Below are 144,179 nucleotides of genomic sequence, written 5' to 3'. Positions count from 1 at the left end.
TTGATTTGTTATTATTCATACTGTTCATTTGTTTCTTTTACTGGATATCTACCTGTGTGCGAGCGCTCAATCTCTGAAGCCTCAGGGCTGTGTGTTGTCCCTCCTAACTCATTCACGTCAACATTCCTGCTGCATTCACACCCCGCAGACAGAAGATAAACAGATATGAAACCTTGCACAACATAACAGGTGGGTTTAACCAGAGACGTTAGTCAATCTGCTCCTGCCCACACCCTGATTAAGATTCCAAAGTGAGTGGGAAGGCGATATGAAATGACATAAAATGTACAGACTTATCAACTGACGTGACTGGCCTATTTAGTTGTTTGGTTTGAAAGGCAGGGCCCTATCCACAAAACCTAAGGAGGCTGTGTGGTCCAGTGGTTAAAGAAAAGGGGCTTGTAACCAGGAGGTCCCGGGTTCATATCCCACCTCAGCCACTGACTCATTGTGTGACCCTGAGCAAGTCGCTTAACCTCCTTGTGCTCCATCTTTCGGGTGAGACATAATTATAAGTGACTCTGCAGCTGTTACATAGTTCACCCACCCTAGTCTCTGTAAGATGCCTCGGATAAAGGTGTCTGCTAAATAAATAGGACTGTTTTATCGTAAATAAAATCAGTTTGGATCAGTCGACTATGTTTTTTCAATTTAATTTACAATTCACAAACTGCACTTTTTACAAACCTTGTACAGCATATAATATAGCTGAATAGCCTACAACATACGCCTTGGCAGAAAACAGTATTTTTCATTACACTACATTTTTAAATGGCTAGGCAATTTGCTAAAGTAGGGATAATGTTATTTTTCAACAACATATTAACGCTATTGCTATTTTCTCCTGTTTGACAGAGCAAAGAGAATTGAAAAGGGCACGTCCTCCATTACCGCAGTAAAGAATACATTGAAGAAATAGGCTGATCGGAGTGCTATAACGCACGTCCACGAATAAGGAAGATTATGCAATAGTACATAAACTGCCTAAAGATAATAAACTGGTGATTAGTGCAGAAGTCACACTTGTCTTGTACATAGCCCCCGGCTGTCTAATTGATGTAGAACCATGTTGGTTGTTTAAGTTTAATATGTACAGATTACTCAGGTTACTATATAGTTAGGGGGGGTTCTTTTCTACATGCTTCAGAGGTCTGCTATCTTCAGCCTTTAGTGAAGCAATACCTGTCTGCTTACCTGCATTGATCAAGACCACAGGCCATCAACACAGAGGAATTATCTGAAAGGGGATTTTCTTTGCTCTGCAAATGGGGAAAAAAGGATCAGTTTCTGCAATACATGGATGGTTTTTGATTGCATATTCAGTGTCTGGGTTTGCATGAAAATGAAGAGATAGTTTTGTTACCAGATTGCATTGCTATCCTCCTCCAGTCTTAGGGTTGTGTTTAAGAGCTTACAGGGCATTGTGGTGAACACAGAAAGCTGTGTACACACAAGGAATCATCCCTGCAGTCTGGGTTCTTTAAAGGCATTGCCGCAGACTGCTGCCTATGATCGGTATTGGGCAAATGCACATTGCTGCGCATCTAAATGCTGTATTGGGCTTGCATGGGATGCATCCGCAGCACAGTGATTCAACAATATCAAATTGAACTAACCAGGTGTTTGTGCCAGATCAACAAGAAAGCAAGCATGACAACAGTCTGCTGATTTGCACTAAAGCTGGTGTTCTTGCACTGAGTCTAAGGAAGAGTTTTGATAGACATACAGTCTAAAGTTTATCAACCAATTTATCTGTTTTTTTCTGCTCTTTCCATGTTGCTGTGGTCTGGATAGATTTCCATGTTGCTGTGGTCTGGATACATTTCCATGTTGCTGTGGTCTGGATACATTTCCACATTGCTGTGGTCTGGATACATTTCCATGTTCCATAACTAATTCTTAAAGCCAAGTATGAGTATCAGTACACCCCTGTTTTCTAGATTGTAACAATAAAACTATGAACATTTTGTTCTGGAATAAATTTAAGTGTGGTCTTTTCTTTTAATTTACCTTTGTAAAAAAATACCCCTGTTTTCTTGTCTTTTCTTGCACATGTTTCTGAGGAATCTTATTCTCTAATAATCCCTCACAACACAGACCTCCTAAAGAAAGCATTTCTGTCTCCTTTTCTGACAAATCACTATTTTCTTTCATTCATAATTTATTCCATCTTCTGATTTCCTCCTTTGTAATACTGAGTCCTTTGTTCTGTATTTCTTCCTTCTGCACTCCACAGACCTTTTATGTTTCATCACTGCTGAGCACAGACTTTCTTAAATTTAAAACAAATGGCTACATTGAGAAAGCCCCCCTGACTGCAGTCATGCAATTGCATCCACAATTTTATTTTAAAAAAAAAATCACAATTTACCTATGAAAAGAAGATGGTTCCATAAAACAATAAAGCACAGTCTTGCATTGGTTGTTTGGTCTTACTTTAAAACACTTTTACTTTATACATTTGTTTAAGAATATCTTTATAGGAAGTAAAAGATGAAACATGTCGAAGACAAGCTGTCTTCATGGCAGTAAAGCAGTCGTTAGGTCTTCACGGCAGTAATGCGGTAGCTAGGTCTTCATGGTGGTAATGCGGTTGCTAGGTCTTCATGGTGGTAATGTGGTCGCTAGGTCTTCATGGTGGTAATGCGGTCTCTAGGTGTTCATGGTGGTAATGTGGTCTCTAGGTCTTCATGGTGGTAATGCGGTCTCTAGGTGTTCATGGTGGTAATGCGATCTCTAGGTCTTCATGGTGGTAATGCAGTCTCTAGGTCTTCATGGTGGTAATGTGGTCTCTAGGTCTTCATGGTGGTAATGCGGTTGCTAGGTCTTCATGGTGGTAATGTGGTCTCTAGGTCTTCATGGTGGTAATGCGGTCGCTAGGTCTTCACGGCGGTAATGCGATCTCTAGGTCTTCATGGTGGTAATGCGGTCGCTAGGTCTTCATGGTGGTAATGCGGTTGCTAGGTCTTCATGGTGGTAATGCAGTCTCTAGGTGTTCATGGTGGTAATGCGGTCTCTAGGTCTTCATGGTGGTAATGCGGTCGCTAGGTCTTCATGGTGGTAATGCGGTCGCTAGGTCTTCATGGTGGTAATGCGGTCTCTAGGTGTTCATGGTGGTAATGCGGTCTCTAGGTCTTCATGGTGGTAATGCAGTCTCTAGGTCTTCATGGTGGTAATGCGGTCGCTAGGTCTTCACAGCGGTAATGCGGTTGCTAGGTCTTCATGGTGGTAATGCGGTCGCTAGGTCTTCATGGTGGTAATGCGGTTGCTAGGTCTTCATGGTGGTAATGCGGTTGCTAGGTCTTCACAGCGGTAATGCGGTCGCTAGGTCTTCATGGTGGTAATGCGGTCGCTAGGTCTTCATGGTGGTAATGCGGTCGCTAGGTCTTCATGGTGGTAATGCGGTTGCTAGGTCTTCACAGCGGTAATGCGGTCGCTAGGTCTTCATGGTGGTAATGCGGTCGCTAGGTCTTCATGGTGGTAATGCGGTCGCTAGGTCTTCATGGTGGTAATGCGGTCGCTAGGTCTTCATGGTGGTAATACGGTCGCTAGGTCTTCATGGTGGTAATGCTAGGTCTTTTACAGGTTTGATGGTGCAGAGTGGAGAAATTCTACCTTCTTCCCTGCAAGTTGGAGTTGTTACTGATTTCAAGTTTGCAAGCTCCTGCAAAAATAAAATGTATAACAAATGATGAATAGAGAGAAAATACAGTGCTATCAGTCCAGCATATTTCATAAGCACTAAAACTAATTATCCACATAGACTGACAGAGGCAGCTTCATAAACAACCCACCATTAAGAAAAACAAAAAAAACAAACAAGACATTATTCCTGTGCAGATAATAATAATCTTTATTTAGCACCTTTCATAGTGGACCGCCATCATAAAGCGCTTTACAAGATATGAGACTAGGGTGTGTGAACTATGTATCAGCTGCAGAATCACTTACAGTAACATCTCACCCAAAAGACAGAGCACAAGAAGGTTAAGTGACTTGTGCAGGGTCACACAATGAGTCAGTGGCTGAGCTGGGATCTGAACTGGACAGTTTCTTTAACCACTGGACCACACAGCCTCACAAAAACTTGTACTCAGGACTGTACACAGGAACGTCTATTAACTTTAGAATTGGGCGCTCCTATTTACAGGATGATGTTTACACACTGGATAAGATGTGCTGGAAGTCTGAAAGATCCTTAATGCTGATTGGTTGATTTCTCATATGTGATTTATAATTGGGTTTCCAATTGGGTAAAAACACAAAAGGTTGTTGATGAGCGAGTGGACCTTGCAAAGTCTTGGGCAAAGGGCTTGTAGCGCAGCAGAAACATTCTGTTATCTGAACATTCTCAGCAACACTTGAGTACGGTGCGCTGTTTATGACTCGGCCTCCAAAACTGGCATGCTTTAGAAAATTGTGAGTGCTGCTGCTGATACTACGAAGGTCGAGTGCAGTTCATTGATAAAGAACAATGGCTTGAAGTGCTGAAGGCTGTAGAGTACAGCTGTTTCTTTGGCACTCAAGCAATGCCTGACTCACAGCCAGCCCAGCTGTGGATTGGAAATCTGCTGAAAACCTGGAGTCCGAAGGGGTTGGAGTCTTGATCATCAGCATGTTTCTGTGAAGAAGCCACAGATATGTTACGAATGCTTGAGGGAACAGCTTCAGGGGTTAAGCCTTATAATAGCAAGTGATAGAAACCAGACTAAAGAGGACAAGCAGTTCTCAGCAACAACAGTAAGATCTTAATTTTATGAGACACAGAACTGGCCCCTGCATGCTAAACTACAGGAGCACTGTCAGTGCAGTTACATTTTCATATCGTATCGATGGTGGGGGGTAGAGCGAGCAACCCAACACGGTGGCTTTATCTGGAATCGCTTCAATCCACTAAATCAGATCACACTATCTCTCTGTATCCTTTGCATGTACAGTAACTTGTTGAGGGGGTGTGGAAGGTCCTTTTAAAGTTTTTATTTGACACAGCAGCGCACCTGGGCTGGAGAAGGGATCTATCTTTCTTTTTATCAAGCCTGTGATTTGGTGATCTTCGGCACACCATGTTAATGTTGTGAGAGGATTATTCATGAGCAATCTGAATAAACTAGAATGAACAGTGAGTCCTTTATTGCAATCTTTACAGCCCCCTGCAATACCTTCTACATTTGGTCTGGTGGGCAGAGACTCATTAATGCAGAGGGCCTTATTTACTTACTCTTTATGCAAAAAGCTGGTGTGACCTCATCGGAAAGCAATTGCACCATTTGTGTTCTGCGTGTAAAGGAAGTCTATGAGGCATCCTGTGTCCAAATTCTTAACATAGGTCCATTGTTGTACCATTAGCACTACTGCACTGAGCGTGCACAGGGTCTGGTGTTGAGCTTTTGACTTGATTTGAGTTCACATGGTACCTTCGATTTATATACTGTACAAAATAAGTAAAACACTAAGCGTGTCCTGAGTTTTAGATTGGCACCCTCCCTCTCCAATACATTTCCCCTCCTTGGTTTCAATCTTTATCATGTGACATAAGCAAACACATGTGCAGGAGCTGTCTCTGTATTACACATTTACAATAAGGTCAAAAAAAAAAAAAGATACTTCTGCCCAAATACTCTGCCAGATGTCTGTCTGGCAGGAGTTCAGGTCATTAGAATAAACTGTGTGGGATTACATTGGCTGGCAGTCGTGTGTTTCAGCAACTAAAGACATTAACTAAATAAACCTCCTGATATTCAGCACTTGGGTGATATCCCAAATACACACATATTCGGTACGATTCAGCACCCAGGCTTCGGCTTAATGCACAAAGTCTAACCCAGGACCATTAAACCCTCCTATCTTAAATCATCGGCATAAATGATCAATTACATATCAGATTATTTACAGGATTGTTATATATATACACACTATGGGGCCAAGGAAACAAATGATTGCACAATAGGGTAGAACTCAACTACAAAAATATTTGTTTATTTATTTAGCAGACACCTTTATCCAAGGCGACTTACAGAGACAAGGGTGTGTGAACTATGCATCAGCTGCAGAGTCACTTACAATTACGTCTCACCCGAAAGACGGAGCACAAGGAGGTTAAGTGACTTGCTCAAGGTCACACAATGAGTTAGTGGCTGAGATGGGATTTGAACCGGGGACCTTTTGGTTACAAGCTCATTTCTTTAACCACTGGACCACACAGCCTCCTAAACACAGCATGTTAGTGAATTTGGCTTCAGGGTTGGAGGGGATTACCCATGTTGCCAAAAAATTGTGGGTGGATTTACTGACTACATATCTTTTTATTTTAGTGTTTTCTTTGCCTTATTGGTTCATGATTCAGTACAGTGAATTATTATTTTTTTTCTGATTACAGCCCTATTGACAGCACTGTGATGAGGAAGCCAGCAAGCCCTTTGGTCACAATATGGTCATAAAACGGAATGGAACTAGGACATCAATACAGCTTGCCTTGACCCATCAAAATGTCTTGCTCTTTTATCTATTTTTTTTATAACATTAGTACACGGAAGAGCAATTTTATTTTCAATTTGATCTCTATTTCCTCATTTAATTGAGCTACGCTGGTAACAGTCTAGCATTTTATACAGTGTGAAAATATCTCTCAGCTTAACAGCTGCCCTATTTTTCAATTCTGACCGAGGGCTGGTGCTTTTGTTTTATTTTCATTGATTGCAGATTCTTTGCTCTATGTTCGAAAGGCAGTGGCAGGGTTTAAAATTGAATTTCATTTGGTTGGTATCAGTCCAGTTGTAGAGTGTATGTCTATGTAGGGCTTGTCTGTTGGTTTATCATTTAGGTCTCAGACTTCCTAGTGGGAAAAGTCTACGTTCGCTGGAAGCTCTTTCTTGACATTCACTCAGGAGATAAAATTCTGGTACGTTCTGCTTGGCTTGCTTTCACTCAAGGGGTTTCTGCTCTGATCTGGTTCTGGATCTTCGCTTCAGAGTGAAGAACAAAGGCTTTTCTTTCCTTTATACTCCGAATTTATTTTAACTCCCTTGAATCTGTGGCTTCCCTTTTGAGATAAGTGCTTTCAGTTTCAGTGCAGCAGGGTGTATATCTAAAAGCCTTGCCTTGTTCTTCAAGGCATCAGAAGACATACTGTAAATTCCAGATGAGTTACAGGATGTCACACGTGCTCTAATGCAGTGCTACCTGGTCAAGGACACAATGTAAAATAAATTAAACTGGCGAGTGATACTTTACAAAGCTGTGGAAAATAAAGGCAAATAAAAACACATGGTACCATGTGACAGAGATGGCATGCTTGTTGGTGTTAGATCTCCCCCCCTAACCTGTGAGGGTGCTGTGTAAAGGGAACAGAGTACCCTGGACTGGTTGGCCTGACAATTCATTCCCAGGGTTTGGCGGAAGTCGGCCATCTAGAAAGGGGGCGGAGCTACGGTACACTAAACCATTGACCCGGAAGGTTAACGGCAAGGCATGCTCGGATTGGAGGAGCGGATGTGCTAGTTAACCAAGGGGTCATGGTGATGGTATAAAAGGGGACGTAGTGATGTGATCTGTTCCTTTGTAAATGGTTATGCAAAAGAGTCGAAAGGACCTGTGTTTGTGTTATAAAAGAAGGTAAGTGTTTTGTTAGTTTTTGTCAGTCTGTCTATATAGTCTTGTTTGTCTTGTTTGTTTAGACTAGATGGCTAACATGATCCGGAGCTGTCGCCCATGGCCAGCACTAAACCCGGACTTCACCACTCGTTCACCATTGTAGCATGTATTATATTGTACTTCACCACAAGCACTAAGAGCGCTCACTTTGGACTTGTGTCTAATTGTGTGTGTTTAATACTGTGTTTATTATTTACGGGACTGCAACTCTTTTTCACCACTGTGCAATACACATTGTTGTGTATTGCAAGCTCTGTATTATTTGCTGGCTGGTCATCAGACCATTGGATTATAAACCATTAAAAGAACCCATTTCACCCATACTTTGTTGTCTGTTAGTTCTTTGGATTACTGCACCAGCAGTAATACACCTGCTCTACTCATTACCACTTTGCCACATACTGGTAAAAAGATTTACACATGAAGTACATTTTAAATATGCATAATAACATTATAATTATGTGTAAATACTATGTAAGTACACAGTAATTAGAGACAGTAAAGCGTTACCGAACAAACTGCAGTAGACCCTTGTAAATCTGAGCCTTCGGTGGTCCAAAACTGAATAATAATCTGAATCCCACTGTCATTATGAAATGAAATATTACTGCAAGCCTCTACAGCTTATAATGCATAGCATAATGTAGGTCATCATTTGAAAGGAACTTGACTGAGAGAATATTAAAGAAGCATACAACATTTCCAGCAGTCTGCATGTTTACTGCTGATTCTTGATGACACATACATTGGGAGAGTATCTGAAACACATCAAACAGATCAGCACTCCCATTGTGAAAGTCTGCTCTACAGCAGCTGTTTTTCTTCTTGAAACTTGTGTCCAGGTAGCGTTGTTTATTTGGGAGTCAAGGTGACATTTAACATTTAGACCATCAATTCAACAGGCATTGACAACCGTTAGTTAAAATAAGCCTAAAAGGTTATTCACTTAACATGTAAATCAGAATGTGCTCATAAACTGATATGTGTTAGAAATCGAACATGAGGACGAGAGCTCTTCACATTCCATGAGAAGAACGGCACTGTGGTTTGCTGCCTGATTTCAGCGAGTGGTAAAACAATATTCATATTGTTAATCTTTGTTTGTGATTTTAGTGTTTAGGAATTTTTGTAACTGCACATACCCTTATAAAAGTTTCCTATAGTAAAAGCATAGCAAAGTGTAATAAAGCACAGTGAAAGCATGGCAGAGCACATGAAAGCACTGCAAAGAATAGCGAGGTATGGTAGATCATGTTAATAAACCTGGCAAACCAGGGTAAACTATGGTAAATGCCTAGTATATCCATGGGAAAAGCAGGGAAAACTGAAAAAATGCTGCTTAAATCTGAATCTGTGGTTATGTGGACAGGTAGATCGTGATTGTTATGATACTGACAGCACCTACACTTGTATTTACAGCTGTGCTGGGGATGGATGTTAATAACATGGGTTTTTTTCTTGTTTTTTTTTGTCCACCATTGGTTAGCAGCAGAATAAATCCAAAGATGGTTTTGTCACAGAAATCTCAACTTTCCTTTGTCTCCCAAAGTCCCAATGGTATGACGGGGACTTTCAGCATCAGTGTAACTAGAATCAGACTGAAGCTGAGTTATGTGTGCTCTCTGATCCTCTCTAATACTGCTAGAAGGGAATGGAATATATCTGTAGAACCGCTTATCCGATTGTCATGGAACTTGGTATTAATATGCACCATGTTACTCGATTCTCAGCTAACACACTCTCATTGCACTATTGCACTACCATGTCATTGTAGATATAACTTGTTGTAATCTTAACTTGTTGCATCCTAGTTCATATTGTATTTTAGTAGTATTATTTTCACTTACTGTAAACTACACTGTATTTAAATATTAAGCTTGCATTGTAACCCTTTACTGCCCTGCAGCACCTGTAAGTCACCTTGGATAATAATAATAATAATAATAATAATAATAATAATAACAAGAAGAAGAAGAAGAAGAAGAAGAAGAAGAAGAAGAAGAAGAAGAAGAAGAAGAAGAAGAAGAAGAAGAAAAGTAACATGGTAAAGTTTTAGATGTGTCAGTACCAAGTTTGGACAGCACAGCACACTATTCATGCTTTGGACTACAGAACATCCTGCCAGTTAAAAATGTTGCCTGCTATTGAGCTACACCAATGTACCTGTCAACCCTGACCAGTGACCCACTATTGAGCTACACCAATGTACCTCTCAACCCTGACCAGTGACCGGCTATTGAGCTACACCAGTGTACCTCTCAACCCTGACCAGTGACCCGCTATTGAGCTACACCAGTGTACCTCTCAACCCTGACCAGTGACCCGCTATTGAGCTACACCAGTGTACCTCTCAACCCTGACCAGTGACCTGCAATTGAGCTACACCAGTGTACCTCTCAACCCTGATCAGTGACCTGCTATTGAGCTACACCAGTGTACCTCTCAACCCTGACCAGTGGCCCGCTATTGAGCTACACTAGTGTACCTCTCAACCCTGACCAGTGACCTGCTATTGAGCAGCCTAGTTGTTATGTGTGATGGTTTTGTGATGGGTACTACTGTCTTCTAAAAAGGACTAAAAAACTCTATTAAAACTATATATTCCACGAATGAGCAAGCAACATTCAGCACAGAAAAGGCTAGTGTGCCACATAGCCTCGTGCTTAGTTTAATACACTTTTTGGAGGTCGCTGGCCATTCAACAGTTATCTATTGAAATAATGCCAATTCCTGACAGGTTTATGACTGTTAATGCTACATTAATATGCTCAGTAAGCTTTATGTATCTGGCCCCAAGTGTCTAATTAAAAGAAGATGGAAACGACAGGAATACAATTCTCACAAAAATATCAATATGTGTCATCGAAACTGTCATAGAAATGGCCATTACCCGTCCACATGCTTGTTGATTAGTGCTTTAAGATAACGACCGCAGTCTTTTGTTCATACTGTATGACGTACGATTGGAATTGACTGGCAGACATCATTTTATAGTTACCGGCAATAGAAATATCCACAGATATATATTTTTTACAATTCAGATGCAATTCCTGTAATGCTCTATTTGAATTTGTATTCATTTGTGACCATTATTTAAAAGTGTTATCGATTGGCTTGGTTTTCTTATAGCATCACTTCAGGGAGGCCCCTGGAAGACAATAAATATGCTTTAAAACTGAAAGTATAACAATGGCACCTCAGGCGCTGTTCAGCAGCCACTGTGTATGGAAAAGCATCAGAGATTCAGCGCCTGTGAAGCAAGACGAGGGGGCTTGCATTGTATGTGTCTGATATTGAACCACTGGAATCATCATGACTGACTGGCCTTGGGGGAAAGGATCTGTTTATGCAGATTTCAGATGCTGTATTATCGGCATTACAAGCAAATGCTGTACGTCTACACCTGCTTGCTTTCGTTCATAGGGTGCATTCGCACATTGGCACGTGGTTAAAACAAGGTTAGGAATAAAGATTACAGTATAAAGACAAAGGGGTTTTCATTTCTTACACAGCTATGTACAGTATTTTATTCAACTGACACCAAATAATCCATTGTGAATTTGTGATGTTTTTAATAGTTTTGTTTTAAAGAGAAAATCAGCCCCTACAGCAAGGTTTGCTATGCGAGCTGCTGTGTACATACAGTGGTGTCGGTGCTTCAGAGGACAGGGAATATAAAATAACATACATTGTGTGAATAAACACATGGGAATGCTGTTTCTTTACATATCTACGTATTATTATTTGTTTATTTAGCAGACACCTTTATCCAAGGCGACTTACAGAGACTTGGGTGTGTGAACTATGCATCAGCTGCAGAGTCACTTACAATTACGTCTCACCCGAAAGACGGAGCAAAATGAGGTTAAATGACTTGCTCAGGGTCACACAATGAGTCAGTGGCTGAGGTGGGATTTGAACCGGGGACCTCCTGGTTACAACCCCTTTTCTTTAACCACTGGACCACGCTGCATATCAAACGAGAGCACTGCATATTGGTGCAGAGCTTTGGGTCTTTTTTTTTTATTTTTATTAAACGCATTGAATTAACGTATTTGCAGGGACTTTATTCTTTTATCTTAGTAAAAAAAAAAAAAGTCAATATGCAATGGCTCAGTTCTGCAACATTGACCAGGCCAGGTGGTGAATTTGCAGCGTATTTCAGTTCTGTCTTCTTGAGAGACTTAACTCTTAGTACACATTCACATCAAGCTATCTTGGTGTAAAGCTGTGCAGAAAAGATAATGAAAGCAACAGAAGCGTTCATGGTCCTGAGTGTGGTCCAAGTTGGTAGTTACAGAAGCATATTGTGAAACAAAGTGTCCGGCACAGCAGCAGACATGCTGGCATCAAACCCCAGCGCTTTCCATTCTGCACTTCTGAACAAGAACTTTAACTCCTTGTCTTTGCTTTAGATTGCTTCGCTGGAGCTACGCAACAACTTACAACAGCAGTTCATCATGGAATAAGCAGTTATTTTGTCTTGCAGGTGGATGACGAAGAACTGGTATTCTGTCTGTTAAAGTACCAAGCAGTATAAATGATGTTTAGTTATAGCAAGAACCTGCACAATACCAATGTGTTTGGAAAATGTCTGAGTTTCTCTGAGTTTCTGAGTTTTAACAAAGCAGTCATAAAAGTACATGCACGGGTGATTTTAGTTGGTGCTGGAGTAAAAGTTCCTGCAGCGCTAAAAAATCGAAACAATTGTTGCTACTTAAGCAGCAATATGTATCTAGAACACAAGGCTTCCAGTCCCTGCTATATCGTCCCTGCCCCACCTGTGCTGTTGTATCTGAGCTGTGTGTTGATAAAAGTCTTTAGCCTTCAGTGATGTCAATCCCTGATAATTCACAAGCACCATTCAGCAGATTCACCAGTGCACCTGCTCAGGCTGCCCCTTGGCCTTGGAGCTGGCCAGAGCTCCAGACTGATCCTGCCACCACTCCCTCTGAATTTTTCATTTAATTCAGATCTGATAGTTACAGGCTTTGTGGAACAAAGCGCTTTTTATTAACACCCAGACTGTGTCTATAAAACAGCTGTATGGCCCTAGATAAAACAAAGCCAGCAGAAGACACCCCGCTCCTAGCTGTCTGTTCCTCTCACTAAGAGTCTCCGGGGGGCTGTAGTGTATCGTACCATCTTGTCTTAATGTACCTCTTGTTCAACAAATTGCCCAGTTTACTTAAGAGGCTGCAAAGACCTATGAATATTTGATAGCAGCTGGCGGCTGATGAGAGTATTCAATGACCTCCTTATCTTAGTTAGTCAAACAGCGGCATTATGCAGAAAAAATCTTCTGTGGAGAAACAAGGGCCAGGGATGAGGGGATGTTAAAGCCCTGTTGATAATTCCAGTGCCTGCTGGTTTGCTGGATTGCTGGTGGAACATAAATATACAGCTGATTAATAAGAATCCAGCACATGTTTCCAGCAATAAATGAATATGCATTACATTTCACTACAGAAAACAGTGACTTTAACTTTAGCTTTTTATTTTTTTTGCCAGAATAAAGAGCTGATATCTCAAAAGGCTGTCAGTGTAGCAGGGTGGAGGCTGAGTGTGAACCGGCGGCCCCGCACACCACAAGAGAGTGTCTTAACCACAACGCAGAAGAGTGCTCATCTGCATTCGTGGTTTTAGAGCTTTTAACCTCCTCTCATCTCACCGACAGGGGACACAATCCGCAATGGAAGTGTTTTACATCCAGCCCTTTTTTTTTTTTTAATTAAACTCAGTAAGGGCTGCGATGGCAATCGAATACAACCTCTCATTTGATGTGCCTGTTCTGCTTCAGGAAGTGCTATACCAGCTTGAATCCAGCTCCTGCTCTATTTTCTTTGTATAACATGCTTTGTGGGCTGTGGGACAGTTTATGGCGTTTTGCATTAGAAACAGTCGGTTCCAGCTGAGATTAGGAGATCAAGCTAGAAGCTGTCACATTTGTGAAAGATGTTTTTTTTTAAATGTATTTTTTAATAACATTTCTTTGAGTGAGCTGTGTCTTTTCTGTCATCTGGCCTCTGAAAGTGTATGGCCTGGGGACCTGCTGGCTGACAGACACAACGGTTTTGTTTTATGAAGAAGAGTGTTTTGCTTATTCCAGGCTTCTCTTTGGCTGCCGGATGGTCTTGTTTCTCTTTACATCAGATGTTTCTTGTTTCTTGTGACTGACTGTCCTTAATTAAATGTAACAATTAAATGTAATAAAAAAATGCGATACCAGACTAACAGGAGGATATTTGTGACAGCTGATCACCATATCGGCAGGTAATAATAAGGTACAGCAGCAGTTATTTAGAAAGAATTTAAAGTGAATTATTTATGAAACTATTTCCAGACACCAAATACATTTAATTTAGAAAATAAAGATATAAAGCATTCTTTAAATAACTAATGAGTTGGAAGTGTTATTGTGTATCAAGCCCTATATATTTGAATGTAGATTTTTCCTCAATAACAAACACATGCTATTTTTCCAAATATCTTCATGTACTCACATGGGGACCTACCAATGTCTTGAGCAAAACCTTGCTAGGGACTGCAGCGTCAATGTCATGGCTACTGTTTCACACAGTATTTGGGACTTCTACAATGGTCATTGCAGATCGGTCTTGAGTGCTAAAAAAAAGAAGAAAATACAGCTGTAATTTAAAATGCAAACTATGTTGATCTTCATGAAGGATGAGAGCCGAAGGGAGATAACCCCATCAAGTGCTTTGTAAGCGATCAAACAGGACCATGTGCACCAAAGCATTGTATCTGCATCTCCTCCCGGACACACTGCAGCCTTTGTTCCTTTTCGTTTTGTTCACAGGTTGCATCGTGGCTGGGAGTCTTTGTTCCTTTTCGTTTTGTTCACAGGTTGCATCGTGGCCGGGAGTCTTTGTTCCTTTTCGTTTTGTTCACAGGTTGCATCGTGGCCGGGAGTCTTTGTTCCTTTTCGTTTTGTTCACAGGTTGTATCGTGGCCGAGAGTCTTTGTTTCTTTTCGTTTTGTTCACAGGTTGCATCGTGGCCGGGAGTCTTTGTTCCTTTTCGTTTTGTTCACAGGTTGCATCGTGGCCGGGAGTCTTTGTTCCTTTTCGTTTTGTTCACAGGTTGCATCGTGGACGAGAGTCTTTGTTCCTTTTCGTTTTGTTCACAGGTTGCATCGTGGCCGGGAGTCTTTGTTCCTTTTCGTTTTGTTCACAGGTTGCATCGTGGCCGGGAGTCTTTGTTCCTTTTCGTTTTGTTCACAGGTTGCATCGTGGCCGGGAGTCTTTGTTCCTTTTCGTTTTGTTCACAGGTTGCATCGTGGACGAGAGTCTTTGTTCCTTTTCGTTTTGTTCACAGGTTGCATCGTGGCCGGGAGTCTTTGTTCCTTTTCGTTTTGTTCACAGGTTGCATCGTGGCCGGGAGTCTTTGTTCCTTTTCGTTTTGTTCACAGGTTGCATCGTGGCCGGGAGTCTTTGTTCCTTTTCGTTTTGTTCACAGGTTGCATCGTGGCCGGGAGTCTTTGTTCCTTTTCGTTTTGTTCACAGGTTGCATCGTGGCCGGGAGTCTTTGTTCCTTTTCGTTTTGTTCACAGGTTGCATCGTGGACGGGAGTCTTTGTTCCTTTTCGTTTTGTTCACAGGTTGTATCGTGGCCGAGAGTCTTTGTTCCTTTTCGTTTTGTTCACAGGTTGCATCGTGGCCGGGAGTCTTTGTTCCTTTTCGTTTTGTTCACAGGTTGCATCGTGGCCGGGAGTCTTTGTTCCTTTTCGTTTTGTTCACAGGTTGCATCGTGGCCGGGAGTCTTTGTTTCTTTTCGTTTTGTTCACAGGTTGCATCGTGGCCGGGAGTCTTTGTTCCTTTTCGTTTTGTTCACAGGTTGCATCGTGGCCGGGAGTCTTTGTTCCTTTTCGTTTTGTTCACAGGTTGTATCGTGGCCGAGAGTCTTTGTTCCTTTTCGTTTTGTTCACAGGTTGCATCGTGGCCGGGAGTCTTTGTTCCTTTTCGTTTTGTTCACAGGTTGCATCGTGGCCGGGAGTCTTTGTTCCTTTTTGTTTTGTTCACAGGTTGCATCGTGGCCGGGAGTCTTTGTTCCTTTTCGTTTTGTTCACAGGTTGCATCATGACCGGAAGTCTTTGTTCACTGTCTCATTAATATCATTCAGACACATGTGCCGCACGGCATGTTCCTGCCATGGTTCTGCCAGGCAGACAGAACAAGGCTTCCATTTAGCAGATTCAATGGATGAGAGATGTTAGCCTGAACAGAACAGTTCAGAAATACCATTGGTATACCATAATGACACCAATGTGTGATCCTAAAGAAACTCAATAAGCAGACCACAGTGTTACCAGCGATGGCAATGTAATGTGTTTCGAACAAATACTGCACTGCACTGTGGTCCTGGTGGTGCACAACGCTGGAATACTACTGGGTATCGGGTCATGTTGTGGTATGTCAACATATGAGAATTCAACCCATGTGGTCCCATTCTACCAAGGCTTGCTCCATACTGTACCATTGTGGCAGTCCAATGACTGTTTTCTAATTGAAAGTGTTGGATACAACTGAAATGCATTACATTGTGAACAGCATTGCATTGAGTTATATTATACTGTTACATAAAAAACAGAACAAAGAAAGTTTCATGTTTGAATTGCTTGAGTTGCATTGAGTTAAATAAGAAAGAAAGAAAGAAAGAAAGAAAAAACGTTTTCTTTATTATAAATATTTTTTGCAGTTTAATAAAGTGATGTAGTATTAGGAATAGCAGTTTATTTTTAGTTGTTTTATTGGAATGTATTTTAAAAGGTGCAAAAGCTATTTTAAAGCACTGAATGGGTTTAAACAGACATGTGCTTTAGTGTACAACTACATGAGTGATTGCATGGCTCCTTTATGCAGGGGTTTAGTTTTAGAAGCTGCATAACACTAGCGTAGTGTGCGTGGTGAATTGTGCACTGTTTCAATGAAACTGATGTGGCTATTTTCTGTTCTATTTCCATTTGCTTTATTGTGGTCACACTGCTACTCATGTAAATGCAGAATTGTAATTGTGCCTTTTATGCTACACTCTGATCTGGCTGCACAATGTGAGCACTGTCTCATATTTAAAAATGTTCAGTTATAAAATGAGCAAATTGAGACACAAAGCGAGCCTGGAGTCATTTATTTGTTTACCTGAATGTAAGGGTAGACCTGGCCACCAGTGACATTGGAAATTCTCTCGTAGACCTTATTGGTACAGAACTATTTCATTGCCTCAAAAGATAATTTGGTAAAGTGAACAAATCACCTTTTTTTCCCCCTCCCACCCTCAAAAGAAGGTGTTTATCATTAATCTCTATAACAAATATCTTCAATTAATAAATAATGTCATAAGACAAAACAAAGAGGCACAAATGAAAATGTAACACCTCGAGCCAAAAGCTCTATTCTAGACTAGACACCCCAGCACCCACCACCACTGGAGCCTCCTCCTCCGCATTTGTTTTCTGCATTTTGTGTAATTATGTTATAAGCTGTCTTAGAAAGGCATAACCAGGCTAGCTCCCGGAAGAGCACAACCAGGCCTGAGATCTGGGACAGGGACGATGTGCGGTGCGGTTGTCATGGTGATAAATGCATTGCCTCTCCAAGGTTATCCAAGGACACTGTGGAGTGTGCGATAGCTGGAAGGGTTGTCTGGACTTGTCTCCCAGGATCCTCTGGAAGACAGGGATACTCAGGTTAGAGTGAAGAAGAGACATACACACAGTATTGTTCAGCTGCAAACTTGACATCGAAATGCACAGGATCCACAGGACACCAAGGCTTACATTTATAATACCATACACTTATTTTTACCTGTTAAGACTGACTTTTCAGTACCGCTGGATTGCAAACCCCAGTGGCAGTTACAGGATTTTCCAAACCTGTGAACCAACCCATCAGCAGGCAGAGATTTCCCCAGCCCTACAAAGCTGTAAGAGCTGCTATTGCACAGGAGGAATGAGCTCCTGGAGATGTGAGGGCTTGTAACAGAGGCCACTGTGTTTCAGTTCCACCCGTGGTCTGTCTCGCCGTTTGGCCCAAAGTAAACAATGCCACTGTGATGTCATCATTCCCAGGTGTCCTCTTTCCCATCAGATGTTAAATGAAACATAGTTTATCTCAAGCCTAACTAGGTTATCTCTAGCAACACCCTCTGCAAAGCAGTACGTTTTCTGTATGTTTGCGATAATTATTTTTTAAGCTTTCTCAGGGCCTGCCTGCTTTATGTTCTGTTTACACTTAGTTTTCCTTTATATTTTTTGACAATGAGGAGAAAAAAAAGAAACTTAAAGCTCACAGCTTGGTTTGGGTGGAAGCAGTTGATATTCTGAGTTGTTTCTCATTCGTTTTGTAACATTTACACTGTTTTTCTCCTTATCAAAAAATACATAAATAGAAAAGGTAACAATAGAAAATGTAAGAGCAAATCTAAGATGTGTCGTGAAATTCCCTGCTGTGTAATGTGAAATGTCATGTAAATGAATCAGACAGCTTCCTTATGTTTCTATATGAAACCAACTGGGTAATAAGAAAGAAAACTATAAATGTGTGTGTTCAGTCCCTAGCTGCTCCTGCAAACCAGAACCACAGCAGTGATTGCAAGTGTACGGGTTGGTCTCTCCGGTTACTTCCTTACTGAAGCTTTTACTTATTGGATATATTTTTTTATTTTTATTAGTTAAAACGATCGCTTGAAGATTGTCAGATTAAATTTCACTGCAGCGTTATGATTATTGCATAAGTGCATTTACATACAATTAGTCTCCATTTCGATGAACTGCATGTCATAAATGGACTGTTTCCAAAACGAGGCAATAACTCGTACATGTAGAGGAAGCAGGGTGAGGTAGTGCCAGCAGCAAGACTTTCCCAGTATTAGTGATGGGAGCTTAGTCTGCAGGGTTTTATTGAAAGGCTTAACTTTGCATGCTGGAGTCTTAGTACAGTAGAAGAGGATCCAGGGTCATTAATTGATCATATAGGAAGATTCCAGGTCGGGTTATAGGGTAACTGCTATATTATATTATATATATATATATATATATATATATATATATATATATATATATATATATATATGGTTAGGGTGCATGTATTAGAGCTTGTAATTACTTGTTTGGAATCTAAATATATGACAACTGTCAAGGCAGCTGCCAAAACATAACCTGACAGCCCAGAACTAAAGCAAAATGAATGAAGACAGATGTGAAGCTCTCTCTATCTCTCTCCCTGTCCCTCTCACACACACCTAGGCAAACAATATCAGAATGTGAAACATGAATCACAAATAGCGGAACACGTGGGAGCACAATGCAGTCTTCTGAATGTATTTTTGGCAGTTACCAATATATAGTTTTATAGGCGATTTCATAGGGTGATGCTTGTCTAAACGAAGCAGATGTCAAAATCAATACAAACTGAACGCAGTAGGGATTCAACGGAAATGCATGCACATGGATTAGGGAGTGGTTAACAGGTAGAAAACAGAAAGTACTGATAAGAGGAGAAACCTCAAAATGGAGCGAGGTAACCAGTGGAGTACCACAGGGATCAGTATTAGGTCCTCTGCTATTCCTAATCTACATTAATGATTTAGATTCTGGTATAGTAAGCAAACTTGTTAAATTTGCAGACGACACAAAAATAGGATGAGTGGCAAACACTGTTGCAGCAGCAAAAGTCATTCTAAATGATATAGACAGCATTCAAAACTGGGCAGACACATGGCAAATGACATTTAATAGAGAAAAGTGTAAAGTATTGCATGCGGGCAATAAAAATGTGCATTATAAATATCATATGGGAGATAGTGAAATTGAAGAAGGGAACTATGAAAAAGACCTAGGAGTTTATGTTGACTCAGAAATGTCTTCATCTAGACAATGTGGGGAAGCTATAAAAAAGGCTAACAAGATGCTCGGATATATTGTGAGAAGTGTTGAATTTAAATCAAGGGAAGTAATGTTAAAACTCTACAATGCATTAGTAAGACTTCACCTAGAATATTGTGTTCAGTTCTGGTCACCTCGTTACAAAAAGCATATTGCTACTCTAGAAAGAGTGCAAAGAAGAGCAACCAGAATTATCCTGGGTTTAAAAGGCATGTCGTATGCAGACAGGCTAAAAGAATTGAATCTATTCAGTCTTGAACAAAGAAGACTACGCAGCGATCTGATTCAAACATTCAAAATCCTAAAAGGTATAGACAATGTCAAACCAGGGGACTTCTTTGACCTGAAAAAAGAAACAAGGACCAGGGGTCACAAATGGAGATTAGATAAAGGGGCATTCAGAACAGAAAATAGGAGACACTTTTTTACACAGAGAATTGTGAGGGTCTGGAACCAACTCCCCTGTAGTGTTGTTGAAGCTGACACCCTAGGATCCTTCAAGAAGCTGCTTGATGAGATTCTGGGATCAATAAGATACTAACAACCAAACAAGCAAGATGGGCTGAATGGCCTCCTCTCGTTTGTAAACTTTCTTATGTTCTTCTTAATACCGACAAGGTCTTAACAGCCCCTGGCCATTCCCCCCCCCCCCCCCTCCCCCCCACACACACCCTTCTGCTTCCCACCCCCCAGGTAGCAACCAAAATGACAGCATTGAGATGTAAATCAACTCTAAAATACAACTCAGGAAAACAATATCTGTACATCATGCTTCTTACTGTGCATGCAGTTCTGTCTTGCAGTGGTTGATTATGAGGTCAAAGCCCATGCCAGCATGCAATCTGGAGTATCATTCTAAATACAGATTAGAGTTCCCATTAAAGTGGATGCGAGAAACAAGCAAGGCCTGCCTTCTAATTTAAAAAGTTTTTATTTGATCGCAAACGGGCTGGTGAGGTGAGACGATTTACTGGCTTTCTCATTTAGTTTTACAGCAGAATAGAGAATATTGCACAATAAAACAAGGAAAGACAGAAGCCATAATTTTTCCAATGTAATTGATCTATTTTTTTCTCTCTGCAAATTAATTGCCTGGAAATAGTTAATTGCTTCTGTGCATAGCAGAAACAGCAGGTCAGTCAGTTTCAGCAGCCCAGGGCAGCGCTGCAACATTTACCCTTTTGCATGAAGTCCATATTTCATCATTTTTGGAAGAAATAGGTTTGTGGAATCACTTTCCTTTAGGTCCAGTTTTGATTTCACATGCACCAGAGTCAATGTTCTATTCATGAGACATGAATAATTCCCTGGCAATGCAAGGGGTATAATCCTGGTTCAGTCTTGGAACGAATGCTAATTTAATCAATCTGCTGTAAATCCGGCTGGATGCTGACTCATGCATGTCTGGTGTCCGGTGGGACTGGAACAAAAGCCCTGCTGTCTCAATTTGTTATTTCCGAATTAACAACGCAAGCGCACATGCACTCACACCTGCACTCACACCTGCACTGCCTTTGTACCCTTTTTTTTTTTTTTCATTTTTTGAAAACAAGCTAAATGCGGATACCTTTGTTTGTTTCAGACAACCAGCTGCTTTAAGTTTCTGTGTTCTTACTGCGGGTGCCATACTGTACGAGTTTTGAGTGCTCGGAGATTATACAGTGCATGGCATGAATTCAGAACGCTTTCTCCAGGGCCATGAAGGAAGCTGTGAAGAGCTTTAATGGGCAAACACAGGATAATCTGACTGATGCCAACTGTTCTGTTCACCCCCAATGCTGTATAGCTACTCCTGCTGGGATCGCCTGGTATAACAGCACATGCCTGAACAGTTGTGTGAATTTGCACATACACACGCATGCTCCCCGCTCACCTCTTCACTCAGCCCCTGGTCATCAATGAGCTCTCTGCTCACCTCTTCACTCAGCCCCTGGTCATCAATGAGCTCTCTGCTCATGTCTTCACTCAGCCCCTGGTCATCAATGGGCTCTCTGCTCACGTCTTCACTCAGCCCCTGGTCATCAATGAGCTCTCTGCTCACGTCTTCACTCAGCCCCTGGTCATCAATGAGCTCTCTGCTCATGTCTTCAATCAGCCCCTGGTCATCAATGAGCTCCCCGCTCACCTCTTCACTCAGCCCCTGGTCATCAATGAGCTCTCTGCTCACCTCTTCACTCAGCCCCTGGTCATCAATGAGCTCTCTGCTCACCTCTTCACTCAGCCCCTGGTCATCAATGAGCCCCCCGCTCACCTCTTCACTCAGCCCCTGGTCATCAATGAGTTCTCCGCTCACCTCTTCACTCAGCCCCTGGTCATCAATGAGTTCTCCGCTCACCTCTTCACTCAGCCCCCTCTTGCTGCCTGGTCATCAAAGAAGAAACAGAACAGCCAGTTAAATTTATTGATTCAAAGTTTGACCTTTTGAGAACTATTCATACAGATGCTGACTGTATACCCAAGCTGTAGCAAAATGAACTCATTCTCATCATAAGAATGCTGAGTACATTTCCCCAGTTTAGAAATGACAGTATTGACACACTCGTCTCAGTTTTCTTTTGTCGGTAGTAAGCATTCTTCTTACGTACGCTTTAGACGTGTTGTCTTATCTGTGAAATAATCTTGCCTTGACGTACCTTACAACTGAAGGAAAACAATGGGCTTGCTAGGATTACTTTATTATATATAGGACTTTAGTAACAGCCTGGATATTCTCCTGCAATGCTGTGCCTTCCTTGTAACTATTCTTTGCAGCCTGATGAAGTTTTGCGTTGGGTAAAGTACTCCTCTGAGGATGCTCAGTGGGTCTGTGGATAAACAGGGATTGAACCCAAGATTCCCATCCACAGGCCAGGCCATGCTGCCTCTGTTACAGTTAGCACTGCAGATGCACCAGCTTGTTGAGCACTTGCAGATCCCCTCGTGTTTATCCTTGTCAGATCTGGGGACGATGCCAACACATTGCCCAAAGTCAGAAGCCAGTTGTTGGCAAGCCTTAAAATGATTGCCTACATAATTTAAGATAAAAAATCAAGATAAAAGAAAGACAACAAAGTAACAGCCAGTTGTAGTGTGTATTTTAGGTAAACCAGAATGCATTTCTAGATCTATTTATTTTTGCTTTCATAATCCAATAGAAATATCTAGAGAAAAGATGTTTCATAACAACTATGGTTTCAAGGCCTGAGATGTATGCATTACAGAACTATAGGATGTGGAGAAAAACTAAATGGCTGCTCAAGCAAAAGTTGTCATGGCAACTGCCAGGATGCAGATGGCTTGTGACCTCAGGTCAATGCTAATGGTATTGCTGGTTCCTTGTATCTGCACAAAAAACAAACAAAAAAAAGAAAACCTAAAACAAACCCTCCAGAATAGTATTGGCTGTATGTATTAAACATTGCTTATGGTGATGACATATTATGACAGGAAAGCACTAACAGGAATGATCACACTTCTTCTTAATAGGAGGGGTCATTCTTCAAAGGATGCAAAGTGCTGCAGGCCCATAAATACGATGTCATGTCTGGCGTTGGCTGATAGATTCTGCAGCTCTTTCTTGAGGACAGTTCCAAAGCACTGCCTTTGACAAAGCACATGCCAGTGGAAAATTGTATCTGACTGCTGCTGGGACTTCTGTTGCTGTCAGCTAGCAAACATAGGGTTTTTCCTTACACATTTGTGTGTGTGTGTTTTATTTTTCGTAATATTCAGACATTTACTGCTGTGTAGCAATCTTAAACTTACTAGCTTGGCTTATATGTAATACCATCACTTTTACCTATGGCTGTTGATATTGTTACAGGAGGATTCAGACTACTTCTGTTATTAAAGTCAAGTTAGAATCTCAATCTGCAGTATGTAACTGCAGTTCAACATTCTGCCAGCCAGTGGCACTGTGTGCTATTTGAAATTCATAGTGCTGCACTTGTTTCCTGATGGGGATGACTGCTTTCAACACGATAAAGCACTCATCCACCAAGTCAGAACTGTGTGTGAATAGTTTGAGGAGCGCGACAGAGACTTCAGAGTCGTCTTCCATAACCACCAGATTTCCGGATCTCAATCCCAAGAATGCTGAGAATGTTTGGGATGAAATTGAACACCGCATTTGTCATGCTGAGCTTCTGCCTACCTCTCCACACCAACTGCGTGAAATATTAATGACTGAATGGATTAACATCCCTCATGGCCCAACGTGATAATAGATACAGGGCTCAATAACATGTTGAGTCAACATGGGTGTGTATATATATTTATATACAGAGAATTAAAAAACAGCAAGCAGCTCTATATGCTGTAAGAAGAAACAGAGCTACAATGTTGCAGTTAACTATCGTTGTATACATATGTATATACTGTATATACCTATTATTTTATGATTGATTATTTGATCCTGACTTGGAGCTGTGGAGTGCTGCCAGCAGACAGACTCAGACACATGCTAAATGTGTCCTGATTATTCAGGGGCCTCACAGCTCATTGTCTCATCGTCTCTGCAGAGCGCCCAGCTTACAAAGTGAAAGCATTGTATTTTCATTGGGCCTATCCCAGAGTAAAAGCATAGCAAAGTGTAATAAAGCACAGTGAAAGCATGGTAAAGTATAGGAAATCATTGAAAAGAATACAAAGGTATCGTAAAGCATATTAATAAACATGGCAAAGCAGGGTAAACTATGGTATTCCAAATGCACAGTATAACCATGGGAAAAACATAGGACAACTACAAAAATACCATGGCAGGCTTTTATAATGGATGTGCTGAATTTCAGCAGAAGAAATTCAGATGTATTTGTATTCTTTTCAAGTAATGTATTATTATTATTATTATTATTATTATTATTATTATTATTATTATTAGTAGTAGTAGTAGTAGTAGTAGTAGTAGTAGTAGTATTAATGCACTATTGAAATCCTTGATCCTTTCTCAGGTCACTCAGGTCCCGAGGTCTTCTTCAGCTTTTGATTAAAAATCAAAAGTTGCAGTTGATGAGTGTTTCAGACTCCTGCCTTTTCACTGCAGTGATCGCCTGCTTGTCATAGCTCTGTTGATTTCAGAGTAAGGGTAATAATAATGTATATCTATGTATATGCTTATTGTATCGCATGACATGTTAGTTTATTGGAACAACCCCTACAGTAATCTATATATGCTATAGTTTGATTAAATATTAATATACAATTTGTTTCTAGAATCTTTTCTTTCCACTTATTCATGATACACATGTACATGTCATATATATATATATATATATATATATATATATATATATATATATATATAGAGAGAGAGAGAGAGAGAGAGAGAGAGAGAGAGAGAGAGAGATAGATATATATTTCAGCAATTTATTTTGTAATTTTCATTTTGTATAAGTTAAACTGTTCTTTTCTGTGATAATTGTACAGAATATATAATAGCCACGCTACACTTTACAGCTAATATGAAGTATAGAATTTGTCATAGGGACTGATCACTGTACTTCATTGCAATCCAATAGGACCCCTGACACTATAAGCTGAACGTTGTAGTAACTAAGCTGCAGATCCATCTATTCCGAAGGTGCACAGATGTGCTGGTGAATGGCTCTTTCCAGCTCTTGCTGTGTACTATTGCTACTCTTCCCTGGAAACGATGTCAAGCCCTTACTGTCTCTTCCTGATATCAGTGCAATTGTTTGTTGCAGTACCTGCTCATCCAGCCTCCCGAAATAGCATCGCCACACAGGAGTATCTCTTTCACAAACTTGCCAGGTTCCAGTGTTTCCATGGAGATACAGGATTGCCATGACAACCATGGTGGGAGGGGAAGACAAAATTGTAATGGGAAAGTCAGATAAGCGGTATCTTTTTCTCATTAAACTAAAATGCTACCGGTACCACTGGTATCTTAATGTTTGTTTCAAATGCCTTTTATCATTGTACAATGGTTGCATGTCCTTAAAAAAAAGAAAGTAAAGCAAGCTATGACAGTCCAATGGTGCTGATTCATTAACTATGCAGACCAGTATACAGGTCCTGGAAAGATATCTCCACTCAAAACCTCTATATTTCTGAGACACTGTCATTTTTACTTGTACATGTACTTAGTGCTGGAGGTAACAATTTAAATAAGTTAAATAAACTGCAAGGCACAGCATCCCACAATCAGTTAACTTGTTAGCTTTCCAGTTGGTTTTTGTCTCTAAGGGAAGCACCCTCCCTCCTGAAGCTTTGGAAAAGGGTCACAATTAGCCCATCTAATAGTCCAGATGTGAATATTACTGAACACAAGTGGGATCACGTGGGCAGGGAGAATGCTTCAATATCTTCAACGCACACAGTACTAATTATGATTGTCTCTGCATATCTGCTTCAGTTATCTCGTGGTACAGTATTACAATGATAATGATGATTCCCTCACTCCACGGTGCTGTGAGATATTTCGCATGCCTTCAGATGAATGAGAAAGACAAAAGGATGCTTAATCATGCTGTCTGGAGGGCAGCAGTCTCTCAGTTTAAGACACAGAGCATGCATGCTGTCTGGAGGGCTGCAGTGTCTCAGTTTAAGACACAGAGCATGCATGCTGTCTGGAGGGCTGCAGTGTCTCAGTTTAAGACACAGAGCATGCTGTCTGGAGGGCTGCAGTCTCTCAGTTTAAGACACAGAGCATGCATGCTGTCTGGAGGGCTGCAGTCTCTCAGTTTAAGACACAGAGCATGCATGCTGTCTGGAGGGCTGCAGTCTCTCAGTTTAAGACACAGAGCATGCTGTCTGGAGGGCTGCAGTCTCTCAGTTTAAGACACAGAGCATGCATGCTGTCTGGAGGGCTGCAGTCTCTCAGTTTAAGACACAGAGCATGCTGTCTGGAGGGCTGCAGTCTCTCAGTTTAAGACACAGAGCATGCATGCTGTCTGGAGGGCTGCAGTCTCTCAGTTTAAGACACAGAGCATGCATGCTGTCTGGAGGGCTGCAGTCTCTCAGTTTAAGACAAAATGAAGGCCAGATTTCAAACTTATGAAGAGGGACATGACAGTTGCAGAAAGCAGTATATTTTGTAGTAAATGTGTTCCCCCATTCCTTTGCTTCTTGATTGTTAGATTCTCTCTTGGAAAGGCTAAGATCCTACTGTGCTCCTCTGGCTCACCCCACTTCCGTGGAGCCTGAAAACAATTTCACAGCATTGTAACTCACTCCATTCCACTTTGCTGCCCAGTAATGACACACACGGGATGATTGCATGCTGACAAACCAGATGATTGCATTCAAGTCACAGTCACTGTCATCATTTTCAGAGCATTTTCATTGCAAGGGCCCATTTCCAGTACGTCTCTTTGTGTGTGTATGTGTGTGTTTGTATAATATATTCTTCATTAAATCAGTATTATATGAATGCTGGTATAGGACTCCATGGGATTGTTTCCATTCCTAGTACCCTTGCCACTCATGCATGGCATCTCCTGTGCTTTTACTTCTCGTGTCACGTTAAAGACTGTCACATGCTCACCCATGATTCTTCTCTGCGGATCTGTATCTGCAATGCTGTTGTTTGAATACTGGAAGAACAAACAAAGCATGCTGCAGCAGCACACAGAGTGTTAATGTGAGGTGTGTGCACAGCACACTAACCTCTGCCTTGATCCCCACTGCTTGCTGTTAATCTTTTCTGTCCTGTCTTCACTCATCAATGTCAAGTCTTTTCCAGTGGACTGCAGATCTTTTTAAAGTATGCTGTGGTATGGAGCGGACCCAGACTCGGTGTGTTCAAAGAAGCTATTTCTCCTAGGAGGTGGAAACAAGGCTGAACTGGCCAGTAGTCATCTCTTTCAATGCAGGCTCTCTCCATTAGCACCCTGTATGATTTACTACCTCCAAATTACAAAAGTCTTGTCCAGATTTTGAAATCGTGACCTGGATCTTTCGGTCCCATCTCGCTGGACGATAGCCACTCTTGTGCCCATACATCAGAAAGATGAATTAGCACAGAGGGGGCTTCATCAGGGAGCTGCTAATAGCTTCTATTGATCAGAGGATGAGCACCAATGATTGATAGCAGTCTAAAAGCCCCCCTCCCCCCACTACAGCCTAGAAAGATAAACCAAAATAATTGTCAAGATACTGCTCAGAGATTTTAAGGGAGTAATAATGTGCACATTTCTGATGAACAAAAAAGGAAAAAAGGTCTATTGTAAACTGGTACTGATCTGTTTTTAAAATTTGTATTCTGTTTAGTACACATTGCAACTTTAATCCTTCCATTAAAAGTGTCAGTATCATAGTAAAACCATAGCAAAGTGTAATAAAGCATAGTGGAAGCAAAACATTTTAAAGCCCAGAGAGGTATGGTAAAAGATATACAAAAAATATGGTAAATGCATACAGCAGTATAACCATGAGAGTAGTGGCAAAGTGTCACTGTTCTTTAAATAATAATTGCAATTAAAAGCAACATGTAAAAGTCTGTGCACATGTAAAACCAATTCCTAGGATTTTCCTTTTGGAGTAGAGGACTGTATTTCTGAATTGAAATGTTCTGTTGCACAGATGATCCACCCGTTTCTCTCTGCTTCTTTTGCTTTGTCTTCTAATGCAGTAGCTCCGTGTCATTTTTTAATGAGCTTTTCATTTATTAAAACTGTGCAGTGTGCCTGAGGCTACTCAGAGCTCAACAGCAAAGCCTCCTGCAAACACGTGTACCTGCTGCTTGCATGCCTGGATTTGTGCTTGCATGCACAAGGGACCATCTTGAATAGGTATTCCAGCCGCTGCAAGAATGTGAAATGCCTTGCTCCAAGATCATTCAGAGGTTGAGAAGACTTCTGTAGCGATAGCCATTAGGCTAACCCAGGTGGAAACCAAAACTCTGTGGACATCCAGGGGTTTGTCAGCAGGTGGCAGCACTTTACATTCCTAATAAAGTCTATGCACTGCATGGATAAACCAAACCAGACTAATGTATGTAAATCAGCTATGACGTGCATAATGATAATTGGTCTATAATGTGTTCAGTAATAAGCTAATAAGTGTTACATGTGCATTTTGGGCAGCATTGTGTAGTAGTGGTTAGGGCTCTGGACTCTTGACCGGAGGGTCATGGGTTCGTTCCCATGTGGGGGACACTGCTGTTGTACCCCTGAGCAAGGTACTTTACCTAGATTGCTCCAGTAAAAACCCAACTGTATAAATGGGTAATTGTATGTAAAAATAATGTGATATCTTGTAACAATTGTAAGTCGCCCTGGATAAGGGCGTCTGCTAAAAAATAAATAATATAGAAATAAATAATAATATTTTGGAACTCGGGAGTGTAATACATAGCTACCTGGATTGTAGATCACCTAACAAGGGACTGGAGGGAGTGTAATACGTAGCTACCTGGATTGTAGATCACCTAACCAGGAACTAGAGGGAGTGTAATACGTAGCTACCTGGATTGCAGGTCACCTAACCAGGGACTGGAGGGAGTGTAATACGTAGCTACCTGGATTGCAGGTCACCTAACCAGGGACTGGAGGGAGTGTAATACATAGCTACCTGGATTGTAGATCACCTAACCAGGGACTGGAGGGAGTGTAATACGTAGCTACCTGGATTGCAGGTCACCTAACCAGGGACTGGAGGGAGTGTAATACGTAGCTACCTGGATTGTAGATCACCTAACCAGGGACTGGAGGGAGTGTAATACATAGCTACCTGGATTGCAGGTCACCTAACCAGGGACTGGAGGGAGTGTAATACGTAGCTACCTGGATTGTAGATCACCTAACCAGGGACTGGAGGGAGTGTAATACATAGCTACCTGGATTGCAGGTCACCTAACCAGGGACTGGAGGGAGTGTAATACGTAGCTACCTGGATTGTAGATCACCTAACCAGGGACTGGAGGGAGTGTAATACGTAGCTACCTGGATTGCAGGTCACCTAACCAGGGACTGGAGGGAGTGTAATACGTAGCTACCTGGATTGTAGATCACCTAACCAGGGACTGGAGGGAGTGTAATACATAGCTACCTGGATTGCAGGTCACCTAACCAGGGACTGGAGGGAGTGTAATACGTAGCTACCTGGATTGTAGATCACCTAACCAGGGACTGGAGGGAGTGTAATACATAGCTACCTGGATTGCAGGTCACCTAACCAGGGACTGGAGGGAGTGTAATACGTAGCTACCTGGATTGTAGATCACCTAACCAGGGACTGGAGGGAGTGTAATACGTAGCTACCTGGATTGTAGATCACCTAACCAGGGACTGGAGGGAGTGTAATACGTAGCTACCTGGATTGTAGATCACCTAACCAGGGACTGGAGGGAGGTTTTGGGGGGGGCGCTGTTACCTGTGTTCAATGTGGTCTTTGCACTGACCCTCCTTGAGCAGACATTAAGTAGCGCTGTGCGGGCTGTCAATGCTTTTAGCTGTTATGCTAATGAAGACGACCGCTGGCCAATCAACCCGACTGCTCTTTGAAGAGTGAGCATTATGTCCTATCCTTCCTTGTTGGTGCCAGACCCTGGCAGGCTACAATGGGTTTGAATGTATGTAAAAAAAGCATATGCAGGACGTGATATCATTTGTCTTTTCTAATCTCTTTCATACATGCATGTGAATTAGATCTGTGCAATATTAAACACTGTGAATATCTCGTATATCATGTATAAGAAGGCGCATATGCCTTTTCCAAATAGGCACTGCCTCCCTTCGTTAGTATTGTAGAAGGCTCTCCAGCTTGTTAAGCCTGCCTCACGTTGGCACTTCACAGGAGCCCTTTGTTTCTCGCTGTTAGAACACTCTGCCTCCCCCTTCCTTTAAACTTCAATAAAGATGTCCGGAATTACAGGCAAAGTATTGATCCTGAGCTGTTCAGATTGTAACCCGGTTTGGGTCTGCCTATGGAACCCCTTTACCTCTGGGTGTCTCCTGAGCTCCGATGAGGAGCTGGGTACTGCTGCTTTCTAAAGCCTTGCCTTTCATGTGGGCAGATCTGTGTTAAAATCCCCCTCTGATCCACGCCTGGATAAAAGCCCTTCATCTTGCATCTCCCTAGGCTTGACTTTGACGAGCCCTGAGAAGCGCTCGATTAATCAAATTTCCCAGGATTGTTTTCAACAAGATTCTTTTGATCCTTGTTAAAGACGCAGCAGGATTTAATTTTCTTGTGAAATTATTTTTTAAAACACATAAATAAATAAAGCAGAAAATAAATGATAAGCCAATAATGTCCTGCCCTGTTTGTCACTGCTTGTTTTTTTTTCTTTTTACAAAAGATAGATCTTGCTGACGCAACTGCAGATGTCATCATTTTTAAATTAAATTACCAGAGGTCGCCTTTCAGGGCACCGAACACACAGGCTTCCATTTGGTTTCAATCAGGGAAAACAGATCTTGAGCAAATATCATTACACCAAGTACAGAAAACATTAACTTCCTTGGGTTTCATGTTAATGAGAGATCCTATATCAGTTTAATAGCCCAGTGTGCTTGGACTGCCCCGAAAATCAATTTGGAGTTATTCCTCCCATCGTAGCCTGCAGCGTGCGCTCCTCAAAGGAGGGAGAGGCTGTTCTAAAGTGTCAGCACAAATGTGTCACAGTAAGGGGGAGAGAGCTGGGAGACAGGGAGCAGGAGGCCACGAGAAACAGCCGAGAAGGCTGATCAGTGATCATGAGAAACAGCCAAGAAGGCTGATCAGTGCTCACGAGAAACAGCCGAGAAGGCTGATCAGTGATCACGAGAAACAGCCGAGAAGGCTGATCAGTGATGTACAGACAGACTGGATGAGATGCAATGCAGTGTAGGAGATGAGATTCTCATCATGCCGCCCCTCAGCACTCGGGTGCTTCCCCATCGTTCAGTGGCTCCGGCTCCTCTGGGCTGCAGCTCCGCCAGGGCCCCCTGACAAGCGGAACAGCACCGTGCTGCAGAAGGTGCTGTGTTAAACTGAGCTCCTTGTGTGCATATCAAGTATTAAACGCGGATATGAAATATCCGTTGGAACTCTTTGAAAGAAGAAGAGCAGGGTGCGGTCAGTCCTGACGCAGTGGTGCTTCTGATCTCTGTTGTCGTTCTCAGCTGGGGTCCCCTTTGTAGAGCTGATGATGTGGGCTAGGGAGGAAGATTGGCTGGGGGGTCACCTGCTGGTCAGGCCTCAGACAAGGACTAGCGGAGACCAGTGTTCTGAACTATCATCTCCAGGGTCCTGCTGCTCACTTAGGCTTGCCAGATGAAAGGATTAGCTAAACAGTGGGAACTAAAGCTGCCCCTTGATCTCCAGAAAATACATGATTAGGCAAAAAAATCTAAATGGTTTTAATAATAATAATAATAATAATAATAATAATAATAATAATAATAATAATAATAATAATAGGGCTGTGTATGTATAGGACTGATATTCCATGTACTGGGGTAACAGACACAGAGTAGAGGCTAGCGACCAGTGGAGGATAGATTATGATGACTTGATAGGTAGTGTACTGTGTCATATTCATTTATTTTAGATTTATTCTTAGCGGAATGCCTGACTCATCAGTCAAGCAATTGAAAGGATCCAGGCTCTGGCTGCCAGTTCAATCTGTTTTCCAGGAAGGTGCTTTTTGAATACTGGAAAAGCACTCCTATTAATGAATTACACCGCACAGGCTGTACCAGCATGCCAGTTTCAGAGGCACAGTTTGGTATTGTTTGTTTTCCGGGAAAAAAAAAAAAAGATTTAAAAAACATGAAAAGAAAACTTTTCCTTTGAACATGTTTTTGCTTTGGTGGCTGCTAAAGGCATCAGGTAGTAGGTCCATAAAGACAATTCTCATCCCTGTACACGGTCATCATTGCTGGACCCAGACATATAATTACTTTTGTTCTTTAATGTTTGATGAGATGCAATTCTATATATTTTACGTTTTACATTTTGCGGCATGTTCTATCAGCGTTGGTCTCAACAAAGAATCTAGGTAAAGCCCTGTTATTTGCTAGAGTGACACCCAGTGGTCTTTTAGAATAAAGCAAGGGGAATGAGCAGGCAGAATTCTGAAATGCACTGATACAATCAGATTGTACACAAGTTACAGCATATGATATAAAAAAAAAATAAACACATATCCCTGTGAGTGAAATTTAAGCAAACAAACAAACAAACAAATAAACAGGCTGTTCTATCTAGGCAAGTGTCAGTGCGATCAAGATTACCCCAATTATTTTCTGAAAGGGAAAAAAAAACAAAAAAACAGCATGAATATTTTAAAACTAGCCATAAACAATTTAGTTGCAGGTATGGTGGGAGCAGTGTGCTGTCTGCTGTTAGCATTGTGTTTATAGGCTTTTGGATAACCTTGCTGAATTTTCTGGCAGAACCTTCCCTTTTCCACTCCAAAATGGGCAGGTGTCTGGAGCATATTAATACTACAGCATATACACCTTGCCAGATTTGCACAGTGAGTTAGATATGTGCTTACTAATGATATTGGCTGTCATATTGGAGAGAGAGAGAGAGAGAGAGAGAGAGAGAGAGAGAGAGAGAGAGAGAGAGAGAGAGAGAGAGAGAGAGATTTAGCAAAGAAAAAAACTTTAAAGGTCAAGAAGAGATATCTGGATACTAATATGTCTGAAAGAGGAGCTGTAAATTAAACCACCATGTTTACCAATCTTAAAGTTTAAAAGATCATTTATTACACTGTTACTTTAGTCTCAAAATAATAGATTTGCCGAATGCAGACTACAAAAGACAATTGTGTAGCAATGAAAAGCATATTTTTTCCTGTAACGTTGTACAGGAGAGACCCCTGGAGCTGATATTGGGATCTGTTCTAATGATCTAAACAGTGGTGTATCTAAATATCGCCGCTCTTTCATTCTATTTTAATCTCTCTGGTGTTCACCCTCGGGGTGGTTTATTGACTCATTAATAATACTGCAAACAATACAAATACAGTGAAATGAGGTATAAAGTGTTGCAATGTGTAATAAAGCATTGTGAAAAAGCATGGCAAAATGTAGGTAAGCATTATAAAGAATATCAAGTTTATGTAAAGCATATTAATAAACCAGGGTAGACTATGTTAAATGCACAGTATAACCATGAGGAAAGCATGATATAACTGTATATATACATATATTTTTTATATATATATATATATATATATATATATATATATATATATATATATATATATATATATATATATATATATATATATATATATTATTTAAAAACAATATATGGTTGGTATGGGGCACTGTACCAATTTGCGGTTCACTGTGAATGGATGCATTGCAAACCCACTGCGTTTTGTGGGTCAATGGGTGGTGGGGTGCCAATCCAACGAGTTGGGGTGTGATGGCAGGAGAGCCGAGAGCAGTCCTGCCTCCTCCCGAGCGCTGCGCTACGCGGGCTGACGGTGTGAGTGATTCCGCTGGTGTCCCTGGCTCTGAGAGAAAGGATCAGCTCATATCAATCAGTGCATGATGAGATCAGCAGTTCAGCAACAGCAAGGAAAGAAATCACTGCAGCCTTTTCTAAATACAAAATAAAGAAGAGTAACAGCAAGTGTAGAAGACAGGACATCCAATCACTCTGCTTCAGAAAATACCTGGGAAACAATTTCTTAAGATCTTTGCTCTAAAGATCTACACTTACATTTGGTATTGTAAAAAGGTGATGTTTAGGTGAAATCTGTGGAGCACAAGAATTTTCCATGCCAATACTTTGAAAGGTTAGCATACATAGGAAACTGAACATGGTACAAATACACGTGCAGTGACTGAATGAAATCATTTGGTAAGAATTAACCGAGATTGGGAGAAACTGTACATTGCTTTCTGAGGTGGGAATGTGGTGCACCGTGGATTTCCGCCTGCATCCCAGCCCCGTCACCCAGTGAACAGGAAGGTACGGACCCATGCCTTTGTGCGATCCAGGAAGTCTTAAATGAAAGACAAACCTGTGTGCCTGCGGCAACCTGAGCGATGGTTTTGTGATGTGGCTAACAGTCCACGAGCGAATGAGCTAATTTCAACTAGGATTCAAGATGGATTTTATAATGTGTGGAGGGATTGACTGTTACACTAAATGACATCATTGCCGTCCCATCAAAAAGGAAAAAGATGCGTCTGTACTGCAATAAATCTTGGGGTCTACAATAGCCAATTGGAATTGATAAATGGAGGTCTTCACTGGGGCCTCCTGGGGTGGGGGAGGTGGGATCCAGCTTAGACTGTTTCTCCTCACCGCTCTGCAGCGACCCCTACAGGCCAGTGAGCTTGAGGGCGGAGATTTGCTGAGCTGGTCTTTGTCCTCCAGAGGCCAGTAATTGCAGACATCCGCTCTTGAGTTCCTGGGTGTAAAAAGACGCTGGTGTAGCTATGTAGGGAATCACAGCGGTGAAGGAGAAACAATAATAATAATAAGTGGGCATAATCGGGGGTAAAAATAATTGGAGATTTAAAAAAAAAACTCACTGGTATGGTAACTTGTTTAAAATGATCTCACATTCTCTTTGTTTAAAATGATCTCACATTCTCTTTGTTTAAAATGATCTCACATTCTCCTCTTTGTTTAAAATTATCTCACATTCTCTTTGTTTAAAATTATCTCACAGTCTCCTCTTTGTTTAAAATGATCTCACATTCTCCTCTTTGTTTAAAATGATCTCACATTCTCCTCTTTGTTTAAAATTATCTCACATTCTCCTCTTTGTTTAAAATGATCTCACATTCTCCTCTTTGTTTAAAATGATCTCACATTCTCCTCTTTGTTTAAAATGATCTCACATTCTCCTCTTTGTTTAAAACGATCTCTCATTCTCCTCTTTGTTTAAAATGATCTCACATTCTCTTCTTTGTTTAAAATGATCTCACATTCTCCTCTTTGTTTAAAATGATCTCACATTCTCCTCTTTGTTTAAAATGATCTCACATTCTCCTCTTTGTTTAAAATGATCTCACATTCTCCTCTTTGTTTAAAATGATCTCTCATTCTCCTCTTTGTTTAAAATGATCTCTCATTCTCCTCTTTGTTGCCTCATTCCTCCTCCTCCTCCTCCTCCTCCTCCTCCTCCACTCCCCTGGGGGGCATCACTGGTTTCCATTTTCCTTGATGTAGCTGATGGCTCTGGGCACTGATGCATAAGCAATTCCTTAAAGCGTTACTGCACGGTTACTGCATGGCTGTTAAGACAGACTACTGGGAGTTACTTTGTACTTATTAGCAGCTTCTTTCACCATTGAAAGCAAGTCGGAGCGGTTCTATTGTTGTCATCTATTTTCAATGAGAATATTAGTCAGTCTAATATTTTGGGGTCTATTTTAAACCATGGAGGAACTAAATACTGCCACCCCAAAAACTCTTAATCCTGATGTACCGCCACAGATATATTTTTCCATTGTATTTCGATTCTGTTAAGTGATGTTAAACCCATTAGGTACCAAATACATTTTTCTTTGAAAAAATCAGAACATGAGCTGTATTTATTTAATTTGAGACATGACATTTAGACTTAACTTTTGCAGTGAACATAATTAGAGTAAGTTATCATAACAATATAGTTAAAAGAGAAACTTTAAATACCGGTACCAAAAAAATGACAAAGTTGCCTGTCCTCAAATGATGACAACGGCACTTAATGGGTTAATAAAAGGGGTCTGTAAACCCTCCCTGAGAGAAAACACCTGCTGGATGAATACATTAAAAGAGGGCTGTTTAGATCTGCTGTTATTCAGACAAAAAACAAATAAACCTCTTTGCCTGAATACAGAAATCTATCAATGACTATAGAAATGGAATCTTGATACAGAACACCCTCTATAATGTCAATGACTATAGAAATGGAATCTTGATACAGAACACCCTCTATAATGTCAATGACTATAGAAATGGAATCTTGATACAGAACACCCTCTATAATGTCAATGACTATAGAAATGGAATCTTGATACAGAACACCCTCTATAATGTCAATGACTATAGAAATGGAATCTTGATACAGAACACCCTCTATAATGATACCGATTGTGATTTATATAAATAGTGTTTAAATGTGGACTGGTCAGCATCAGTACACTCACAGTGCTGTCTGAATTACAATCGCTAACACGGGTCCTTTTCAAACACAGTGCATCTGACTTCTTTACCAGAAACATCACTAGCCCACGAGTGTTTTCTATATGGGTTTGGAAATCGCATCCATTCCTGTTTATGTGTATACTGTATAAATAATAATCATTTAAAAACGACAGACTATCTAGTGCAAAGTGTCCTGGTAATGCCTGATATCTGAGTGGGAATTGCTTCCAACAATTTCCTAAAGCAAAGATCCCAATCTATGAGATCCATCATCAGCACTTAATCATTTATTTCTTTTTCACTTCTGGTTTAAAATATACAGTAAGCCGGCAGTTTTAATAAATCTCTCTTCAGTCTGGATTGCAATTGGCTGCTGCAGTGTCTCGCCAGCACCAGCACGTGCCCTCCAGACAGCCGGTGTCAGCAGAATGCAGAGTGAGTCTCTCTCTCTCTCTCTCTCTCTCTCTCTCTCTCTCTCTCTCTCTCTCTTTCTCTCTCTCTCTCTCTCTCGCTCTTTCTCTCTTCATATTTCTCTTTCGGTCTCGCAGGCACAGCCCCCCTACTCCCCCTGCAGCCTGATACTGACTGGCACCCCCTGTGTCTCTGTGGGTTTCATCAGCGATCAGAGGGGTGTGTTCAGGCCTGTTTGACACACAGACACATGTCTCTTCCTTGCTGACTCTTTATTGTGTCGCACAGGAAGGATTCATCTTCAGAATCAAATTATTTAAAAAGTCACGCGCCTGACTTTCCAGGGTTTGGGATATAAACAGGGTCAACTTTAGTTTATTGATAAACATTAAAGCTCGCTTTTCATGTTAAACACTTTAATAATAATTTGTAACTAAATGTTTGTTTCAGCACACGTTTACCTACAAATAATTATTAGTATCAAAAAAGTGTGGTAATGAGCAAACGTTCACTCTGTTTATGTAACAGGGCGGAAGCTGGGTGTGACCCCATGACCCTGCGACCCTGTGACCCTGCGCACCTCAAGCGAGCGTCTTAACTGCTATGCACAAGAGCCAGGCTCATTTGCATTCATGGTCAATTTGATCATTGAAAGCAAATAAACAACGTTTAATGACAAATCATTTAGAGACCTACTAGTACACAGCCTAACATTGTAACATTCTAAAGTGTTTAAATGTAACTTCCTGTTGGTCCCTCCACACACTTACTGTGATTTCACTCCCTGCCCCTCAACACTACTGTGTGCAGTCGTTCATTGAACAGTTAAATAACATTCAGGGACTGAGAAATCGCTAAGCTAGTCCCCTATATAGATTCCTTGTCACAGAACAAATTAGTGGAAGACATTGGAAATGCGATCCATACTGGAGATCCCTGGAACACTGCGCTGCTGGTGTTATACTGAAAAGGAGGTTCACAATAGGGTTGTATTTCTTACATTTGATTTATTTATGTTTTTTTAATAAATATTTTTTATTACATTTTGAAAGTAACATCATTTATACGTATTGATTTAGCTGAGAGGTATAGCATTATATAGATTTATGATTGCATGGCTGCAGGGGACCTTGTATAACATTTAAGAATTTGCATACAAGTTGATATTTAATTCCAAGTCATGAATTCAGCAGCTGTAATTCTTCTATTAATTTATCTGGACAAATAACTAAATAAATCAATGAGGTCTGGGAACAGGAGAGAACATGTCGAGTTACACCGGTGAGCTGCAGAGATCAGGATATATGATACAGCTTGTGTTATATTGACTTTATATATAAAATATAACACTGCATAATACAAATGCTCTTCTTTCTCATACATTGTATTACCTATCCCTTTCTGTTTCTTATGTATTTATACACCAATAGCATATTTCTGTGTTTGTTTATATCTGTGATTCTATTATGTTGTATTTATTTATCTTTTATTTAATTTTTGCCTTATTTTCATGGAGGATGTTTGGTACAGTGGGAAAAACCCCATGTGCTGCTAGTTTAGAGCACCCTGTGCTGTAATATCAACCATGGACATGATAAACCCATGTGCTGCTAGTTTAGAGCACCCTGTGCTGTAATATCAACCATGGACATGATAAACCCATGTGCTGCTAGTTTAGAGCACCCTATAGTGTAATATCAACCATGGACATGATAAACCCATGTGCTGCTAGTTTAGAGCACCCTATAGTGTAATATCAACCATGGACATGATAAACCCATGTGCTGCTAGTTTAGAGCACCCTATAGTGTAATATCAACCATGGACATGATAAACCCATGTGCTGCTAGTTTAGAACACCCTGTGCTGTAATATCAACCATGGACATGATAAACCCATGTGCTGCTAGTTTAGAGCACCCTATAGTGTAATATCAACCATGGACATGATAAACCCATGTGCTGCTAGTTTAGAGCACCCTATAGTGTAATATCAACCATGGACATGATAAACCCATGTGCTGCTAGTTTAGAGCACCCTATAGTGTAATATCAACCATGGACATGATAAACCCATGTGCTGCTAGTTTAGAGCACCCTATAGTGTAATACAACCATCTTGGTTGACACACAAACACAATTTTTGAAAAACTAAATTGTACTGATAAAGGCATGATGGTTTTTAGGTTTGGTGTTAATCAAGTAAACTGTTTTTAAAATGAAGCAGTTTTAAATTTAACAAGAAGAGGTAGGTCCAGCGGCCATTTTGCCATATTTGAATTCGATTGTCCCCAGGATGATGCCTACCAAGTTAGGAGTTAGTTGGTTAAATGGTTTGCAAACAGAAGCAGTTTGATGTTTTGGCACGTTTTGGCGAATTTGGTGGCAGCCATTTTGATAGTAAAATGTATCACAGCAACTTCTGCTTCGCAAACTTGAAGCAGGTTTGGTTGGTGATGACGTATGCGAAGTTTCAGATCAATCGGTTACCGGTTCCCAAGAAGAAGATTTTGAAAGGTTTTTCAAAAAAATACGTCAGGCCGCCATCTTGGTTGACGCAGGAGTGTAATATTTTTTTGCATCTGAACTATAATCTACACGGGGTGATACCTGCCAAGTTTCATGTTGATTGGTTACGTTTAAAGTTTTGGGAAGAAAAAAAAATAATAATAATGATGATAGCAGATCCCTTCATAAACTGCTCTAAATTGATCCGACACATTAGAATTGTTGTCCAGGCTGATCGATAGTCTAGAATTGATCATCAGAAGGGGTTAATCAGATTTGTCCTGGGTGAAGGACAAGACCATTGATTTTTAACCGTTGAATTCCGGGGTTGTAGGTAACACTTTGCATCAAGTGTCTCTAATTACTGTGTATTTACATAGTAGTTACATAGTAAATACATGTGTAAAGAAAGTTTACAAACGAGAGGAGGCCATTCGGCCCATCTTGCTCGTTTGGTTGTTAGTAGCTTCTTGATCCCAGAATCTCATCAAGCAGCTTCTTGAATTATCCCAGGGTGTCAGCTTCAACAACATTACTGGAGAGTTGGTTTCAGACTCCCACAATTCTCTGTGTAAAAAAGTGCCCCCTATTTTTTGTTCTGAATGCCCCTTTATCTAATCTCCATTTGTGACCCTTGGTCCTTGTTTCTTTTTTCAGGTCGAAAAAGTCCCCTGGGTCGACATTGTCAAAACCTTTTAGGATTTTGAATGCATTAATCAGATCGCCGCATAATTTGTTCAAGACTGAATAACTTCAATTCTTTTAGCCTGTCTGCATAGGCCATGCCTTTTAAACCCGGAATAATTCTGGTTGCTCTTCTTTGCACTCTTTCTAGAGAAGCAATATCCTTTTTGTACCGAGGTGACCAGAACTGAACACAATATTCTAGATGAGGTCTTACTAATGCATTATACAGTTTTAACATTACTTCCCTTGATTTAAATTCAACACTTTTCACTATATATCCGAGCATCTTGTGCAATAAATGTAAATCAAGCTAAATACAGTGAAACCCTTTTTCATTTTGCATTCTCTAGTGTAAGCCACCTCCCCCCCCACCCAATAGAACAGATCTTTGTTCTCCAATGCCACACTGCTAATGATGGATGGAGACCGTCTCCTGTCCCCTTTTACTTAAATACATGTCGATATTTCTCTTTAGTTACAGCAGGTTCCTCCAGGTCACAGACAGTGCTGGTCTGTATAACAGAACGATTCCATTTCTCTCCTGCTCCCTCCCCACCCGCCTGCATCTTCTTGTCTTTGCTTGTCATGCATGTGATGGATGGATTGCGCTTGTCATGCATGTGATAGATGGATTGCGCTTGTCATGCATGTGATGGATTTGATTGCGCTTGTCATGCATGTGATGGATGGATTGCGCTTGTCATGCATGTGATGGATGGATTGCGCTTGTCATGCATGTGATGGATGGATTGCGCTTGTCATGCATGTGATGGATGGATTGCGCTTGTCATGCATGTGATGGATGGATTGCGCTTGTCATGCATGTGATGGATTTGATTGCGCTTGTCATGCATGTGATGGATGGATTGCGCTTGTCATGCATGTGATGGATGGATTGCGCTTGTCATGCATGTGATGGATGGATTGCGCTTGTCATGCATGTGATGGATGGATTGCGCTTGTCATGCATGTGATGGATGGATTGCGCTTGTCATGCATGTGATGGATGGATTGCGCTTGTCATGCATGTGATGGATGGATTGCGCTTGTCATGCATGTGATGGATTTGATTGCGCTTGTCATGCATGTGATGGATGGATTGCGCTTGTCATGCATGTGATGGATGGATTGCGCTTGTCATGCATGTGATGGATGGATTGCGCTTGTCATGCATGTGATGGATGGATTGCGCTTGTCATGCATGTGATGGATTTGATTGCGCTTGTCATGCATGTGATGGATGGATTGCGCTTGTCATGCATGTGATGGATGGATTGCGCTTGTCATGCATGTGATGGATTTGATTGCGCTTGTCATGCATGTGATGGATGGATTGCGCTTGTCATGCATGTGATGGATGGATTGCGCTTGTCATGCATGTGATGGATGGATTGCGCGGATCACTTTCTGATGAAATCTTTTTAATTTCATAGTGGTGTTTTCTCTGTTTAGAGCTGTCTGCCATCAAAATGATTGATCTGTTCACTATATACAATATATATATATATATACACACACAGTATATATATATATATATATATATATATATATATATATATATATATATATATATATATATATATATATATACACACAAGAAAATGCTGAAATAAATAATTGTAGATCTATTTCTTGTAACTTTTTTTCCTCAGCCACAAAAACAAAACTTTTACTACAAAATATTTTTCCTATAATTCTTTGTTTTTGAGAAATTTCTAGAAATTATACATTTCCATTGGGGTATGTAAACTTTTGACTACAACTGTATGTACAGTACCAATCTCCCCACTGTAGCCAACCCTACATGTGATACAGGAATGTGTAACTTAATTTAAAAGAGTATAACCAGCCTTTTATTTATTTATTTATTTATTTTGGCCTGTTATAAGCGACTTTCTTGAGAGTCCTATATCATATTCTGTAGATAATTCAATTTTCAAGGCTGTATTTTAACTTTAGTGCAAGTCAATTTATCCTGCATCCACACTACAAATTCACTTCCTGTGTAGCAGGTATTAGGGCTCCAGCAGGTCATAAAGTGAGTGCAGTGCTCAGGCACAGTAGGGGCCAGAGTTGCCTCTGCACAGAAACTAAACCATTATGTTGTGGTGTATAATTCACCAGAGTCAAAGAGGAAGGAAAGCCAAATAAGAGTTGAGAAAATGTGTTTCAGACTTGGATAATTTACACCTTACACCACTCAAGTTTAAACTGCATTATTTGAAATTACATAGATACATCACACATCCATATCATTGTTTATTTTTTTTTTGTTGAATTTTGATATCTATAATGAACAGAAACATTGAATGTCACTTACAGTATTTTTAAACTTTATTCTTACTGCAATCCATTATTGTTGCCTGGGGAACGTCACATAAAAACTAAGAAGACGACGTTCAAAAAGGGAGCAGGACTTTATTACGTGGGTTTCCTGTTTCCTGAGCATGACTCCATGAATCTGAATTCAGTTGGTGTTGTACGATTATTGAACAGGCCTCGAAACGGAATGTCTCCCTCCTGGATTATCATTTTTTTTCTGGAATTGTATTTTCCTGGCTCGGCGTATGGTAAGACTGTGTCACACACTTGAAACTTTTATATAACAGTTTCAGCTTCATCGTGTTCGATATTTAAAGAGTTTAAAGCTAGAGAGATACATAAATAAAACATAGTATTTGTATTATTGGTTTACAAGAGAAGTTCGCCAAGAGAAATACAATCGTCTCTAAGGCTGACAGTGTCTCCAGATCACACTCCCTCCTGCTACAGTGCTGGCTTTCTGTTCCCACTAAATGCCACTCATTTCAATCAGAGCACCAGCAATGTTGCAGGAGGGAGCTTGAACTGGATACACTGGGATGTTTAGAAAATAAATGCTCCTTCACGGGACAGAGCAAAGGTAAAGTCATGAGCTTCTTGTAAACACTGCAGGGGGCTCTGGAACAGTTTAAAGGCAGTCAGTATGTAAATATGCCACTATTTCAGTGCGGCGGTACACACAGTACTCTCAGGCTCCGTTTCCACCTCTATCTATGTCTCCCTGCCCAACTCTCTCTCTCTCTCTCTCTCTGTCCAGCTCTCTCTCAGGCATCCTGTCCAGCTGTCTCTCTTTCCCTCTCTCCCTGTCCAGTTCATCTCGTCTAATCAATACTGCGTCTAATCGCAACTTGACCTACACCATTCAAAATAAATTCCCCCGCCCCGCTGCTTGCAATGCACTCTGAGAGTTGCAATTGTTTTGTAATGCACTCTGAGAGTTGCAGTTGTTTTTCAATGCACTCTGAGAGTTGCAGTTGTTTTGCAATGCACTCTCGGAGTTGCAGTTGTTTTGAAATGCACTCTGAGAGTTGCAGTTGTTTTTCAATGCACTCTGAGAGTTGCAGTTGTTTTGCAATGCACTCTGAGAGTTGCAGTTGTTTTGCAATGCACTCTGAGAGTTGCAGTTGTTTTGCAATGCACTCTGAGAGTTGCAGTTGTTTTGCAATGCACTCTGAGAGTTGCAGTTGTTTTGCAATGCACTCTGAGAGTTGCAGTTGTTTTGCAATGCACTCTGAGAGTTGCAGTTGTTTTTCAATGCACTCTGAGAGTTGCAGTTGTTTTTCAATGCACTCTGAGAGTTGCAGTTGTTTTGCAATGCACTCTCGGAGTTGCAGTTGTTTTGCAATGCACTCTGAGAGTTGCAGTTGTTTTGTAATGCACTCTCGGAGTTGCAGTTGTTTTGTAATGCACTCTGAGAGTTGCAGTTGTTTTGTAATGCACTCTCGGAGTTGCAGTTGTTTTGCAATGCACTCTGAGAGTTGCAGTTGTTTTGCAATGCACTCTGAGAGTTGCAGTTGTTTTGCAATGCACTCTGAGAGTTGCAGTTGTTTTGTAATGCACTCTGAGAGTTGCAGTTGTTTTGTAATGCACTCTCGGAGTTGCAGTTGTTTTGCAATGCACTCTGAGAGTTGCAGTTGTTTTGTAATGCACTCTGAGAGTTGCAGTTGTTTTGCAATGCACTCTCGGAGTTGCAGTTGTTTTGCAATGCACTCTGAGAGTTGCAGTTGTTTTGCAATGCACTCTGAGAGTTGCAATTGTTTTGTAATGCACTCTGAGAGTTGCAGTTGTTTTTCAATGCACTCTGAGAGTTGCAGTTGTTTTGCAATGCACTCTGAGAGTTGCAGTTGTTTTGCAATGCACTCTGAGAGTTGCAGTTGTTTTGCAATGCACTCTGAGAGTTGCAGTTGTTTTTCAATGCACTCTGAGAGTTGCAGTTGTTTTGCAATGCACTCTGAGAGTTGCAGTTGTTTTGCAATGCACTCTCGGAGTTGCAGTTGTTTTGCAATGCACTCTGAGAGTTGCAGTTGTTTTGCAATGCACTCTGAGAGTTGCAGTTGTTTTGTAATGCACTCTCGGAGTTGCAGTTGTTTTGTAATGCACTCTGAGAGTTGCAGTTGTTTTTCAATGCACTCTGAGAGTTGCAGTTGTTTTGCAATGCACTCTCGGAGTTGCAGTTGTTTTGCAATGCACTCTGAGAGTTGCAGTTGTTTTTCAATGCACTCTGAGAGTTGCAATTGTTTTGTAATGCACTCTGAGAGTTGCAGTTGTTTTGCAATGCACTCTGAGAGTTGCAGTTGTTTTGTAATGCACTCTCGGAGTTGCAGTTGTTTTGCAATGCACTCTGAGAGTTGCAGTTGTTTTGCAATGCACTCTCGGAGTTGCAGTTGTTTTGCAATGCACTCTGAGAGTTGCAGTTGTTTTTCAATGCACTCTGAGAGTTGCAATTGTTTTGTAATGCACTCTGAGAGTTGCAGTTGTTTTGTAATGCACTGAGACAGTTGTTTTGCAATGCACTCTGAGAGTTGCAGTTGTTTTGAAATTCAGAAGTGGCGGTACTCCGTACCGGTGAGTACCGCTCAATTTCAAGCACTGCGCTGTTTAGATCATAGAGTAGTCATCCCCTCCACACCAATGTCTACATTGGTATTTGTTACATTGTAACTATTCTGTATAATACACTTACATATTAAATACAGCTACGTATTAACCCTTTCACTACGGAATTATTTTTGTAGAGCTGAAGAATGCAAAACTAAGTTATATACTGTAATTAAAAAGGAAGTCCTTTATTGAGTATGAATGAGAACAGGACATATTATTTGCAATATATATTTAGGTAAATGGCACTCTAAACAGCGCTACGATAAGGACTCACAGAGTTCAAGTATTTATTTGGTCTACACATTCCATTCCTCTTGCTGTTCATCCTCTGGATATCTCCCCCTGAGTGTGCTTCTCTGTAAGGCTGGCACATGCCAATTCTTCTGCACAGTATCTCGCCCTTTTCCTTAGCCGTTAATTCCAAGTTACCACTGTCAATCGTAAGTGGATGTTGTCCTCTGGGTACAGACTTAAGAAATCTGATGTTTGTTGCTCTGTTTTGCTCTTTTCATTTTTTTGCTTCTCGCTCGCATGTTTGATGGCTTTATATACGATGTGATTTCCGATGCGAGAGGCACTTTGGGGTCTTTGGCTAGGATATACAGTATGCCTTCCTTCACTCACCGACGCTAATTGCTTTTAAACCCTGGCATTTCAGAGGTGTCTCTGCAAGAGCTTGTGGACGTGGGGACGGGATGATCTACGACTGACGTTTTGGTGGACCATAAATCAAAGGAAATTGAATTAGATTGTTTCAAACGACGGGACAGAACAGCAGCGTATGGATCAATTTCCTGACTGCATCTGACACATCTGATTACTCCAAACACAGTGCTGGGGAGATAACAGTTCTTAACCACATTCAGATTTTTAAAGGAACGTCCGACTCCAAAGCAGCAGTCGCTTATCTCAAATTAGAATACCACAGCATCCTGACTGAGTCTGCTTTAAAGCTGCAGTGTGCTGACTCGTGTTCATTTAAACACAGTAACCACTATGCGGCTTCCCTGGTGTTGCCATTCCACAGTTTACTCTTCAAGCATTAGACACCAGTAAAATAGAACTACTGTTTTACAGCACAGAATGATTAGAGCAACACTGTGGGCCCTGCACATGTAAGTGTGTGTCTCTGTGTGTGTGTGACACACACACACACACACACACACACACACACACACACACACACACACACACATATATGTCCTGTCTCTTGCCTCTACTATTCCCGCTGCTAGCATTGACCACAACGCCACCCTTCCACAAACACATTTTAACAAAGAGGTATTACAAGTCTGTACTCGACTGTTCGCGATGCAGTGAAAGGTGGTGAGTTGCATTATTGGTTTCCCCATGCCCTCTGCTGGTCAGTCTGGTGAACTGCAATCTTTTAATCACCCGAGTCCTGATTTTTTTCATTATCCGTGTGAAATAAATACATCACTGTCTTGTTGAAGAAACTGTAGTCTGACAGTGTTTATCAACAGCTTGGCTTTCTGAAATAACTGGGGTTGGAAGATGGTTACTTTAAAACATTTGAGCGTGTCTCTTTTTAATATTCCACTCTGTGGTCTAAGTCAGATTTTAAAAAGAACTTAGCTCATATGTTGCTCCTTTTGAAAATCATGTGATTAATGCCTAATACTGAGGAATGCATTCTTAGACGCCAGCTTGATGGCAGCAAAAAACAATCCCATATTTTGCAATCTGTTTTTGGTGGCCTAAAAAAGCAAAAGTGATGAGTGTCATAGTTCTTCAAAAATATCTTATTTATAAAATACAAATCGTAAAACACATATATCTGTCTGTCTATCTATCGGTATCTGTTTGTCTGTCTGTCTATCTATCTGTCTGTCTGTCTACAGTGCCGTGAAAAAGTATTTGCCCCTGTCTGATTTTCTGCATTTTTGACACTGAATGTTATCAGATCTTCAACCAAAACCTAATATTAGATAAAAGGGACCCTGAGTGAACAAATAACACACAAATTTGATACATATTTAATTTATTTATTAAAGAACGTTATGCAACACCTAATGCCCCTGTGTGAAAAAGTAATCGCCCCCTTAGACTCAATAACTGGTTACGCCACCTTTAGTAGCAATAACTGCAACCAAACACTTCCTGTGGTTATTGATTAGTCTCTCACAGCGCTGTGGAGGAATTTTGGCCCTCTCCTCCATGCAGAACTGCTTCAACTCAGTGACATTTGTGGGTTTGAGAGCATGAGCTGCTCGTTTCAGGTCCTGCCACAACATCTCAATGGGGTTTAGGTCTGGACTTTGACTAGGCCATTCCAAAACTTTAAATTTCATAACGGGGCCCATGTCGGACAAAAAATTCTACTTTTGACTCATCTGTCTATAGAACATTGTTCCAGAACTCTTGAGGATCATCCAGGTGCTTTTTGGCAAACTTGAGACAAGTATTCGTGTTCTTCTTAGTGAGCACTGGTTTCCGCCTTGCTACTCTGCCATGAATCCCATTTTTGCCCAGTGTCTTTCTGATGGTGGAGTCAGGAACACTGACCTTAGCCAAGGCGAGGGAGGCCTGCAGATCTCTGGATGTTGTTCTAGGGTTCTTTGTGATTTTACGCCTTGCTCTTGGAGAGATTTTGGCAGGACAGCCACTCCTCGGAAGATTCACTACTGTCCCAAACTTTCTCCATTTGGACAATATGGCTCTGACTGTGGTTCGGTGGAGCCCCAGAGCCTTAGAAATGGCTTTGTAACCCTTTACAGACTGATAGGCATCAACAACTTTTTTCTGGAAGTCTTCAGGAAGTTCGTGGCGTGATGTGCCTCTAGAACCTGTGAGCTGACAACTTCACCCTGATGGTAACCAAAGTATTCAAACAGCTGACCCTAATTATCCCTTTAATTGGGTTGAGTTAACTAGGGGGGGGGGGATAACTTTTCCACACATGAAGATTGCATGTTTGATTACCTTGCACACCAAACAAATGAAAGAAGCACCAAACATTGGTGTCATTTTTTCTCTCAGACTCCCCCTATATACTACAACCCCCCCCCCCCCCCCCCAAAAAAAATAAAAAAAATAAAATAAAAATAAAATCTGACCAAATACAATGTGAAAAATGTGCAAAAATACAGAAAATCAGACAGGGGGCAAATACTTTTTCACGGCACTGTATCTATCTGTCTATCTATCTATCTATCGACTTGTTTTGCCTGGCGGAGTGGTGGTGTGTGCGTGGGCACTGCTGGCAGGTTTGTCGGTCTTTTCCTCTTTTTTGTCTTTATACTGTCTTGCATTTATTGTTTTAAAGTGTACTGTTAAACAGTATTATTGTGCTGAGCCGGTGTTCTGTCAGCGACAGCGGGCAGGATGGCCGGCACAGGAGGCAGGCCGCCTCCAAACTTTTCTTTTGAAAGGTTAACACGCCGACACGGAGTTAAAGTTTCCCTAAGGCTTTATCCCTTTGGAGGAATGTGTGCTCGCTATTTGGGAGGTAGTCGGCTGTGACAACGTAAAATCAGCTTCTCGCATGAGCGGGTCGATTGTAGTTTTTTATTTAAGGTATAGTTGAGCTAGTATCTATGGTTGTAGAAAAGGGGATTGTTGTCAATAACACCTTTCTCCCAGTAATTCCTTTAACTGTCCCCACTATGAAAATCACCCTCTCTAATGTTCCCCCTTTCTTGAAAAATGAGGTGATAGAGAGGGAGCTGGCTAGATATGGGCTGCTCATGTCCGGGCTGAAGAAAATCCCTTTAGGCTGCAAGTCACCACATCTGAAACATGTCATTTCTTTCAGAAGGCAGTTTTTTATTATTAAAAAAAAAAACATCGATAAAGATCTTAACATTATGCTTAAGTTTAAGGTGGGTGACAGTAATTATGTTATTTATGCAACTTCCGACTCTAAGTGTTTCATATGTGGTACTGAAGGTCACATTGTGAAAAACTGTCCCGAGAAAGAGAGTAGGGAGCGGGATGGGAATAAGGGAGACGAGACAGACAGAAGTCAGGATCGGCCGGGCAGCAGGGAGGGAGAGCAAGGTGACGGTGGGGCATCTGAGCTCCAGGAGGCAGGCAGTGACGCTGTGTTGGGGGGTGGAAAGCCACACCAAAATAGCAAAGATAAAATAGCAAACAGCGGATCATCTAATTAAAACAACACCATCTTTATAATTTTACTTAAATACAGCCAGTGTTAACTACTTGAAGCAGGACCACTGCCTCTGACTGGTTACCATCAGAATACCTGAAGTATTTCGCTATTCAATTACTAAATAAGCGATTTTGTCCAAGTTGATAATGTGGGCTTTTTAGATTCATGAGGTAAAATTAGATTAAGTTGTATCAATTTAGTGTCAATATATCGTTTTATTTGTTTAATGGGTCATCTCTGCTCTGGTTTTTGTCTGTTTATCAGAGTGAACCTTTCCTTAACTTTCACATTGAAATCCTCATTAGTTCCAGGTGTTTTCTAATTGACTTTGCAAAGGGCTTATTGGGCTTAATCGTTATCATTACTGCTGTAAATATATATTTTTTTTTAATTATTATTATTATTTATTTCTTAGCAGACGTCCTTAGCCAGGGCGAATTATAATTGTCACAAGATATCACATTATTTTTTACACATTTTTTTTTTTTTTTTACGTACAATTTCCCATTTAAACAGCACCTTAATTATGTGCTCTTTAAATACGACGCTTACTGCCTTGGAGGGAGTTTTTTTTGGGGGGGGGGGGGGGGAAGCAGAGTGTTTGGAGGAGAGTGCTGTTTTTTTGAGGAGAGAGTTTGCAGTTCAGCTGAGAGACAGAGAGTCTTAGTCTTGGGTTGTTAGAAACAGAACTGTTAAACTAAAGTAGCAAAGATCAGCATCTAGAATGGCAACTCACTGTGTTTTAAAATACAATACTATACAGGCAAGGCACAAGCAATGCCAAAAGACCTTCCAGATCACACAGCTTGAGGGCTTTCATTTCAAACCTCCTAGCCCTTTGGTCTAACCTCTAGACTACTGTAACTGCCTGACATGCATTATATGGCACTGTACAGTTTATGTAAATGATTAATGAGAATGAATAAAAGCTTACGAGTGATTGTTTTGTGTCATTGCAAAGACAGAGGGCACAGGAGAAGATGGCTTACCGACTGTTTGAAGGCAAAGAGCATGCCTCAGCCTATAAGAAGTACCGGGTTTCTCCCACCAAGGAAGTCTTAAACTTGATCCTCACTTACCTGGAGAAAAGGGTAAGGACTGGTCTAATGAATGTAATGAGAACACTTCAGGGTAGTGAAAGCTAGGGTGCCTGTCTGCTTCTCCCTGTCTGTCACTGTTGCTTCTCGCTGCAGATTCACAGATCAATAGTTGTCATTTGTATTCTTTGCTTTAGGAACATAAAAAAAACTCAATTGCAAATATATTTCATCAAGTCCTTTGCCAGGATATTTCTTGTGTTCCAGTCAATTTGGTTTTCAGCTGAGAGATACAAGAGCTGCTAAATACTATTTTGCAGGTATGTGTTATAGGTTAGCAAAGCTTCTCTTAAGAATGGCTGAACAATGTTCGGCAATACTCAAGTGTCCAGCTGAAGGTTTTGCACATGAACAGTGTACGGGGTGCTAATGGTCTCCTTCACCCCAGAAGGAGAAGCCCTTCCTCCTGGCAGTGGATGTGGGCTGTGGCTCTGGTCAGGGTACCATTGGCTTGGCCCCTCATTTTCAGAAGGTGGTGGGGATTGACGTGAGCGAGGCACAGTTGGAAGAGGCCAGGAGGGAACCCGGCTTCACCAATGTCTCTTACAGGTCAGTTGAAGTTTACAGACTTCTGAAGAGCCCTAGGAAGAAAAGGCTTCACTCAAAACAGCATCATGTTAGTGCAGTCTAAAGCTGAGGGAACACAGACACTTTCAGGAACAATGGCTTGAAACCTGGTTCCAGGAGACCTAGTTTGAGGCAACTTTGCTATATCGAACCCCAAATGGGTTTGCCATTCAGTGACCTGAAACCTAGTCTCCTGAAACCAAGTTCTAAGCCACAATGTGGCTTTGTTCCCTCAGCTTTAGAGAAGAAAAAAAAAAAACGCCACCCAACATAGCGACCAACAGTTAACAAAGCCTTGTCTGGGGTATGCCCTTATGACATAGTTACTTATAAGACACAGCAACTATTCAATTAGTTATGTTCGGATTAACTGTTTGCAGAGTTACACAGTGCTGAAGGAATTAAACTTTCTAGGTACAAGGTACAGGAGTTTATAAAATGCTGTGGCTGCACATTGCAGTTATCATGTGCGTTAGTGTGGGGGTGGGGGTTAGATCAATTTGTGGGAATACTGGGCTGTTTCATTTAGGTGAAGGGGCTTTTTCAACACAGCCTAATAAGGGAAGGAAGAATATCCAGATCACTTGCAGGCGTTAGGCTTGCCCAGTGCTCTTGCTGTTAGTTATGAGAGAATATATATTAGATACACTGAAGTTACACTTGTTACATAATAGAATGCATGTACTTAAAACAGTTACACATTGTTAAATTCATGTTAGTGCATGACGCTCCGTCACAATCACAGCATTGTGTGCTAACTACAGCGTAACTATGTATAGTTAATGTGCATGTATTTTGAAGTTTATCTGATATCTTTATACTGCAAAGAAATCATTCTAAAGCTGAGGGAACACAAAGCCACTTTTTCAGGAGCAGTGGCTTGAAACCTGATTTTAGGAGACCTAGTATGAGGCAACTTTGCTGTATCAAACCCCAAGTCTTCCCTGGTGTGCCATGCAGTGGCCTGAAGTCTTCTGAAATCAAGTTCCAAGTCATAAAGTGGCTCCGTGTTCCCTCAGGTATTAATTCGCCATTGTTTTACTTCTTAATTTTTTTTAATTTTAGTGGTTGCCAGTTTTTATTGTTTTCTCCCCAATTTAGTAATGTCCAATTATTTTTAGGCTCAGCCCACTGCTACCACCCCCGCGCTGACTCGGGAGGGGCAAAGACGAACACACGCTGCTCTCCGAAGCGTGTGCCGTCAGCCAATCTCTCTTTTTTTTTTTTTTACACACACTGCAGACTCACCATGCAGCCACCCAGAGCTACAGCGTCGAAGGACAACGCAGCCCTGGGCAGCTTACAGGCAAGCCCGCAGGCACCTGGCCAGACCACAGGGGTCACTGGTGCGCGGTGAGCCGAGGACACCCTGGCCGACCTAACCCTCCTCCCCCCTCTGGGCAGCGCTCGGCCACTTGAGCGCCGCCCCCTGGGAGCTCCTGTCCTCAGTCGGCAAAGGAATAGCCTGGACTCGAACCGGTGACATCCAGACTATAGGGTGCATCCTGCAGTCTATGCGAGTGCTTTTACTGGATGTGCCACTCTGGAGTTCCCTTTTAATTCGCCTTTGTGACAGGGATGGCCAAGTTGTGATGTCAGGCCAAAAGCAGGAACTGAAATAGACAGGTAGGAACTATTTGTGACGCTATTTTTATTAAACAAACATAAATAAAAGGTTTTCCTTTCAGTTTCAGACTCTCTCGTTCGCTCTTCTCGATCGCAGAGAGCTACAGGCTGTGACGATCTCCTGATGAACACTCAATCAGTCCAGAGATGGTCACGTTCTGCACAGGTTTTTGTGTGGATGGGGCTTCCTCATCCACGCTGCCAAACAATAACAAACACGACTTTTGCCATCAAATTACTTGATTAGAACAGTAGTTGGTCCAATTAGGTAATTTTGGACACAGTTGGAACAAAAACCACGATTAAACTGATGGTTGATCCATGTGGAGTGTGGGATCATACATGTCACGATGTCCCCTCTCCTCTCTCTGTGCGGGGCTGCATACACGTCACAATGTCCCCTCCCCCTTTCCTCTCTCTGTGCGGGGCTGCATACACGTCACGATGTCCCCTCCCCCTCTCCTCTCTCTGTGCGGGGCGGCATACACGTCACAATGTCCCCTCCCCCTCTCCTCTCTCTGTGCGGGGCTGCATACACGTCACGATGTCCCCTCCCCCTCTCCTCTCTCTGTGCGGGGCTGCATACATGTCACAATGTCCCCTCTCCTCTCTCTGTGCAGGGCTGGTCCCGCGGAGCTCCTTCCCTATGAGGATGGCTCTGTGGATCTTGTCACCTCGATGTCTGCGACCCACTGGTTCGACACAGAGAAGTTTCTGAACGAGGCTGTCAGAATCCTCAAACCCAGAGGCTGCCTGGCTCTGCTTAACTACACTCAAAGCATGGAGATCCATTACGGTGCCTGCTCTGAGCAGCTAACTGAAATCTGCAAACAGGTGGGTGCGTTCAGTTTCCTGTTATAGAACAGCAAAGCTTCTCAAATTGTAATTTTTTTTTAATCATCCCATGACTCTGACAACGCTACATTTTAATTAAAGCAAAGTGTTACTCAGGATATATCCATACTGCTGCATGACCTGCAAGCATCTCCACTTTGCTTAGAAAGGTTAGGCTACTGGAATCATGGTAACGGGTCTCTTCCATTGCTAAGGGCATAACCACAAGAACAAAAACAAGAAAAAAAGATATATACAGAACATGAAGCTATTACAGGAGGTGACCAAGCAAGAAAAAGGAGTTAGGAGTGATTCTTCTGTCTGTTTCAGCAGATGTTTGATGGTTTTCTTCCGTACCGCAGTCCGAAGCTGGGGGCTGGATCTATCCATCTGTATAAAGACCTCTTTGAAGCCATTCCATTTCCCGACAAGGAATGGTAAGAGTTGTGTTCTGGGAATAGCGACGGTCTACCTCGCTTACTGTTAGACCTGAGCCCTGGTATGGATAGAAGCAAGAATCCCATATCCGTGATACCCCGTTTTCTGACAGATTAGAGCCGACAGATGATGTGTTCAGGACCCTGAAGAATAAATAAATAAATAATGATAATACATTGAGCTGGTTAATGGTGCTGTGGTAGGTCAGTGACCCTTTTTGTGATTGTTTAATTGAAACAATTAAAGCTCAGTCCAGAACTTTGAAGTAGTTCATGATCTCATTTTACCTGATTAACTGGGAATGGCCCTCCAGCACCAGGATTGGACACCTCTGCCTCAGACACGTAGGTTCATATTTTCAAAGCATTTACTACAGTCTTTAATGAACCCTTAATTCACTACAGCTAGTGTAATGTACAAACGTGTGTGCAGCTATATATTTATTGTAACACACCAGGAGGGGGTTAATCCTCCCTGCAGGAAAAGCATGTGCGAATGCACATTTGTTTTAATTTAATTGTTTCACTTTATGGTTTAATTTAATTTGTTAATTGTTTGATTGTTGATTATCCCCTGCACCTGGTGATTATGATTAAATCTGAGCCAGGTGCAGGGTATAAAAGAGAAGCAGTCAGTCTGCTCATGGCTGCTGCTGCGGAGTGCTCTGCTTAAAGAAGAGTAAAGAAGAGAGTATGTTTTGTGTTTAGCAGGTAAACGGCTTAGCCGTCCTGTTTTAGTTGGTGCTCAAAGAGAGCTAGGTGCTTGTTTTGTTTATTTTGTGTTTTGTTTTGTTTATTAAAAATAGTGCGGCAGCACAGTTAAAAATCCATTGTCTGAGTCCTGGGTCTGATTTTTGGTGCAAGTCTTATTACTATCTATATATATATATATATATATATATATATATTTCTGTTTTATTTACAGGCGTGATAATATTCGTGTGGCATTTCCAATGTCCGTGTCCAGCTTTATTGGATTCACCGAGTCCTTTTCCGGGTTCCAAACCTTCCTGAGCAAAGATCCAGAGGGGGCAAGAGCCCTGTCTCGGGGGACTCAACAGAGGTACTCTGTTCTGCTATTGCTGCTACTGACTGACATTTACACAACTGCCGTGTACTCCACCCTCAAACTGCTGTGAAAATCCAGAACCACATTGGTGTTGATTGCACTCATTTCCCTTTTCAAGTGAAACGAGTGAAGCAGCAGCTGCTTGGGTTTGCGATGATTGCTGCTTTTCTTAGACTCTGTGGAGAACAACAATCCACACAAACCCAAGCAGCTGTTTGTTCATGGTTTCACTTGGAATGGTAAATTAGCCCAATCGACAGCAGCCACGTGGATTTGAGAGCTTGATCCGAGTAAGCGTTTAGCACAGTCCACACCAATGACCCTCCCTGTGGATAGCTTCATCTGAATAATGGTTTCATGCAGCACTGTGAGATAGTCCACGATTTAGTGTTAATCAGGTGAAACCAGCCTCTAATGCAGTTCAACCAGTCCCAAATCAGTCAGTCTAGTGGCTTGCAGCCCATTTAACCCCTTCAGGTACACAAGAAATTGAGAGGTTCTTCAAACGGTTTCTTCTGAAAATACATTTGAGTGACTCAAGTATCACGAGGAAACTGACCATTGGGATGAACAGATCCAACCTGTCCATACATTTGAATCCCTGTTTTGTGCACCTCATTGCAAAAATAAGAATGTTATCATGTTTTATTTGTGGGACACATATGCCCCTTGTACTTTTAAAGGGTTAAGCACACAGACTGGATTTTGAAAGCACTGTCATGGCACTATGCTGCTGGGCTTTGTTATATTTTTTCCCTTGGAATTTGTGATTGATAGTATTAAGCTGGGTAGAAACCATTTCTCCACTCGTCAATGCAACTTTCACATGAATTAATTAATTTATTTTTTTTACAGTTTATTGGAGACCATGGGGGTCACCTCTCCTGAAACTGTGGTGGATGTGCTGGTGACGTATTACTGCTTACTGGCATGTAAACCTGAGAGAGATGATCTGAGGTGTTAGTGCTATAATCTCTTCACAGCAGGGCTAGAATACCTGTGTACAGTATAACTGTGCTCAGAGGCAGCCGGGTGTAGGGGTCTTAACTGGTAACAGTGTGTTTTTGTTTTTTTAAACTCTGTTATTAAATGTGAATGAATTATTTTCTTAACCCCTATTCCTTTCCTTGTATCTTGTAACGGTCTGTGTGACGCTGTCTGATAATTAACAAATGCGGGCTGACAATCCTCTGCTGTGAGCTAGTGGTCAAATAAAGGAATTCATGGACCTCAGACTTGATGACGGAGAGTTTTGTTTCATGTCAGTTATTGCAATGGTGGTGTTCGCATACCTGTATTTGCCAAGAGCTAGACTGAGACGACTCGAATTCAGTCTATCTGTTTCCCTGCTGAGACTCGAACCCGGTCCAACCAGTGAAGGTGTGTGTGTTCTTTAAAGCAGCAGCACTACCTGGGCAGGCAATCGGTTCAGACTTGTGGAGTGCACTATGTTAATGCCTCCTTGTTTTTTTCCTTCAGTTTTAAGCAAAGGAAATTAATTATTAGGTTCCCAGTGGACTAAAACTTGTCGTTAAAGAAGATTGAAGCAAGAAATTGAAATGTGTGAAAGGTAATTTGTTTTACAAGAGCCTTTGGGTAAATAAGTTTCTACCATTACTTTAGCATTGCTGCTTTTAAAAGTCAAATTGATACTTTTTAAATTAGGTTTTCTGTTACTACAGCATTTGAACTACGCTGGGAAACTACTGTATATGTACAATGAAACTAGATTAGGTTACACATTTCTATAACATTTTCTGTTAGACAATGTGTTAAGCCAGTTCCAGCCCACTGTCAATCAATAACTGCAGTTGACAATTTATCATTGGTTTGTTACTCATTCTAAACACACGAGTGCCTGTGCTTTGCCACGTTTCCACTGTGCATTGCAACAGATTGCTTTGCCATGCACTGCCCCAGCTTTCAAACTTCATGGCCTGCGGTGGATGTGAAGAGCAGTACTGTCCTGCTCCTGTATGTTATTGAGCCCGGTGGAATGAAGGCTCTATCCAGGTGTACCCTACCTGCGGTGCTGCTGGGAGGCAAGTTCAAAAACACCCTGCTGAACCGCTCTGCCCCCCACTCTGCTGGAAAACCATTCTTTTTAATAGATCTGCGTCATTATTTTTTACAACCTCTCTTTGATTACTTGAAAATGCCTTTGCAATTAAACGCAGAAGCTTTAAATAATTTTTTTTTTTTGAGCTGTCCGTGCTGCCATGCTGCTCTGTTCAGATATAGCGTTTCACTTCTGTTATTTATGGTGGCAATCATCAAATGGTTTTTAAATCGTGGGAAACTAAATGGAAAATTACACCTAATGAGTTCCGAGCCATAAGGAATAAATTGCACATGAAACTGCTTTAATGCACAAGCATGTTCCCAACTACTTTGCTTTTAGCTTGAATATATTACAGTGAATAAGGTGTGGCTCTGTTTTGTAATTTATCACCTGAGGAACAGGGAAAAATAAGTGTTGCTGCACACACTTTCTGCTTTATAAAAGCAAACAAACTGAAGCAACATGGTGTTGCCAATTCTGGAGGTCCAAAAGAGTTGTCCCATTAGGGAAAACATTACCAAGCGATTGACTTAACCGCGGTCCCCCCTGGACTAGTGCTTTTGTTTTTAAAGTCGTATCTTCCATTCCCTGGTCTCTCCTGTAGAGGCCAGCAGTACATCAGTTAGATGGGGCAGCATTCTGTACAACACTAAGTTGTACTCATTCTTGCAATTGCACAGGCACAGAATTCAATATCAAAGCTCATGCTGTCCAGCTGTATAAATATTTCTCCAGCTGCAGGTCCAGATGTTCTTTAATCCAGTTCAAAGCGCGGCGAGAACGGCTGAGTGGAGGCAGCGTGCAGTTTGGTTTACAAGATAATCCCCTTATTATTTCTGCTGATAGTCTAGTGTAGTGCGAAGTAACAAAAACATTACTAATGATGATGAATCACCTGCGGCCGCACTTTGTTCGATCACTTACTGTACAGGTAGAGTGGATATGATCTCTATTTATTTGTGGATTAGAGAGAACGAAACTGACTTCTCTGAGTGTCCCATGTTTAAGGGGTCGCACAGTCACCTTCCATGAGATTCCATCTGCAGTAACAAGGCATTTAATTTCATTGTAGCACGATGCTGGGAGATACACGCTTTCCACTCTTTGAAGTTAATGGAACACACATTCAAATAACAAAACCAGGAAACACATTAAATATTAAAAATAAAGACAAAAATCCCTTAGAAAATAGAGCACGGCATCTTGTTAATTTCTTCTGCCTAACTTAATGAACTGCAGCTAGGACTACATTGCAAAGACACTTTTATTTTTTTATAGCAATAGTCCAGTAATAAAACAAATGATCATATATTGAAAAGTCTTTATAATAAGTACTGACACACATGCAATGTCTTTTGTCTTCTCATTCCCCCCCAAAGCCTGGGCAATGCACCATGATGCAGCTAATCCAAATAAACAACGACACATGCTGCTCGCGAGAATAATATTGAAACTGATAGAGGGTGTCAATACCTTTGGGCAAAAAAATGTGAATCTGAATTTTAAAAAACAAATATATCCAGTTATCCAGAAAAAATATCCCCAAGGACAAAGCGAAGTGAAAAGCTGTTGATCTGCTCCCCTAGTTATTTCTGAATGGTCTGTCTGTAGTTAATCACAGCCTTCAATGTAAATAAAAATCAAAGCAAAGCATTCCAGTGAGCTAACCAGTCTGGCAGTTCTGTCTAATCAGCTTACATTAAAGTTTGTTGAAAATTAGGGAGAGAGACACTAAGTTCAGCAGAAAGCAGCTATGGCAGTTTAAATAAATCTAGCTGTTTAAAGCCAAAGTAATTTCATGAGCTAATCTAAAAACATTTTAGCCACAAAGAAATCACTTTAATAAAACTACAGTATTTGAATGTATTTTGATTGGAATCAATGGACTGATGAATTACAGTGCCCTTATAAAGGTTTTCCGTTGTAAAAGCATAGCAAAGTGTAATAAATCACAGTGAAAGCATGGTAATACCATATTTAAGCATCTCTAAAGAAACCTAATTATGTTTTTCTGACAGCACATATTTTGATGCTACAATATAATGCCTGCAGAAGAGAATGCCGATATGACTACATGAACAGAACCAGCAGAGGGCACTGTTTGATCACTAGGCTTCAGCTGTAGGAAATCCAGACTTTTTGAAACTTGATTCCCCACTTTCCTTTCCTTCAAAGTGCATGCTGCGGTTGGTCTATTGGAGGAATGGTATGGAAGGAAATTCTTTCTTTTTAGACAGGGGTGCTTCATAGAGATGTATGCTTGGTGATATTAAACAATTCTAATTAACAACACACACTAAAATCCAAGGAATGTATTTGGGTACCAGTGGATGTCTGGTAGCTTTTACCGGTTATCTTCGATGGCAAGGCATTGCACTGCAGTGGGTCCTGAGGAGAAATGTACAGTACAGTATGACGAATGGTACTAAACGAGTTACATATTTTAACACACCAGTGCTACCTCTAGGACACCTGTATGGACCAATACATCCTGGAAATCCATTGCCTTACCATGGTAACATACCAGATACAGTGTGCTTCTGTTTTAGGAGGGCAGGACCTCTTCCCACATTACTGTAGTACAATGGTAAAGGTTAGCAAAGACACCTATTCTCCTTGAGTCCCAGGTTAGCACAGACACCTATTCTCCTTGAGTCCCAGGTTACCACAGACACCTATTCTCCTTGAGTCCCAGGTTAAACTGAATCCAGCAGCCACTGTTGTGCTTGGGTACACACGGCCAGGCTGAATTGCAATCAATTAGCCGCTTATGTTTTTTTTTTTGGTTTTATTTTCTTATTTCCCCATCCAATAACATCAGGCCTCCCATTCAAACACACATTCAAACACACATTGTCACATGTTTGGTTGGCCTGCCCAATGTTTTTAACTCCATCCTTGCCAAAACCACACACAATATGTACATCTCTCCAACCACAGTGCCTGTGTACTGCACTGTACATGGCATAGATAAGACAGGGTATACACAATACATATAAGCCTTACAGGACAATGAAACCACTCAGCTCCTAGCTTCAATAAGCAGGTGTATGTCAGCTGAAGGTTAAACTGACAGGCGGTGGATCATTTCAAACCGCGTTCCTCACACTTTCATGCTGTTAAAAAGATACACCTTTCTAATGTCTTTTAAATGACGCTGCAGCGAGCTATCTGTAGAACCGTCCCCTGAGACACAGTGCACTGAGAGTGCTGTCAGTCAGCAGGCTGTGCTGAGTAACATATACATCCTTGTCTGGTAATAGCTTGCTGTGTGCGATCAATGTATTTCAGTAATCAGGGTCACTCAGGGTAATCCTGGGTGAAAATGTGATCCCATGTTAAAGTAGTAGAAGGAGCAGCAAAGAGTTATTTTTTAAACTTTTTTTTTTTTTTTTTTGTCATTGCAACTAGAAATTCTTTCTCATTAAAATGGCAAGCGTTTTGTAATTAGTCTTAAGTTGAATAGTCTTATACAGGCGCTTGGACAGGTGCTGTATGTCTTTGCTGCCCCGCCTATAACTTTTTGGAATGCTATATTTGATCTCTGTATTCTGGACCTATGACAGAAGATTTCATCAATGTTCCAGGCATGCGTAGAAACGTCAGAGTGCGCAGAACATGGTAGGAGATTGGTGCGTATATGAGTCAAATGGAAAATAATCATTACATTAAACGTTCCTGGAGCCATACTTTTTAAACAAACCACTGGAAACAAGATCTATTAAAAAAATAATAATGTTCACACTTACAGTAGTATAAGCTGCTAGTTAATGGCAATAACTGGGAAATCTAATATGGGACACATGGTTTGATATTACAGCAGGTAAGTTAACACAGTCACACTGAGTAAGTTACCAGCTCTCTCCTTTGTTCTGTGCAGTGGGCATAGTGCCAAAATGAACAAGCTCTGAGCTGTTACCAGCAAGGTAGTGTATGAATTACCTGTCTTTAGGTTATTCTATTCCCAGAGCAATATTAGAGGCTGACACCAGCGTTTTCGTTCCTCAACTGCCTGGCTAAATTTGCAGTCTTTCATGTTCCATATCATGTAAATCAAATTCAAGTCTTTCATGAGAGGATAACGAAGATCTATGAATTCCTTTCTCAGGTTAGTTTAACAACAGCAGATTGAGGTGCAACCTAGATAGTTTGCACCAGTCACATTCATATTGACTGGAATCTGATTTTTTTTTAAACGTAGTGTTTCAGTGCCGTACAGACGTTCTATGTTGTTTTCTGTTAGAGCTTCAGCTTTATTTGGATGATTGCCTTTACCTTGTTTTAATTTCCCATTCTTCTCCAGTTTCTCTGAGATACGAATGTACCAGTTTTACATCATTTTTTTTTGTGCATATTCTCATTTTGTTGATCATTAATGAACATTTCTGTACTGTGGGTGTTGTCGACATTTTGTGTTTGAATTGAAAGTGATGGTCTCGGGGAGTTGAATGGGTCAAAGTTCAAGTATATTTTCCTCTAGAGGAATTATCACTTTTTGACATCACTACTGTGCTATTATGCCTTTTTTTCGAATGGCTCAAGATGCAAATAAAGCCTCAATCCATGGTTTATATATATATATATATATATATATATATACACACAGTATATATATATATATTGTATTTCTCTTTGTGGAGAGAAGCTGAAGGCACAGATTGCACTAGTGCTCACAGAATAGCAACAAAGCCCTATATAACTGTATTGTTTGATGAAGTACATCCCTAAAGATTTGACAGAACTTCCCAAATACTCTGACATGAATCAGTTAAGGTTTCCCATGTGTCATAACACTATTGAGTTCTGTGTTGAGGCAAGATCTATTCCTTTTTACTGTCATCACATTAAAGGACAAAGCCTGTGCCACCTAAACAATTAGCAAGTTTCATGATGTTTCAATGAAGAACCTGAGTCCTCTGCACACAGACACATTCCTCTGAAGAACGACTGATTTACTGCAGTAGTTTTGGGGGCACACATTAAAAATAACCCCCAAAAAGTCCAAGCAGTGCAGTATATTTACAGTACTAGTAACCACAGTCACTCAGTAGAGTTTTTTGCATTTCACATGAAACCAGCCTAACCATTACAGCTTATTCTGAATACCTGTATTAATAAGTCATTTTAATAAGAAAAATCCTTTTGTCATGGGAGCCTTTAATAATATTGAGTGACATTCTTTTTCATGATATGCTAGAACTGCACAGTGAAGAATCCAATTCCTATTATTAGTACACCACTGTATCGCTTGGAAAGCTTTTTAAATCCCCTTATAATTTAAAGATGACATATTTATCTCAAATGTTTGGAAACATGTGTTAACTGGCACAAGGACATGTACACAAATGTATTCACATCTTAAATGAGAGGCTTGCAAATAGTCAGTAGGATGTCATTATAAATCTTCCATATGCATATGCTGTAAATTGTTGCTCAAACAGAACACTGCAGTAAAGGAGATAACAGGGATTAAAGAGGAGAGAAGAGAAAGGTGGCAATTGCTTTTGGTTCACTTCTCTAGGCTTCTTTCATATTGGATTGGCAGTATTGTCATTATTTTATCCTTGTCGAAAATAGATCCTAGTTTTCTACGCTAAGTGAAGTGATAAATGTCAGGATCTTAAGTAGTAGGCTCTCAATTATCCGCGGTTGGATCTGCTAATACATTCCGTATTTCCTCATGTCTTTCAGACAGAAGCAATGCTGTTCCGTGCCTGCTCCTGCCTCCTTGGCAACGCTAGAGAATTCCAGAAGTGCATCATGATGTACAGCTTGTTTCAAGCCAGCCCCAGAGCAGTCAGGGAAAGGTTCTGCTTCTTAGGTGCTGATAAAGATATTTCATTCTCCAGTCTTTGTGTTCCTTTTGACTGCCTGCAAAGATATTTAATAGCATTAGATCTAATGGTAAGTGTTATCGTTAGGACTGAGGTTAGGGTTAGAGTTAGAGTTTGGTTTAAGGGTTATCAGGATAGATGTCCTGAAGTTTGCCATGTGTGCTTTGTGGATAACATTTGCTGACACACATGGCAATAGTCTCCATCAAAGCCCCGTCACAAATCTATAAAATTTATTCTTTTGTTAAAGCACCCTGAGGACATGGCGACATGCCTCTCGTTGGGACCTCCCTCGGGAAGTGAAGAGAAGTTTCTCTGTCAGAATTCTCTTGACAGACACAGTTGTTCAATTTCTGGTTAGCTAAAGCAACATGGCTTGGTTAATAAACAGAAATTGATTTTGCATATGGGCTACCCAATCTGCTGTTATGGCTGGCATCCCAGCTGGTCATTTTTGCAGTTCACAGATTGTGTGGTTATCATATGAATATTTAAATAGACTGAAAATGGTGAGCTTCTGTACTTACTGTACTGCGTACTAAATATAATACACTGCTATAGATGCACTCAGTCCTAACATTGGAGCAAAGCTAAAATTCTGCCTAGTCAATCATTTTGACAAGTGTCCTCTTCAAATGTCATTTAAATACTTTTTTTTAAAAAAAAATTTTAGTCGTTGCCAATTAGTTTTTATTATTTTCTCCCCAATTTGAAATGCCCAATTATTTTTAGGCTTAGCTCACAGCTACCACCCCTGCGCTGACTCGGGAGGGGCGAAGATGAACACACGCTGTCCTCCGAAGCATGTGCCGTCAGCCACCCGCTTCTTTACACTCTGCAGACTCACTGTGCAGCCGCCTCAGAGCTACAGCGTCGGAGGACAACGCAGCTCTGGGCAGCTTACAGGCAAGCCCGCAGGCACCCGGCCAGACTACAGGGGTCGCTGGTGCGCGGTGAGCCGAGGACACCCTGGCCAACCTAACCCTCCCTCCCCCCGGACGATGCTCGGCCAATGGAGCGCCGCTCCCTGGGAGCTCTCGTCCATGGTCGGCTGTGGAATAGCCTGGACTCAAACCAGCGACGTCCAGGCTATAGAGCGCATCCTGCACTCTAGCGAGTGCTTTTACTGGATGCGCCACTCGGGAGCCCCCGTCATTTAAATACTTTTGACCAAGTTTCTGTTCTGCTTCTTTTTACTGGTCATTTGTTTGTTTATTAACTGTTAACAACTAGCAGCAGCACCATATAATAATATAACCATGTAATTACACTGTAATAACTATGTAGCTACCAATGAGCCACCCTTGTATAGTAATTACTGTGTAAGTACACAACAACCTTGAGAAAGCAATGGTACTGGCCAGGTAAACAGGTAAGTAGTTAGCAGGTAAGAGCATTAGTCATTGCAAGATACCCACTTACTACAATGTAATTGTACAGATGTATTATCCTTATTTAAAGTGCTAACTTTAAACAAATTGATTTTTTTTTTGTTTGTTGGGGTTCAGCTTAGCAAAGTTTTCAAACTTAGGGGCATAAACAGAAGACATAAAACTGAAGTTTTGGTTCAAGGTATCCATCCCTTTCAAGCTGTATTGATGGTACCCAAGTTACTATTTTACAATCACAGTCAGAAAAGTAGTATTTATCGAGTGTGTGTATCAAGTATGGTTTGAGACAGAAAGGAGAGTATCATTATTTCTCTTCCTTTTAAATACCTCAAGGATGTGGAAGGTGATGGGATCAGGGCAGTCTCTCGGTTTGGATGTTTTATTGTGTCTGACTTTCAAAGATGTTTAACACTGATTGCATTAGAAGTCCAGACTGCGGTCTGGGGCCTTCTTGTGCTTCTTGATCCCTGAACTATCCCTGTAATAATGCAACTGCATTCCGTCCCATCCATAACCATCCATCTGCTCCTCAGCACAGCATCCAGCATCTCAACAAACACTGTATATACATCCTGGTGCTATGCACCCATCAATACAGGGGAAAATGCCAGGATTGCAATAACTGCAAATGATTGGTCGCACAAGAGTTACACAGCATATGCAATTGCTCTACACCTGTTTCTCAGTTACTGCTTATTATGAGCAGATTAAGGTTAGGGTTTGGGGACGTGAGTTAAGGTAATACAGTCTAATGAAATAGTACTAAATTACCTGCTAATACCTATTACCAGAATAACACTTTAGAAACGATCACCCAGTAAACAAAAGAAAGCGTTACTGCCTTATTTTTAACACTGCACTTTTTCAACTTTAAATGGGAAATGTAATTCTTGTGTGGAGATGCAACATGTCACTCTGATTGGCTGTGCAGCAGCTTGAAGCACATTCTTGCTCTAACTTTCCAAAGGAAATGATAGCTTCTTATAATGTATCTTTCATTTTGGCTCGCTTCCTCATAGTGTTATTAAAAAAAGATAATGATCCGTGGAATCATCATAAGGCTCCTATTAATGATATAAACAGTTCCAAAATGTAATTTCCTTGTGTGTGTCTCATCTGTCCCTCACTGATTCACAGAAAATAAAAGATGTTTAGTGCTGATATCCAGTCCTGTTGCCTGGTGAGGCTGAGAAATAGAGCTCACAGAAATAGATCCCATATATTTCTGACAGACCGTTACATTTGTTCACTACTAGCACATCATGCAACTGTGCTGTTCATATGTTAAAATGAACCATCGTACAATGTGTTAAGCAGCGTTTCATTCAATCAGCATCCAGTACAACATCTGATTCAGTAAATATATATAGATTTGCGTGCTTCTATAATGTTTTATTAAAAGAGAATGAAAAACTGTACAGTACATAATCAAGTGTGTTTGGCTACTAGGATGTCCTAGATTTGGAACTCAGTTTCCTCAATCGTTTTTTATATATACGTGACACAGAGACCCTCAAACCTGTTTCATTCTTCCTCTTGTCTAATAACTGTTTGTGAATCTCATTGGGTGTTGTCAGTTTACATTGACTAGTGATAATATGGGACATAAATGACATGCATAAAGACATTGTGGGACTGCTGCTGGAGCCAAATTTCTTTATTCGAGGGTGGAGTTTATGCAGTGTTTATTCGAGGGTGGAGTTTATGCAGTGTTTATTCGAGGGTGGAGTTTATTTGAGGGTATACAGTATTTCATTTCAGTTATATTGACTGCCTTTTACAATTGTATTTTACAATTGCATCAGCTAGCTATTTGAATAGTACTGGGAATACTGTAATAGTACCTTCAGGATGGCTTTTACAAACATTAACTCTTCATTTATTATTGTAGCAATTAAATACCAGATGGTCAAGATTAATTAAGCCATGGCTACAATTTTCCAAACTCTTTTAATGAATAATAACTTAATGCGGGAGGGAGGGCATTCAGGTCCTGCACTCCGTGTTTATGGAATTCTCTGTTGAAACATATTAGGGACCCAGCATCTGTGCCAATATATATATTTGACAAGGCATTATATCATAATTTTGTTACTTTAATATGCACAGCGCTTTGAGATGTTTCACAGAAGACACTTTCTCAATCCCTATGGTATGGTATTGTATTATATTATATTATATTGTATTGTAATGACCTCCTAAATAAAACAGTATTTCGTTCAATAAAAGTAGTGTGTTTTATTTATAACATTAATTAAATCATTAAAACATTCTTATAATGACTCAATAACACTTTAAAAGTTTACTGCAGGAAAAAAAATAGTAAAAGCACAGTAAAAGCATTGTGAGAACAGGGTGAAGCAACGTCAATCCTGGTGAACCACTGGGAGCTATGGTGAAGCAGGGCAAACTGCAAAATGACCATGCAAATATACCATGGTACACTTTTGTAAGGGTATATCCAAAAATATATCTTTCTACTCTAAACAAACCCAATGCAAATCAATCGCCTCTTGAGGTGCACCTGACAGCATTTGAAAGGCAGGCAGGCAGCGCCAGCCCCCTCTTCATTGCCTGCCACGTTTCAGAGCTCTTTGGCTCACACTTTTCCCTTGGCATCTCTGAAGTGCTGCAACAAGCTGTTTAGTCTTTGTGTGCTTCATTGGCTAAATTGGCTGAATGACAGGAGGCCTAATAAAATAAAGCAACCCAATTTTTTTTTCCTGAAATAAAATTCCCCTCTATGACTATGTGGCAGTGTGGCAGTGTGAAAGGAATGTTAGGTTGGCAGGGAGGGGGTTACATTTCTCCCTGTCAGAACACGTGGGAATGTGAATACATGATGAAATGATTAAGTAGGCTCCTGCCAGAGGTGTATAAAATAGGTGCTCACGGGTGTTACAGAGGATTAGCAGCATTGATGTTTTGGCCCTTGTGCCTTTTATTTTGTCAATTGTGTTTTTGTAAGTGTTTTGTCCGTGTTATTTTGCTTTATTTTAATTAAAAGAGTGCATTAGTGCAGTTCAATCTGCAGCTTGCAGTCTATCTCCTTGCAAGTAACATCTGGGCGGTGACCCTACCACGCCACAGACTACTGATATGGCTGGTATGTCTGCTTCAGTAGTTTAAGAAGATGCAGATTGCTAGCTGGCTATCCACTCCGTCTCATTTGAAAGTCATGTGCAAATGTTTTGACATTGCTTTTTTTATGTTTCATTTGTCACAAAAACAAAACAGTTTCATCATTCTTCCTGTTTGAGCAAAAGTACATTTATTTAAAGTTTTTTTTTTTTTTTGCCTATCCGAGGTCCTGCTTTTCTGTGCAAGGTGCTTCTGGGCACCATGAGAGGAGTAATTCCAAACGGAGATCTAATATTCATAAGGGTCACACTTGTCCTTCAAACATGCTGTGATTGATTTCTTCCACAAAGCGATAATGAACCTAGGGGTTTCTCCTTACACTAGAAGCTTAAAATAACGATCGAATTGCTGGCTGGTATTGTTATGGGATCTTGAGCGGTGGTGGTATAATGTTCCACATGACTCCAAGGTCCCATCGACACCCTCTTCATTGGGATTTGAGATTTGTGTTTCAACCCCGTAAGTGAGTTTCCATGCTCATACAACAGACTGCATGTGTCACATGTGCCCACCACCAGACCATCATAGCAGCGCTTACCTACATGTAAACAGCAAAAGCAGATGACGACAGTGGTGCCCATGGAAACGTTGCAGACCTTGCTCTTTAAATACCCTGATGCCACCAGATTGATTGAGGAGTTGTGTCCTTGTCTTTGAGACCCAGCACTCCATGTCAACACCCACGACCACCTCTGCTTGCTCTGATACACTCGTAGAGCTGCAGTGGTACAACTTGAAATTACAATAGTTCTTCAAGTCGATTCTGTAACATTTTATATACAAAATATAAAACACAGTTCTCATGTTACCACTGCGGTACCATTACCCAGGATTCAGTACATAATGCTTCACTGTGGGCTTCAGTGCAATGCTAATATGCGTCCCCAGCTTAAATTTGTTGGAAACATGGCCAGTAATGACTCAAGCATAAAATAGCACTATATACATATTAGGATAGTACTTGGATTGTATTACTTAGTTGTATCGTTGTAGTTTTGTAAAATGAAGTGTTTTCTTTTTTTTAATTAAACACTTTGTAAATATTGTCTTGGTGGTTTGTTTTTGTGCCAGACAGACAAGCAGACAGAGCCCTGTTCCCTCACACACATCTCTCAGCAGACAGAGCCCTGTTCCCTCACACACATCTCTCAGCAGACAGACAAGCAGACAGAGCCCTGTTCCCTCACACACATCTCTCAGCAGACAGACAAGCAGACAGAGCCCTGTTCCCTCACACACATCTCTCAGCAGACAGACAAGCAGACAGAGCCCTGTTCCCTCACACACATCTCTCAGCAGACAGAGCCCTGTTCCCTCACACACATCTCTCAGCAGACAGACAAGCAGACAGAGCCCTGTTCCCTCACACACATCTCTCAGCAGACAGACAAGCAGACAGAGCCCTGTTCCCTCACACACATCTCTCAGCAGACAGAGCCCTGTTCCCTCACACACATCTCTCAGCAGACAGACAAGCAGACAGAGCCCTGTTCCCTCACACACATCTCTCAGCAGACAGAGCCCTGTTCCCTCACACCCATCTCTCAGCAGACAGAGCCCTGTTCCCTCACACACATCTCTCAGCAGACAGAGCCCTGTTCCCTCACACACATCTCTCAGCAGACAGAGCCCTGTTCCCTCACACACATCTCTCAGCAGACAGAGCCCTGTTCCCTCACACATCTCTCAGCAGACAGAGCCCCGTTCCCTCACACACATCTCTTAACAGACAGACAAGCAGACAGAGCCCTGTTCCCTCACACACATCTCTCAACAGACAGACAAGCAGACAGAGCCCTGTTCCCTCACACACATCTCTCAGCAGACAGACAAGCAGACAGAGCCCTGTTCCCTCACACACATCTCTCAGCAGACAGAGCCTTGTTCCCTCACACACATCTCTCAGCAGACAGACAAGCAGACAGAGCCCTGTTCCCTCACAAACATCTCTCAGCAGACAGACAAGCAGACAGAGCCCTGTTCCCTCACACACATCTCTCAGGTGTGTTACTAAAAGCCTTGGAAAGTGAGTCTGAGCAGTGACTCACACTCCCTGGGGAACATCTTCTGGTTGCCTAGCTGCTTTTCTCATCTATACAGCCTGCAATTGCTTCTGTTATGTAGGGGAAGAATTAATGAAAGAAAGAAAGAAAACTAAAGTAATGATGAGGTCTATATTTCAACTCGGCATTTGATTAAAAGCTTGATCTCATTTTTTCAATGGAAAAGGTTTGAAGCCATTATAATAAGCAGTTTTCTTAAACCACATTTCACATGCAATCCTTGAAATTTCTAACCTAATTAATTGTCAAAGCAGATCTGTTTTTAATTGCATGTGCAAACAAAGAAAGAAAGAAAGAAAAAGAAAGCAATCCAGCTCAGGTCAATGGTGCTGGTCTTACTGAACTGGATTATCATTATAGTTTGAATCAGTCTCAGACCGGGTTAAAAGTACATTATTTGAGATATTAACACAGTGACTTGTACAGTAGAAGAACCCAAAATGTTTAGCAAGTATAAAAGTCCAGCCCAAGTCCTTCATGCATCAACGTGTGTGTAAATCTAATGTCTTGCACAGGAAGTACATCTATTGTGTTGTGGCAGCATACATGAGCTTCATCAAAAGCAAGGTGGAAATCTATGATATGACTTGTGAGCAGGGTGTATTGCTAATATATATATATATATATATATATATATATATATATATATATATATATATATATATATATATATAATCTATCTATCTATTATTATTAATTTCTTAGCAGATGCCTTTAACCAGGGCGACTTACAATTGTTACAAGATATCACATTTTTACACACAATTACCCATTTATACAGTTGGGTTTTTACTGGAGCAATCTAGGTGAAATACCTTGCTCAAGGGTACAGCATCAGTGTCCCCAACCTAGGATTGAACCCACGACCCTCCGGTCAAGAGTCGAGAGCCCTAACCACTACTCCACACTGCTGCTATCTATATTACACAAGATGTAAAAAAAAAAAAAAAAAATCATGTATACTGAACTGTATAGCTATTATTATAACTATTATTATTCATGTATAATTAATTATGATAACTACTGCTTCTAATAATATTATTAATGCCCACAGTAGAACAGCGCACAAACAGCCGCCAAGGAGACTGCTGTAGTTAAACCGCTGCGGAACTTACTTATTTAGATTAATTGGATTTGGAGGGAGCGTTATATCGGTGGGAACAGAAGCCACTTCCGTTCTCGTTGGTGGGCGGCAATAGCTCTGTTTTATGGAGTTTAAAATAGTATAATAATACATATTGTGACGTTTAGAAATAGCTCGGCTTGTGTCGAAGGGATTTGAAATCAATATACTGATATTTACCTGTAGCGGAGGCTTCGTGCTGTCTTCCTTTGCGGGATTTATTATGGTGTAACAGGAGCAGCTTCTCGAGAGACAGCAGGTAAGAATAAAAACAAGCAACACATTTCTGTTTTCATTCCTTTAAAGTTTAATATGATATAAAGTTTCAGTTCTTTACACGCGTCGCTGTTTCTTTTTACAAAACATTGCATGGTTTTGGAATGCTACGTGATATGTGCCGTTTGTGTTTTAGCATAAATCTACGTTTCCTTAAATTATTTGAGTGGTGATTTAGTCCTTGAACGTTGCTATACGGAGGATTTCAGGCTTATCAATTGGTTTACACGTATGTTGACAGTTAAGAGACTTGTCTGTCAGTTGTCAATGGCTTAATCACGTCTTCTTTGTGCAACTTATGATAAATATTAGCCTTCCTGACGTCCCTCTAGCAAATAGATAAGTTAAATAAACAATGAAAGAAGACTCAATGTGAGTTCATTGTGTTCATGTTTTTTTTTCTTCATTTGCCTATCTGGTGTTATTAAAGCTGTCACTTTGGTTTTTGCTGTTGCTAGATCAAACTCGGGGTTTAAAGTACAGTAGGTTATATTTTGTTGATATTGTTTATTAAGTGGGTGGGTACCTTAGATACGCCTTTTCATTGAATGTGAATGTATCACGACTTAAGGTTTTTGGCAGAAGGTGTGGTGATTTCTCAATACACTACTAGCTGTTGTCGGTACTTCCAAAACATTTCAGTCATGTTCAGAACAGTGGCTGGCATTAAAGTTGCCCTCTGACAGGTTTGGCTATTTAAGTCCTGGATGAAAAAACACCTGCCATCTGTAGGACACCCTTACCTGGACTGATTAATAAATGGGCTCACTGAGCTGCTGTCAGGGTTAGGGCCAATTCCTGTGATTAATAAATGGGCTCATTGAGCTGTTGTCAGGGATGGGTCCATTTCTGTGATTAATAAATGGGCTCACACTGAGCTGCTATCAGGGATAGGTCAATTCCTGTGATTCAATTCCATTTTTTTTTTTTAAATCTGTGACATTGGCATTGATATTTTAGAGACATGATGCTGTAATTGTTGTGACTGTTCAACTGCTTTAATTTGAAGCCCATTTAATTGACTACTTTAACCGTGACTTCAATTGATGTCATTTGTGAGAGGCTCATTGTAACAGAATACTACTGCTAATTGTAATTTTGATCAATGATATGTTGGAATTGATTAAAGGGAATGGGAATTTGAATACAAACTGGGAACTGATTTTAAAAAGCATTTGGGAATGGAATTGGAATTGAAAAACAGGAATTTACCCCAATCCTTGCTGTTGACTGTAAAATGTATAGGCTTCTGTCCCCTGCGTGTCAGTTTAGCGCATATTGGAAATAGAAGTGACAGAAGTTTTGATAGAAGGGCTGACAGGCATGCGCTTGGTGGGTGCCAGAAGTTGAAGAGGTGTAGTCAAAGGTGATCAGGTCTTTCTGACAGCAGATGTGACAGAGTGGTATAATTACTGGTTTCATTTGAACTGCTGGTGAGCACTATGTCAGCTTTCTCACAAAGTTCTGTCAATGCACCACAGTCCCGAACTAATAGTCCATTCAGTGCTATTCAAGTTTCCTCATTTTGGAACCTGTTGTATAGGATTTCTCATATAGTCTACTAGTGCACAGGGCTGGGCAATCTCACTTTGCAAAGTGTAATGCATGCTATTGTCTGTTACAGTACTTGTTAAAATAATTCACAAATAACTGAAGCTCTCTCTGGCTTTCCTGTACAGAAGAAAAAATCCACCTCCCATATGCAGAGAATAACTATCCAGTCCAATTAATTACATTCTCTCAATGTACAGGAGCTTCTGAAACATGCATAAGATGGTGTTCAGAGTCATGATAAATACTTGCAGTATGGCTGTAACTCCCATTTGTTCATTGAGACACTATTTTGGACCCCTCTTTGTCCACATCAAAACTGAGTAGAAGAATTACATTTATTGCATTTCTGGTACAACGTTTCCATGTGTCAGTGGGTTCTCTAGTCTTAAAAGAAGAAAAAAGGGAAAATGTGCTATACAGTAAGTGGGGATCATTTACGTTAGTACCTTTTTAAGTAAAATGTGGAAACCAAGTCATTAAGATTCAATTACCGTTGAGCTTTCTCCTACTGTAACTCCTTTGCTTGTATTATGTTGTGTAAGTAATTGAGTAATTCACTTCATTATACAGTCAATTAAATGATATTCTCAGAACTGTAATGTACAGGAGCAGCAGCTTCAGATACTGCAGATCTTACAGGAGCCATTGCAAGTTAAACTGTCCAGGATCCGAAATGAGAATCGGGGTGAATAGCACTTTCAGACTTGTAATAGCTCCCACATTTTCAGTCAAATCTGTCTACAGTAGATATTGCAGTGAGATTCTAACATCTTTAAATTAGCTGTGCAGAATATAAAGTGACTGAGACGCTCTACAGCTATGGCCGAAAGTTTTGCATCACCTAGAATTTTAGGATTGAGACCCAATTAAAAATAATATATATGAACATAATTCAGATATTTTATTTAACACCATGTAATCAAAGAAACTACAAAATTATATTACAAACGTTTACTGGAAGCCATAATAGTAGTAGAGTATTACATTTTGAAATGGCACATTTTTCAGTATATGGAAAACTACACAGCGGTATTTAATTCAATATGTTAATGTAATATTATTTCATTTGACTTTATGAAGCAGAATTAGTTAATTCTGTAGGTGATACAAAACTTTTGGCCACAGCTGTAGGTTAAAGCACCTTTGTTTAGAAACCTAGAAAGTGACAATGAAACTTTGCCTGTTTATTAGATTCTCCTTTTCTGGGGAATTAGCACTTTTCTTTGTGATTTAGACACCCCGTTATAGATTCCTTGTTCCTCAGTCTTTTAGGTCACTGGATGTCAGCGTTGCTCTGTACTGTACTGTAGAAGGCCGCTGAAGAGACTTTCTTCTTTGGCAGTGACAAACCAGCCCAATTTTAAAGGAGCTTTTCTTAGAGACCTCAAACAAATGGCTCCGTTTTCGTGACCTGGACTTTTTGCTAGGTTTAAACCCACCGGCAGCACACCAGACAGACAGATGCATTTGCAATGGAATGTATTCATTTTCTAACACACTTTGATTGCTGAGATCTGCTAGACGTGATTCTCGGGTTCCTGAATTCGCCAGCCTCGAAATGATTCTTCTTGCTTGCCAGGTTGTATGCTTACAATGCTAGGGGGATGAAAGCCCATTGCTGTGCCAGGTCTTTAAGTGTTACAATACACATGGTTGCTACTGCAAAGGTTCAAGAGAAGTGCATGTTTTGTGTACTTTAGTTCCGCAGCGGTTTACTTCTAGACCACTGAATCCCTAACAAGGCCCCCTGTGTTAGCTTTACAGCAAGAGGAGCTTGCTTACAGATGGCTAATGTGCCAAGAACACAAAGGAGAGCTAAGAAAGGCCTTCATTCTCTGAATTCACTGGGCTGTATGTGATTGGCTGGGCTTATTGAATTAAACCAATAAATTACATTGTTTTGACAGTTCTTTTTTTTTCTATGCATAGTGATTTACTGTAAATAAATTAAATAAATGCACAAACAAGAAATAACACATAATAAATGTCATCAGTAACAATGAAAAAGGCCTTGCATTATCTTACATCCTTAAACACAAATTATTACTTGGCATGTATAGCCTGTTTAATAACACAGTTCTGCAGGCTTCTGTAGAGTGGGATATTAGTTAATGAACTGAACCAAATGAAAGTCATACTGAACTTATATAATAACTGATGATTTTGTTATTAACAGATTCAAATATTCTCAAACCAGCTTCACTGGGGGCTTTTGGTATTATATAAAGCTGTATAAGGTGACTATGTCATTGCGTATGAGCCTAAAAGTGTATAAGAACCTTTTATTTCTCTGGAGATAATAATATTCATGTCAGGCATGGTGGTGGATCTACTACCTTATAAAAGTACATTTGCAACTTTTGGCAGTTTTGCCAAGTTTTTTCCTTGTCTACACAGTACTATTAATTTACCGTGGTTTTTCCATGAATATTGATTTTCTTTACCACACCTCTCTGGAGTTTATATTAGTGATGCTTTGCCATGATTTCACAGTGCTTTACAGTGTTACACTTTGCTGTGCTTTTGCTGTGGGTTGTTTCATGCTGCTGTTGGCTCAAATTGAGTTTTCATGATAGGGGGTGTGCTGCATGTTACTAACGGGCTTGCTTTTGTTTTCGTAGGTGATAGAAACCCGAGCAGCAATGCTGACGCTGGCGAGCAAGCTGAAACGGGACGATGCAGTAAAGAGTGGCCGCAGCAACAGTGCCGCCGCAGACTCTGCGCGAAGGGTGTCTATACGAGACAGGCTGCTGGTGAAAGGTAGTGCTCTCCAGTACAAACTCCCACTTGCAGCTCACTCTGTGGTGTGTTTGTTGTGTTGGGCAGTATACAGTCCAGTCCTTTTGCATGGAAATGGACATACTTCTAGCAAAATCTGCTGAAATAAATTGCACCTCGCAAATTTATACATACACACAGAGATTCCTCTGCGCGGTGACAACCGCGTCCTTCTGTACAGAAAAGCTGCTGTACTGAATTGAAAAGGTTCTGCAGTTTGACTGATTGTGTGTCACCTTGATTTTAAACAATGTTGGTTATCAGAGAAAGAAAAGCAGTACCCGAGGGCCTGGGAGATAGAGAGAGATGGGAATAATTGTTTAGCTATGAGGGTCAGACTTCTCTGCGCAGCGTCTCCACGCTTAGTGTGATTTTATTTTTTTCCACCATCTAAAGCCCATTCCCTTCTCACATACAGCAGTGCAGCAATCGCTATTCCCGTACTGCTCTTGGATTTTTAAAAATATCAAAAAAATAATATTGTGTATTTATAATGCATCTATATTTAATTAGTACTGGAGGTTTTATAACATCTGTATTTTGATTAAGACCACTTCAGGATGCAGTGCTCAGAAGCCATGTGGTCTCAATTATCTGTAGAGCATCTTGAACTAGACTTACTGCTAGGGGTACCTAGAGTTTACCTTCAGGCTTTAAAAAGGGTATGTTAAATTCAGTAGCTTCCTGAGACATAATAAGTAACATTTAATAGCCATTTGCAGGGATAGAAATGAGACTCCTATTGCAGAGCAGTGGCACCCATTCTGGGTTTTACTCTGAGCTTGATTAGCCACAGTGTGTAGGTAACAAGCTCAGTTATGTCTTATTAAATTTGTAGTAAAAACAGGAATGGATCAAACTGCTACGCAATGGCAGTCTTATTTCCATCCCTGCGTTTGACTACAAATAAAACAAAAAATAATGAGGTATTGCTCTCATCTCTCCCTCTTTCTTGTGTTTTTTTCAGTTTCGTCCACTGCATTGTCTATTCACCTCCCTGAATCTGTCTGCCTTTCCTCCTCTTTCAGCTCCTCTGTTCTTTCATCCCACATGCTATCTGACAGGAATATACATATCAGTTGCTTCCCACGTACACTTCACAGCTGAAACGCCTACTTTAAGAGATTGTTTCACCCCTAAGGATCTAGAAAAAAAAAAGACTGTTTAACTGGAATAGAGACACTGCAGTAGTCTCTGTGTTGGATTTAAATTCCACTGTGTTGCTGTTGTTTTCACATGAAAAAATGAAGAACAACCTTTCTCAGTGTGTCTTGGTCCTATATATTTGAAATCCCCTGAAATCAAATTCAAATTTACTCTGAATGACCCTTAATGAACAAAAGTGGAAAGTAAGATGTTAAATATTATAATAAGAAATGATTGCTGCAAAGAGTGGTGTTCAAAGAGTACAGTCGGTAATCTGCAAAGTCTAGTAACCTGGTTGTTAAACAACCTGACCACCACTGTATCTGGTCCTAATAAAACTTGGATTATTATTGTTTTTTTAACATTGATTTTGTAAATATGTTCTTATTTGCCAGAGTTGTGCTTTTAAACTATGCAAAGCTAAATCACAGTAGTTTTCAGTCTTGCAATGCATCCCCGTTGCTTTCAGGGTATGGGTTTAATAATCCAGAAAATCAACTAACCAGACTGCTTACACCTGCCCATTAGTCTGGGTACTTGATGTTGCACTTTATACAATTGCGCTATTACACATCAAATATCCATCCAAATGCAAAGGATGACAACATGTATTTAATCCCAGAGAACTGACTTTAAAAATAATACATTATTTAAATAACTAGTCTTGTAAGTAAAACATTCCTCAAATAACTTGCTCTTCAAATAACTGTGCCGTAGGGGTTGTGAGTGTTTGAAGCTGTGAATGAATTTTCTAAACATAGTAACAGAGACTAACCTGATGTTTCATCCAGCTTCCCCACAGGCTACGCATATGTCTGCACTTGAGCACCCCCCTCAGTGAGGTAGGATTGCTTCTCATTCCAGTAACACTCTGCCTCATCTCCACCAAATGTCACATCCCTGTTCTTCAGAGTTTGGGAGCTGGAAGTTCACTGCATACCTGGGGGTGGGGGTGGGGGTGGGGGTCACATTTCTTCTTGGCAGCGCCAGCTTGCTAATTCATCACTTTTTAAAGCACAGAAGGTCAATACACTAGGGTGGAAAACTATAAATTCAGAGCAGTGGTAGCATTTTTATATTAACTGGTGACATTTGACTAAATCTGAGGGCGCCGATCTCTGCTATTTAGCAGCACATTTCTGAAGGGTATCTGTATGCCAGGTTCTGAATTTAATATATATTTTTGGAAGTTTCTCTTCTTGACATATCCCTGTCCACTAAGCAACAGAGCAGGGAAATGAACATCTGGAATGATTGCATTGCTACAGAGGTCAATGTTTGCATTTAAAACAGACAGATCCTTTGGACTGACAGTCATAAATTACTGGCTTTCCCTCCAGCGGTGACACATTTACATTTTAATTGTTTCGTGAATACCATAAGACAGCTTTATTGAACTCTTATATTTCTGAAAGATCAGTTGACAATTCCCATAAGTAAGTGGGAGATCAGGTCCCCGCATGTTTAAGTTAGCTAGCTTCAGTTTGAGGTGTTTTCAGTGCACATTTGCCACATTTGGATTTAAAATTAAAAAAAAAAAAAAAAAAAAGTGAATAATTATTTCTAACACATATCTTTGAAATATGAATAACACATACCTTACAATAAAACATCCGAATAATCAAATACTGCATTTGTAATCTCTTTTTTCACAACAAAACTATCCCATGCAATTTACCAGTGCAAGCTCAAGAGTGGCAATTTACTGCAACCAGGATTCGAACCACACTCGCATGACTAATACAGGGGTCAGCAACCAATGCTTCAGTACCCATGTTTTTGTTTACCTTGTGACTTTCAACTTGGATGCCTTAAATTAGAAATGATCCAAGTGGGAAATGCTGTAAAGATTGATTCCTTGAACCAAGCCTGAAATGGAGTAATCAAGTAAGTAATCCGGCTTATATCTTAGGACATCATTACAGTGTTACGCGTGTGTTACTCTGGGCACCTCTGAAATTAGTAATGACAGCCTCTGCAACATAAGGCGATATTGATTTACTTTACCATGTAAGATGGCACATTATTTAAATGCACAAACAATATTGATATGCGGATAGAAAATACATTGTGAATGATTTAACAGGGCCGTCAGTACTTATTAAATGAGGACAGGCTGCTGAATATCCCCTTGGGGATAATTTAGTATATCAGACAAGGTCAGATGGGAGACCTTGAGTCTGAATATCAATTCAGAATAACATAGCAAAGCATTTACATTTTCATATTGCGATTTATATTCAGTGACCAAATAAGAGAATACAGGAACGCTAAAAGCTTAACGGGAGTGCATCAGAAAAGCAGATGACCATTTAATAGATTAAATACTGAGTTCCTGAAATGCTAAATGTACAGTATTTGATGATTCACATTATATTCAGTCTCCTATAGGACAGCTGCTAATTATTTGTTCCCATCTTATTGGAATGTAGGTGGATCTACGTGAGTTTGCAGAGAAGGCGCAGAACAATATGAATGAGTGCTGAATGGGTCACTGCTCACACAGCACACTGGGTAGCAATACATGTACAGTTCCTCAGGAAGGGGGATGTGGAGGTTTTAAATACCAGAACTCTTCACAAAAAACAGTATGTTAGCTTTAGGAGTCCATTCACAATGATGATGCGATAAAAATACATTTTTGTATCTATAGTAGAGGTGCTTCATTTTAACATATTGTAAGTCTATGATTTGCAGGCCAGAAAAAACAAACAAACAAACAAAAAAAAACACTAAACCAAAGCTATTTCCTTTCACAACAAACAGACACCACCCCTGTGGCAGCCTTGTTGTTTGAAGGGCTTGGATACAGCAGTGGGGTCATATGGCAGTTCCGGACCTTGTTTAACACCTCTGATCCAGGGAACTTGCACAGTATGTGATGGAAACTGTCTCTGTTTTCCCAGTAGATCTTGATAATGCATGCATGTCATTGTTTCCCCAAGTACTGTTAAAAGTGGTTACACTCCATTTGGAAGGCCAGGAAGTAATGACCACTATTATGCCACTAGCCACACAGTTGACTGATATGAGAAGCCTGAAACTTTTTCCATCCCTTAGCTCTGATTTTCATTGGACACACTACTGTATTACTGAAATTGCAAAGGAGGTCCATAGACTGCTGCTTTGTTTCGGACTTTCTGTCTTTACTTTGACCCAGCAAGGTGACCCAGAGCTAGCATGATAAAAGGAGCTGTTGCTTGTTATGTTTCCACCGGGAAGAACACACTTCACCTGATTACTTTTCACCATGCTGTGTTGTGACAGATCTCCATAACGTCAAGTCCACCACTGGCGCACAGTCATACCACAGTACGTTCCAATCTTACGCTCAAACGTGAGGTTTGATTTTCCGGTCAGCAGTCTGTGCAATCTTGATAGAAAGAGACAAGGCAGTAGTGCGGTCTCAGTAGTCAGCTGATTCCACATTATGGACATTCCTGGACATTATTTTTTCATTAAGCTGAATAATAATAATAATAATAATAATAATAATAATAATAATAATAATAAAGAGGTCATATCTTTAAGGCCCACTGGAAATTCAACAGCACAATTCTACATGTTGTTACAATGTTGGTAATTCTTTTGAATGAGATAGGATACCTCATCATTGTCCAGGGGACTGCTTGTAGAATAGTGAGGTTTTACTTCACTGTCCGTTAGCCAGCAGTCATGCGGGCAGCTTACAAATATGTGTGTGTGTTTGGGGGCTTGTTTTGTGTATTAGTGTTCTTACATCAGTATATATAAATGTACAAGTAAGAGATCTACACACTCCGTCGGGGAGGGAGGGGGGGCGTGGGGTATGATGTCTGGTTGTGTGTTTGCCAGCTGGTAACCCTTTTCTGAATATACAGGAACTCTTCCCTCAAACAGCTGCATCTGGAAACGGAACTGGATACATCGAGTTAAGCTGGGATGTGAGGGCTGATGCTAATATTATGGGTCAGTCTTAAGAGGATTTTGGTAGGTTAAAATTTGAGGTGGTAATAGCAGTTTTGCTGTGTTGCAGTAATGGAGAACATTAGTCATGACTAAATGTGGAAACTGCCAATGAATAATATTAGGCGCAGGGTAATATGAATGGGAGTATTCATGGGGTTATAGGTTACTTTTGCAGTCCAGGGGTTTTATTTATATGAACCGAGAGTTATCTCGGTTATTAGCAGAAATGTAGAAATAGGAAAGCACTGGCAGTCGGCAGGGCTTGTGTAAAAATAGATAGATGGATTATAGCTGGATAAACCGAGCTAGAGGGACATGTGTTTGGTACTGTGTGCTTATTAGATTATACTGTACTCTGCTACTTTATATTCACCGGTTTATGTGATTGATTTTGGAGTTGCCTAGTAGAAATATATTCAAATAAAGCTTCTTCTCATGGTGATGAAATCTAGGTCTTCATATTTTTAATATTATGATGTATGCAGAAATAATGTTGTCTAGGCACGTGAAATATTCTGTGAGTACTGTATGTGTATTTATTAATATATTTTTTATTGGCAGCAAACCCACACATCTGTTGCATGGGTTATCGTTTTCATAATTTAATATTACCATGGCAATATGTATTTGCATATACCATACAGAAAGCATTAGGGTTTCTATCCTGGATTTAGCCGGAGGTTTTATTTCAGTGTTTCAGTATTCCGACAGTCATTTGTAGCATGAGACTATTGGCCTGATGTATGTTTTCATCACTTACAGTAGCATCTCACTAAATAACTTCGAAGAGCTGTACAAACAAAATTAATTGTGGACCTCCCCCCATTTTATTAATGAAAAACGAAAAATAATAAGTATTTTAAAAACAGAGCTGCACTTTTGATTTGATGACTAGAGACCGTTCACATGAGTGCTGCTGCAGCTATTCTGCCAGCATCAAATCCTACAAGTCTGCACAGAGCTTGTGCTGATTGCACTTCCTGAGACTCTGTACCGGGGTGATTCCTTGATGAAGTGGTAGCTGAAAGGTGTTGTTTTAATATCTAATGTGTCGCTCTTTTTTCTTCTTCATATCACTTGTGGCCATGGCCTTTGTGATACGCATCTAAATACGTGCACCAAAGGGTGCTTTGACATGTTGATAAATCTGAACACAGTGTGAGGCCAGCAGAAATAAACAAGATAAAAAGGGTTGGAGGCAGGGTTGAAAGAGTTTTGCGCAGAGCGGTGTGACTCTTTTTGTTCCTAATTAGACCTGGGAGATGGGCGTGCATACTGTAAGCCTCCATATGAGTATAAAAGACATGTACATGATTAAGATGGGGATGAGGGATTATTTTCTGGTTGGAAGTAATCACATTGCATCTGCCCCCCTCCGTCACTCGGTTGCAGCTGCTTTTATAATTGCACATCATACTGATTGCTTTCTTTTTTTCTCTGTTGCAGAAGTTGCAGAACTAGAAGCAAATCTTCCAAGTAAGTGAGCTTTTGCAATTCTACTTTAAAAGACACTTGAATAAAATACACTTTGGCTGCTCTAGCCTAGACATTGCATATGCATATGGAGAAAACTGAGCAGCCCTGAACTCGGGTTAAAGCACATTAAAACCCACAGTTTTTGATATTGCAATAAGAAACACAAATAACCTAAATCATTATACTGTGAGAGCATAGCAATACAAAATAAAACAGTATTGTAAAAGGAGTCCTGTACGAATATAGATGCCAGAGATCCACTGTATCTGGCTAAGGTGTGTTCTAATGCCTGTGTTAATGCTTCACTTGCAGGGTTCGATATGTGCTTATTGATCTCTATATTGTTTTTATTCAGCTCTTGTTTTGGGACGTTTTTATTGACTTTTGTTGACTGTGATGCATTAGCTCCAGCTGCTTCTAGTTAAGTTGAAAATGTTTTTAAATATCTTCATGTACCAGATAATTCTTTTAGGATGCATTCATTCCTCTGATCTAGCATGGGCTACTTAGTGTGCCTCTGGCAGGCAGTTAGAACAGAAGAGCATAACAGAACATATGTTTTACATCTATTTATACACAACCTCCGACTAGGACCGCCTGCAGGAGTCCCTTGAGGTGCCAGCGCAATTTCCCACGATATATGGTAACATACAATGCTAAGACTGAAAGAGTTAAGATCCACCCAAAAACCTCAAAGTGGCCTTTTATCTCTATTTAGTAGACACTGAAAATGTTATTGACATGTACCTATGGTGTACTCCATATTAATTCCTCCTGTCTGGCTTAGAACAAGCAAGCTTCCCTTTGTCTGTATATCTTTAGTAAAGCCCCTTGCATTACACCCATTGGGACTCCCCGGGGCTGCATGTTAAATCCACTGTAAAGATTTCACTTTGAATAGCTTATGTTTTTATTAGCTGCAACAGTCGACGTGTCTGCTAAATCACTGTAAGCTGTTCATTGTGTGAATTCTGTTGAGGCTCCGGACTTGCGACTGAAGCTGCTGTTGCTCTTTCTTCTTCCAGATACGTGTAAAGTGAATTTCCCTGATGTAAACAAGCTCCACCACTTTCAGCTAGATGTCACTCCAGGTAACTGCTCTGTCAACCAGTTTATTGGCAACGAGTCCTGATACAAAGGACCTTCCTGCAGCATTAATAAGAGTGTTGTCCCATTTTATTAATTTAGGCATTTAATGCAGACACAGAGTTTTACTGGAAGGTGTGTTAGACTTCAATACGTACATACATACATACATACATACACACACCCACACATTTAGTTTAAAATGTACATATATTAAAGTGTTACAGAACACTTATGAACAAGTATGAACAACACAGAGTACAGCAATGGTAATGTGTTTCAACACAGGATACAGCAATGGTAATGTGTTTCAACACAGGATACAGCAGTGGTAATGTGTTTCTTTTGAACACAGCAGGGGGTTCTGGAGCACTTCAATGAATATTAAACTTACTCTTCACATGCATTAGCAGCTGTGTGCAGACATTTATTACCCTGTCCCTCCATATGAGTGCATCTCGATATCTTAAGGGGCATCACCTTTCACTGATCAAAACATTTTATTTCACTACAAAGAGCAAAGATTGTCAATTGCGCTTTCATGTTCTCAAGCAATCAGGCCGACAGCTCTCAAAAGGTTTCATTTTCTCATTGCTGATTTCATTTCAGACTCATTAGAATTCTTCTGCATAATTTATTAAAATGCTGTTGACAGTGAATTCAGTATGCACCATGCATTTATTTTCGGTACGTTCATTAAAGGCTAAAATTGATGAACAACTTTTGCAGTGTCCGGTGTCTCCATATATTCATTCCAACTTGTTTGTACTGCGCAGACATTCTCATTAATGTTTCCAGAACATGAAATTCATGCTTGAAAACCAGAAATTCTTCAGAGCATCTCCAAAGCACTTTGATTTTTGTGTTTTTGGGAAACTATATGTACAAATATCTAGTTTTACTGTTTATTGTTAAAAATAATGCTGCATTTCTTCAAAATCTAATAATAATACATGTAAAGGATTCACAGTATGTACTAGTGTACATCTGAAATACTAACATTACTGAGATGTTCAAGTCTCCGTGGATAGTTGATCACAGGTGACAGTGAGGAAGGGCTCATTGGATTGTGTCCTGTTTATTTCATCCATGCTCACACTCACACAACCATGGTGTATAACATCTGCTGTTTGGAATCAAGAGGTCTGTACGAGGCATCTGTATATTTTGGAAACAAAAAGGCATGGAGCACCAGATCTTGGGTTACGAGCTTCCTATATGGAATGGATACCAAAAAGATCTCCCTGCTTCATTTTGAATACAGACTGCAATCAGAGTTTAACACTGTATGATTATGGGGGACAGTAGGTACAATGCGATATGTATGAACTCTGATATCTACTGAATCCCTAATGATATAGCTATCTGCATTCCACAGTAAGTACTATCTATGGAATCCTAACCTTCTTATTCTAACCATAATGTACATAAATACAGCAGCTGTTTTCTTATAATGTGTGCCTTATTGAAGTTGTTTTTTGTATGTTTAAATCATGTTTGTTTAATGTTAATGTTATTTACCAGCTTAATGTGTGTTCCTGTTCCAGCTATAAAAGTAATGACTTTTCAAAAAGTCAGGGTTTTAAATACAATGAAATATCTGTGCCAAATGCTGAAAAATTCACAGCAGTGAAGATTGCCATTCTGTATTGGGATTTCTGATTTCTGACAGGAAATGGTCTGGAAAATTGATATTGCATTACTGGGGGGCGCTTTTAAAGTTTCCACTATTTTAAGTCCAAGTTGACAGGATTGTTTTATGCAAAAAAGGAAGAATGACATTCCTTGATTGAAGACAAATTGTAAGAATTGTAATGTCACAGTTCAAGTCTGTATCCCTGGTGATCTGTATCACTCAGAATGATAGTCTGTATCCCTAGTGGTCTGTATCACTCAGAATGATAGTCTGTATCCCTGGTGACTGTCCTGCCTGACAGTCATGCATTTGACTTCATGTCTTGGCCGCTAGTTGTTCTGATTAATATTTGAAGAGTCACTGTAGGGTTGTTGAAAGGTAAGTGAACCATCGGTCACTCCCTCATATGCATAGCACAGAGACGATAGCTTTTCAAAGTTAATGCTTCTGGAAGGCAGTCAGCCTTTAAACAGAGGCCACGCAGGTCAGAGAAGAGAAAGTAGCCCGAAGGCTCATTTGTGTTTGCTACTGAGCATCCTGCATCCTCATACCAGGATACCCGCTGGCTTTCCAAGAATTGTCTTTCAAGTTTTTCATCTGAGCCTCCAAAGATGTGTCCCCGACGCGCACAGCGGTTTCCAGGGTTTATTGAGGTTTACGCAGTGAGCTGGCATCCTTTTCTGGAAATTGCATCTGTTTGCTTGTGGATCCTTTAATGGATAACAAAGCATACAGGTCTACATTATAGAAGTCAGTGTTGTCATATTTACTGAGCATTACTGAGTACGTGTTTACTTTCTGCTGGTTCGATAATGTCACGTCTGGAAGGAGACGGCAAGGGTTATTTTTAGGGTGTTTCTCTGAACAGATCAATAGTAACCCAGGGCCATTGATCTTTGCAAATGATCATGATGCTCTCAGGCAGGCTCATTTAAACTGTTCTATTTGCTGCTCATAAACTATGTCCGTCTATCCTTTAGCAAATGTTCATGCTGTTTATATTGTACCCTCCAGTGTAAAATCTATTACTGAGTTTGTTTTCGACCAACCACATAAGTACTAGCATGTTTTGTTTGCACACACACACACACACACCCTCCCCTGTGATAGCCTTTGAATAACCTTGAAGCTTCCAATGGCTATACACTCTTTTGATGATCATGTTCTGTTACGTAACTAAAAATAATTCCACTTCTAGAACAGCCCTAGCTCAGGCTCACAGGTGTAGTTATGTTTACAGTATGTTGAATATAGGAAGTTACGTTGGAAAATAAAATAAGGACCCAGTTTACAGAACCATTGCTGTCTTTTCATGCTGCAGTGAAAAAAAAGCATACTGCAATTACCCCACATTTTCTTTCGTAGAAGAATCAAAGTAAGGATTACAGTATATAAAACCAAAACTGGTGGCTTTAACTTTCCATGCTTCCATAACCGTCTGTAAAGATCCTTTGAATCTGAAAGTGGGTGTGTGTCTTAAGGATCCTTTGTAAGTTTAATCTATGGGTCATTCCATGCCAACTCAACCAGTGACGTTGCCCGTCCGTCTCGGACTCCCCTAGAAAAATTCACCTGGGGGTTTTCAGACACGCTGAGTTCAGAATTGACAGCCATTATTCTTTTTTTTTAATTTCCCCTCGACCTGTGACCTTGTAAAGGTCAACCTAAAGTGAGAAAGGGACCTTGACCAGAAAAATCACCCTGGGTGCAATTTAGATGCTACCATCATGTGTAGCACTTCGTTCTACTCGTATTGAATAGGGCTTACTAAAATACTAGCAGCACCCTACTCACTTCTGGCAAATTGCAAGACAAGGGGTAACTGACGAGTTTTATTCTAACTTAAGCCTGATTGGCTCAGAGCTGCTATCAAACCACATGGTCTTATTGCCCCACATATCAAGATCCGATTGGTTCAGAACTGCTATCAGACCACATTGTCTTATTGCACAATGCATCAGGATCCGATTGGTTCAGAACTGCTATCAAACCACCAGTTTCAGTGGGTTGCAGGCTCCGATCCCGTGGGATATTTTGAAGTGCTGGTGGATGTGTTTTAGAAGAAATCACTTTGTTTAAACATTGTCCCAAAGGAATATAATTGTATTTGTCATTAATTACTTTCTATATTTACAGTCCATGAGCATTTCAACTGCCATTTGTTTGGCATACATTTAAATATATTCTGTGCATTCTCTTGTGTCCATATATATTAATCTGTACGCTCACGTGAGTGCTGCCTCATGTACACACTCTGTGTCTTTTAATCTGTTTTCATTTGCTCTTGTTTGTGTTTTTTTTTCTCGTCTCGTTGCATTCCCGCTCGTTTTCCTTTCAATCTGTCGCTCCCTTCCTCTAGATAAGCCAGTTCCTCTCATATGATTTACATTTAAAGTGCTGACACTGATGCTATATCTAGCTAACATTTACTGCAGTTAAAAAAATGTGCTTCATTTATCAATCCTGCCATCCAGCTGAACTGGAAAACTAATTGCTGCTTTTTAACTGGAGCCATGTTTGATGTTACATTAATCTTTGGACAGATATAATAACTGCTGTTCATGTGTCTGAATGTGTCTTCATTAAACGGGCGATTAAATGTTATTATTGAGCAATAAAAGGTTTGTGGCTACAACGCAGGCGTAAATATTAGTATTGCTTAGACATAGAGTGTTCTGGTTATGGACAGAGCTAATTCTGGGCTATGACAGATGTTTGTTATGGGCTGTCTGGGGAACTTTGTGGGAAAAAAAAACCTGGCGGTTTGCATCCTGTACCTCGAGTGGCCCAGTTAGAGAAGCCCACATTGCTTTTCTCCAGGCACGTTGTTCCAGTTATCCCCTCCAGTATAGTATGTAGGTCCTACTCCTTATAGCCTGGACACCTCAGGACAAAGCTTGCACACCATTAACAGAATTACAAGAAAACAAGACTTAAAAATAACTGATTAGAATACTGGAGTATACACAAAGCATGTGCAGTTTCATATCAGCGATAACGTCTGCACACTTTTTTTCATCACCTAGCAACACCTTGATATTTCCAGGTCCTTATTATTATTATTTATTTCTTAGCAGACGTCCTTATCCAGGGCGACTTACAATTGTTACAAGATATCACATTTTACATTATTTCACATTATACAGATTCACATTATTTTACATACATTATACAGATATCACATTATTTTACATACAATTACCCATTTATACAGCTGGGTTTTTACTGGAGCAATCTAGGTAAAGTACCTTGCTCAAGGGTACAACAGCAGTGTCCCCCACTGTGCTCGCTGTCGTTCTCTACAAATCATAAACCCCTGACCTCAATAAATAAATGAATGCATGAGGGTGTTATTGTCTTGTTTGCACCCATGCCTGTAAGAAAGATCTCGCCAGATCTCCCAACAGTGTCCTACTTGAATGACATTACGCTTTCTACTAAATTACCCTGAGTTTCTATCTGTATAATAGTGCCATTAAAGGGTGAAAAACATTAACCTGACCTATTGTAAGTGTGTGTCTGTCTTCTTACAGATGAGGGCTATTATCAGAGTGGAAAGTTCCAGTTCGAAGTAGACGTTCCTGAAGCTTATAATATGGTGGTAAGAACTATTGTCTTTTTACTTCAGTAATAAACATTTACATTGAAATACAAATCAAATTATAGAGTTTATTATGAGAGGTGGTATTCATTTTTATGTAATGCATTTTGAAAGTGCTATGCTGTTTCTTCAAAAGGTTTCTTTTTTTTCTCTCAGTAATTGTCATTTTAGTTAAAACCTCCATTTGAGAAGGACATTAACAATTTGTGGCCCCAATGCAGACCCGTAGAGAACTCTTTAAGATCCATTGGAAACCCCTTGCCTCCTCCGCTGTTCACTGTTGTAAAGCTTGAATACTTTTTTAGTAGCTTTCTGCCGTTTTTGTAATTTTGTTTAACATCAAAGCTTTTGTATCAGAAGGAATCACTGTGAATTGCTACTTCCAGCTTTCACTCTCCGCAGACCAAATCAATACAGCTGTGGTCTATTGACCCTGTGCTCGCATATGCTGCAACAGAAGCACTGAGTAGATACTGTATACAGCATTCAAATAAATAGAATAGCACTACACCACATCTGTGCTATAGCATCTACTGTAGCTAACCCAATCTGGTCTTCATTGACCGTCCTGCAAGTAATAAAATCCAGCTGTGAAATCTGGCCTGGCTTTGTCTACAATTACTATGCCTCCCTCTGATCTTGTAAAAAGCAATTGGATTTGAGGGCTTAGCTGTGGGTTATTAAATCATGCTGCAATACAGATGTCCAGCAAGCATTCACCTACCACAGGGATAAATTACTGAAGATTCAGCCTGGCTCACCACCAAATACTGCAACAGCGTAAACCAGATCACTTATTTGTTTTAATACAACACATGCAGCTTTAAAGGGTTTAAATAAAGATCGATTTGGGTCATAAAAGTAAGAATTGTTTTAATGATCCTGTTTTATTGTTTCTCTCTTTCACTTTTATGTTCAAAACCTGCAGTGAATAGTATACAGGCACATCTACAATAACGGTATTGCTGTGTCTCATGATGGAGATTGAGTTCTCACTAAGAAAGAAGGACGAGCGTAGCGGACGGAGATTTCTAAAATCGAAGGGTAACTACTGTCTCTACACAGAAAGACGTGTGTAGAGGTTGAGTGCAAATACATGTAGAGGGGTAGAAAAGCACTGCCACCTTTTAAAAAACAGCTCGATGATTAGACCCGAATAGCATCTGAAAATTGGTAGAATAAAGTCCTGAAATGCTGTTCATTTTATGTAAAATGGGCATGGAATTGATGTGTCTGTACAGCATTAGCAAAATCGATGTTTTCTGTTTTAATTTACATTTCAATGACCACCAAATGGCGCCCAGTATTCATGCAGAAGCTGTGCAGCCTCATTTAATTTAAAGCTTCAGAGCTGAGCTTCGGTGCACCCATGGGTAACCTGAAAGTTCTGCTTTTTAAACAATGAACAAAGTTTTCATTTGAAAATGGTCCTCCATAATGACTTTTCACATGCAGCTTGAACAGAGATTTGCTAAGGTCTTGTCAGCCTTTGTGATGAAGCCAGGCAGACTGGGACTGAGAATGGATTTGCTGGTTTCATTAATGCAGCCGGGATACCTAAGCCTTACTGCTTTTCAATTAGGAAGATGGGGACCCAGCCAAAGGGGATGTCAGATTGTCTTGTAAAGTCTTAAGTCTCCCTGTCACTGGTACTCTTGTGTCAGTGGGTATGTAGGTCAACAATGTGACAGACAATAACAATGTCAAAGACTTTTAAGACTTTGTCTCGATATTAACCCTTTTTGTCTGGTACGCAACAACAGTGGTGGGCGGAGTCACATCAACCACTATTATGATTTTACAGCACAATGTGATGCCAGCTCAGTGTTTTTGTTTGTATGATTTCTAAATTGCCTCCAGTATTCAAGACCTAAAGGGCAGTACAGCAGGTCTCAGGTGGCAGAGGAGGATGCAGATTTCAAGAATGCAATCTTCATCAGCTCTGGAGTACAGGCAGTAGAATTGCTCATTGTTTCATTGTACGCATCATTCTGCATTCTTTTCAGGAAGATTTAGTGTATGGGGTGGTTATTAGTCAATAAAGAATTCGCATATCTTTTAAGATGAAAACTTGTGTTTTTAAATTAAGAAGTCCTTAACTGAATTAGGTTTAATGTTGCTTATCTGTTCTGTACTGTGTGAAAACATACCTCCTGTGCAAACAGCTTAACATAGACACACTGCCAGTTTTCTTGCGTGAGACCTTGCTTCGATATTCTTCAATAGGGAAAGTGACAGTGCCTCTAAACTTGTCCTGCGAAAGGAATCCCTCTGATCTGTCTCGACAGGAAAACTTTTTTATTTAGCAAAGTTTTTCCTTGTTTGATGCTTGATGTTACAATGATGCTTGATTCAACACAGGAATCTCTTAAAATAAAATGAATCCCGAGCAACAAACGCCTCGTAAGAGAGTACCTAAGGGGTACTTTTGTTTGTCTTTACAACATAAAATGTACTGAAAATAGAGGAAAAAGCATTAAAAAAAGAAAAGTTTGCATCAGTAACTGAGCTAAATGCAGAGTTTAGTGAAATCAGTATTTTTTTTAGACTTGCATATATTGAAAAGGCTTGAACAAATTAGTCTCCCCTAACCCCCTCAGTTAAAATCAAATGGCTACTCTGCTTTCTATTCACAACAGTTGATGGTAAGTGAAGGTAGGGATGAATAAGTGGTAATTAGTCACTGAACACAACAGACCCTGGAAGGATGATTATAGCAGCAATGATGTACAGTACCAATTAACTCACAGAAAAGAGGTGGAGGTCTGTTTTCTGCTGTAGAAAGAGAGAGTGGTCTAGCAGCTTTTGTGAATTTAAAATCAGAATGACCTTGAGCTCAAAGCAAGGCAGCTGTTAAAAATAATCTTTTGCTCACTAGTTTGCTCAACTGCTTTTTGAAATGAGTAATAACTAGGGATCAACTTTTTAATTATTTTTGTAAAACCTTTAATGCATTTGCGTTTCGGGCCACAAGCTCTGGCAACAGGCAGTGCTGCTATAAAATGCACTCTTCCCATTGGTTAATGATTCATTTAAATTGAGCACAGAGGTGGAAAGAGGGTGCTTGCTAATTATTAGGCTTATGTCTCAAAATGTTTGGCTCACCCTACAGTCTTTCTGCTTGATAAAAGTTGATCGTGCTGTAGCTAAAGTTAGGTTTTTGGTTTTTTTGAAGAAGTTATAATTTTTTTATTATTATTTCATCTAAAGAGGTGCCAATAATAATAATAAAACAACAAAGCTGGCATATGATTTAAGAAATGTTGCAAAATCCTTCTCTTTTTTTTCTGTCACATTAAATTTACTGGGTAAAAATAAAGTGAAAACTAAAAAAGGTACAGTAGATGTATTGCTATTTCTGACTCGCATCCTTTTTCAAGGGTTTACCTTCATCGCTGTTTATTTGATTTCTTTCAGCCTCCGAAGGTGAAGTGTTTGACTAGAATATGGCACCCAAACATCACAGAGACAGGCGAAATCTGTTTAAGGTAAATTATCGTCTTCAATTTTATCTGCAATGCGTGCCGGCTGAGGCCTTGCTTATTAACCATCCCAATCCGTTATCTGTGAATTTAATTAAACGGAAGCTGTAATGAGTTACGCAGACAGAACCCATTTCATTTGTCAAAACTAGCCTAGCCGTGCTATTAGAAAATGGATGTGACAGTTGTAATAACAGGGTATGAAGTTAAGGTCATGAAGGGCAAGGCAGTGTTGCCTTCGTTAGGCGTGAAGATTCAGGGGCACCAAGGCAGTTCTAGGGGGCAAAAAGGCAAAACATAAATCCAACCCAAGGGCACCAAGGCGATTTCATACTCCTTCATAAAACAACAAAAAAGAAATACAGAGAGCCTGTTATCTTGATGAAATTTGAATTCAAACAAACACAAATCAATGTTTTCCTGAGTGATTCACACCCTAATTTAACAGAAATAAAATATAGGTGATTTTTCCATTATAAAAAAAAAATGGCATAAAAAATCAAATTTAAAAACAACATAAACTTTCATAATGAAAAAATACAAAGGGTAATTTGGCAAAAAATAAATATTCAGGGTATTTTTACTAAACTGGGTCAGCCTGTTACAAGAGTCCTGTAATTAAAGCTTTTTTTTATAACCCTCTATGCCGTCTGTTTCATGATTTAGGGTAAGCAAGTTCAACTGGATTTCATATAACATGTTGTCTGCTGGTGAAGTGAACATTTAATCAATGCATTTTTAAATGTTAAATTATTTCAATATTCTTTCAGAAATTGGGATTTTCACGGAGAATTAGATATTATTATTATACCGCACTGGTTCTATTTCATGGAAATAGTGAAATAGTGAAATGCATGCTCACTGTGATAAATAAATACAGCCTTAGTGATACACCTCATACACAACACACTGAAATTGTATGAGGTACACAGTGAAATCTCATACACTACACAGTGAAATCACATACACAATTATTGTTATTATCGTCAGGGATGAATTGTTGTGCACCCATTACTTACCTGAACATCAGGTAAATCCTAAAACACTTCGCTGCAGCTTTAGATAGCTTTTCTTCCTTCTTTCTTTTTAAATGTTACTGAGTTGCCGTTGGGGCTCACAGACGGAAAAATCACACAGTGAACACGTGTGATGGAAAATTCCTGGAAGCACGGTCATATTGAGCTCAGTCTAAGCGTCCCTCCCTTTGTTTGCCCGTCATTAACCAATGATACAGTACGTCTTTCTCGTGGGAGGTGCACAGTAAAAAGGAATGGCAACAATAATACATTATGATAATGAGTACTTTTCTCACAGGAGGATATTAGACAGAATTAAATTGAATTTGACAGAACGGCCAGCTGACGCTGAGAAAGTTTGTGAATGGGTTGTAGATCAGATGTGCTGATGCTGAGGGACACCGGCAGCAATGACGGGCGGGCTTACAGGCAACTTTTGCTGTATTTTTTTTTTTTTAATTTGAGAGGCATTGTGGCAAGTGCCATTGGTTATTTCGCACCCTGTAATAACTTCTCTCTCGCTGTGAAACGAGTTATGAAAGCTGGACGTGGGTAAGCGTTGAAAGGCATATCGCTGCTTCAGGGCGGTGTGATGTTAATAAGCAGAGGAAGGGAAGGGGGGAGAGAGAGAGATAGAAGACCAAGTCTACTGCCAGAAATTCACCCAGTAGCTGTCTTCCTCCTCTCTTTATAATTTCTAATATTTATCAAACGCTTCCAGAGATAAGGGCAGCAGTCAGTGAAGCGGCTTTAGAGTTCACCCCCAGGATATTGCAGAGAGATAAGGAGATTAAAATGAGGAAACTCAGGATTATTTATTTATTTGTATATTTATATGTGGTTATATAGGAAAGGCATTGTACAGTTTCAGATTCAGCACAGAACTGGGCACCCACGTTTTAACTGTAGAAAGCGGTTTGCGTTTCCTTCTTTACTAATTTTATTCTTCAACATAACTATTTGCATTTGCATAACCATTAACTATCAATCTAACTATTAATTATCAATGTTGTCCTACAGACCTATGTTCTTTATAACAGGTAATGACTAACCAAGTGATGCAGCCACTGTTCTATACAGTGCCTGAAGGAACTGGGAAAACAAGGGATAGTCACCATGACTGATACGAGTGTATTTTCAGATTATCAGACTTTATGATACGTTTTTTTCCCCCCTACAGTTTACTCAGAGAACATTCAATTGACGGTACAGGCTGGGCTCCAACAAGAACACTAAAGGTACTACTTTTTCTGAGCATGAACACATTCTGGATTCTAATGTAGAAGGCACTAGCCTCTAATTTAAATGCAACAGTCTTATCTTCCAGTTTTCTGTTCTGGTTGTGTGCTACCGTATCAGGTTTCCTTGGGTTCAGTTATTTATATGACCTTCCCTGTGATCTTTCCATTTAGTTTCAGTTTTGTTGTTTGTTTGTTCTTTTTTTTAATGGTGGGTGACATTTCTCATAGACCACTGTGGAAGCATTTTATTATAATGGCTTGCTCAGAATCCTGCTGAGAATGTATTTTCTATATAAACATGTTCATGGACCAAGAGGAATAGAGCTATAGTACTGGGGCCAAGGGAGAACTCACTTTTCATTGTCGTGCAGATGGAAAGCAAAGATTCAGGTCGCACCCTAGCGATGTTTCTAAGGTGGAAAAATGATGCCTCAACAGTATTCTGCACATGAGGTTCAAAAGTTAATCCAGGATCAAAAATAACTCCCACATTTCTCATTTTGGATCTAAACTCAAGCATAGTTACATCAACTGACAAGTTTACAGCTTTGGTTTTACGTAACTGGTGGGCAGTGCCTAGCAACATAACCTGTGTCTACTGTATCCATTAGTCCAGGGCTTGTTAATGACACATGCTCATAAGACATGTTTCCTTCGACTGTAAATTCTGCAGGAAGTCAATGAAACACATGCCATGAACAACTGAATTCCAGTCACGAGGTGCAGAACTCTGCTAATGTCATGAAACTGCATTACCAGACTGCAGAAAGTCAAATCTGTTTGTTGCCAGCAGAACTGGAACTCAATTAGGTGAGCTGGAGAGCAGTGTAGGAAACCATGACGGCAGTAATAAACACAGTATCACCTTACTCTTTTTGTTCCCCTTTACACAAAGGTCAAGTAAATGTTCTTGTACTGTAGCAACAACCTTAAACTGTTTCAGCCGTTGTCTGATTGTGTGGCTAATACAATGAATAGCGAGTTACAGTGCTATGGTTTGTTTTGTTTTTATCTCCATTGCTTTGCCCTACAATGCAAATAATAGAATGATGAAGTCATGTGGTTCTGCTCGATTTGTGTTTTAATCTGGAAATGCTTAAGATAAAATCCTAAAAATGTGCCTCTACCGTCCACATGTTGTGACTTAATGAGTTACTGAACAGTCTCTAGGATTTACAGCCACACGCATTGCTTATCATTAGGGCCTGCTTAGTTACACACATTCCTACAATGTTTCCTTCAACATGTCACACAATTGTTTTGATGTTTTATTGGATGAATCAGTCTTGAACAGCTATTTTAGTTTAACATCGTGGGCCTCGATGCATCACAGCAGAAGTCAAACCTTTTGACTGAATAAATGGCGATTTTCTGTAATTTTCATTTTTTTTTCAGCATTCTGAATCATTTCAAACAAACTGCTGTCCCACTTTAGCTGATAAGCTGCTAATGCTCCATTGAGATAAGATTAAGATAGATAAACTCTCTCAGGGATTTCAGCCTCTACAGCAAATTGTTTTCTTCCCCTCGCTTGCCCAGCCTTCAGAAAATACTTTTTTTTTTCCTTTTCCCTCTGTTGCATTGACTCCCATTAAAACTAAACTCTAAGCCCCTTTGATGTTTACTCTTGTGCCACTATTGCATGGACATGTGCATTGTAAGTGGGTCAGGCATGCCCCCCTGCTGCCTGTCAATGTGGGAGCAGAGTAGCATTTATATTGCTGGAGGCACCCGGCTCAGCAGACTCAGATGCTAACAGAGCAACTACTCTACAGCAGTACTTGGCAACAGGCACTAACTATTTATCTCTCAGTCTGTCAGTCAGTCTGGATTGAAAGTGATTGGGGATTACGAGTATGGGGAGTGGGATTTTATGACATTTTATTATTATTTATTTCTTAGCAGACGCCCTTATCCAGGGCGACTTTCGTAAGCAAATACATTTCAAGTATGACAGTACAAGTAATAATACAATTAAGAGCAAGATAAATACAATGACTTAGGTTTAAGCAAGTACAAGTATACAGAAGCATATGAGATTAAATACTGTTTGAGAATGTTATTATTATTTTATTATTTGTTTAGCAGACGCTTTTATCAAAGGCGACTTACAGAGACTAGGGTCTCACCCGAAAGACGGAGCACAAGGAAGTTGAGTGACTTGCTCAGAGTCACGCTATGAGTCAGTGGCTGAGCCGGGATTTGAACTGTGGACCTTCTGGTTACAAGCCCCTTTCTTTAACCACTGGACCACACTGCATCCTATGTCATAGTGTAGCAACATATTTAAAGTTATGTTGTATGTTTTTTTTTTTTTTTTTTTTTAACAGGTAATTATAATAGATTTAAAAGTCAGAAAGCTACAGGGTTCCTGAGGTGCTCACCTGGTAAAGGCACGGCCTCGTGGTGTGCATTAGCTCTCCTCACTGCAACAGAAAGGGACAAGCGAAAATGAGCAGTGATGTGGCAAAATTAATAGAACTTATACTTCTGATAAGTATCTTTTACACCATAGATGACACAACAGGCGACGCGGGAGCGATGCAAAATAAATAGGTTTGAATCCTATTTTTCTTTGCACGACAATTAGGGAATTGACCAATCAGACAAAAGCTTCAATGCATGGTGTCCACCAGGTGAAGCAGTATCCAAAATGACAAAGATCATTGCAATTCTAAAGATACAGAGATGAAAGATAATATATGGGAGTGCATTTTGAAGGAACTGGTTAAGCCTGGTATGTAGGATTTATTGCCATATATGTTGAAATACCGTCAGATGTTGTCGAATATGTACCGGTCTTGATCATAGTTTTGGCAATCTCAATTTTGTAATAGTTTTATACATCTGGCAGTTTTCTAACTTATCACATCGCGTCTGTGTCGCTTCAGGTGTGTATGGTCATGCTGCTGTGAAAGTATCTTGTCGCCTGATGAACAACCGGTGTGTAGCAGCCTTAAAGGCACGCATTTATTTTAAGACGCAGAACATGCTGACTAACAAGGACTAACCCGTCCAGTTATAGACTTTATTTCCCTGTTTTCTCCCCTAGTTTGAATGTTACCTTTCCGCTTTCGACCACATTGTGGTGTAACCTACGTTACCTTTTGATTGTCAGAAAGCTTTTCATTTAACCCTGTAATGCTTACCAGTGCCTTAGGAATAAAGCAATTGGCAGCAACCTTTGTGAGCCTCTGCATCGTGCTGTCCAAACCGACGAATGATTCCATTAATAAGAAAAGTTGTCAGTCTTCAGTTTAGCAGTGCAATAGTTAAATCCTGTTAGCTGCCACCCACACATTTTGTTTTCTCCGCATTATTTTTCCTAACTCTATTTATTTATCATGCTTTTTTATTCTTTTTTCCTTCTTTTTTTTTTTGCCTGCGGGTAAGCATTGTGCTCCCCTCCATCATTAAGGTTAATGTGCTCTGGCTTGCCGGATGGTTGTGTTTTGCTCAGATTTCCTGGGAAGGCTCAGAGCAGACATGACATGACACAGTGGATTTGTCATACCAGCCACCGAAGGATGGAAACGGCTCCCTGGCCTCAGGACCTTGTGCTTGTGGCACGACTCGTAGAAAATGAGCTAGCGTGCACTGGTGGGGCCACGTAAAACTCCAACCATTGCTGTAGGTGAAATATACTGATTATCCAGTGGTTAAGCTGATATAATTGTCAGACATCTCACTTGCAAGACAAAAAAAAAAAAAATGTTAATATCTTGTTGTAGTGTAATTTGAATAGTGTAGTGAATAAAAAATAGTGTAGTGAAAAAGTGTATTGAAATGAAATATGATGTGCTCCAAGCTGGCTCATCGTCCGCGCCTTGTGAACCACCCTTAGAGATCAAACGTACAGAAATGTTTTATTTGTTACTTAAACATGCAAATGCCTTTTGATTGCACCATGCCCATTTTGCCTTTGCATAATTACATACCATGCCACACAACAAAAACGCTTTTTTTTTTTTTTTAAGGAATAAAGATGTACTGGAAAATGGTTCCATTGGCTGTTAAACTTCACTGAACTAATTTCATGCATTAGACTAAATTCAGTCAAGACCTACCTGTGCACTGTGGCTCACATAGACACTATTTATTGAATTAAATTTATATATATTGTGAGAAAGTGTAGTCCTGGGAAGATAAGGACTACACCTCCCAGAAGGTCACTGGCTGAAAAGCCTTAGTTTCTTTAATTGTTTAATTACATTTGTTAATTGTTTTATTAGTAATGATCCCCTGCACCTGGATATCATTGTAAATTAGAGCCAGGTGCAGGGTATTTAAAGAAAGCAGCCAGCCAGTCTGTTCTGGGCTGCTGAAGAGTGAAGAGCCCGGTTGGGAGTGTGTGCAACCGTAAAGAAAAAAAGAAAGGTAGTGTTAAAACTGTGTTTATTTTGTTTTGGTTTGTGTTGCAGGTAAACAGCTTAGCAGTCCTGTTTTATAGTTAGGTTCCTGTGTTGTGTTTTGTTAGTGCTCATTAGAGCTAGGTGTTTATTTTGTTTTTGTTATTATTAAAAAAAAATAGCACGTCAGCGCTTTTGAAATCAAGTTCCTGTGTCCTGGGTCTAGTTTTAAAGGGGCAAAGAACCCGAGTGATGCAAGCTCAGTTACAATATATATATAATATATATATTAAAGGAACATGCGTTCAGAAATGTTGCTTGTGTATTAATAAATCAGATATGTAGTTTGTTCCCCCCATTCTTCGATTCGGTTCTATTAAGCCCTGTTTGATGTATGATGGCTCAGTCTGCGCTGCCACTAGTTGTTTGGCCCCTCGGCTGCTCTCTGACTGTGTCAGCGCCACTCTGTCTGGCAGGGAAATGATTCCCCACATGGGTCACGTCACAGTGGAAGCGTTCTTATTTAAATCAAATCTGAGACGCGAGGCCAGGCTGGGCGATTGCCATGCCCTGATAGGATTACTTCCAGCGATGTGTTTTCTGTGCTGTGCTTTATTATTCTCTTCAGTGTGGTTGTGTATTCCCTGTGTACTCCACTGGGATTCCTTGCATATTTATGTACATTCATTATACCCACACGCTCTTGCATGGGTTAGTGGGTTACGGTGCATTGAAGATGGTGGCAGCTTATAAGCAGACAAGTAAATCAGACTAACAATGTGCACAAAGCTTCATTACAAAGGAACATCCACTGCCAAAGGTTTAAACTTTAACGCTGAAGAAAGCGCCAGCTAAAAGATTTGTCTATTTGACTTAGTTTCTGGATAGGTCTGCTGTACCAATGCCAAGAGAGTTTGCAGCCTTTTTCATGTTTGACATTTACATTGTTTATTGTATTATTCTCTGTCAGTATTTATTCAATTCATACTTTACTTTTTGTTTTTGTTTTACAGGATGTTGTGTGGGGACTGAATTCATTATTTACTGTAAGTAAGAGAATAAAAGCTATTGCAGTAGTACTTCAAACTATATGATTAGGAGCAAGTAACTGAGAATCAAGCCCATAGTGTGCAAACAGCAAAGTGTTACGGAACTGTGCGTTCACCAATACAGCATTAGGGGTGTAATGATTCATCACATTGTGAACCCTAACGACTCAAACTGTGGGCTTCTCAAAGTGCTTTTACATGCATGTTTTTGGATTGTAAGTGTTGGTCTTATCTCTCTAAAGAGGGTTATTCCAGCTTTATCATTTGCCTAAATTGAGTTTGCGATACGCAGGTCATGGAGATAAATCGCCTACTCCACAGGATAAAACCTTCTTGGCCATGGATCAGAGTTCTCCTCTTATGTGTCTTATTCCCTCCTGTTGAATAAGCAACAATTAGTGCCATTAGTTTTGTGTGTGTGTGTAGTATATATACAGTGTGTGTATATATATATATATATATATATATATATATATATATATATATATATATATATAAACACACATACAGTACTGTGCAAAAGTTTTAGGCAGGTGTGAAAAAATGCTGTAAAGTAAGAATGCTTTCAAAAATAGACATGTTAATAGTTTATATTTATCAATTAACAAAATGCAAAGTGAGTGAACAGAAGAAAAATCTACATCAAATCAATATTTGGCGTGACCACCCTTGGCCTTCAAAACAGCATCAATTCTTCTAGGTACACTTGCACAGTTTTTGAAGGAACTCGGCAGGTAGGTTGGCCCAAACATCTTGGAGAACTAACCACAGTTCTTCTGTGGATTTAGGCAGCCTCAGTTGCTTCTCTCTCTTCATGTAATCCCAGACAGACTCGATGTTGAGATCAGGGCTCTGTGGGGGCCATACCATCACTTCCAGGACTCCTTGTTCTTCTTTACGCTGAAGATAGTTCTTAATGACTTTCGCTGTATGTTTGGGGTCGTTGTCATGATGCAGAATAAATTTGGGGCCAATCAGATGCCTCCCTGATGGTATTGCATGATGGATAAGTATCTGCCTGTACTTCTCAGCATTGAGGAGACCATTAATTCTGACCAAATCCCCAACTCCATTTGCAGAACCTCCACCATGCTTCACTGTTGCCTGCAGACACTCATTCGTGTACCGCTCTCCAGCCCTTCGGCGAACAAACTGCCTTCTGCTACAGCCAAATATTTCAAATTTTGACTCCTCAGTCCAGAGCACCTGCTGCCATTTTTCTGCACCCCAGTTCCTGTGTTTTCGTGCATAGTTGAGTCGCTTGGCCTTGTTTCCACGTCGGAGGTATGGCTTTTTGGCCGCAAGTCTTCCATGAAGGCCACTTCTGACCAGACTTCTCCGGACAGTAGATGGGTGTACCAGGGTCCCACTGTTTTCTGCCAATTCTGCACTGATGGCACTGATGGACATCTTTCGATTGCAAAGGGAAGTAAGCATGATGTGTCTTTCATCTGCTGTAGTAAGTTTCCTTGGCCGACCACTGCGTCTACGGTCCTCAACGTTGCCCGTTTCTTTGTGCTTCTTCAAAAGAGCTTGGACAGCACATCTGGAAACCCCTGTCTGCCTTGAAATTTCTGCCTGGGAGAGACCTTGCTGATGCAGTAGAACTACCTTGTGTCTTGTTGCTGTGCTCAGTCTTGCCATGGTGTATGACTTTTGACAGTAAACTGTCTTCAGCAACCTCACCTTGTTAGCTGAGTTTGGCTGTTCCTTACCCAGTTTTATTCCTCCTACACAGCTGTTTTTGTTTCAGTTAATGATTGTGTTTCAACCTACATATTGAATTGATGATCATTAGCACCTGTTTGGTATAATTGTTTAATCATACACCTGACTATGCCTACAAAATCCCTGACTGTGCAAGTGTACCTAGAAGAATTGATGCTGTTTTGAAGGCAAAGGGTGGTCACACCAAATATGGATTTGATTTTTGATTTTTCTTCTGTTCACTCACTTTGCATTTAATTGATAAATAAACTATTAACATGTCTATTTTTGAAAGCATTCTTACTTTACAGCATTTTTTCACACCTGCCTAAAACTTTTGCACAGTACTGTGTGTGTGTGTGTGTGTGTGTGTGTGTGTGTATATATATATATATATATATATATATATATATATATATCCACATACACACACAATACATAAGTTTCCAAAACAGCATGTCGTAAACCATAGGCAAGCATTGTAAACACACAAGTGTGACACCATGATGAATCACAGTAAATGCACTCTATCAACAAGTGAACCATGCCAAACTTTTATAAGGGACTGAAAATTGATATGTTAAGATTAGCCAAATTCACCAGGTTGGGGCTAGGTACACCAAGTACTGGTCAGCTCAGACTCCGCTCTGTACCATATGCTCATGTTCCTTCATCCATCCATACCTCTTGACCTAAAATACTGTCAAATTAAAAGGCATGTATGTATGTATAAAAATTAACAATATATTGTGTTGACTGGGAGATTTCTCCCAGACACCCTGCAGCGCTGCACTCTGTAGGTAAGACAGCATCTTTATATCTGTACTGCCCTTGCTCTGGCCTCTTTACACTGACTGAAGCAGAAGGATGCTGCACTCTAGGGTATGACGGAGAACTATTTTCAACTGCTCCGCATGGCAGGATGCTGCTGCAGAAATTCACATCTGATAGCAGCCAGCCAGCCAGCCTGATGTCCTGATTTGACTCGTTTTGGCTGTCAACCGAGGAGAGTGTTTAGTACTATATTATGAACCTCATGGGTTGTCTCAGCCCATTCGTTTCCAAGTAGAGCCTAATAATATCCTCTGGTACGTTACCTGTATATAATTGACCTCTGTGGCTCGGGACACCTGCCTGTCACTGCAGTCAATTTTACAGCAGGTAAGGACCGCTGCATCGGAAAATGATTGCTCAAAAATCATCACAAAAAACCTGGCTGTCCTGTTGAAAGTTCTGACTTGTGGTTTGTATTTGTTGAAGGATTTGTTGAATTTTGATGACCCCCTGAATATTGAAGCAGCAGAGCACCACCTCCGTGACAAGGTGAGTTTCAGCCGTTACTGAGAAGTCACAGAGAACATGCAGAGCTGTCAGTGGTTCATGAGGCAAAATGACGGTACTCATTTCTGGACCAGATTGAGGCCATGTTTGAATCCTGAATGGCTGCCACTGTAAGTACAGGCTCTTGTTATCTCAGTGTGGGATAGCTCTATAAAATCAATAGTAATAACAGTTGTGATTTGCATTAACCTGCTTATTATCCTGTGAGCAACACTGTCACTGGTGCCTGTTACTATATGTGGAGCCATTCTGTGTCTTGAACACCTTGAAATCCAGACATGCGGTGTGTGCTTTTACAATGCATAAAGAGTAATAGTATAGAACTGCCGTATCAGAATTGCATGTTATTGTATAGTTTTCAGTAGATGTAACTTTCAAAACTATGTGTTTCAGCACAGGCTGATTGCAGTCGCTGTAGCTCTTTTGTGAGCAGGGTGATTCTGTGGATTGCTTGTGTTTCCATGCCTCCTGCTACTAAAGAATGAATTGCTTGTACCCCAGACACTGTTTGTTTGTCATATTGGATGAAAATCTGTAAGTATTAAATTCTCTAGAGAGAGATTTGTTGCGTGACCTTGGCCTTGACATTGACCTGTCCGATAATACACAATTAATAAATAATGTAACACTGATTGAACCAACACAGAGATGAAACTTTACAGAGGTGTGTATGAGGATATCCGCTTTAGGCATCTGTGTGGTTTACACAGGCTATTCTGACTTGTAACCATGATGTCGATGAGTGAGATAGGAGACAGGCATTGTCCATTTTAATTTTGCATTGCCATGTGATGGATTTTTTGACCTTGAAAAAAAATGGAATACAGGATGATGGTTATTAGCAGCATGCTATTCTCTTTTGAGTCTTAGATAAGCGTTAATTTTGTTTTTTTTGTTTTGTTCTTGTCTCACCTGAAGTACTATAGGGCATCAATGTGTTCATCTAGGTTACAATACAGCTCACTGAAAGACTTTGGAATGGGTAGAACTGACATGGCTAATTCCTATTGAATTTCATAAACCCATTCTTCTCGTGAAAGACTTGCTTGTCAGCTGATTTGTTTCTGTTTTTTAATATATGATTCATCCCAGCTTTCAGCTACTATTCATTATGCTGAGTGTGTCGGCATTAGAAAAAGAGGTTTTGTTAAATTTCTAAGCATTTGTTTAAATGTGGCAGCTAAAATCTAGAGAAGTAGCTGGACTGAGGTACTAGATGTGCATCTTTCATGCTAATCTGTTTAGTTAACGTGCCTTTTCAGTTAGGATCAGCCGGTTTAAGTTGAGGCAGGCCGTCTTTATAACAGTAGGTTGTGTCGAGCGGCGTCACAAAGAATCTGCCCAAGTCTGCCACCTTGCCAAGGCTGTCACTATTAAAGAGTTTCACAGTTTAAAGATGTGTCATGAAAGCATGGGTTCTGGAGTCAAAGGCGACCCATCGATTTGATTGACACACTTACAAACAAAAGTTTGTAAACAAAAGTTTCTAAGTGGGATTAAGGGCTCAAGTGAATTTATACCACCTCAATTGATGATATACATTTGCACAACACATGTGAAGCCTATGCCAGTACAGATTTCATTGTTAACATGCATTTTAAGAATACCCAGCTTACCTTGGGTCCTGTCAAAGGAGTTCTGCTATTGAGGCACATTTTGTTCAGATTTGTTTATGTGGGAAATGATTATTTTTAGGGAACGTAAGGTACACGCTATCATAAAGTACACAAATGTTTATGGTAAAGGTTACTTCCTGTACAGTATATATGTGGAGGACTTAACTTGCTTTTGAAAATGCATGTCTCTGGTAGAGTACTGATCGTGTTCTGGAAGAGCTGGACCCGTAGAGCTGCTCCAGTCACAAGTCTGTCTGTTTTCAGATGCATGTAATTCAGCACAAAGCTTTCCCGTGTTGGATAAAACTTTGTGGCTTGAAGTAGCCGGCCTTAAATTTCAGGGGTCATACAGCTGTGCAGCTGGGGGTCTACTCTGAGAAAATAAGCCTATTTTTAATGATGTACTTGTAGACCTTACAGCAACAGAAACTGTGTACCTAAGTAAACTGCACTGTAATAAAAGTACCTGTACTCACAGGTGAACCCTGACTTAGTCGCCATCATTGACCAACTGGGGGAGATAAGGGTTTAGGGCAACTTATTTAGTCAGAATGAATTTAAAGTGGGTGTAAAGGTCTCTGAAATAGTGTTGCTTGAAGTCTTATGCAAGCATTTTTTTTACACCTATATGTAATCTGCAGTATGTAAAAACTCTGTTGTCTGGACAATTCCCAAGCCGTCACTGTGCAGCCCTGCAGTGCTCCCTGTGGAATTTTTCAGTTCCAGATTTAAGAACTGGCAGCGCCACTATGTAGCCCTCAATCAGGTAAATAATTGGAGAGCCAGGATGTTATCTTGAACAAGCAATAAACAACTTGTACTGCACTGAGACCGCAGAGCTCAGACAGCCTTTGTGCTTCTGCGTGTCGCAGGGTCTGACCTCGGCTGCATGGATTTTAGACCAAGAGCCTTTTGCCAGGCAGGTACCATAGGTTTTTCCTTTCTTTTTTTTCCCTGTAACAGCAGCTTTCTGGTAGCCATGGTATCATAAGAAGACTCAGTCTTGTCCCTGGTGGGAGTGCAAAGTGCTTGTGTTTTCGGGGCTGTCCACATGTGTGGGTGGCTGGCTGGGAAGGACCTTCATCTAACGGGATTTAAATTAGCTTCTGTTGCTAATTGGTGTCAAAAGGATAGCGCATGCAGAAGTTACAAAGTCTTCTTAAAAATAAATAAATAAATAAATAATTCATTAAGAATATGGAAGCACTGTTAGACGACTTGCCTGCATGCTAGGGAGAAATGCAAATGAAGAACAGGTTTGTGAGAAGCACATTGCCTAAAGCAGTAGAACACTAAAGACAGAAGAAGCCCCGAATAACACGGTATACATGTGCTGTCAAAAGTGTGTGATGTGGTCTCTTATCCACCTGCTGTGTTGTGCAGTAATGGATGTCTGGTCCCACAGCTGACGTTTGCAGTCTCTTTTGTCTAAGGCTGATGGTGACAATCATGCTTTTCCTCAGACCTTGCAATAACAGATAGCTGGCCAGAGAACATAAGTGAGAGGATAATAGCCAGCACCAGGATAACCCAGGAGAACGCAGATGGCAATGCAATTATAGGAAGCAATAAGGCACGGCTCTTCCTGACAGGGGCTGAGATAACCAAGGAATCACTGAAGAATAAAATAGAGAGATCAGGGCCCAGCAAATGGTAACTGGGTTATTTTAAAAAGGCAGCCATTAGCACAGTGAGCTCAGCCATGCGGTGCATACAAAGAAGGCGCAGCAGATTTCTTTTTTTATATCTTAATTGTAAGCTTGAGGTCTCTGGAGGTTGATTAGAGGTAAAGTATTTTTCTGAGCAAGTGAATTAAATTAAACTTTGCAGAACTGTCAGGGGAAGAAGCTTTACTATAGCCATAGAACCAACTGAAGTGAATTGGTTGAAAATTGCACCTTTTATAGTAGTACATCTCCCAGTAACTCTTATTTTATTCATATAGGTATTGAAAAAGATTTGTGGAAATGCCTGTGCAAAACTAGTTCTGGTGGTCTTAGTTGAGATGATTGTGATCAGCGTTATACATCACAAACCTGTCACAGTTATTGACAGGCAGGGTGAAGAAGGATGCAATGGGGCTTGAATGGGGCTCAATTGGTAGAGGATGCATTAGTTATGTTGAGATGAAGCACCATAAACTATCTATTTTTCTATCTGTACATTTATCTGCACCATGACAGGTAGATTCAAGGCACACAAGCATGGAATCTGTACAGGACCAGGAGAGCCATCACACTTGAGCAGCTGTTGATTTACATGTGGGATGAAAAGGTAGCAGAAACTGGAAAACTGCTTTGTTTTAATACGGAGCTGTCTAAACTTATTTGCTAAATGGCAAACACTCCGAAAGATTTCAGCAATTCATACACTTTGTTCTTTGGCGGTAGTTGCTCCAGGGTGCAGAAGATATTAGGAAATCACAGGCTCTGGCACAGAGCACAATTATCATTCTTCTTCTGTGAGCTAAGTATTGTATTTGAATTTTCCAAATTGAAAATGATGGCCTTGCAGCAACCGGCATAGTTAGGCCAGCAAAGTGTTCATCCTGCCATTATTGCATACAACAGGTTGATAAAGAATTCACTGATCTCTTGACTCTGCACATCATTCCAGCACAGGTCCTTTCACCAGTCATGTGCCTCATTATTAGACCGAACCAATCATTCAGTCATCAACTGACCAGCTATAGTAAAGTACTGTCATTTAATTGTATCTGCATTCCTTTAGTGGAATGACCCTCTGAGCCTGGAGAGAGTTGCCTGTCCCAGTGTTATTCTAGACTACACAGAAAGGTATTCTGTAGTGGTAAAATCGGCACCCTAATTTCATATTCGATTATCATATAAACATTTATCAACAATTGATGCATTGACTTTTTATTTTTCTAAATAAAGAACAAACATTCGTTTTAACAGAACATCCAATAACTAAAAACACTGTTGTGCATAATAGTTAAAAAAGGCACAATTTATATTCAAATTAGAACGCTTTTGATTGTAAAAAAAAAAAAAAAAGGATTTAACTGAAAAGAATATGCGTCCGTCTGCATCAGATGTCCCTTTAACATTGTAATAATAAAAAATAGTATATTTTAACAGAAGTAATTTTTATCTGAACTATGGTTGTTCATTACTGTTAACATTATGTTCAAAAGCAAAGCAAAACATTTTAATCTCACAAATCCTGACAATTTACTATTGTAATAAATTCAGCTTCTTTTTATGCAATATTGCCATATTATCCAAACACAACATGCTTTGAAACAAAGTAAATCTGTAGATTTAATAATTAAAAACAAAACAAACAAAAAAAAGTGTTGCCTTAATTTTTAAATCAAGAAGATGTGAATGCAATAGGCCTACTTCTGATTTGGCTTGTCCGTCGGGAGTGTAGAGGCCTGAAGTCTGTATCCCAGCAACGCGCTAAACTACCGTACTAGCACTAAAAGAAACGCACTCGCACACACTCAAGGTTTTAATGCAAACTGGCAATAGGACACTTCAACTGGGTTCTAATTTGATGCATCGGTGTAATTGAAGCTTAGGAAATTTAAGGACAGATGATCAATAATCAATGCATCGATTACTTGTTGAACCCCTAGTATTCTGATCTTGAAGGACCTGACCCTGCATGCTTTGCTTGTCTAAATGAATTCAGCCACTCTTGCTAGAGTGTGTGCAGGCTCAGAAATGTCAGCCAGTTGGCTGTTCTTTGACTGCTGGTTTGTATTGGCATCAAGGTTTTTCCTCGACTGGAGCCATGTTGTTGGTAACAGTTTCATTACAGATGGGCGTGAGTTGTTTTGAACCCAGAGCTGTGCAGTTCCTGCAGCCAGGTCAACAACGGTGTCATTTTACCAAAAGCTGTAGTTTGATTTAACATCATTGTCTGTGTGCAGAGAGGAAAACCAAGATCAATTATTTATTTTATTGCAGATAATGAATCTCTCGTCTGCCTTTGTTCATTATTTGGTTGTGTTTCTATACCAGTAAAAGTGATTGAAGTTCCACAGAAGCAGGTGTTTAATAAAAAAGGAGTTGTACTACAAGGACACTAATGGCACTTTTCAAACCAATTAGGGAAGCGGATCTTGGCAATAAGTGATGAATGTGTGAAAGAAGAAATCGCATCTGTATTTGATAGCGGACGTATTTTGGACAGAAAGTGTAACTTGTTGTTTTATAAGGCTTAGCTGATTTGAAACCATATAGTGCTTCCTCAGCAGATACTGTACATCCTTGAAGCTGCAGAACATGTTATCCACCAATAAACAGCAGTTCATCACTTGCTTGAAATGCCCACACACCACTTGGACCACTTTATCTCTGCAAGAGATACACTGGGAGATACCTCAGTCACCCTGTACACTGTTAATCAAAACTTTACCCTCCCGTGAAGGTGTGCAGTAAACCTGAACGTTGGTCATATCCATTTCAAAGCACTGAGGCAAGAGAAAGATATGTGATGTTTTTAACTGTTACAGGAAGATTGCCAGTCGAGCCCTCAAGCTACTGTTAGTCAGTGTATAAATACAGACCCAAAATGCATGTAGTGAGTGCATAGAGAGCTCCGGGACAGCAAGTAAGCGAGGACAGCCATGTGTTTACAGAGAGCTCATCAGCGTAGCTGTTCATTTACTTGCCGAAGGCTTATATATTTTTCTGGTTGAAATGTTTCCAACCCTACTTGCTTTTAAGCTTCTATTCTTTATGTTTGAAATGTCTTTTTCTGATTATGCATGCCATTTTTAGGGTCAGAATCCCTAAATTGTTTGACGGTTCCTTATGATCATTGTTTGTCTAGCCAGATTTTTTTTCTTTTCTTCTCTGTCTTATCACCTTGCAAAACTGCTGAGCTTTTAGCTCATAGACTGATCTGTAAGCCAGTCTAGTCTAGTACCATTATTGTCTTTCCCCCCTTGGTCACATTTGAAAAAGTGACACTTGAAAACAGTTGAATAAACTTTTATATACAGATAATTAAGCACTGTAAAAACAAATAAGATGAGTTGCTGCGCAAGGAACTGAAAACCAGGCTCCTGTGGTTCCAGTCACAGTCTTTGAGCTTTTGATTGTGTCACATATTTAGTTCACAGTAGTAAGAATCAGGTGTGTTTCTCCCACTTACTCATGATAAGAAGCAAGTCAGACCCAAAGGCCTCTATTTGCGTTTCCCATAACCTCCAGTGAGTAATTCCTTGGTCTGTCTTTGCAAAGTGATGGAGAGAGATGTTCTGTCCCTGTTTGTGTCTTCCAGCCTCATTCGTTATCCAGATACACTGTTGGTTAATGTTGGTAATGAGCCGTGTGCTGAATACAGCTTTATCCTTCTATATTTAGATTGCAGTGCAAGTTAAGGGCTGAAGGCATTTTCTGCTGTACCTCTCCCATCTTTCATATCTCCCTGACTCCAACGTGCAGCTGCCTTTTCAGGGAGCTCATTAGAAAAACAACTAATTCGATTTATTTTTCGTAGAAATTGTACTGAAGTCCTTATGATCGAAATAGATAACAAAGCAGAAAACCTTAAATTGACATGACGGTGGCACCCAGATTAAAACCGCTCAACTCACTTCCGGAGTATCAAGATGTGTGTGCCTTTTCTTGGCTTGAATTATATTGTCGAATTCCTGCCTTTAGTTGTATTGATTTCTATATGTTTCTACTACAGCCTGGCTTATTATATCAGATTCAGTACTCTGTAATCTCATTTTTGCAACAGCCGTAGCCTCCATGTCGTATTTCTCCCACAAAGAAGCTCTACCTCTATATGTGAAAAGTGTTTTAAAAAGCCGATAAACCAATATGGTGTAGGTGGTCACCTCCTGCAGAGATGAAAACTCTTCACTGCATCTTTACCAAGCGCTCATTCCTTCTTAATTATTTTATATAATTCACATGTAAAGGTCACAAGATTTTGCAATTTAGAAGCTGGATATTTTAATCAGTAAAGTTAATATAGCAATATTCTTCCAAAGCCCTTTGGAGCCCAGTATAATCCATTAAGATTAGCTGCATTCAATATCAAAACCAGCTGTGATTAATATAAAGGGATATGGCTTAGACCTTTGTGTTGCATTATGCTAGGCTACTCAAAGGGTGAGACCATTTGCATGAAATATGTAGCGAGGGATCTTTCATTTAGCATCATTAACTCGATACAAATTGCAGTGGTACTTTACAGAGTGCTCTGAGCCCTGTTGCTGTATAATGTGTGGATGCTTTCTGGCAATGCACAGTCAGAGTTTCTTCTTGTTACGATTTATTCAAACTGATGTAGTCTTTAGAAGATAACCAACATTGGAGTCGAATCTCTAACTAAAGTTCTACGGGGGTCTGTGTAAAGTTGGGAGCACTGTTTTTTTAAACAATTTTTTATTTTTTTTTTCTCCTTTCAGGATGATTTCCGGTGTAAAGTTCAAGATTTTATCAAGCAATATGCCAGATGATGATGGCAGTCCAGCCTTCCTGAGCCTGTGGATTACACTCTGTGCTGCTGAGCCTCCTATCTCTTGACTTGTGTCAGATATAAAGGAATTGGGAAATATATATAATTTACAGTAAGAAATTAAAAAAAAAAAAAAAAAAACTCCACTGGATTGTACCAATAGTGCTGTATCAGTATTCAACTGATGATACAAAGTGAAAAGAAAATGTACTCTGCCTATAAAAGTACCCATGTCATGGGGGGGTTTCTTGGGGGTGGGGGGAGGGGGTCAGCATTAATACAGAGAGGGTAACTGTGTGCAAGTTCTCTATTTAAAAGAAGGATAGACCCATGGCACCCTCTCTTCCAATACCAGTGCCAGACAACACCCCCCCCCCCCCCCCCCCCCCCCCCCCAAGAAATGCTTCAAGAGAACAATCGCCTCATCACTTTAATTTTTAAACTGTTTACACATGTGCAGCAACAGCAAAACTCTAAAGCAATCCAATCCTACCTGCTTTCTGAAGTATTAATAGCATGTTGATAACAGGGGGAAGATCTTTGTTTTGTTTTAGTATTATCTGTTACACATTAAATCTTTCTTTTTAAAGTGCTGTCATTTTATCTTTTAGATTTTGTTTGAATGGTACACAGTGGGTGAGATATATAGATATATAATGCAAGCTATATAAATACATGTCAAGAATTTTGCACCGCAGTGTGTGTGTGTATATATATATATATATATATATATATATATATTATATATGTGTGTGTATATATGTGTATATATATATATATATATATATAATATATATATATATATATATATATAATTACACACACACACACACACACACTGCTGTGCAAAAGTCTTGACATGTTGCATTTTTCTACTCTGATGCATTATGAGCAGCAACAATTTACTCAAAGCCTCCCCTAGTGTTTTCTACTATTATAACAACCTTGACTTGCATAAAGAAGGAAACACATTGAGTGAAATAGCTTGCATCACTTGATTTTCAAGGTGTGGTATCCGAAGCATAATCAACAAGTACAGAGAAACCTCATTTGTAATTGACAAACCCAGGACTGGAAGACCCAAAAAGCTGTCTAACAAGGATGAGCAATACTTGAAGATAATATCCTTAAGGAATAGAAAGAAGACAAGCGTTGAATTGACAACAGAACTGGCAGAAGGCACAGGTGTAGTTGTCCATCAAATCAACAGTACGAAGGTCACTCTTGAAATCAGGACTTAAAGGACGTGTTGCAGTAAGAATACCTCTGTTAAGAAAGGGGAACAAGACAAAAAGGCTAAAATATGCACAAGAACACAGAATTTGGACTATGGAACAATGGTCAAAGGTGCTTTGGACTGTTGATGGATGGACGACGACACCTATGCATTCTGCCAGTTCTGTTGTCAATTCATGCCAGACAGTACCGTAGCATGCACATTTTAGAACACCCCATTGCTTCTGTTTTGATTTGTTGTGCATATGAAATAAAATCACTGTAACAGAAACTCTTGGAGAATTGTCAAAATAAGCACATTTGTGATTGTTTAATTTAATTGATGACTTTAATAGGCCACACATGCAATTCATTTAAAATAGTAAAACAAAAGGAGCAAATAACATAACCATAAGAAATGGTAAAATGCATGAGACTTTTTCAAAGTTGTTTAAGGTGCCTAATTAAAGCAGAAAGTGGTTTAACATTTTTGCCCATGAGTGCCTATTATTTCTATATTACTGAGTGAAAATTGAAATTGTCCCACGCAGAGTTTTTCATGCAGGTAGGTGTATAAAGGATATCAATGACAAAGCTGGAGGTGTTCTCATTTATTTTGCTATTCCAATGCAGCCTGCAGTTCTAGGTGGAATACCAAGCAGCAACAGGGAATGCAGGCAATCTGTTGATGTGACCTCTGACTTTATTGATTTATTATTTTTATATGTCATGAAAGGTGTGGAAAAGAAAGACATTTACCCGTGAGGAAGACGCCTAAAAGGTTAAGGTAATGAAGACTGCACAGTATGTGCATTAATTTGTATTTGCTTGCGATTGTAAGTCGCCCTGGATAAGGGCGTCTGCTAAGAAATAAATAATAATAATAATAATGATGGCCGTGTGGCAGCACTTGGAATGCAGAAATATATATATATAAATGACGGTGCTTTGGGCTAATTTTTATATATATATATATATATATATATATATATATATATATATACACACACACAGAGTGTCTTGCATAAGTATTCACCCCCCTTGGACTTTCCACATAATTAGTTGAATGGGCAAAAATTGCAGGATCCAGATGTGCAAAGCTGGTAGAGACTTACCCAAAAAGACTCACAGCTGTAATTGCTGCCAAAGGTGCTTCTACCAAGTATTGACTCGGGGTGAATACTTATGCAACCAACAAATGTCTTTTTTTTTTTTTGTTTAATTAACTTTTGTGTCACAATAAAAAAAAAATTTGCACCTTCAAGTGTTAAGTATGTTGTGTAAATCAAATGGTAAAAATCCCAATTAAATCCATTTTAATTCCAGGTTGTAACACTACAAAATGTGGAAAAGTCCAAGGGGGGTGAATACTTATGCAAGGCACTGTGTATATGTGTGTGTGTGTATATATATATATATATATATATATATATATATACACACACACACACTGAAGACTGAACATGTGTACAGTGTCTTGATTCACATTCACCATGTAAAAATGATTGCATTCTTTCTATAATCCCTGACTCTGGGTAATATCATAGTAAAGTTCACCACCAGCAGTACAGCTTGTGTTCCTGGCCGGAAATCAGTCGAGTATTGTGAGCAACTGATGTGTTTGTGTTAGCTGGGCAGCACATACCACTGTAATATAAGCTTGCTTTACCAAAACAATGTTCGTTTATTGTGGCATCTAAACACTTTCAATTAATAGACCCCCCCCTCCCCCCCCCCCTAAAAAAAAAAATGACTGGCAACCAGTATAGAGAAATACATTTGGAATCTTGACAATAAACACAGTACTAACCGGGAGACCTGCCAGCATTTGGCAACACTTGCCAGAGGCAAACAGTCAGGTTTAAAACTCTTGTGAAAGTATTTTCATACCACAGATGTGTAGTGAAAAGAGAACATCGATAGCCAGTGAGTGATACAATATGCTGATATATGTTCCCTGAAACCGTACAGAGCAGTCCGCAGCATAAAGTTGAGATTATATCCACTTCCTCATTTGTATCTGCCTGACGGATAGGAAAACTGTTCACAATTTCCCAAGTTGATTTCAGTGAGATGAGAGGAACAGTTCCCTGATTTATTTGTTTGTTAAACTCGAAGGTATAGTATATCCGATTAAATGCATTCTCATTCGCAACATGTGCCTTTTTTCAGTCCTTCTGCTTAACTTGGGTTTGTCTGTCGGGAGTCATTGTGTAGGCATTCAGTGCAATGTGTAGTCTTATACTGATCTGTTCAAGGGAGTTTTTTTTAAAGCTCCAGTAATTGTTCATTTTCTACAAGGCTAACCTCTATAGAGCTGTAGTTTTCTCACAGGGCGACCCTGTAGTTTTCTATAAAGCAGGTTACTTGTGTTCATTTTTCTATAAGGACAGTAAAGCATGCATTTTCTGTTTCAATAGCCTTATCCGTTTAACAAAAAGTTCAAGGGTTATCCAACTGCAACGTTTATTTTATATTCATAAGAAAACAAACAACACTGCTTGAGCCTGTGGACATCTTCAGAGCAACATTCCCAGGGCACCTTTGCAAATACTGTAGGACGTGGTCTTCATAAACAATATATTTTATTCTGCTTCTGTTCAATTTAATTTATCAATTTAATCCTCTATTTAAGGAGCATATTATGTTAGATTTTCCCCCCTGTCAATCCTAAATGGATTCTGCAGTCTTTTTAAATTGCTCTTAATCTAAAGAGGGCACCATGTGGTTGCATAACGCAAATCCACATTAAACTCTCCCAGCTCCCAGGACCCCTGGTTCAAGCTCAGTAGGTCAGCACTGTGGTTAATACTCTTTGATGAGAAGGATGGATTCTTGTGATGCTACGCTGGCTTATCTTGCTCTGTACAATGCAGGGCTGTGTACTGGTTACCATCCGATTTACAAAGCTGCTCCTGTGCTATGCATTTATACAGTTACCTGATAATAAAAAAAAAATGATTGAACAATTTATGTTTGAAATGATTCAGTGATGGAGGATTGCTTATGTTTTGCATTAAGTCCACTTAATGTGATTAACAGGTTAATATGCCAGCTTCCCATTTTTGCCCAAGATGTTTACCATAGTGAAGATTTGGATAGTTTGATATCAAATTATGTTATTTAAATACAGCCCTGAAGAGCCATGGTTACTTGAATATATAGCTGATACAATAACCCTGACCATAACGCCAGCCTTGCCAATGGAAAACTGTCCCCTCGGGTCCACGTGGCTAATTTCACTGCATTCAAACCTAGGAGGTAAAAGGCAATTACAAAAACACTGTGCTAACCCTTTATAAGGGACAGCGTGGTATTTTGCCCTGCTTGACAGTTCACTCAAGTTGCCAGCAGCAGATGTGTTTGTTTTCCTCATTCATATTCACAAGCTGTAATCACCCGTGCGCTCTGCTCTGCTCCGCAGTGCTGCTGCTCTCTCGATTATATCCATCTGTCTGCTGTCAGAGATTTACAGCCCCTGCCAGTCCCTCCAAGTTATTTATACATGAGATGTCTGGGTAATAAGTCAGGCCATGCGGTTTGAAATGTGACCTTTCTGTGTGTGCGCCCCTGAACTCAGTGAAAGTAATTTCCCCAAATAGCCATTCACTTTTATTTGTTCTTGTTTTTAAAAGCAGCTGCAGAATTCATTCATTAAGGAGGGGTTTTACAACCAGAAGACGGAGATTCTTACCTGCTTTTCAGTCTGATTATCAACCAATAAAGCCTGCCACATTCGACAACATAAAAATGTTCCTCTCGAGGAATGAAACAATTTAAGAGTTCTAGTTTCTTGTGGCTTCTTGAGTCCAGTCCAATCTATCACCTTGTTCAAACCATGTCCCCAGGTACTACTATGAACACAGAGAGGTTCAGATAAAAACCTGACTGCTCAGTTCAATCATTAAGAACATGGCTGGAACAAAGACCTTGCCAGGAAGGGCCAGAGTTGCCCATTACTGAGGTAAGAAGGTACATATTATGAACATGTCCATGATATAAAAGCAGGGGTGCACAATTACACTCCTCAATTACACTGTCCGGAGCCCTCCTGCTCTTTTGTCCTCCTGTACCCTAAATGATTGAACTGAACCAATTGAACCTTCTTTAGGGTTTTAATCATTATTTAATGATACCTGTAAAACCTGGAGGAGATCCGGACCCTGAGGACATCAGATGAAGTCAGTATCTTATAGAGAAGCTGCACCTTTTCTGGTTCAATAATGTGATGTTTACTGCCTGAGCAGAAACCCCTCCACGAATGAGAAAATGAAAGCTTGGGCAGTCGGCTGCCATTGCCATCGGCCAACCCGCAGGGCCCTGTAATGTGGAATACAAACTGGTTTGTACACCGTGAAACAAGAGTTTCCCCCTCACTGCTGTGCTGCATGTAATCCATTTGTCACAGAGCTATTAACTACTTAGCTGTGAAATTGTCCCCGTTATCATCCAGATTGTGGAGTCAGAGTTTCCACACAGGCGTCTGCAGCACAACATCAGGGTAACCATCTTATCAGGAAGAGGATTGCAGAGGAAATTGCTTTACAATCCATAACCAATCTTTTTCTCCAGTAACACCCCCGCAGGACCTATTCCACCAGTTGTCATCTTGCAAACTATTGTGAAGACAATATACGCATACACACACACACACACACAAGGAAAGAAACCCCGACACAAATGAACAGGCTCTGGTGTTTTAATGTTTCTATAAGCTGTAATCAAAAGTTATAATTATTATTATTATTATTATTATTATTATTATTATATTCAAGCATTGGCACAGCAGAAATAACTGAAGTGAATTTTCAAATCTATTAATTTAGAAATTCTGATTACAGTTTAGTTTTTTGTTGTATTTATCCAGCATTTACGGAGACTTAGGCAGCACCTCAGTGCAGCTTGTCCTTTAAAATAGAATCCGACCAGGTAGTCCGTTGTTTGCAGTGTTGCTGAGACCCTGAATATTGTCCTTGTTAATCACTCATTCAAACATCCAGCTGCTGAGTTTATTATCCATGTAACAATACGGGCCACCATCTCCTGGTACAGAAAGGCGTGTCCTCAGAATTGGAAGGTCCACAGTGGGCTACTGCAGAGCTCTGGTGTTCATGTAATATCATCATTCAAGTTTGTATTAAAAAAAAAAAAACACATCAATGCATAATTATTTTTTTTCAATCTTTGCACCCAAATCTAGGATAGCACTGTCGACGAGTCTGCTGCTGCTGCTGCTGGTAGGGTAGGGTGGGCACCATTTGGTTAAGAAATGGTTGCCCCCACTTCCCTCCTCCCTAGCTGGAGGTGTCTTCTGTGGCTCACAGTCTCATCAAGTCGTTCAATCGGGTGTCTGTACTGGTAGTCGGTGGTTGGGTGCTTATATGATCCCTTCGCTGCGTTTGCTGCACCACACCACCAGCGCAGTCACGAGAAGTGTGACCAGGATGGGCACCACGATGAAAGGACCCAGGACGCTGTTGGGGGGATCGCTGAGGGAGCGGCCGGACAGCGAGCAGTTTCTGAAGTAGAGCTTGTGGATGCCGATGAAGAACTCGTCCACCAGCCGGTTGGGCCAGTAACACTCCAGCTTCTCAGCTATCAGAAACGTGCAGTTGGTGAGCTCGCCGTAGGACCTGCGGGGGGAGAAAAGTAAAGAACCTGTGAGGACAGATTACTTTGGAAACATCCATCCACTGCCTGTTCCAGTGATGCCATCCACCACTTCAAACACTATACATGTTCTGGAGAATGCCCTCGTCGGTGTTATTGCACATGACACCCATGTTATAAGTGATTGTGGGTTTTTTTGCAATCAAGGATACTTTCTTTGCTTCCGAATAGCTTCCGTCATATCTACCTGCCCGCTATCAATTTTTATTGCCTTTCCTGGAGAGCTCATTTGACAAGAGCAGAAATCTTTCTGTATCTCCATTAAGCTTTATGATGCCCCCCAAAGCTGAGTGACATTTTGTAAATGGCAGTAATATAAAGCTCCAGTGAGTTCTCCATGAATCTGCTTCCCTAGGGCCTGTTCTCTTAAACCCACATTTAAATCAGCAGACAGCTAGCAGTAAGATGATTGCTGCTTTTCAATACGGAGCCGATAGGCTGCAATTGGTCTGGGAGTTGCCAGGCTCTAAAGTGTCTATAGACGTCCATGTGAAGCTATCCTATTGTGTTCACAGGGCATTGCTTGAACTCTGCTGAGCTCCGTGTAAAAATATATAGTCTAGTAGCGGTCACCCACTGGGGCTATAAGAGCTTGGACATGCCTGGACATGCAGGCTAGAGAGTGTTTATTAAGTTGCTTTTCAGGACTTCAAGCAGAATGTGCTAGGTTGTGGGTTGGGGTGTTGGGCAAGTTCATCCCATTGATTTTGTATTTAAACGGAGGCCTGGGGATTGGTCCTGAGGTTTGGTGGCTGTTGTTCCTAAAGACTGAGCATTCAGGGTACATTGTGTTCTTCATGTTGGGTAGGCGTGCTGCCAAGTCAACAGCCATGACCTTGTCCACTAATCTCCCAGGGGTCAGGCTTCACTGGTCTCACAAGCACAGGGTTATCGGCATCAGCATTACTTCATGGTAGCTGTTTCAGCTCAATGTATAAATCCTCCTTCTTTACAAAAGGCAAGTATTGCACCATGTAGCATTCATAGTAGTAGTAGTGACACTAGTGGTTTTAGCATCATGAGTGACAGTCCCCAGGGGCAGATAAAAATAATGATTGCCTAATAAGAGCAACACAAGAGTAAAACTATGAGCTGTCTTTGTCCGAGCATTCTAGCATAGTATTATTTATTGAAACTTGCTGTGTTCAGATTTTGGGGGTGGTTTTCAATGCTTTTAACTGCACTGTGTAACTGTGTGCCAGATTTTCCAAAAGGATAACCACCAACTATCAAGTTCGCTGTCCCTTTTCCACATAACAACTGCTGTAACAAAATATACCTTCGGGTGTATAAAAGAGGCCAGATCACAGCTGTATGCTAGAAGGACAGAACGCTCGCCGCAGGATTCTTCACAGATTTGTACCCTAGTTTTTAACCCTGAGCTGCCTTGAATGGACACAGAGCCATTCTATATTTAGCGTCACATTACTGTATACTCTATTGAGTAAATCCTCATGTGTCCACACAGTGCCAGCCAATGGCGTATTAAAAGATCCCTCCCTAGGTTGAAGACAATAGATCCTGCCTCAGCCAATGTCTTCGTTGTGGGTTTGGCATGGAAGTCAATCAAGAGTACTTTGTGACATGTAGTACAAATCATTTAGGAACTGATAAATACATGTTCATCCCCTTGACTTAGAGGCAGTAACAACTGAGGAATGGTTATCATTTCAGAACCATTTAATACATTCCAGACGTCAGGTCAGTGCTGCCTGGCCGTGTTGATCCTACACTCATATTGACAGTGTTATGGCTGCTGTTGATGCTCTGCAGAGGGCTAGTTAATTTAGTTTCAGTATCTGAGAGCAGCCCACTGTATGCATGCTGAGTTTCACAGCCCCTCCTCTGTGTGAGGATGTCTTCACTTCAGGAACAGCTCTGCAGTCTGTCCGGCAGGGAGCACATGTCCTCCAGGACAGAATTGAGAGCCAAGCACAAGACACTGAAATGTGTTACCAGATCGGGACATGCCAGCGCCAGCGTATTGGATTTCCTGACAGATGAGACACTCATTCAGGATTAATGGGGTTTATAAACACGGGGAGTTTGTTTACAGCTTTTCTTCTTAAATTCCGAGATGGCTGAGCCGTGCTCCAGTATACTCCAGAGAGCTTCTCTTCATAAAGGTCTTATATTCCTAGTCTCCACCCTTCAGTGTGTGTACTCTGTTCATTTAGACAGGATTCTGTTGTTGCTTATCTACTTTACCAAAGGGATTTATTCACACAGAAGAAAAGTAAGGAATGGCAGACTCAGACACAAAAATTCAAGCTAACCACAAAATGTTTCACAGGCTAAATCCACATATAGTAAAGGACTTGTTAAATTTCAGTATCATTATGATACTTACAATAATTACAGTAATACTGGGAACTTTGTCTGATGTAAAACATGATTTTATTTGGTAATTTTGATAGGGAAGAGACATTTTAAATATGGATTTAATGACACACTGTGATTGAGTCTAGGTTTGATTAGAAATACTGTTCTGAGGTGTCTCATACTGTGACACGTGGAACTTCAGTTTTCAGTCTGCAGTTTAAGCCATTTAAGCATGGACCATTTATCACTGGTTATCTGCCAGGTTCTCAGTCATGAGGGACCACTCCTCCTGGCACTCTCCGTCACAGCCAGGATCAGTCTCTTGGGTAAAGGTACAGACTGTCCTTGCTGTTCCCATAGTAACAAGTGGGTGGTATAAACCTTGCATAAGGAAAGATCAGCTTTGTGGGAATCATTTTAAACATGCACTACCTCTCTGCCTCAGCAGGTTTCTCTGTGTTCCTGCAGCTCTGGGAATCTCATTTTAAACATGCACACCGCTCTGCCTCAGAGGGTTTCTCTGTGTTCCTGCAGCTCTGGCAATCTCATTTTAAACATGCACTACCTCTCTGCCTCAGCGGGTTTCTCTGTGTTCCTGCAGCTCTGGCAATCTCATTTTAAACATGCACTACCTCTCTGCCTCAGAGGGTTTCTCTGTGTTCCTGCAGCTCTGGGAATCTCATTTTAAACATGCACTACCTCTCTGCCTCAGAGGGTTTCTCTGTGTTCCTGCAGCTCTGGGAATCTCATTTTAAACATGCACTACCTCTCTGCCTCAGAGGGTTTCTCTGTGTTCCTGCAGCTCTGGGAATCTCATTTTAAACATGCACTACCTCTCTGCCTCAGTGGGTTTCTCTTTGTTCATGCAGCTCTGGCAATCTCATTTTAAGCAGACCCTGATTAGCACAAATCGTGGACTACGTACTGTTACTTTAGGTACAGTAGTCCAAGACTAATAAGGGTCTGTGAAACCAGCCTATTGAGTTTGAAATAAATCCCTAAAGAGAGTTCCAAATGTAGTCATAAAAAATCATTCCATGCTCTGTTTTTTCAATGATCTGATTTGGATGAAATTGAGTACACAAGCACAAGCTATATATTTTCAAGTAGATCCTTTAAACGTAAGTCATGTTCTTTCACAGGACACGAAGCAGATGCTGTGATGATGCTGTCTGGGTAAGGTACCCACTGTAGATACCAAAATACATCCGTTTTAGTGTGTCAAAGATTATTTAAACGTCATGATGTCTTTTAAGCCTCGGTTTTGATATCACAAATTGAAACTTGAAAACCGAATAGTTCTTTGAGACCGTTTGCGTAATGCACAGAACCCTTTGTGGCACAGTCCTCGAGCAGGCAGCTGTTTGTTAAGAATGATGTTCCATTTTGTTACTCAAGCTTCTTAAGGGGGAACAGAACCTTGAACAAGTGATGTGACTGGATGATACAGATGAATGTGCCATCTGTCAGCAGTGAACGAGCCCACAGGAGAGACTGCAGCTTTGCATACATCTCCCCGAACACTGGAAAAAGAACCGTGTTCGACAAGCAAGACTAAAGCATATCCACAGCCAGGAGCAGGGAGGTACAATCAATTAGGCACTGAAAAGTCCTGTCAGCTTACCCACCCATTTACAATTCCCAGTGCGTTGCACTGGCACGAACCACACTTCATTGTTACAACATGGATTTCATTATAAGAAAGTTGTATATAATACACAATTATAATTCCCCCGGTCAAAGCGTAATAAAAATAGTGCAATTTCCCTTAAATAAAAAAATACTGACTTTAATTAATAATACGGCCATATTGTATGTAAGAGAAAATACTGCAGGCAGAGGACATAATGAACCTGACAAAGCTGCTGTCAGGTTTAATGGAACAATTGTAACTCCTGCATGTGCACTCGCTTGAAATCCTCCAGAAGCTTATTTTAAGTCAACATGCATTTGCATTTTGAGGGTTTTAAATTTGATTGTAATTTATTTTCTATTAACAGACATTTGCCATGCATGTGCAATGCAACCTCACGTGCAAAAGCAGTTGCAAAGAGAGTCTTTACTGAGCGTGCTTATCCAGTCAGGAGACGCACAGAGCAAACGTGATAAACTAGGTCTGCTGCTGTCAACAGATATGCATGTTAACAATGTGGTAACACAGGAGCAGGATTCAGATAAAGCAGGAATAAGACTGGAGCTGTAGGAGGATTTCTTCACTGTGCCTGAGGGCTGTTTGAACACAGATCAGAGAAAAGCTTTTTCGTTTTGATTTTCCATTTTGTTTTTTCAAGAAAAGGATTTTTCTCTGCTGCTTTGCTAAGCTGTCAACCCACACGTTGTACAACAAAAGCTGAAAATGTAGTTCCCTTAATGAGGGAGATTTAAAATAGAGTCAAGCCACCGCTGAGTCTGAACCTATTAGAGTGCTAGCCTGCTGTGAAAATACATTAGGTTGTTGTTAGTTTGCAAGTCCCAGGCTAACTTCAGCTTCAATCTCTCACACTGACAGGGAGATTGGGATATCACATAATCTTTCATATACAGGAGGAACATGTGAGATCTACAAAGCGAAAGGAATGCATATTAGGGAACTGGCATCATTTTGTTATTTCTATGTACTTATGCCAGTTGGTTTGCTTTCTCTGTTTATAAGAGCAAGCATAAACTGCATACCACCAGTGACCTCTAATGCTCTTACTGTCCGTCAACAGTTGGTGCTATTTCCACTGGTCACCCAACAGCCCCCTCACACAACAGTAAAGGGATCGGCAACAGAGATCCAGAATGACTGAGACAAGACTTGCAAACCATTTGCGTGCTGGAGATCAAAATCGACGCGAAAGCCATGTAAAAGGGCCAGAAAAAGTACATGTGTCTGTGTTTTTAGTTGATGGACTCTTTTGGGATGCCCAAGGAACATTCCTTCCTTCAATGAAATCTCTGTGGACAGCTGACAGCTGACAGTTAGGCCATGTCCCATTAAGGATCTGTCAGAGGGCTCCTGCACCCCCTTTTACAAAGTCACCACTGTTCTTTGAATCTGCTCTTCTAGTTTTGACAGTCACATGGCTGTGTGCAAAGGGGTCTCAAGCCTTGGGGGGGACATTGCATCAGTTCTCAATAATAGCCCTGAAACGTGGTCGAGTCCTGGTGTTGACCTCAAACTGTTTCAACAAGCAACTCGCAAGACGAAATAACTTGTTACAGTGTCTCGTAAAACAAGTGCAAATGCACATAGACACTGCATTTATAGTGGTGTTCAGTTTTAAGTTATCTTCCCTAGACCTGCATACACATCTGCAGTGTTGAAAGAGTTAAATAAACAAACAATGAATTCAGATCATCGTAAATATGAAAACTAAACAACTATTCTGAAAAGCCTCAAGCACACCTCAGTTACGGTCTCTGAAGCTGGCAAAGTTTGTTTCTTCATTTTGTACTTGAAGCTTATATATGTAATGACCTTGATAATGAAGCTGACACTACACTGCTGTACTCTGTCATACTGCTGACCTCTGCATGTTAGAGTGCAGCGATACTGTTGGGCAACCTGCTGGTTTGGTGTGGATAAAGAAACACCCAACTAAAATGACACCAACAGTTAGCTGTGCAGAGCTGGCTTATGACTGTGAGCTGTGAACTTGTCCACCCCGAATGGAAGGTGTCTTTGAGGCATTTGTGAGTCAAGCGGCTTTAAGAGACCAGCAGAATGGTTCCTGGGTTGTGCCACGATCCCCCACACTGATGTCTTTGTTGGCACACATTTAACGGGTTGTTCCTTTAAGGGTGGGAATGTCTTGCTATCGTAGGCCTTGGAAGATTGTCAGCAGGGATTCACAATGTCAGCATCATCACAGGACCTGGGATAGAGAGTACACAAACAACACATCTCCCTGTCTCTAACTCTCTATCTCTCTGTGTCTCTCTGTGTCTCTCTATCTCTGTGTCTCTCTGTCTCTCTGTGTCTCTCTGTGTCTCTCTGTGTCTCTCTGTCTCTCTCTGTCTCTCTGTCTCTCTGTCTCTCTCTGTCTCTCTGTCTCTCTGTCTCTCTGTCTCTCTGTGTCTCTCTGTCTCTCTGTGTCTCTCTGTGTCTCTGTCTCTCTGTGTCTCTCTGTGTCTCTCTGTCTCTCTGTCTCTCTGTGTCTCTCTGTCTCTCTGTCTCTCTCTGTGTCTCTGTCTCTCTGTGTCTCTCTGTCTCTCTGTCTCTCTGTGTCTCTCTGTCTCTCTGTGTCTCTCTGTCTCTCTGTCTCTCTGTGTCTCTCTGTCTCTCTGTGTCTCTCTGTATATCTCTCTGACTCTCTGTCTCTCTGTCCCCTGTCGCTCGTCTCTCTGTCTGTCTCTCTGTGTCTCTGTCGCTCGTCTCTCTGTCTCTGTGGTCAGAGGGCTGCATGCATGGATAAGAGAACCGTCTGATCCTCAGCTGTGATGGGATAGAGATTTCAAAGAGACTAAATGGATCGGCCTTAGATCTGAACTAACAGAGAGAATGGAAAAGGCAACTGACTTAATTTTATCTTTGAGAGCGTTTCTGAGTCCTGCACCCAAAAGGCTTCCAGAATCAAAAGGCAATAAAAAAAATAACATATGGTCAAATCACGTTTGATTATTGTTAGTTATTTTATAAAAACTGCACAAGGTTCATAAATATATAAAAACTGTATGGGATATGCATGCCAAAACCAGCTCTTGCTGAATTTTTTGTATTTATTCATTTGAGCATCATATGTTGCATTTTAATTTGTCATACAGTAACACACTATGGAATCAATTATTATCACAACCATTCTTTTGTTATACCAGTAAGCATACTTTAAACAGTGCATAAAAATCCCTTGGCTTAGTTTGTATATTTACTAAGGCAGTAATAAAATAGAACAATGTGTAGTTAATTCACAGTGTACTGCTGCCTAGAGACTAATAGGAAAGCATGTTCCAGCAATGACAGCCGATCCTCAGGGGAAAGCCCAGGACAGGTCTGTTAGAAATGTTAAAACCACATTTTCCAAGCCAGCAAGCAAGAGAATGAAACATCTGGAAAAAAAAAAAACCCTTGTGATTGCCCCAGGGGGAGCCCTTCCTTCCCAGGCTGTCATGCTGCTCCTCTCTGAAATGCTGATCACTCCGGAGATCCGAGAGTGCATGACCTGGGAGATACTCTGCATTAACGCACAGTGCTTTCTAACTGCAAGAATTCATATGAGATCTGACCTAAACCTAAGCTATGTGACCAGGTGCACGTATAATGTTCCCACAATAAGAAACGCTTCTCTTAACTGTTTAACACCATCAGCACGTTATAATAAATCATTAAACAGGGTTACCTCATGCCGGCCGGCCAGAGCCTCTGCATAAATATTTTAAAGGAGCATTTTTCTACTTGCATGAGTTGTATATAAACCACTAGAAACCCCCCTGTGAAAAATGAAGGTAATTGGTAACATTTGTGTATGAAAACATGACACAAAGTGCAAAGGATTAGTAATGCAGAGTGTTCCGTCGAGACTGTGCAGGCAACACACATGACAGCATCGAGCTCCAGAGGCATGGAAATTGAATTCACTCCATATTATTCAAGTTTTAAAGCAGTTTCTAAAGCTGCAGTAACAGTAACGGACATGCAGATTATATACTATATTTGTTTGACAAGGCAGCATTGTGCATTGTTTAAACTGGCCCTGGTCCTACTGCTGAGTGGTGGTTTGTTTTGTAATACCTATGTAACTTGTTTGGACTCTTTCATTCTTTTGTGGCCCAAAGTGCCTTTGTACTGCATGTAAGCATGAAATGACAGCTCTGTGCCAGGGTTTTTCATGCTTCTCTATAAAAGGTATACCTCTCCAAAACGCCCTGCCTGCTGGTGTCTCCTTACAGGCTGGCGTTATGGCAGGCTCTGCTGTTAAGATCCTGGATCTCGCTGCACACAGGCTGAAATGTGACCCGCTCTAGAATAGCAGTTCAAGGCTATGCAACCTTCAGTATTAAATGTTAAAGACTGTCCAAACAGTCCAGAACAACGCAAGCCAAGCTCTCATCTCCACACAAAAAAGGACTGAGGGCAGAGCTTTCACCTTGCCAGCCAAGGATCCTGAGAGTCCCTTAATGAACTGATCCATCACCAGACACCTCCTTTACACAACATTCTACAGCAGCTTCCCACCAACCACAAAACGAAGACCTCATAACCTAATCATACCTTGAGGTAGTCATTATACACGCATGTTATTGCTTTAATAAGAGAACCTTGGGAATTGATTGATTGATTGATTGACTTTTAGCCTCAAGGTGGAAATGCAGGTGTTCTGCAGGAAAGTATTTTCTGTTTTGTACAAATCATGTAGTATAATATATCCCCAGGACTCAGAGAGGCACCTTCACGAAATCAATTCCCCCTATCTTAGTTCAAAGTTTTCAGATGTTAAAAATAAAGATTGTGGTATTGGGAGACACCCCTGCTCTTTGCACGCTCCTGCGTTCCTACGCTGTGTAAACAACACAGAGGTTTCTGCTATAAGCACAGGTAACAGACGAGGGCACTCATGGAATTTTTCCACTGACCTCAAGCACGAGTTCAGGACAGCACTGGAAAACAGCCCGCTGGGCTTAGCAGGGGAGGTCTTCATCATTATGCAATCAATTCATTTCATAATCAGCTAGCTTGCTGATGAATTGCTGTTAGAGAGTCCCCCACCCGCACAAGCCCCGCAGTGGCAGATGTTTTACTGCCCCTGTCAGCAGGGCCTCGCTGTAATGGCATGGTGTCAGTGGTATGGCATGGGATGGGGTATATTAATAGGAGAAACCCGACCTCTTTGGTGTATACTGATATCCAAGGGAAACCCCATTGGGCAGTTTGTGTGATCATTTAGATCCAGTTTGGGCTTGTTTAAAAATCAAACCATTGCCTTACAGTCAGGAAACCTAACTCTAAACTGCCGTTGTCAAATGAAGATGCCCTCGGAGTGTAGCTGGAGACTTTGGAAGACATGTAATGAACTTCCCGGTTGAAATATTGCACACAGCTTCACAGCATGTAAAATGAAATGGTGGAATCCAAGGGCATTTGGATGTGCCAATTTGCTCTGCAACTAAAGTTTTAGAGTGAGACATTAATACAAATTATATTATAATTATCTTCATAAAGGTTTACCACAGTAAAAGCATACTAAAGTGCAAAAGCATAGGTAAGCATTGTAAATAATAGTGAGGTATAGTAAAGCATATTAACAAACTTGACAAACCAGGGTAAATGCACAGTATAAACATGGGGGAAATTGCAAAAATACCATGGTAAACTTTTGTTAGGGTATTTAAGAAATGATAATACAGTATCTTTACTTTCGTTCTTTATTATGAGGGCTTACCCATTGCCAGTTTGCATCTTAAAGGAGTGCATACTGATGTATTTTTGTATTTGCTATTACATGACTATGTTTTAAACTTTTGTTTTCCAGGCAAACTTACATTTCTTACAAGTCAACAGTGTAATAAAAAGGTATGCAGACACATTACTGATTTGTCAACAAGGTCTACATATAGCTGTTGATTTAATTACTGAAGTAAGACTACCCCGAGTGTTCCACAGATGGAAATACTCTAGACATGCATGCACTGCTAAGATTGTGAAACATTTGGTATGTAAAGTTACCCCAAGGTTAGAGCAGACAGAGTCTAGGTCAGTTGAACAGACCACAGTATCTATTTTTAAATCTCTCACCTTTATTTTTTCTTTTTTTCTCTATTTTACAAAATAATGTGTATCGGGTTAGGGTTAGGGTCCGTGGTTAGGACATCCAAAATGACATTGGAGTAACTTAGTTTAAAGAAGACCACAAAAAGAGAAGAGATCAAATTAGAATACTTTTTGTGGGCACAGTTGGTATTCTTCATTAGCATATATCTGTAATGTTTTACCAAAGAAAATACATGTGAACCAGTGGAATTTACTGAGCAATTTGCATTATTCTATTTAAAAAAAATAAATAAATTTGGTGAATCAAATTACATTTGGTGAATCATTTGAATCAAATACATATGTGTAAGTGATCAGGATTTGACAACGACTTAGATGTAATTATTTACTACTACTAAAACTACACCTACAAGGGAAGGGATGAACTTACCCGACTGTTTCCTCCCATTCGCACCAGTAGCGCTGCCCAAGAGCGTCCATATCAAATTTAAACTTGCTCAGACAGTACTCCTCAATGGCGTGGCTGTAGAAGGCTTCGTCACAAGCAGTGACGGAAATGAAATGATGAGCTGCAAAAACAACAACAGATAGAACAAATAGAGCAGACGTGGTAATGCTTTACGGCCAATTCAAGCAACATTATTGTACATATTAACTAACATTCAAATAGTTTATTTAGACTAATAAGAAGCAAGCACTTATCAAATCCTAACCCTTAACATTAGCTCAATCTGAATGAGGGCTTATTTTAGACCTGATGGATTGCCAATCAGGATTCAGGTATCAGATAGAGCAGTGCATATCTAACCCTTTAGACACCCTTTAAACAGGCTTCAAATTATATATATAGCATTTATATAGTGCTTTTTATACAAAAGTATAGCAAAGCACTGAACAGTACATAGCAGAAAAAAAAGAACAAACCACAATACATTTGTATAGCATGTCACACATGCAACTGTCACAGTCAGACCATTTAAATAACATATTTAAATAACAGTATACACATAATACAAAAGCAGCGATTTTAAAGTTACATTAAAACCCACTAAGATAAGAAAGCCATTTTATAAAAGTGTGTTTTCAGTCTTGACTTGAAAACTGTAACGGTCCCAGCTTCTCTGACAAACGAAGTCAGAGCATTCCATAATTTAGGAGCTCTACAAGAAAAAGCCCTACCTCCCATGTTGCTTTTGTTAACACTAGGAATAACCAGCAGCCCCGCATCCTGTGATCTCAGAGTGTGGTTTGGAAGATACAGGGTCAGTAACTCCTGCAAATAACTAGGTGCTAATCCATTCAAGGCATTGTAAGTTAACAACAAAATCTTAAAATCAATTCTATACTACACAGAAAAAAAGTGCATTCCAGTAATCAATTCTAGATGAAACAAAGGCATGCAATAGTCTTGGGGGTGTTTATGGGCAAGTGAATTTGTAATTATGAAAAGTTGTTTTTACATTGTTAATGTATAATTGTGTTACTTTTCTGTAATCGCAAGCCCCTTTCTAAGTTTTACGCTTGAAATGTGCAATACTATAATAAACACATTGTTGAAATCTGATCCGCACCCCTTCTTTTCAAAGCCACACAGCCACGTTTAGTTAGAAGATTTGTAGGATTAATCAATACAAATATCAAAGGGTGACATCATAGAAATGTTTTAAATGTCTTGTTAAACAACTACAATGTCTGAAAATCATCTGTAGTTAATTGCAAAGCAGTAGGCACCAGGAGCCAGGAGGCTGTAGTGGTGTCATTCCCAAAACACACAGACAGCACAATCGTGAGAGGTGTGGGCCTGCAGGAAGATGAGGGGTTAATCCAGGGACCCAAAGAGCTCAGCTGCTCTCGCTTCTAATTTTACTGAACTCCGATCACATGAGTTTGTTTTTTAACCTTCCATCATTACACATTCAGTGCTGACATTTTGAATCCGGAGACAGCACGGTGTACCTTTGCAATGCATGTGTGCTGCATGCAAGCACAATATGCTGTGCAAGAACAGATAGCGGGGCTGTTTACAGACTCATACTAAATACTCAGAGCAAATGAAGCCTCAAAGCAAAGAAGTAAACGCTACATGGCAGGTTTCTAAAAGTTTTTTTTTTATGAAAAGAATCTCCCCTCGAGACATTTAAGAGCTCTGTGGCATGCTGCTATCAAGTGCTCTATTCATTACTGCAGAATATGTCTGTTCAGCTCACATGACACAGCATCAAAATGAACTGGCCATTTTCAGTGATCCCCTAAACAAATCTGGGTGAGACAGGTGTATTATTCATTCACATTTGCTGTTGTGACAGCATCATTACTGTGAATTAACTGGAAAAAGTCAGTACTTAGCTCAGCTAATATACTGTGCTAAAGAGTTAGAATGTAGTGCAACACAAAGTATGTAGCATTTTTGTTTACATAGCTTTCAGATTTTAACCATTTGCTCCTTGCTAATTTCAAAAGCTGTATTCTTAAGGAATGCGTGTTGTAATTTGAATGCGTGTTTCTTGTACAGTGGCTCGTTGAGGCCATCAAAAAAACAAATCTTTGTTATGTCGAGATCACAAGATCATTTATCCCAGGATTTCGAGAAAACTAAAGCCATTACTTCTGTTTTCCTGAGATCATGTATCCCAGGATTTCGACAGCACATTATAATAGCCACTTGCACAGTGACTTGACAAACAACAACACGACCGAGGCAGAGCTAGATATTTATATATATATATATAAACAAATCACTTGACATCAGTATCAGCCATTGGTTTATTTACACACGTTTTATATGAGCGTAAACAGTTCCAATACATCAAGCAACAGGCCACTGCAAACATGCAAAACGTGTTTCATGAAGTGATGTTCATTCAATAGGAAATGGCACTTGAAACAATGTGTCACAGAGATTCCGTTGTATTTATTTGTGATGTTGATCAGCGCTCAGGACAAGCTTATCTGAGAAGAAAGCAGTCCTATACATATACTGTACAGCACCAGAGCTGCTTAATAACAACAGCAAAAACAGAGCAGACCAAATCAGAACCTAGGTGAGGACCCTGAATACATTTACTGGAGGAAGGAACTTTTTTTCCTGAAGTATTTCCCCGATGTAATCTATTTAATACCTGACATTTGAACTTTTCAATATCTCTAATTAGTCAGGAAGACTAGCCCTTCGTCTAGCTCACTAAGCTAGAACTACAGCAGCCTCAGAGCTGGACAGTTATATAGAATATATCCCTTAACCAAGTGTATGATATGATTCTGTGAACTTGATTGATGGTTAGGGTTAGGGTTAGGGTAAGAGGTTAGGGTCAGATGTACCTGGTGGTTTGATATGATTCTGTGAGCTTGATTGAGGGTAGGGTTAGGGTAAGAGGTTAGTGTTAAATGTTAGGGTCAGATGTACCTGGAGGTTTGATATGATTCTGTGAGCTTGATTCAGGGTTAGGGTTAGTGTTAGATGTTAGGTTCAGATGTACCTGGATGTTTGATATGATTATGTGAGCTGATTGAGGTCACAGAGGTTAGGGTTAGAGGTTAGGATTAGGGTTAGTGCTGTAAACTAATTTGTTACCTCCAACAAATAATAGTCTTTTAAATGAAGAAATTGAAGCACATTTAAAGAATGAATCATCTGGCCCCTGTAGGTTCCCACCACTCTTTTGATTTGTAAAATCCTACCATGCATGAGATATCCCTCTTGAGTTGAAGCATAACTCAAGAAGGATATAATGGGGGGGGGGGGGGGTTGAAAGGCCAATATTGTATTTCTTTAAGTGAAGAGTTATGGATAAAGCCAAAACTCAAAACCTTTCACCTGTAAAGCATGATTGTTTGTGACAGACTGATACTGCCTCAATGAAACAATGACAGTGTGCCAGACAGTTAAGAATGGATTGCACTAGAAATCAATACTCTACTCGTGGGACCAACGCACAAACAGCTCATAAAGGGGACTTCAACTGAAAGACTTACTTAGAGATTCGGTTTGCTTTAATCAATGGGAAAAGCAAGCAGTAAATATTACAATATGATATACAGTATATATATATATATATATATATATATATATATATATATATATACACACATACTGTATCTGTACTCATTAAGGAGAAGCGCCATGCGCCAGCATGAAATCCCAGTCTCTACAGTGCATGTCTTTCAAAGACTTTCTTTATGTGCAGGGGGCTGAGGCAGCACTGATAGATAGCTGGTGCTGATGCATAGTAACATGTACTGACAGTTAGTACGTAAGCATGCCTTGTTTTCTCTCAACTGCTTTGGAAAATGGAAAATACATAATCCCCAAATGAAAAGAAACCGATTCAGATGTGGATTCAGATTTCAGGAGAGGATCATATCCAGCAATATCAAGTGAGCACAGACAGGAGTAACACTTAATGCCAGTCAATACAAGCTATCTGAATGGACTGATTGATTCTAACATGCTTTGTTCGAGCATGGAAACACTCACCCACGTGTCTGTGTGTGCGTGTGTGCGTGTGTGTTTCTGCTGTAGACTGATAACATGTCCTGCTGGAGGACAGTTCATTTAGAGATAGCTACCACTATAGAGAGAAGCAGGACAATCTGCCATAGGATTTATCATGGACAGCTACCTACTGTATAGCGGAGCCTCCAGCAACCAGAAGCGACTCCAACTCTGGATACAATTATAGCTCGTTTGGAAGAGGCTTACACGGGGGGGATAAAGGATAAGCTTCTCCTCCACAAATCCTTCAGCGAGATCTCTCTTTGTGCTTTTCATCCCCGAATGTTTACCACATATAATGCTTAGCGGAGGGAGAAAGAAACCCAGACATGCTGCTGCCAATCAGCGTTAAACAAAGCAGTGCACGTGTCATCCACTGACACCACCTTGTAAGTGGTGCCAGTGTGCGCAGAGAGCAACAAGCAGTGATGGGCTGCGTGCTCTCAATGCCGGCAAGGGAGCTCGACTCGTCATGCCAACTGGGTCCACCCTGGCATGACTAATATATGTTCACACTGCACTGTGGGGTAATGGAGGAGGTCAGGGGAGGTGAACGATGAGCAAGCAGAGCAGATGGAGATGAGGCACAGAAGGAGGACGCATGGTAGGTGCAGCAGAGTGAGCTCTCCTCCCCACTGAGTGCATTTACAAACTGAATGAGAAGCCATGCCTCTCCCTGCAACTGCCCTGTGCAGCAGCAGCTTCACATCCTGGAAAACAGCCTTTTTTTCTACTGCATCGTCGAGCAGCTGCCAGGCAAACGCCGGTCAAGGGAGCATGTTACAAGTGAAGCACAGTTGAATGAACTTAAGAGGGTCACTAGCCAAGGATTTCAAACCAATATACAGTGCGTCTCGTTTATACAGCAGCATCTTCACAGCACAAGTATACCTGCTGCACGGCTCAGGAGCCTGCTGTACTGGAAATGGATTTATAGTGTGGTGGCAGTGAAAATAAAGTCTAGCAATCTACACCACTAGAGCAAAAAGATTACTGGGGCTTGGTATTAATAAGAGGTGAAAAGGTTTTTAAAGGACTAAAAGCTAACCCACATTGTTAAACTAGATCAACTAGCTATCTTTCTACTCTGGAATGTAACAGTGGGCTTACAAATCATTTTGAACAAAGGTCCTTCCCATTAAAGTTATGTCCCATTATTCATGCCCATTAGCGTGAGCAAGCCCATATAGTAAACACATTCAAACTGGCCCATCCCTGATCCAGATGCCAAATCAGTATGTCTACCCACTTTATAGAATAAAACCATCTGAGCAAGACATGATACAGAGAGCAATACAATGAAAAAGCTGAGCTCATTATCCACAGCAATAATATACAGAAAGTTTTGTTTCAGTGAGAAACAAAACCAGTCAGCCAGAAAGAGGAAGTACCGCAATCCAGGAGCTTCGTAAGAAAAGGCTTTTTACAAACGACCTTGTTTCGAACAAAGGAAACCTAGAAACAGTTCTAGAGCTGATCAGAGAGCATGTGTGGAATCAACAGGTCATTCCTGTTGAAGAGGAGTGCGTGCCTCCATTCATTACCTTGTTGATAAAACACCTCATTCCACAACACACCAGAAAGCATACTGATTCGAATGATATTGGACAGTTATCCCCTATTTCCACTAGCCATGCTTGGATGCACCTCAGCTAGACCATCCAGCTGAGGTGTAGCTAAAAATGGTTGCCTGTGTATCCACTGCATTTTCTCATCAGAGGTCAAACAGCAGTCTGTGACACACAGCATGCTGGGGTTCTGTGGCTTTTCAGAAACAGATCATTTGTGAACATTAAGGTTGAAAGAAGTCTTGTTGCTGTTTTCATTTTTGTTATTTTCGCCATTGCTGCAGTGAAATCCAAAAGCACACTGACATTGTGTATCATGCTACATAATGACACTTCCGCCTGGACCAGTTGGGACTCATCGGGTATGAGATACCAAACTGTACCATCGCAAACCGGACACACTGAGCTGCACCTCAGTGTAAGTGGAAACGCCCTGGACTGATAAAATAAAACTGGGGCAAAGTATTAAAACAGGATGAAGGGGCATTTATAAAATCCTCCTTGTAAGTAGCTATAGCCTTTTTTTGGTTTAATTCTCCTCTTGTTGTTATGCAGAGGGAGTTTAGTGTAAAACAGCCACGTACCTTCCAATGATGAACTGTCGGTTCAAGTAATGCATACATGTTTGTATCTTTTTCAATAATCAAATCAGATCATTTTGCAAAGAAATAAATAAATGTCATCTCTGTGGATGTTGTGCCACGTCTAATTAATTACTTTTGTCTACAGACGGGTATATAATTGAATGTGTCAGATACTAAACCAAGGGTAAATATCGACTGATTCTCTGTCTCTTATCTGTTTTGTCAGTCCAATATGACAGCCGCTTCAAAACGCTGGGCAGCTTATGATACATTTAGACAACAGCTCTAACCCCAAACTAAATGTGAGATTTCTATTTATGTCTTTGAGCTTTGTGTTGTTGTGTCCCAGAATAGATTGCAGAGCATCACATGGGCCTCCTTTCTCTTCGTGCAGTTCAGCTCAGACTCTGAGCAGCAGGCGGAATGGGACTCCCTGTTGGAATTCATCAGTGAGCTTGACTCCCTCAGGAGCTCTTCAAACCTCAAAAGCTACCACACTAGTGTGACCTTGCCTGTTCATGACTGCTGTTTCATTTCTGTGTGGTGCCTTGAGACAGAGCTGTAAATACTGAGCTCAGGCCTGCTGAAGTAAGGTGGCTGCCTACTCAGGGTGTCTCTGTCACTAGCTTGCATTGAAAACACAGATCATGCTTGAGTGCACTATTTCAATGTGCACTGGGTGCAGACTTAAAGGAATCGTAGTTTACAAAATAATTGCATATCTCTTACATGCTGTGCACATCTGTTTGTTATATACGTCTCAAATGTGCAGTTTTGAAAGAAACACTCATCAGCCACTCGGAGGAGAATCATTACAAACTCCTTCCCTTAATGACTGACATGCTTTCAGTCAATGCTTTGACCCAAGTGTAACAGATTTCCATGAGAACTGAGCACTTCCTGTCGTAATGTAGAACCACAGATCACATTTTAAAACTCATTTGAGATCTACAGTGTGTAGCCAATTGAAGTGCGAAACAGGCCTGATCGCGGAATGATTTAGTTAACTTTCATCACTTTAAACAGATGAATGCATTCTAATGAGATTTGGAACTACAGACATTTCAGCAGCACCTTGCAGCATGCTATGTTTACAGAAGGCCCGAGGGGAGCATGCTGTTGACATGGAAAGTGATCATTCACTGTTCTGACAGCAGAACAATGAGTTATTATGACTTTGTGATGTCAGAAGAGTACACAATGGCTTTTCTGTTTGTTTTTGTTTTGCATGAGACAGGTTGCCATTATAGGTACGTTCCATGGTTTGTTTGTTTTCTTGACGGTAAAACGTTCAGCTTTAATATCTACACTATAGATACTATTTCCTATATCTTTTTGTCTGCTTTCGTTGTTTGTCTCGTCATCTTTTCTTTCAGCGTGCAGTTCCCTGTTAGAAGGCTGATTAGTATCTCCATTCCCATATTCCTTTATGATCTTGCACTCCTAAAATTCCTCTTTCAGTCTACCGCACAAATTCAGTATATCTTGCAGCACCAATTCAGCTTCATTCGTTTTCATGAGCATGTATCTACATATTTAAATAGCTATTCAATTTAGTGTGCATTCCTCAAATCTTGGTATGCATCCAGAACACTAATGAAAATTCCTGTTAACCGCATTTCTAAGCTAATTTTGTGTTTACTCAAGTATTAAGATTCAAGTGGAAAAAACAAACATCCAATGAAGAGATTCATATTCGCTTGGGTTGAATTAAGATACACATAATGTTGCTTATATAATACATACTGCATAATATTAAACAGTAAAGCATATAACTGAGCATATGCATAGCAACCTAGCACCCATCATATATATATCTTGAAGTTATTAGGAACATACACTTACGCTGTAGTGATTCTCAGCAAAGGGAGGGGAGGATATCCGGAAGCAGAACCCCAGGTCCTCAGAACCTCCACTGAGATCTTTACTGTTTCTCTGGTTGCTCTTCAGTTTCTAAGTGGTGTCTGGGTTAGAAGGGTCACAACATGCTCAGACACCATTGGGAGAACACACATGTGCATAAGTGTCAACCCAGCCTCCACTCTATGCCCTCTATCAAAGTCCTGCTCTCTCTTGCCCATCATACCTGACACAGTTTTTTCGACAGTGAGATGCAGCTTCTATATATTACAGAATACGTGAGAGACTGCTCATTTGTGGCAAGCAGACCGGAAGCCCTTTCTAAATAGGTACTTCAACACTGGAGAGCAATCATTCAGGTGCCTGGAGGCTTTAGCCTTCAGAAGCTTTTAGCTGAGAAAACTGCCTGTCACGGAAAACAGATCCTTTTCAAGAACACATTTTTTCTATGCGATATGAAATGCTCAGTTAGAAATGCTGCTGTCTGCAACCCACAGGCAAGGGTCCCGTCCACAAAGTTTCCATCTGGACTCGTCAGGCACCTTGACCAGCAGTGGTCACTGAACTGACTTGAGGAAAACGACCCCAAACCAACCTTTCACTCGAGCTGCCTGGGAGCATGAAGACCAATGCGCTCGTGGGCTTGAGTAGGACTGGAACCTCATGATGACTCACCCTGCGCTACAAACAGCCATGCCTCCACAAGGTGACCCACTGGGGATCTCTGCTTGTGCTTTGATCTGTTCAACACACAACTCCCGTACTTCTTGCTATTCTTATATTGAGTATGTGAAAGGATTTCCTTTTTTCTTTTTTCTTTTGGTAGGGATGCAGATTTTCACATGCTAATGGGTTGGACACAAAAAAGCCAGCTGAACAAATAGAGGCAAGCAACATCCCCAACAGCAAGAGACAGGTAACAATCACACGAGGAAACACAATGGAATCTGAATGAACCAGTCTGCCAAAGAGACTGGCTCATTTGTTGCTTCCTATTCAAGGAGTGCCTTTCATTCACTTTTAATTAAACAAAACAGCCAACCATTCACTCTTTACAGTATAATGCTTAAGAATGCATAGCCCTTTTATTAAGTTAAATAGGAGATCAGAATCTATTTCTGAAAATGAAAAAATCCTGCGCTCCACAATTCTCATGAAGGCTGTTATAGGATGGGTGAGCAACTTTGCAAATGTCTTTGCATCAGCTAGTTTATATCAGACAGACACGGCTTCACAATACGATTTCTTATCCTCTTTAATTATTCATATTTAACTACACATTATAATAATAGTATAGCATGGTGTAAGAGACCAGCTCACTTTCACCTCACTCAGTCTCTTCAGTCATTCTGATCTCAGATGGCATGGGTATCACCGTGCACTGTACAGCACCCTATACAATATTATTCTACTGAGGTAAAGTGCGCTTGGATGCCACACCAACACCAACACTAACGCGCAGGGATTCCAATGGCATTTCATCCTACGCCAGCTCTGCCTGACCAATTCCGCCAAGGCAGCCACTGTGTACAGTACATACAGACCTCAGCAATGTAGCACCTGCTTCGGTACCCGTGCTGTAGGCTGACACTGATCACGGAGAAGCTTTTATTTCAGGGTTTCTGTTTCACGCAACATCCCCGTCGTTAATAACAGTTTACAGACGAGCATTTCCAATCCAGTGCGATGAATGACATCGACAGCGACAAAACTGCCAACCAGGTGTCAACAAATGAACGCAGCATTAATGCAATTAGCAGGTGCGCCAGGCATGACTGAATCGTTTATTCTGACGGCAGCTTTGTGGATTGGATATATGAATGCACTGATCCGTCACTCAGTACCAAAAACATGTACACAATCGATAGGGAAAAAACACCTTATAATAGCATGTCATAAAAAAATAACAAGTCACACAATCAAACATATTTTAAACAAGTCCAAAATGTGGATGTGTGCATTGCAACACTGGAAGCAAAGTCGTCTGAATAAAGTCTCTTTGTATCAAATGAAAGCTGGAGTTCTAAGGGAATCAATAGAATAGCAAATTTAATAACAACAATGCATTCTCTTCACTATGCAATTTAAAAGAGAAATACAATACTGATGCCACTGAAACCAGCACATATCTACTGGTTAAAAAGGCTGTAACACATGTGCTCGGTTCTGGTAACATTAACCTTACACCCACTAATGTTGAAATATTTTAATTTAACCTTCTTAATCAAAATACATTAGTAACTAAACTTTATGCCATAGAGACTCCCATAATAGTAAATTCATCACAATGAATAATAAGCTAAGGAAACGATGGGTCTGGATATTAAAGACTCTCTCAGATGAGAACCGCCATAGAGTTTAGAGTAACATCACATGTTATCCTAATGCACAATGCCAATTCTGTTTAAATTATTACGAGTATGTTATACCACTAAAGAATGTATACCTGTGGCTTCAGGGATTCAAACAAAAGCTGAAGATGTGGCTCTGATACAGGATCCCTGATACATGCAATACGGAATTGCTACCAATTAGAATCTGAGTGGGAAAACTTTGTATCCCATATTTCTAACATAATAGATTCTGATATTCAATTATCAGCTCACTTCAAATTTACACCTCACTGCTTTCACAAACAAAACCACTTCAAAAACGAATCCGTTCCTCTCTTTTAGTTGCAAAGAAAGCTGTATTACTGTCCTGGAAAGACTCCAAGCCACCTGCTCTACAACCAAGGAAGAATTTATTGTTAGATAATATAAACTTAGAAATAACCCCCTACTCTTTAAATAACCAACTTGACAACTGTAAAAACATCTGGTATAAGGCATCAACTTATCTCACTAATACTGACATTTATGAATAACCCATGTTACTATCTGCATATTTATACTAGATTTATATTAACTCTATATTGTTATGAATTATAATGTGTTTAAGTAAAGGGTTGCTAATATGAATTGAACAGGATGTAATATCTGCATATTATATATTTTATTTATTTATTCGTTTATTTTATATATATATATATATATATGTGTGTGTGTGTGTGTGTGTGTGTGTGTGTGTATAATATACAGTATGTATTGCATGCATGGATATTTATTGTACTGCTTTTGAAAGTATAATATATATATATATATATATATATATATATATATATATATATATATATATATATATATATATAAACCTCTCTTTGTGCCCATCTGGAGCTGTAGACTCCAGCAATGCGAAGGCTTCCTTACCAGTATGATGTATTGTGACTTCATTGTGAATAAAGGGTTGATGAAAACATACATAAACAGTTCTTCAATCTGGAGTTTATTGTAGCTACTGAAGGAAGAGGTACTTATAAGTAAACTAAAAGTAATGTTGCAATGGGTGGTTGTAATACAGTATTAAATAGGCTGTGTCTGAAGATACATACGCTATGTGCGATTTACTGGGTTGAAAATTCAAATGCGCTTCATACTGTATCAAAATACAGCGTGGCGCACCTGCATGCGCCATTCATAAATGCGTCCGAGTGCTTCTACCAAAACTGTACCTGCAAATGAAATACGGCAGTTTCTTACTCCTCGAGTACAGTACAGATACTGTGGAATACATTAGTCTGTGTTCATAAAGCATCTAAGTGTCAGTCAATGCATAAGACTACAATACTGGCAAGTGGGGGCTTCATTAGTACGCCATCCTGTGTCACGACAAAGACTGAATCACCAGAATGGTACACACACTTAAAAATAAATAAATAAATAAATAAAAATAGATAATAAAGGATTTCTACAGGCTCTGGCTCATCTGCGCATGGCTGAAGTGCAGATAACCGCACAAATGAAGAGTTGTGTAAGATACCGACAACAATCTTAATTTATTGAGTCATTTGAATTTGTATGATGTGTGTATGACTAAATACAGCAATGGATAACTTCAGATGTCACACCGCAAAAAAAAAATAAAAAATATATAAAAATCATACTATAGGCTAGTAATCTTAGAACTATAACTATAATTTCTGAACGCTGAAAATGAAATAGTAGTCTATTAATAATAATAATAATAATAATAATAATAATAATAATAATAATAATAATATCGTATTTTTATAGTCTATGCTAAAGTAACTTACCTATTACAACCCAAACAAGCAGCTGCCGTGATGTGACCGGCGTACGGTCCAATGCCATGATCGCGTTTACTGGGTTTTGATTGGAGTATTGTATTAATTGTAAAAGTTGCAGGTCAAATACCGAATCCAAAGCGACAGTGGGCTGTCAAATCCATGAGCTCCGGAAACCCAAAGAAATGCAAAGCCGTCATAATGCCACCTTGCAGAAAACTTAATTTTAAATAAATAAATATGCGGTATATATTTTTTTCATGAAACCAGAGCTGCGAAGAACGTGAACAATAAAACCTTCCTCCTGTTTTCCAAGAAATTTCTCTCCTTTGATGTACTGCCGCAGCTGCAGCGCTCAGAGTTGAAAGTGCCTTTGTACACTTTCATTAGACGCTACATTCCTGTCGCTTTGGACAGAGAGCAGCTCAGTTTAGCGTTCACCACAAACACCAGTGAAGCTTGTGCGCTCACTGCCTAAGCGCTGGGTGGTTAGCTTTGTTTTTGTGCAGCTTTAATGGGAGGAGGCATCTGAGATCAGAGAATTAAGGGTTTGAAAATGCATTGATGAACAACTCATTAACAGCAGCTGTGTGTGTGTGTGTGTGTGTGTGTGTGTGTGTGTGTGTGTGTGTGTGTGTGTATGTATGTATGTATGTATGTATGTATGTATGTATGTATGTATGTATATATATATATATATATATATATATATATATATATATATATATATATATATCGTTTATTTTGTATGTATTTAATTTGGTTTCAACTGAAGTACCACATTTAATTGACCTACCGTTGACAAAACAGCTTCACAAATCCTATTGCTTTGTAACTTATATTTGCCTTAATTAAGCTTGGGTTGAGCCCTAATCTTTCAATGGGCTGCTGAGACGAGCCTAAAGAAACTACGTCGCTTCTGACAACAGCAGGAATTATTCACTGAGCAATAAAGACTCGGCTTTGTACAAATAATAGTTTTCGAATGCTTGAAAAAAAAAAACAGTGGTGGCTACTGATATGAAACCTAAAATAATGTAAAATAAATATCTAATAATTGTGTGCATTTCACATGTATAACGATTATAAACTGCTGAATTAATGTCGAAACTCTGTAAGGTGTTTTAAAACAATAGCTGGGAATGTATTATTTGTTGTGGAGAAATATGGAACCTGGGATGACAAACACCAAATAACAAAAATATTATAATTCCAAATACGTTCATCTTCGTTTTTGTTTATTTTTTTCTCCCCTATAAAATTACCTTTTTATGTAAATTATTAAAATAATACCCAATTGTTTATACATAACCAAATACATTTTATATAAGATGAAACCGCACATAACAAGCTCATCAGTTCTTAACAGTCCGTTATGAATTCCAAAGTGGTAAGCAAATTAAACAATTCTGTTCAGAATCACATGCGATTCTATAGACAGAAACTCTGTGCCTTTTCTGATACACCGCATACAATATAAATAAAAAACACATCCACAGATCTCAAGGATAACACGAGTCTTTGTCTAAAGCACTACTCCGCTGAGCCTCAAAAAAGGCAGGTTTGACATTGCTAGAATGTTGTCTTTCAGAACAATGGAACAGTTTGCAGAGCTCAGGATGCAGAAATCCTTCCAATTACAGGGCGACAGTGGCACAGCCTGCGTTTTAATGATACTAACAGGTGAACAAAAATGTTAGGAGTGAATACAGTAGCTATTTATTTTGCAAGCATTAATACATTCTATAATCCGTTACAATTCTGACAAATTAGGATGCTTAATGCTCTTTTATATGAATCCGCAATTTTAGCAATGCAATGCGTTCCACTTTTGATCCAAGGAAGAATAATGTTGGTGCCCTCTAATGGGTTAGTCCCATTAACTGAGACAGACAACCCAATATCACAACCCGAAACATTTTATTGTGTCCTTGTAGCTTGTTCTTAAGTAAAACAATATGTGACTGTATTTCAAATTTTTGACTCCAACATCACAATTTAAACATTTCAGGCAGCCAAAAAAATGGCTTCAGGAATGTAGAAACTTGGAATCTGCTGCTATTCTCCTACACATTGGTTCAGAGATTTCCTCCTGAATTATCTATGGAGTCCTGGACGTGGAAGCACCTGTCAGCCAATCTTCCACCATCAAACGTCTTTCAGGTCTTCTGTCTTATCTATCATGATTGAAACTGACAAAAAAAAAAAAAAAAAAAAAAAAAAAAAAAAGCAAGATTAAGCTTTTATATATTCCAGAACGCACACCAAATATTTACAACTGCATCACAAATGAGTAAGTCCCGTAAGGGAGAGCCAGTGTACGCACCAGTGCATGGAACAGAATCTCACTTTAAACACACATCCTTATCTTGAAAGAGGAATTAAACCCCTCTTTATGATAAATTCAATCACATCTTTTAAAATGCAAAGCTGATGGTGCCAAGACTCATTTCTGAAAGTTTGCGATTGCTCAGGTGTGACTGCCAAGAAGGGTATTCATTTTGGATGCTTCGCTAATCCAAATCCAATTCATCTTTCCCTGTCCACCTGGCGAACATGAGAACTGCTGTAGACTTTCTCTAAACCTTTATCACTCACTCCTTGACATCACATGAGTGTGTAATCCAGGAACTCTGCTTTCATTCAAATATTTACAAGGACTTATGTAATGTCTGTGCACCGGTTATTACATTCATGGTCCAAGTCACACAATTTGAGGACAGCTGAAAGAAAATGTACCAAATATACAACACCAAATAAATAAATAAATAAATACATACACACATACATTTCCTAATTACAGTCTAGATGAACCGATAGGGTCTCCACAGCAGCACCTTTCATTAAATTTGACAGCAAAGGACTACTTCAATGAATCAACTTATAATTTCTGACAGCTTTGAAAACTTACCTGCAAAAAGGTATTTTTATGTTGCTGTGACTGACGTTCTCCAATTGGAAACAGCTGTTCTTTTCAAAGGGAGCAGTGAAATGAGTTTTTAATTGTCAGCTATAAATCATCCTTACACAAAACTTGAAGGTGCCACAGGCAGCAGCATGCTGGGTGTCTTGGGATTGCTTTACTTCTCCAACACTTCAAAACCACCTACTTACAGTGTGTGTTTTAACAAGACAGTGCCAAAACCAAGTAACAATACTGTACATTAGAATGGTTATTAGTTGAGGGGGGGTTCACCCCATAACGTTTTGTTGACAGAAAATGAACGTGCTGTCTATTAGACACTTCTCTTCCCCACTCAAAAGGGAGCCACACTTTTATTAAACAGTAAAGAATAGTCGTAAGGCTTTTCTATGCAAAAGGCAACACCTAGTGGTGTTAACAAGTATTTCAATAGGAGATACAGCTTCACCTTTTCCATTTTCCACTGAAATACTATACATTAAGTGCACAAAAGCTCATAATTCACTACTGGTTCACATCTTAAATATAAAACACAAAAAAAGGAAAATTAAACCGATGGAGCAATTAATAAAATAGACCTGGGGCTTGACATCTGTCAACTTTATGCACCATTTAACAAACACAGTTTAACTGTGGAAAAGAGGAGTTACGTTGAGCATTCAAACTCGTAACCTGCAGGAGCTACAGCTGACTGTAGGCAGAAACTGGGAGAAGTACATCTGAAGAGACATAAACTGGGCCCTAACAGAAAACAAGGTCTGAAGGTATGAAATTCTTTCAAGTGTAGTGATCCCACCTGAGGACCCTTCCTTAAGACAGGGGCATAGCAGTGTACTGACCGTTTCAGAGACAGTTGAGGTGAAAGAACGGGAGGCTGTTGCACTGTGTCTGTTCACCTTTGCTCTGCTCTTTTTAACACGGCGCTTGCAGCCTCTGAATCTTTCCTGATAAAGGTCTGGAACATTGATGTGGTGGAAACGTAAACCAGAACCCTGGATAGGGATTTTCACTATGATGCCGCTTACCCTAGGAAAGCATCAGTAATCATACATGAGATTCCGAGAACGTTCATCTGCTTTCTTCACTGTATTTTGCTTCTAACCCTAACCCCTTAATTCCTAACCCTAACGCCAACTAAATCCCCTATACCCCCCCCCCCCCAGAGAAGACACAGAAACTGTTGCTGTCGATGAAATTGTATCTTCTCTTTGGTTGCCTTGTAGTTCCACTCAAGCCATGTTAAATTACTAGGTTTTTTTTTTAAGTTAATTTTATTTTATTTTGTAATAACAAAACCAAAAATAGTTCTGAAGTGATCTTAAGCCCTCCTCCCCCTGAAAAAAAAAGGAAATACCTCAACAAATGAATCCAGGTCAACCACAGTGATGCCAACGTATGAAAGGAGAAAATGCTGTGTAAAAAATAATAAAGGTTCTTGGGATCTGGCAAGCCAACGACCTCATTTTTGCTGTTCAATCTATACGTTGGGAATTGTAAA

At 40.2% G+C, this 144,179-nt stretch overlaps 3 protein-coding genes across 5 annotated transcripts; 2 read left to right on the top strand and 1 right to left on the bottom strand.

Annotated features, from left to right (window-relative positions):
• The first annotated feature begins 48,268 nt into the window (after positions 1-48,268).
• LOC117413904 (putative methyltransferase DDB_G0268948) lies at positions 48,269-56,338 on the top strand. 3 transcript variants are annotated; one of them, XM_059032570.1, is made up of 7 exons: positions 48,269-48,333; positions 50,200-50,329; positions 50,727-50,884; positions 53,149-53,362; positions 53,696-53,799; positions 54,725-54,862; positions 55,724-56,338. In XM_059032570.1, exons 2-7 carry the CDS (start codon positions 50,219-50,221, stop codon positions 55,830-55,832), a joined length of 834 nt encoding a protein of 277 aa, XP_058888553.1. In that variant the 5' UTR covers positions 48,269-48,333; positions 50,200-50,218; the 3' UTR covers positions 55,833-56,338. The 3 variants fall into 3 exon arrangements, with proteins under 3 accessions (XP_058888553.1, XP_033879250.3, XP_033879258.3); XM_034023359.3 differs by having other exon boundaries at positions 50,724-50,884; positions 55,724-56,330; XM_034023367.3 differs by having other exon boundaries at positions 48,274-48,333; positions 50,204-50,329; positions 50,724-50,884; positions 55,724-56,331.
• Positions 56,339-70,483: 14,145 nt separating this feature from the next.
• Positions 70,484-111,936, top strand: LOC117400649 (NEDD8-conjugating enzyme UBE2F). The gene is made up of 10 exons (XM_034000887.3): positions 70,484-70,741; positions 74,934-75,072; positions 81,631-81,660; positions 82,686-82,751; positions 87,916-87,983; positions 91,401-91,471; positions 93,662-93,719; positions 99,085-99,117; positions 102,088-102,150; positions 110,185-111,936. The coding sequence occupies exons 2-10, from the start codon at positions 74,955-74,957 to the stop codon at positions 110,233-110,235; spliced, it is 558 nt and encodes a 185-aa protein (XP_033856778.3). The 5' UTR covers positions 70,484-70,741; positions 74,934-74,954; the 3' UTR covers positions 110,236-111,936.
• Positions 111,937-116,132: 4,196 nt separating this feature from the next.
• Positions 116,133-140,256, bottom strand: LOC117401602 (receptor activity-modifying protein 1-like). Its single transcript, XM_034002351.3, has 3 exons — positions 139,768-140,256; positions 127,562-127,700; positions 116,133-117,082 (listed from the first exon to the last, which is right to left on the bottom strand). Exons 1-3 carry the CDS (start codon positions 139,823-139,825, stop codon positions 116,827-116,829), a joined length of 453 nt encoding a protein of 150 aa, XP_033858242.1. The 5' UTR covers positions 139,826-140,256; the 3' UTR covers positions 116,133-116,826.
• Between the last annotated feature and the right edge of the window lie 3,923 nt (positions 140,257-144,179).

Source organism: Acipenser ruthenus, chromosome 10 (assembly GCF_902713425.1).
Source record: "Acipenser ruthenus chromosome 10, fAciRut3.2 maternal haplotype, whole genome shotgun sequence".
Lineage (NCBI taxonomy): Eukaryota > Metazoa > Chordata > Actinopteri > Acipenseriformes > Acipenseridae > Acipenser > Acipenser ruthenus.
This window is presented reverse-complemented; position numbering and strand designations above follow the sequence as displayed.

Excerpts from the sequence above, each read along its gene's own strand:
- LOC117413904 (XM_034023367.3), top strand. The coding sequence starts at position 50,219 with ATGGCTTACCGACTGTTTGAAGGCAAAGAGCATGCCTCAGCCTATAAG. Across the intron at positions 50,885-53,148 it reads TTCACCAATGTCTCTTACAG|GGCTGGTCCCGCGGAGCTCC; the intron begins GTCAGTTGAAGT and ends CTCTCTGTGCAG. Across the intron at positions 53,800-54,724 it reads CCATTTCCCGACAAGGAATG|GCGTGATAATATTCGTGTGG; the intron begins GTAAGAGTTGTG and ends TTTTATTTACAG.
- LOC117400649 (XM_034000887.3), top strand. The coding sequence starts at position 74,955 with ATGCTGACGCTGGCGAGCAAGCTGAAACGGGACGATGCAGTAAAGAGT. Across the intron at positions 87,984-91,400 it reads CTGAAGCTTATAATATGGTG|CCTCCGAAGGTGAAGTGTTT; the intron begins GTAAGAACTATT and ends GATTTCTTTCAG. Across the intron at positions 102,151-110,184 it reads AGCACCACCTCCGTGACAAG|GATGATTTCCGGTGTAAAGT; the intron begins GTGAGTTTCAGC and ends TTCTCCTTTCAG.
- LOC117401602 (XM_034002351.3), bottom strand. The coding sequence starts at position 139,825 with ATGGCATTGGACCGTACGCCGGTCACATCACGGCAGCTGCTTGTTTGG. Across the intron at positions 127,701-139,767 it reads GCTTGTTTGGGTTGTAATAG|CTCATCATTTCATTTCCGTC; the intron begins GTAAGTTACTTT and ends TTGTTTTTGCAG. Across the intron at positions 117,083-127,561 it reads GAATGGGAGGAAACAGTCGG|GTCCTACGGCGAGCTCACCA; the intron begins GTAAGTTCATCC and ends CTCCCCCCGCAG.